At 32.1% G+C, this 121896-nt stretch overlaps 1 protein-coding gene and 1 long non-coding RNA gene across 4 annotated transcripts; both read right to left on the reverse strand.

The window, feature by feature from the left end:
* Positions 1-3476: 3476 nt before the first annotated feature.
* Positions 3477-100405, reverse strand: LOC118203168 (ATP-dependent RNA helicase DDX55). The gene is made up of 17 exons (XM_035375423.2): positions 100245-100405; positions 83782-83906; positions 83561-83698; positions 80878-81032; positions 70689-70779; positions 62184-62239; positions 60022-60211; positions 50057-50181; positions 39967-40056; positions 39425-39517; positions 33961-34075; positions 21111-21187; positions 20897-20985; positions 20658-20784; positions 4588-4675; positions 3756-3902; positions 3477-3595 (listed from the first exon to the last, which is right to left on the reverse strand). The coding sequence occupies exons 2-17, from the start codon at positions 83872-83874 to the stop codon at positions 3533-3535; spliced, it is 1737 nt and encodes a 578-aa protein (XP_035231314.1). The 5' UTR covers positions 83875-83906; positions 100245-100405; the 3' UTR covers positions 3477-3532.
* A 14765-nt stretch (positions 100406-115170) lies between these two features.
* LOC146995048 (uncharacterized) lies at positions 115171-121614 on the reverse strand. Of its 3 annotated transcripts, none has more exons than XR_015043490.1 (3): positions 121468-121614; positions 120857-121310; positions 115171-115667 (listed from the first exon to the last, which is right to left on the reverse strand). It is a non-coding gene; the product is annotated as an uncharacterized LOC146995048 (long non-coding RNA). The 3 variants fall into 3 exon arrangements; XR_015043491.1 differs by lacking the exon at positions 121468-121614 and having other exon boundaries at positions 120857-120992; positions 121073-121460; XR_015043489.1 differs by lacking the exon at positions 121468-121614 and having other exon boundaries at positions 120857-121460.
* Between the last annotated feature and the right edge of the window lie 282 nt (positions 121615-121896).

Consider the following 121896-nt stretch of genomic DNA (forward strand, 5'->3'; position numbering starts at 1 on the left):
TTAAAAATATGAAACCGTAATTTATAAAATAATGAGCAATTATGATCTAAAGGGTATCAAAATTTACAAAAAAAGAAGCTTAATATTTATTTGTTTACTTTATTAAACATTTCTTTCAACGCGCGCATGCGTAAAGCATACATTACGCATAGCCGAAATTAGAAAATTGCAACCTGAAAACTATTTGATTTGTATTCGTGATATTTATAATGACGAGGAATTTGATTTAAATCATATCAAAGACGGAGTACATCAAGATGAAATACTACATTTAGTAAGGAATTATAAGCCGAATAAAATAAAAACATCTGCCCTGAAGATAACGATAGTGCTGACAGATCAACTTCCAGTTCATTGCGCGCCGCGACGTTCCTTCCCCCCCCCGCGCAGAGCAGCGTGAAATTGATAAACAGATTTCGGAACGGTTAGATAAACAAAGGATATGCCTTTATCCATTTTTTGTAGCAATTCCACTTTTTGTTTGATGGACATCGAAACATACTTTCGTTTTGTAGATTCTTTGGGAGCTCCAGCATCGGAAATTCTATTTGACATAATCGAAAGTTCAAGCTTAATTTTTAAAAATTGCTCTTACAGTCTGCAAAAAATAACAAGCCGGATCCAATTCAAAGATTAAGGAACAACGCAATCATCAACATTAACTGAAATAGATAATTTTAGCTTAGCTTATACCGTCCGTTATACATTAAACGCGCATGCGAAAACGTATTCTGCACTTGCTTAGACGCATATGCGCAGTCGTAAATGTCTTGCGCGCACGCGTAAACGCCTGTGCGCATGCGTCAACGCGCCGCATGCGCAGAAAGATTTTAGTTTTGAGGTCCGGATTATAGATCATTCCGGATTATGGGTGTCCGAGTTAACGACTTTTGACTGTATTGTCTGTGCATTTAAAGACTGTGACAAAATTTAAATTTAAATTAGTATCTCTCGGCAAGACAGTCTTAAAAGCATCTTTGATAGCAGCCTCAGTTACATTAATAGGAACTCCAAATAAAATAACTCTATCCATATTTGGGTACACGTGCCATATTGGCATCTGGAGAAGATGATATCAAATGTTTAAGCTGTTCTTGATGCTCCTGTGTATCACAACCTATCTGAAGATCCTTCGAACGAGTTAAACGCATATTTGTAATGTGGATTGCTGTATTTGATACATCAATTTTAGCTAATTTAGATTGAAATTCAGCCAAAGTATTGACTGGTTTCGATGAGGAGACAATGATAACATTATCTAAATGACGTTTAGAAGAATTACCAATCACAGAAAAATTATTCTTAAACGCAACTTTTCTAGTGTCTTCTGTCAAAGAAACTTCCCTTACTAGGATAATTATTTGTGAAATTTTATCTTTTCTGCCAATTATATCCGTCTGAATATCTTTATTTTTATTATAGGAGTTCAAATATGCATAATTAGTTTGAATGCAAGTGTCTGAGACAGCTATTGAATTCGTTTGGGAAATTTTATCTGCATAATGTATTGAAATGGAATCGGTATTTGTCGCTTGACCACTTAGATCATCTGCTACAAAAGTTCTCTCTTCAACAAGTTGTTTAAGATCTAATATAGACTGTAGCATAGGTGCCGTTTGCTTTTGTTGGCTAATTAGATCAGCTAGTGAGGTAATAATCTCCAAATTGCTTTCAAGTGTTGCTTTTAGATTGTTTAAAAGATTACGAAGTCTTTTAGTATCTCTCCTGGATAATTTTAGAATTTCTTGATTTTGAAATAAATGTGAAATAAGTGAAAATAAGCAAAATCTGCCAAATCCTTTTGATTTTCTAGTTGAGCAGCACTTTCAGCCATGATAAAGGCAACAGAAAAGGACGATGAAATCAACGATTCGTTAATTGATCAAAGAATCAATTAACAAAATAATTAATTCAATAACTCAATGGGAACAAGTAGATCCAGCACTCAGTATTTAACATTAGAGTCTATTGAGTTATCCAAGGAAGAACCACAAAAGTTTAATTTCTATCACTATGTGCATATTAAAATAATATGAAGATAAAATTTAGTAAAACAGAAATGGCAAATTCATACTTTAAAAGGGAATCTGGTGTACCCCAGAATTGCATATAATTATTCTAATATTTAAGTTACCAAAAAGTTATAAATGGAGTGGCGACAAACCAAGGCAATAAGGGAGCCAACATGAGAAACACTTATTTTTAAAAACTGGTTAATACAGTTGAAAAATGCGAAAAACAGCTGAAAAAGGACATGGAATTTAACTGCGAGTTCTTAAATATAGAAATTAATAAATTAAAGGCTGCTATTAAGGGGGGAACCATAGTATTAATTTTGTGGATAGCGAGTCTGGCTGTCATATATATACAATAGAGAGTACATGGCGGCATGTTAAAGCTATGTTCTGCTGTCCGAAGAAGCATTCATTATGGTAAGTGTATTTATTTTATTGTTTTTAGTTTGTAGAATGTTATGTTCATTGTTTTTTTACTATGAACTTCTGTTCTTATTGTTGTTTTTTGAATTGTTTGTAATTTATTTTAGTTGATTTGTGTGCAATGCCTAGATTGTGCAAATTGTAGATGTTTTTTTTTAGTTAAAACATATCGCTGTGTACATGCATTCTTGTCAAATATTTTTGGTTAGAAACTTTATGTTTTTGCTATCTAAATTTTTTATTTTTGTTTCGGATTTTTAGCTTAAATTGTATGTTCAAAACGTGGTTTTTGGAAACATTTAAGGCTTTAAGTTCGAAATTTAGACAAAAATTTAGATAGTAATATGGCACCGTGGAGTTCCTCGCCAAAAATACTTGACGAGAAATTTGTCGCCAAGCGAGAGCATATATAAGAGTAGTTCCAAAATGTCATATTATTTATTTGTCTACACTTCTTCATACCTCTCTTTAGCATTATATTTTCCTAATATTTAACTTATTAGATTTGTAAATTAATTTGTTTTTAATTTTAAGATAGTAAATAGTATTAAGCAGTCTATTTGGTATTCAATGTATTTAGTATATTATTTCGCTTCGCTTGCAATGTTATTTTTTATAACATAAATATATGTATAAATGTACAATAAATATGTTTGAATGTGGATTTTAACAAAGGACAAACTATTTGTACATTTAGAAAAATAAAAGATAAAATGCAATTTTTTTGTTTTTTCATATTATTATGTTAATAATACTTCATTTAAGTGTTAACTATAAGCATTTTTACTCTAATATCATCACTGCATAAATGCGCTCACTAGACATTTGCACGATGGCGTCGATTAGGCTTGGTGTGGGCCTATGTGATTATAAGAGATCTTGTAAATTTCTTGCCCTTCGGTATAGTAATGGAAAAATTTCTAACATATTTGAAGTGGTCTGAAAGATAAAAGTGTAAAATCTCAATTGTACAACATTTAAAAAAAAAAAAAAAAAAAAGTTAATTATAATTGATTTTGACCATTCTCATCTTTAAAATAAGATGAAGAAACTGCAATAAGTTTTATTAAAAAATAAGTGCATTTATTTATATATTAACTACTTTCTATATCACTCAGGTCTGCTGCAAATTCAGCATCAAATTCTTCTTTAGACATCTAGAAAGAAAAGGAAAATTCAACACTGAGGAATTACTTTCTATAGATGCAGAACAAAGAAATATAAATTTATACATAGTACAATCGTTACAAACTAGTTACAGCCAACTAAGTTACAGCCAACAACAAGTAAAACTTGAGAAAAATGTAGAATACAAACCTTTCCCTTTTTAAATTTTTTCACTAATCTTGCATCTCTAGCAAGATCTTGCAGTTCTTCCTGAGAAAATTTTATAGCCTTCTTTCTCCTTCTTTTCTTGGCAAGTAATCTTTTTGCTTCTAATTTTTTTGCTTTTAATTTTGCAGCCTACAATTAAGAAATTTTAAAAGCTTTAGTTTTTTATTAGTATAGTTATCACTTCCAATAAGTTCCATCATAAGAAATTAAATACTGAACAAATAAAGTTTCTGCCTACTTGCTACAGAAGTATTTTAAAATCACATAAAAGAGCCCTTAAATAACAAGAATTTATTTCAGAAAATAAAGAAGAACAATGCAGTAATTTGTACCTTAAAACTACACTTGCATTTTTTAAAATATAAGAAAATGCTTTAAAAGAACGAAGTTTTCAAAAGAATGAGCTAAATAAGTCACATTTCAGATAAAATATAAAATAAAAAGAATACATTTGATTTAACAATTCATATTTCAATCATATTAAGTATATTTTCAGAAGTTTTAAATGATACAGATAAAAGGTAAGTAATAAAATTTTCTTTAGCTTAAAAAAATATGTCCTATTTCCTTTCTTACTGAATATTTCAGTATCTAAACATTTTTTGTCAGTGACAATATCAATATCTATTAAAATCTATTTCCTCATGGGAATTCCTCTGAATTTTTCGAAAATTCACTGGTTTGTGATGCAAGTGGTTCATATTATGGACAAAAAATATTAATGAATGAAAGAAAAATTCTCATATCTTAATCTTAAATATCTATCAAAAATAATTTCTCTGCATGTAAACACAGATTTAAATAGTAAACTTACTCGTTTCTCTGAAATTGCACTCCTCTTTTGGGGATTCTCCAAGAATTCTTTTAATCTTACTTGCCTTTGCTTTTCTCTTACTTTATCACTATATAAAACATTTAACATCAAAAGAGTTTTAAGATTTATAAACAAAGTTTCATAAAATTACATCAGAAAAAGCACAGGTACCATAAAAAGAACAGTTTTTTTCATTTGTAAAAAAGCTTTCTTCACTTTTTTCTTCCATAGACATAGTCATTTTGATTGAACTAAAAGTTAATGATAATTACAAAATTGTAATAAAATCAACCACTAAAAGAAAGTATGAAGAAGTATATATAATGAAAAAGAATACAGTTAAGTTTATTTGGAAAAAAAATAAATTGTATAAAATATTTATTTAAGAAGGGAAGAAGTAAAAGCTTCTTTAAAATATTTATAAATTTATGTAAGATAAAAATATTTACACAAACTTCTGGTTTTAATTGGCAACAGCCCCTTTCTGACCTAAAAATAATACATCAATCTAAATTGCATAATTAATCCGTATCATAGGATCTTACATAACACTGTAATGCAGGTACATTTTTAGCCAATCAACAAATAAGATCTCGATTGAAATAGCGTTTTGAGAACCAAAACCCAAGTTGTTAATTTGTTGTTCAAGTTTTTAATTTGTTGCTGTAATTAAAAACCTAAGTTGTTAATTTGTTACAAAATGCCTGATTAGGAGGTAATACAAATAATTTTACCTAGGTTGCTGCCTCAAATAAAAGATTTTTTTTGAATTAAGAAATCCAACAACACTTGAGAATCTATTAGAGCTCGACATAAAATTCAAAAGGAGGCATATGGCAGAAAAGACACGTATGGCAGGATATGATGAGAGGCCAATTGGGCAAAGCTTTAGGCCTACACCACAGCAAAGGCCACAGTTTGCCCAGAATAAGCATTTTGAAAGTAGACAAAAGGATGCAACCGCTAGTGGTGGCCGCCAGAATGAAGGGTAAAAGACAAAACAGGGGCAATAAGAAAAATTTAAACTAAGCAAGCAATTTAAGCAAAGGTACTGAAGATAAGAAAGAACAATTACACCGAAGGATAGAAAATTCCTCTAAAATACTATTAAATACTTTAATTGTTAAAATCAACATTGCCAGTAGTGCAGGTATTGCTAAATAATGTACCTGCAGATGCATTGCTAAACACTGAGGCTGAGTGTAATTTTCTATCAGAAAAAGTTTTCTGCAAATAATTTGGAAGGTATCACTTGTTAGATGTAGCAAGAACAAAAGTTATTGTCGCTCAAGGCAAGCAATGAAAGTACTTAGGTAAAGCAGAATTGCATGTTCAAGTTAAAATAATTAGCAAGAGGGCATATTCCTTGTCGTGAAAAATCTAAAACTTTGAAAATATCTGCAATATAAAAATAAATAATGGCAAAAGTTTACTTACGAAAGATTGCCAAATGGTAATGAAATAAATATTAAATGAAACAAAGAAAATAAAAGGTAATTATAGATTAAAGACAGTTTAAAGATACTTGAAATAAAAAAGCAGAATTTATTTTATCAGGGTAGCAAAAATGTATTCAAACTAGAAATGGACAATCTGCTTGGAATCTGATTCAAAGAACCGATTCACTTTACTGAGCGAGTGATCTCCGAGACAGCAAAAACAGAGCAGTAGTCTTTAAGAGTTCACAGAGAGTTCTTGTTGGAAAGCGTGGCGAAAATTTTATTCTTCTTGCGTAAACACTAACATTCTTTCCTTTACTACTTACCGAAAATGTCTCTCACCTTTTTTTAATATGCGTGTGTGTTATATGTATATATGTGTGCTTTTGTTTTACCTGTGTTCCATCTAGAATTTAAAACACAAATGATTAAATTAGATTGTAGATTCTAGCAGCTCAGTTTCCTTCTCGGATTCTTAACAGTCAGTATGCTTCTCTAGCAGATGTATGTTCTTTGGAGTCTTGACTATTCACTTTTTTCATTGCTCTGATCTGGCTTCTCAAAGTCTTGATTATTTGCTCTTTTTGCTTCCTCGGAACATCATTTTATTCTTTGAATACTATGCTATAGTATAGCTATGTATACCTTTTTTATACACTATTATTGTAACATTTATGTAAAATAATAAATTATATTTTTATTTATTTACTTATTTTACAAACGTTTTGTAGTCAAGATCTCTGAATTTCTCTTTAAACTTATTTAAAATTAGTATATATTTATAAGCATAAATTTTTCTATCTAATGTATTTTTTCAAGGCTGCAGAACAAAATATGGCTCCTACCCCGTAAAAACCTTGTAGTAGCAGCAAAACATCAATTATAGTAATAAAATAATGTAATATTTAACAAAAGTTTAGTTTTTTAACTTTTAGCAGTTTTTTATTCCAGAATTTTATTGTTCTTCTGTGTAAAAAGGTATTTTTAGAGAATCTCAAAAGTACGGTGGAAAGAAATCAGTCCAGGGAGTGAGTGGTTTGATTCAGTTGATTCCACCAATCCCACTCCTTGTTGGATTCTTTCTGCTTTTCCCCAATCTCCGCACACTGCTCTTGATCCACGCCTGTTCCGAGCACATTCATCAAGGTTATTGTTAGTGAGAGGTGAATCGTTAAAAAGAACTGATTTACTTGAGTGAGCGAATGGTTCCAATCCGATCCCTTAAAGGAACGGTTTTGACCATCTCTAATTTACACCCATAAATCTAATTTAATGTTGCCAGTAAAAATGCAATCATATATATAAAAGTGGTAAAAAACAAGGTAAACCTTTAAAACAAGGTAGATGTAAATTTCATATATCCCTAAAAAATTAGCCAAGAATAAAGACAGAAATTAAGTATTATAAAAGAACATTGCAGAATTTTTATTGAAATCCTAGGAAAGTAAATTTCAGTTCCCCATTAAAGTAGAGCTTCAAAAAATTTACAAATGATGTCACTGATTAATACATGGCATAAAACAACTCGAACTTGTAGCCTGCAAATTGCATGCAGACCCCGAAACTATTTTATGTGGTTTACAAATATGTATTTGTTGAAAATATAATGTTGTAAAGATTTTAAGATTTTAATTATTTGCATTCCGAGTTTAGATTATTTTCATTCCCATTAAATTTAATGAGGATAATGAATGAACTAAAAAAATCTATAAACAGTGGTAATTAATTTATAATGTGATATAAATCTGTAGAGGTGACTTTAAGATTTTAACAGGTATTTTAAGTTTAAACATGCTTTACTCTTTATTCTCATTTCCCATCTACTAATCCCTACCAGAATGAGTTTTTAATATCACGTTTTATGTAAATGAGTTACAAGGAGTATTTAAGGAAGGTTCAGCTTACTTTGAGAGAGAGCTTAGGAGTCCTTAGTGACACATATTTGCCATCTGGCTTCTTTAATCTTAAATCTAATACGCTTCACTGTATTGTACATGCCGGCTGATAATCGCCTGAGAGGTTAAATTAAGGGACAACTACATATTTGTGTCTAGCTTCGGCTAAGTCTGTTTAGTTTAGTATTTTCTTATCTTGAGTTAAAAGCATGAGTGGAGGCTTTCCTGTAAGCCCAAGGAGGGGCAATCTTTTATTATTTCTTTGAGTGAATAAAAGGGTATTTTAACCGTTCCCAGGACTTCGTTATAATTCACTTGAACATAGTGATAAGTCACTCTACAGCTCATTAGGTTCTTTCATATTTTATGTAGATAAAGTAACGAGGAACACTATAAATCTTACAAAAAGATTTGAAGAGACATATTTGATTAACTTTTATTTATACTTGTCTAAAAATAAGTAGGCTCAGTTACGAATTTTTGCACTACGAATAATTACTTTAAATGGGAATACATGCATTTAGTTTTTTTCACAGCTGAAAATTAATCAGAAAAGAGCCGGATTGACAAATGAGCATTTACAACATGTGATGAAGGTAATTTCTCCAATCCACAGACATTACACCCACAAATTTTTTAAGTATATATAAATTTATAATTGTTTACATACATGCATATGTATTTTAATTTATGTATAGAAGAAAAGTTTTAATAAGTAAGAGAAAGAGACTAGGTTGTCATGACTTATTCTCAAGTTTTGTCCCACTTGGAAAGTCTTCTCTAAAAACTTAGAAAGTTTTCAAAATATGTTTCATTTTTGATTTAAACTGGCATTAAGCTATTTAATCATTAAGCATATTAGAATTATTTTAAATAAAGGTTAGACTCAAATACTAACATTTAGTTGTCAGTATATTTGAATTACAAAGCTTAATCAACAAAAATGTCTTGCAGGTACCAAGCTTTAGATTTCCGATAGAAAATAAATTTAAATTTGAAATTTTTCCTATTATTATTTATTTATTTATGTTTTGATAAATAATTAGTAAGCAAAATTTAAAAAATTCAGTTCCAAAAGTTCTTATTTTGTTGAAAAAAATTTTGACTTGGTTAAAAAAAAAAAAAAAAAAAAAAAAAAAATTGGCTTATCTGCTGCTTTCAGATCATGCATTTAGCTTGCATGCAATTTGAGTTTGAGATTATTAGCATAGAAAATATGATTTCGTTCTTGTAAAACTTATCACACAGAATTTTAAAAAATATCATAAATAGCTATGCATTAAAGAGAAGAAAATATAATACATAATTGTTTCCTAAAACACTAGTTTCCAGACTTTTTCGGTTAATGGTGTCCTGTGTTTATCAGATTTATGTATCAGTTTCTTATCAGATCATACATCTATGCAAAACGCACAATACATACAGATGAAGGACAGAATAATACAAACATCTGTGAAATAATGGAAAATCTTCATTAATAGGGGGTTGGGCCACCCTTTGACTGAAGTACAGATTGAATGCGATGTGGGATAGATGCATAAAGCTCATGGACAATATTTAAAAGAATATTAAGCCATTCCTCTTGCACAGCGGCCTCTAATTTCGAACGTCCAGATGGAGATGGAAATCGGGAATGAAGTTTGGACTCCAAATATGCCCATAAATATCCAAGTCCGGAGACTGAGGGGCCAAAGGAGATGTTTAATTGCATCGTCATGCTCTTCAAACCATTCTTGAATACACCTAGCAGTGTGGATAGGGACATCTGCCCTGAAGATAGATACTGCTGACAGATCAACTTCCAGTTCATTGCACGCCGCAACGTTCCCCCCTTCCCCGCAGAGCAGCGTGAAATTGATAAACAAATTACGGAATGGTTAGAGAAACAAATCACCTCTCTGTAACTTTCTTCATGCCTTTATCCATTTTTTGCAGCAATTCCACTTTTTGTTTGATGGACATCGAAACATGTTTTTGCTTTGTAGATCCTTCGACAGCTCCAGAATCAGAAATTCTTTTTGACATAATCGAAAGTTCAAGCTTACTTTTATAAAATTCCTCTAACAGTCTGCGAAAAATAACAAGCCGGATCCAATTCGAAGATTAAGGAACAATGCAATCTGCAACATTAACTGAAATAGATAATTAGATAATTTTAGCTTACCTTATACTGTCCGTTATACATTAAATGAGCATGCATAAAAGTATTACGCGTATGCGTATGTGCGAGCGCATTATGCGTTGACACATGCACAGAAAGTTTGTAGTTTTGAGGTCCGGATTATAGATCATTCCGGATTAACGACTTTTGACTGTAGCTGAAATTAGAAAATTGCAACCAGAAAACTACTTGATGTGTATTCGTGATATTTATAATGATGAGGAATTTGATTTAAATCATATTAAAGACGGAGTACATCGAGATGAAATACTACATTTAGTAAGGAATTATAAGCTGAATAAAATAAAAACATCTGCCCTGAAGATAAGGATAGTGCTGACAGATCAACTTCCAGTTCATTGCGCGCAGCAATGTTTCCCCACCCACCCCCGCTGAGCAGCGTGAAATTGATAAACAGATTTCGGAATGGTTAGAAAAACAAAGGATATGCCTTTATCCATTTTTTGCAGCAATTCTACTTTTTGTTTGATGGACATCAAAACATGCTTTCGCTTTGTAGATCCTTTGGCAGCTCCAGAATCAGAAATTCTTTTTGACACAATCGAAAGTTCAAGCTTACTTTTATAAAATTGCTCTGACAGTCTGCAAAAAATAATAAGCCGGATCCAATTTAAAGATTAAGGAACAATGTAATCTGCAATATTAACTGAAATAGATAATTAGATAATTTTAGCTTAGCTCATACCGTCCGTTATACATTAAACGCGCATGCGTAAACGCATTATGCATGTGCAGAAAGCTTGTAGCTTTGAGGTCCAGATTATGGACGTCCATATTAACGACTTTTGACTGTATATAACTTTTATGTACTTTGCCAGTTATCAAACCATTCGCATAAATGCAAGAAATTTCTTCAAATGAACACTGGTGAAGGTTGGAACTTCATATGAAAAGCACCCCTTTGTTTTAATTGTCTGAGACCAAATAATAGTGTTCCCTCATGTCAGTTCACTACATCTTGCAGAACACATGGTAACAAAACCATGGACAGGACATGTTAGCAGAAACAATACTTCACACCTTTTGAACTGTTAAAAAACATTCAGCTATTCAAGTCATTTACAGTCAAACACAGTGGTTCCCAAACTTACTCTTCCCAGGGGTGCCGTGAAGTACTGTAAAAGCTTCATAATTAATTGAACAAAGACATTTGGCCTAACTAAACAAAAAATAAAGTGAGAAAATATATAAGTATCTAGATTTTTTATGGTGTATTTTTACTTGATCCTCTATAAAATTAAAGTCACCGGTGCAGAATATTCTTGTGAACACGAGGTAGCAATACCGCGTCTTCTTCATTGCACTAAATGATCAAAGTATACTTCACGATAATCTAACCTGAGGGCATGTACAAGGCTAAAACATCATTGTTATGGCTCATTCCAGAAAAAAAAGATCGTGAAATTTTCTTCATATTGTTGATAAAGTTAGCTAGTCATGCCATTTGATTTCGTTTGCATCTACTGACTTTCAGAGGTAGTATTTTCCCTCGGAGTCAAAAATGCACCATTTTCTTTCAGATCCGATTTCATATAATTTATGCTTGACACAGAAACGCCAGTCAACAATTTCTTGAACTGATTTATTAGGAAAATCTCAAGCAATTCGACAAAAAACATCCATAACAATAATCTTCACAAAGCTGCATAGTGGTTTTCCAGCCTTATGAGGTTAACGTATATTAAAGATGAAGCAGAAGCCATAAAAATTGCTTTTTTCTCCTCTCAGTCAGTGAATGAATGCTTTAATTGCTTTTCTCACTAAGAGTCACAAAGAGCTGAGGTCCGGGTTGCTGGAATTTGCAGTTTGGCCAACAATTCCAAAGAATATGTCTTCTTATTAGTCATCAAATTGACAACATGATTGACATAATGTTAGCAAATTTTTAACTAAAAAGCTGGGTGCAACATAACGATGAAGGTTATTTAGATTTCTTTCATTCCATTATCGTTCTTTAACAATATTTATATTTCATAGGACAGTTTTTACATTACGGCAATGAAATGGTAGAACTATATTTTACGGCAGATGCATACACTTAATAACCTTAATCATATCTATGATATTATTGTTTTACTATATCCAGTGTTTTCAATTTAGGTTGACCAGTAGTACAGACACATGTGGAAGTGCACAGACCCACAAATATTGGACTGTTCTTGAAAACCTTGTGAAAAGCATATAAGGAAGCATTACCGTTCCCTTCCATCACTCGGTTTATAACCTAAGTCTAATTAAATTAAACTTAGCACTTCATAAAAATAAACAGTGATATAAATTAGTTCATGTAGTATAATTCGTGTTATATTACTAATATTATTGTTGTTGTCTTCAATAAATAGTTTTGTGATTTTTTTTTTAATATCTTTGATAATGGACCAATTTTTAAAAAATAGTAAACGTAATAGTGCAGATAAAAAAAGTATATCTTCAAAAAGTGGGACGAATTTGAAGAAACGAAAATATCATAGATATGATTAAGGTTATTCAGAGTTTGGCTTTAAGTCAACAGAAATGAATGGTGAAGAGAGACAGCAATGTGTATTGTGTATAAAGTAAATTAAATCACCATAGCAAATCATGATTTTTTCGCAATGAAATTAAGAGAACTGAAACAACAAAAGTATACATTTTTTAAGATACCATCAATACTAAATAATGCTTTGCTAGCATCTCACAAGGCAGCTTATAGAATCATGAAAATAAGAAGCCTCATACCATTACAGAAGAGCTTAATTCTACTTGCAGCAATAGACATGGTGTACATCATGGTTGGCAAGTCTACTGGGAAACTATGTTTAAAAGAGCCTTTGTCCAATAATACAATTAGTTAGAGAATACAACATATGACAAAGGATATCAATGATACATTAATTGAAAAAATTAAAGGAGTGGGATTCAGATTAGAATTACATGAGGCTATGGATAATAATAAGGATATTGTGTTCTTGGTCATTTGATATGCTAGGTACAGTTTATAGATGGTAATAATATTAAAGACCTTCGGTTTTGTAAAAATATCATTGCGGGAGCGAAGGCTCAGGACCTTTTTGAGATTCTTGATACATTGATATTTGAAAATCGATTAAATTGCCCTAAGTGCGTTGGTGTCTAAACTGATGAAGCTCGCTCCATGTCTGGCTATCATGAAGGATTACAGGCACTTATTTGAAGCAAATCACCAAATGAACTGTGGACCCATTGCATTATTCATACAGATAGTTATGACATTCACACAGAAGTAGGAACAAAAGTGCTTGTGTCAAAGCATCTGAATCCTACACTGAATCAGGTGTTAGAATCTGCAGTGTATGTGGTAAATTTTATAAAAATCTTGTCCACTGAAAGTAAGGTTTTTTTAATATATATATATATATAAAACTGCGTGAAGATACGGGAGCCGAACACTCGTCTTTGCTGTACTATAGCATCCATGATGGCTGTCTCATGGTAATTAATAATTTATCATGTACCTATGAATTATGGCAAGAAATTTTTATTTTTCTTAAAGAGGAATGATACAAAGATGCAAAAGATTTTTTGATGCCAATTTTATTTATGCAATATTTTGAAAAGCTGAATTCCCTTAACCTCTCATTGCAGAAAAAAACACGCAGCCTTTGAAATCAACGAGAAAAAAAAAGGGGGGAAATAATTCAAACTATGAAGAAGAAAATTGAATGAAGATGTAGGCAAAGACTGTTTTTCATTATTGCAGCAGTTTTTGACACTAAATGAACTTCATCTTTCTCAAGATATCCATGTTTAAAAGCCACTTACCACAGCTAATTATCTGGTTTGAGAAGTACTATCCGAATGAAAATTTTAATAGGTTTGCATAGATTCAAGATCCATTTAACACTAGTGTTCTAGCTGAATTTACTTCTGCGAAAGAAGAGAATCTTATCAAGTTGTCGGACAACAGTTTAAAGCATAATTTGGCAGCATTAAATTCAGCATGAGGTTTAATCACGAAATCGTGCTGCAATCAACTAAAACTTTCATATAAAAAATATGAACACACTATTCTAGGCCTTTATGATACATTTGCCACACATGCTATGAAAGTAGTTAACTTAAATTTTACTCCTCATTATAATAACATGAACGTCTTTGTTAATACTGTAGTATAGTCAAGAAAGCTGTTGTAAAATTTATCAAACTTTGACATATCAAAATTCATTTGACCTTACCTGAAAGGATTAAAATTAGCAGATTCTTCTTTTCACATAAGTAGATGAACTTACATTATTTTGAATGCAGATGTATTCTTAGATTTAATTTAAACTGGAAAGATAGTGGAAAATCAAAACCAACCATCTGCTCTAAATTCAAAATTAGGTTGGCTCATCTCAGAAAGAGTGTCAGTTTCAAATTGAATTCAGAATTCCTTAATCAATTGTCATGCTTTAGTAGACATTTAATGAAAATTTAATAAAAAAAATCTGGCAAATCGAGCAATTTAAATCATACTGTGGGGGGTTAGTTTATTTTGCTAACGATTAATCTTATTTTTAAAAACAGCCTTTGCTTTTGCTCCCTCATTTTCCTACCCATGCTTTTCTGTCGGAATGGGCTTTCAATTTCACCCTTAATGCAAGGTAAGATAGAAATTACTGCTTAAGCTGAGGTCTGAGCTACTTTAAACTTTGTTGCTACTAGTTAATTTAAGGCCATGCATATTAATTGCCTGTTAGTCTATGCCAGTGTTATTATCCAGCAACTGCGCATTAAATCTCTCTTGTGAAGCATTGGCTGATTATTCAACTTACAATTAGGCCATTAGGCCATTTGAACAACATGTTTGAACATTAAAACAACTTGCCATAGAGGAACAAATGAGTTTTCCAGAAGCCTTGAGAGTCATAAAATGAAAGATACCTACATAGATGATGTTTTCCTGAAACAAAGAATATTGAGGAAGCAAAATAGTCAGCCTCACAAATTACAGAACTCATGAATAAAGGTGGTCTTCTAATAAGAAAACCATCAATTCATATAAACCATCAATTACTGAATATCTGCTCCAAGAACTTAGAAGCCAAACAGACTTTTGGTAGAAAGAAGAAAATCAAATTCATACAGTTCTAGGAATCATCTGGGATACCAAAGAAGATATATTCAAAACTAAAATAAACCCACTTACAGAAGGTCTCTCAACATAACATCAATTTCTGTCAACTATTATGAAAATTTATGATCCTCTTGGATTTTCACAACCCACAAACGATTCAATTAAAATTCTTGATGCAGCACTTATGGAAGACAAATAGTGATTGGGATGACTTATCACTTAATGATGTTTCCTAAGCATAGAATCTATTTAAATCTCAAAATGAATCAAGATTCCGTTGATTCTTCATGAAAAATAATTATATTAAAAATAGTCAGTTAATTGGCTTTTGTGACACTTCTGAGAATGCATATGCTGCAGAGTTTTATCTAATAACAGAATTTAAAAATGTAGAATTCCACATTTCAGTGATTACTTCAAAAACAATTGTTGCTGTTTTTTTTTTTTTTTTTTTTTTTTTTTTTTTTTTTTTTTTTTAATTATACCCTGCCTTTACTCTTTCGAACATACAGTGCCTTGTGGTCCAATAAATACATGAAACTGCCCCTGTAATTTGGAGAATTGTAAAGAAATCTGACAAAACAACATCTTGAAAAAGCAGTATAAGAAGAAAGATGCTGTCCAGTCATTGGAGTAGAGGCACACAGTCTGGAGAGTCAGCAAATCTAAAAATGACAGGCCTGTAAGTAATCATGTTGTATCATGAATCTGAAGCAAGCCACACCAATAGCTCTTGGCAGAGAAACACCAATTTGTTTGTCCAATTAGGAACATCAGTTCTTCGCAGTTGCAACATCCCTGTAATGACAGAGTCTGGCCTTATGGATGTGCTCTCTAATAGTTGGTTTGATGCTTCTAAGAAGAACACGTACATCAGGTTGGTTAAAACCATAACCCTCTTTAGCAAGTGCATCTGCCTGCTCATTGCCAGGAATGTCACTATGACCAGGAATCCACTACAAGACAACATCCCTTCCAGACTCAATTAGAGAGCAAATCAGTAATCTGCACTCAGACAGTGGATGTTAGGTCTGTAACAGTTTGAATGGCAATGCAAGAATCCAAAAATATAACAATATTTTTATCAGCTATATTTTTAATGGCATGGAGGGTCATCAAAATAGCATGCAATTCAGCATCAGAGGTGTCACAGAAGTGCCCAATTGCCTCACTCAGTCGAAATAATTCCAAAAAGACACTAGATTGTTGTTGCTGTGAAGACAATAACATTGCCAAGACTCAAACTATGTGCAGCTCTTCTTTCTTGACTCTATAAAGTTTTTCAACATCCTTAAAGAAGAATATTTGCATTAATCAGATTATTTTATACTCGGACTCAAAAATAGTTTTAAGGCCCGTCTACACGTAGCGATTTTCTCAGCCGACAATATCTGAGATAGCTCGCCTGTCCACACGGAACAATTTTCTCGTTAGTACAGGAATTCACTCAGCCAATCACTATAAAAGGAAGTGTTTCTGGCCTCTACAGCGTCACACTGTCTACGATTTGTAAACAAAGCTTACGGTGTTAACAAATAGTCAAAATAATGGATGACTATTTTAAATTGCTACTATAGATACAGCTAATACAGCTACAATTTTGAACTTAGCTACTGCTACAGAAGGGGGAAAAATGCGTTTGACCCAATTTCTGGTTATGAATTTAATTATGAAGAGAAATTCATAGTGCCTTCGTAATTCCCTGCTCCGGGAGTTGCGTATTGAAGACACAGTACAATTCGGAAAGTATTTACGGATGATGCCGCGTGATTTTGTTTTTTTTGCTAAATTTAGTTTGCAGAAAAATTTTTAAAAAAATGCTTTTCTTTTGTATACTGAGTACACAGATTACTCCTTTTTTAGTTTGTTTATTTATTTTTAAATTTCACTTTCTGGCACTCCTATTTGTGCATTTAAATCTTGAAATAATAAAATAACCATGTTTCAGAAAAAATAAGTAACTACTGTGCTTTAAATCAAAACCTTTACTAATGAATAAGTAGATAATAATATGAATATCAAACCAATATGAGTAAAAAGTATTAATAAAGAATAAAGATTACTACATTACAAAGCAACAGTATAATTTCAGTGCAAAAATTTTAAATAAGAAATATCATAAAGGTGCAAAGTCTTAAATAGTATATTTATTGAACATTAAAAAAACTAATATCAGCATAATTAAATAACTAATACAGTCTGAAAACTATGATTATATGACTCTATCAGTTAATCAGCGAATAAAATTTAGCAATATTGAATTAAATTGGGCTGTAATTCCCTTTCGCAAAATTCAATTAACACAAAACTGAGTTTGTGACTTTTGACTTTCTTTTGACCAGTAGATCTAAAACACGTGCCAACGGCCATTCAACAAATTCTATTTAAATGTTTGACTTGCTTTTGATTGAAGTAATAACCATGCAATACTATTATGCAAGACTAGCCTTGTAGACAGTAGATTTACTGTTTCCAGAGCATTCTTCCCGTTGGACTGGATTTTGGTGGACCATTCATAACAAAAACCTAATATAACTTGCAGTAGAGTAAGAATTTATCACACATTGCTTTTTTTTTATCTGTCTTGGCTCTAAAGCAACACACCTTGAAGTTTTTCAAATTTATCTACAGATGCCTTTTTAGCAACTTTAAGATGACTTACCTCCAGACATAGAAACCCAGTACATTTGTATTCAGATAACAAAATGGATTTGAGGAGCAGCATCCTAAATAAAAGAACAACCCATGCTTCTCAATTCTGCTAAAATTTAAAATTTGGCAGAACCTATTGTACGGCATTTTATGACACTTTTAGCTCCACATTTTGGGGAATTGTGGGAGGCTGGAGCAACATTTATTCAAAATTTGCAAGCCAGCTATCTTACCTTTTAAGAAACTTACCACTCTAGTAATACAGATTGAAGCATTTCTTAATTCCCAACCACTGAGTCCTCTTTCTTCATATCCTTAGGATTTAGAGCCTCTAATCCCATAACATTTTTAAATAGGGGCTCCTATAACATCATTTTCTGAGAATAACAAAATTGCTTTGCTTTAATTTAAGCTAACATTTGATTCAGTAAGACTTAATCCGTTTTGATCAAGATGACAAAGAGAATGTCTGAATCAACTGCAACTATGAGAAAAAAGACTTTGTGTGCAACGAATATTCAAGTGAATGGGTTATAAAGATTCTCTTCCTCCTAAAAAATGGAATCTTGAAAGAATCACAGAAGTTTTCATTGGAAAAGACAGAGTCATTTGTGCTGCTGAAGTAAAAATATCGACTAGATTTTATTGGCACCATATTTTTAAATTATGCCCACTTCCTAAGTATTCATCTTGAATATCAGAGTTAGCTGAGATATGTTAAGTATTTTTAAATTCTGTCCACTTCCTAAGTAGTCATCCTGAATGCGAGAGTTAGCTGAGATATGTTAAGATTCAATATATTTTTGTCTTATTTTATCATTCTTTATAGGTGGTGCTATCCTCGCACAAGATGTTTATTACTGTATGTGTAATTTTTATTTTTGTTTTATTTTTTGTGGCAACAGATTTGAAACCAAAAGAAAGAATTCAGCTTTCAATGAAAATGTACGCATGTAAAAATTCTACTAGTGCACATAAAAGTCTAAATCTTTTTATTTTGTGTCCTTATTTATTCTATCAAAAGTCAAATGTTTTTAGGTAACTATAAGTTTATAAAGACCTATTTAATAATTAATTATTGAACTTACCACCAAACACAAACAATGTGGGAAGCCATCAGTTTGAGCCTAATCAGAGCTCTAACACACAAGATGTACTGCTTTTCTGGCTGGTGAACAAAGAAGATAAGGTAATGCCTTTAAAATGTTACTATACTCAGTATTAGCAAACAGATAAATTTATGCGGTGCTTCAAGTTAAACTTCCTATAGTTGCCAACACTGAAATATGAAAAACCAGGTAGTTCTCCCAGGAAACCAGGAAGTTTACAGATGTTTTTCCTGATGCACAATAATGCACGTTCAACTGATTCGCTACATATGTCATCAAGCTGTATCAACATACAGTCCATAACTGGAGACATTTTACAAAGTGTACAGTAGGTTTTAATTGCTCAGATATCATCAATATGGACAATTTTCCAATGATTTGCTGAGGCAGGTTTGGCATCCAGCTATCCTTTCCTTGCAATAGAGTGTCATGGAGTCTAAAGGGACAGTGTAGTTTTCAGCAACAAATTTCACTTTTGCCTAATAAATTATAATCAGTGCATAAAGATATGGAGGCAACTAGCAGGCAATTAGCCGCCTGATTTCATTTTCAAGCAACACATGTAGACTAGTGTGGGAAAATGCTTTTTGTGCCATTAGTGCTGACAGCTGTTCATCATTAATGTACATTTTAAGTACATTATGTAATGATTTGTTGCAGCCTTGTCTTCTTTCAGATCTTCAGGATATCCCAACTATCATTTTCAACAAGATAATGACTGGCCACATACTACTTGGCTAACTCTAAATTGTATGGTCTATAAGTGCTTAATTCCCAAGACTGATCCCCTGATCTTTTGCCAATCTAGCATTTTGTGGAACAAAATTTGACATATGTTACATACCTCTCTCTCTTGCATGAAACAAAGATGATTGGTTTGGTGCAATAACATGTTCAAGAATATATCATTTACATCTTATTCTTATTCTTTTATCTAAATGTCTTATCAAGGTACATCTTTGAAAAATAAACTGATTACTTATGTATGTACAAAGTTTAGTCTGTTTCCAATCATTCTTTCAATGTGCAGCATTTTGCCTGTCAAGAAGTGTATATTCCAAATTCAAAAGCAACTGCTGCAGAAGGTATTAAAATACATGTCTTGAAATATTATATTATTGAATAAATAAATTGCAGTTGGTGTTATGAATAACCATGTTTTCTGGTACATCTTCTGAAATCTTGGAATCAAACTGGGCACAACCGTTCTAGATTCACTCAATTTTTACCCCTTGGATAAGGATACTCATCTTTCAATGAGTCACCTAATTCCAGACTGCTAAATTTTGTCCTCAGTGCATTGTCATGACAGAGCTACAATTTCATGCTATAGAAATCAATTGAGGTGGAGCTTTGACTGTGAATGCGCCCTGAATTCATGCAAATTTGTCAATGGTATCTTCTTGAAAGCATTTTTACAACATCTAATTGAATAAAGGTGCTTTTAAAAAAGTAATATGAGCAGTGTTTATTAGACATCCTTTCTTCATAAGATCAATAATTCAATTCTAAAATAGCACTATCTAAGGGACATTTCAGAAGAAGTATATAAATATTTTATGACACCTGTGTAAGCCAGCCATACCATAGTCCTTCAAGATGCCATAACATACAGTTTCAGAAACAATATTCTACGATATGTTCATTAAATACTAGGTAACAGGTTTAAATAACTGAAACATTTTTTTTTTTTTAAAAAGGCTGTAATTTTGAACTTACACATATGGGATTTCATCATAATTTACATCTGTAGGAGAAAAGTTTGATATCTTTTTACCCTTTAATTCAGGCATTTTTGGTAATTTAAGCAAAGCATAACCAGTGGCCAGCTTCCCAATATCCAAATCTTAAAATAAATAAATAAATAAATAAGTAAATAAATAATATTTTAAAAGCATGCATAATAATAAAGAGTATTTAATGTGGAAAATTCAATTAAATAATGTTTCTAATATCACCTTTAATTCGAAACAGCAAACTGCATTCATGTTTGGTATAAAATCGAATAAATGAGACAAATGCTCTTAATCCCTTTTCAAAAACTTCCCTAAAAAATTCAAAAAAAATTAACATAAAAAGGTAATACTTAAATGGTTAGATTTTTTAAATTTAGAAGAAAATGTATTTATCTATCTAATATTCTAAAAAAATTAATATAAAAGATATTTTCACCTGCTCTTCACTGCCATTTTTCTAATTTTAGGAGTTATATCAAAAACAGCTGGTGTTTTTATTTCCTCCACAGCTATCTGAAAAGAAGAATTTGCATTTAATGTATCTTTACATTTACAGTTAGAAAAAGAAAAAAAAAATTATCTGCAACATAATCTTATAAAGAACTGCATTTATATTAATGCAGTTATTCAAATGAATTTGTATAATATAGCCCAGAAAAGATGTGTGTCATTGGCAAAGCCTTGTGTTGCCATTCGACAAAGCATAAGATATTTATATTTCCAATTTATTCAGAAAACTCCGGGATACAAAAGAAGTGTGCTCCTACTTGCAATATATTTGTCTTTTGAATTTAATAAACAAACTCAGTGATTTAAAAGAAACGTGTTGCTACTGGTCAGACTTAAATATTTTTATCTTCCACATGGCAGCGTTTTGTTGTTTAGCAGAGTGTAAGATATTTAATTTCTCTTTCAAATTTATTCTGCTATTAATTAACAACCTAAGCAACTTGAAAACAATAAATGTAGATTTATTTCAATTATTATTAATCACTAACTGGACCTGTCAAATTACATTAGCTAAATAAAAATCATCTCCATACATAAAGAAGAATGTTTTCAAGTGTTATTCATAAACATCTAGAGTTTTGATACACTCTTGAAATTTTGCCCACCTTACCTTCAAAACAATGGCCACTGAAGGAATTTATTATATATACATATATATATATGTTTTACAAAAAATAAACATAATAAACATTAGTATTTTTAAACAATTTCAATTTTGAAATCCCATCACCCATCTAAGGTCACATCAATGTTGTTGTGTTCCCACTATCAGTTCTTATTAACACTGTTGGATGTTATTAACACTGTTGGATGTTGTTAACTGTCATGTTGGATGTTAATGTTCATTTGCTCTTTAGAATAGTTGGGAGCCTTTAAAAGCAGAATTGAAGTGTGTTCTCTATAAGTTTTTAGCAAATATTTCAAAAACAGTGAAGAAATTAATCAAAATGGATAGGGACTTTTCAAAAGCTCATTTCTGAACATATATTTTTTGATATAACTGATATTTGATATAACTGATAAGCAAGTACAGTTCTCACTAAAACTGGAAAAAAAAAAAAAAAAAAAAAAAAAAAAATCATCCCAATCTGTAAAAATGAAGTCTCTTCAGTCTGCATAAAGCCCAGATGTCCACGACTTCAGCTGGTATATACAGTACAACGTTCGAGATCAGGAAGTCGAACATCGACAATGATCTAAAATCCAGACCTGAAAGCCACTAACTTTTCTTTTTTTTTTTTTTTTTATGGGGGGGGGGCTATGCTTTATGCATGTGCATTTGATTTTTCTACTATAATAAAACATGTGGAAAGTCCTGATTCTTAATTTCACTTCAGCACTAAATAAAACACCTTGTTATTGAAGAAACGCTCATTTCAGCATAAATTTGTGTGACCAATTATTTGCCTCCATAGCTCCATAGCTACTATGCATCGCAAAAACTCGATGTACAATTTGAATTGCTGGGTGCAGCATGAGCTGACTCAAGCAGATAAGGACAGACATGTTCGGGCCTGCACTAATCTGCTCAAGTATCAATGAAAAGGCAAAATTCTAGACCAGATCATCACTTGTGATGAAAAGTGGATTTACCTCAACAACACAGTCCAAAAGAGGTTTGTCCAAAAGAGGTTTGATTTGGGTGGTTACTAATCCATTAAAGGTAATTCTCCCCCTTCCCTAAATTTAATAAGAATGTTTTTTTGGCAGAAAACTTTTATTACAACCAGATACAATAACATCCCACATTATTTAAAATGATAATATAACAAGGTCTAATTTAGAAGTCAAACAACAAACAAGATAATAAGGTATCCAAATAGTAGTATGCAAAATTCTGTGTTATAGAGACATTAGTGCTAGGATTAATTGTGTTTCAGACAGAAGTAGCAACCATGAAAGTTTGTAAAATCTGATAAAAAGTGCTACTATCTCAGAACATCCCAAAGCCAAAAAGAACAGCTATGGTATCACCAAAGAGAACACAACTTGCATACTATGCTTTGACAAGAGAAATTTCTTAGAAGAATGGCTAGTGGACAGATACTAGTGTGGGCAGTGGACAGATACTTTAGATGCACAGTGTCAGTAACTTAAATCAGATAATTAAAATCTATGATTTAAATAAAATTTTAATCAGTGGATTTTTCTTAATAATTTACTAAAATCAGACAGTCTCCTACTTTCTTAAATAATGGAAAAAATGCTAAAAAGTAAAAAAAAAAAAAAAAAAAATACAAATAATATAAATAATACAAATACAAATAATAGAAACTCTTTAAGAAAGTAAAATTATTTAAATATTTTTAACAAGCCATGTTAAGTGCAATATAAGAAAGCATGTCGCTTCCATGCCTGTCTGATTAATGAAACACTTATGACAAGCATTAATCTGATGAGAATATATTAATTCAAAGCACACGGTAGATGATCTAAGTAAATATGTTATAAAAATTAATGAAAAGGTGCCTCCACATAAATTGGCATTAAATGGTAAATTATTAAATGCTATACATAAAGAAAAAATAGAAAAATGCAGTAATGTTTTAATTAAACAAATACTAGTTTGCATAGTATTAAATGATTGCTCTAATATCCACAATCAATAAATAATCTATATGTTTTTGTATAAAGATGAAATTCGGTGGAAATTCAGAATTTAGTAGAAATTATTGATAAATCATTAACACCATATACACGTGAAAATTCACTATTCCTGCTTTTCATGCCATTAAAAAAGCTGAAAACAAATTTAAATGAAAATTCGTAGTTTCGTAACCAACAATGTGGCAAATATGACAAAAAAGACAAAAACAATTTTTAGCTTATATTTTATGCTTGGTCAGCAAATTATATTTAATTTATTGGCCAAAAATTTGAATATATCAAATGTTACTGAGCACATTATTATATTCAATGTATTTTCAAAATCAGCTGAACTTAATGAATACAATGGAACTGGTTGTAAATATCTGAATTGAAAATGGAATTGGAAATGATTCCAATGAAAGCTTTCTAAAAACCTGGCTTATTTTAATGCATATTTTGAAAGAGAATTAAAATGTAATAGACAAGATTATTCAGCTAAACATTCTTAACATAGCAGTCAAATAAAATGTAAAAGATCTCTTACTTTGCTGGAAGCCAGTTTTAGCCACTTTGCATAAAACCTAAAAGAATACATGCAGCATTTCTGAAGTTGTTAAAGTTTGAAAAGAGCTTGTCTTGAAAAGTCTTGACAAAATATGCAAAAAGGTTATTTAAACCATGATGCCAATAAGCACTGTCATCAGCATATTAGCATATATTTTATCACCAAAGTATAAAGCTGAATATTTACTAACAACTGAAAATGAACAAACAAAGAAAAATATGCAGAAACTGTTTTGTTTATCACCAAAATATGTAGCTAAAGCCCTATTAGGAATTAACAACAAATAAGCATGGGGATTAGTAAAAGAAAATACACAGATATTGCTTTGTTCAAGATTGTACTGAAATTTATAATTCAAGTTCCACTTTTCTATAGAATGCTTTTTCAGAATGAGACAGTTAAGTCATTATAATTAAGTGATAGAAATTAAGAGTGCTTGTGAAAGAATACATAGCAGAAAAGTATATTAATGAAACATTAAGCGTTATAAGAGTTTCATCAGCAAGAAATGAAAATATGTTTTCTACATTTGGAATTCTATATACACAACAAATTATTAAATCAGTGAAGTGCTGAAAATGCAGAAAAACTTGTTCTTTTGGTTTAAAGCACTGCATGCAAATTGCAATAATGCAAATATAATGTGGTAAAATATTATGATTAAATAGTTTTCCACATTATATCTGCATGTTTTGTTTTATATTATACTTCACAAACATCTTATACTTCATAATTTTTACATTATATTTGCATTGCATCTTTTCATAATTTATTTTTAAACTAAACTAAGTTATTTAATGATTAATTAGACCTATTTGAAATTTTTGAAATAAATGGCAGTTTGAAATATACTCTATCACAAAAAAATACATGCACCCAGACAGAAACGAACTACTACAGGACAAAGTCTTTAATCCGGACTTGTCGGGACTTCGACGATTCCGAATTACAGATCATCAATTTAAATCTGGTAAAATGGCATGCAGAAATTATAAAATTAAAAATATGAAACCGTAATTTCTGAAATAAAGAGCAATTATGATCTAAAGGGGATCAAAATTTACAAAAAAAAAAAAAAAAAAAAAAAAAAAAAAAAAAACCTTAATATTTGTTTAGTTTATTAAACATTTCTTTCAATGCAAGTTGTTTAAGTTGCTTCGTTTTATGTGCTAATATTTTCTCTTTAATTCTATAAACAGACATAATTTCTTCAGTTACAAAGTTCCGCTGTTCAAGTCCTGTAATTGCTGTGCCGAGAATACCGACTAACTTGTCAATCAAAATTTTTTCGTTTTCACTAACCTCTCTGTCATTTTCTTCAGTGCTACTTTGGGTAGACAGATGAACTGATTTTGGCAAGATTTTGTTTTGGCAAGCGATATGACTTATGGTAAACCCATTGCTGAACAAGTTATTTATGATAACTGATACTTTGCTGTCATTTTATTCAAAAAATAATGCCTTTCATTATGCATAAATTTCGCGTTTTAAATAAATATTATTTATGGCTTCTAAATATTAAAAATGAATTTCATTTTGTATTTTATTTGAAATAAAAATTTTATACAGTCAAAAGTCATTAATTCGGACACCCATAATCCGGACATCAAAGCTACAAACTTTCTGCGCATGTGTCAATGTTTCGATGTCCATCAAACAATAAAATTGCTGCAAAAAATGGATATCCTTTGTTTTTCTAACCATTCCGAAATCTGTTTATCAATTTCACGCTGCTCTGCGTGTGGGGGGGGGGGGAACATCGCGGCGCGCAATTAACTGGAAGTTGATCTGTCAGCACTATCCTTATCTTCAGAGCAGATGTTTTTATTTTATTTGGCTTATAATTCCTTACTAAATGTAGTATTTCATCTCGATGTACTCCGTCTTTGATATGATTTAAATCAAATTCCTCGTCATTATAATTCGCTTCCGATAGCGAAGAAAGTGACACAGAGGTTATTGAAAATGAAAACATTTCGACTGACAAATTAGTCAGTATTCTCCACACAGCAATTATAGGACTTGAACAGCGGAACTTTGTAAATGAACAAGAAATTATGACTGTTTATAGAATTAAAGAGAAAGTATTAGCACAAAAAACGAAGCAACTTACATTGAAAGAAATGTTTAATAAAGTAAACAAATAAATACTAAGCTTTTTTTGTAAATTTTGATACCCTTTAGATCATAATTGTTCTTTATTTTCATAAATTACGGTTTCATATTTTTAATTTTATAATTTCTGTATGCCCTCTTACCAGATTTAAACTGATGATCTATATTCCGGAAAAATCGATAATCCGGAATCGCCGAAGTCCCGACGAGTCTGGATTAACGACTTTTGACTGTATAATTTTATGTTGTGGATGATGTAATCAATGATGTCACCTTACTTTAAAAGTTATTGGTTTTAATATCTATAAATTTATTATTTATGGCTGTTAAATATTAAAATACAATTTAATTTTGCATTTTTTTAATGATCTTATTATGTCTGATTATTTAAATAATTTTAATTCTATGCATGATGTAATCAGCTCCCTGATTGGTTACTGAATATTACTGCGCCATTTTAAAATTTTATTACTCATCTCTTCGAATTCCTTAGAGTTCACAGCAAATGGATATATCCTTTTCAAAGATTAATGTTGTTATTGATAAGTACCAAGAATTATTGGTATCGGAATCAACATTTGTCCTTTGAGATTTATTTTGGCCAATCTGGCTTTCCTAATCAAAGATTGATTTATTAATTATTACAAGGGTCAGAGGAAATTTTCAAAAAATTTTTTGAAGGAAACCTCGTTAATTGCTTCTTTAATGAAATGGGAGAAATGTGGATCATAGATGAAGATCGTTAAAAGAGCCGATTCTGAGGATGGCCATATATGGTATTACAATGGAAAAAATAACCGCTGTAACGGGTAAAAAAAGAATTAGACATTCTTCCTTTTTTACCAGCAGTAAACTTCTAATTGCTGTCATTTTAGCTCTAGTGTACGAAGTGTTCTTATTTACTTATTTTAAAGTATTTGAATTTAAGAATATTTTAATTTTTTAAATGTTGGTATGATGGTTTTTAATTCATTATTCAATTTAAGTAATATTTTAATCCAATTAAACGTTGGCGCAAGATTTTTATAGACGTGTTTTTATTCTATTTCATTGCTACATGAAAGTAATAATTTAACCTTCAGTATTTTATACTCGTAGTAAATGTATTTATTTACATTTGCCTGCCATCTTAAAAAACAACGTTTTCAACAAAAAATTAATCTATTATTTTTTATGATATTTATGTTTTAAAAGTTTCGAATACTTTTTACTATGCGTAAAATACGTAAAAACAACATTTTTCAAGATGGCTGACGATTGTAAAAACCGCGCCAATAAAATTGCACCAAAGTAAATCACCAAAAATCCGTGCAACCGTCTAACAAAGTAGCACCCTTTCTTCATTCCTTTATCCATTTTTTGCAGCAATTCCACTTTTTGTTTGATGGACATCGAAACATGCTTTCACTTTGTGGATCCTTTGGCAGCTCCAGAATCGTACACATAATCGAAAGTTCAAGCTTACTTTTTATAAAATTGCTCCAACAGTCTGCAAAAAATAATAAGCCGGATCCAATTAGAAGATTAAGGAACAATGCAATCTGCAACATTAACTGAAATAGATAATTTTAGCCTAGCTTATACCTCCATTATACATTAAACGTGCATGCGTAAATGTATTATGCGCATGCATAAACGCATATGTGCATGCCTGCACAGAAAGTTTGTAGCTTTGAGGTCCGGATTATAGATCATTCCGAATTATGGACATCTGGATTAAAGACTTTGTACTGTATTATGAAACTTAAACATGCATGCAGCGTATGAGGAGATAAACAAATGATTACATATTCAGACCAAAAAATCACTTTATTAAGTATAGCCCTACGGCATAAGTCATCATGTTTTTAAACTCTCCCAGCTGTGCACCTCATATGCACAGAGAAGGTTTAGCCTCATGTCATTGGTGCCGAAATTTAAATCGTTTGTATATCTCTTACTAGACAACATTCCTGCCAAGTTTCAAAGTGTGGCTCAATTTCTTCTTGGTGCACATATTTTTTTGTCACAGAATACATTAACCTGGGAGAAATCGTGTGGGGCATAGAGTCACCCCATGCATCGAAAATCAGCAAGCCTGACGAGAAATATTTCATGTTAATGAATCATCCTTCTAGTATCTTCTTGTCTGACACTGCCCTTGGAATGTGTATTGTGATTTTTGCTTGTTTTTCTTTTCTGTGAGAGAAGCAATCATTTCTTGGAATCCATAAGGGAATGGGGGTACTTCAGGGAGGTTACAGTAGCTATTCTAACCTCCTTGGAGTACTCAGTCACCCCAAGACCGTTATTGCTTCGAAATTTTTCATTAGTAGCAGTTTAGCTTCGTGCTCTCGAGTGTTTCCGTTGTTGGTCTGTTGGATTATTTGATAAATAATGGCTTACAAACGTAAATTTACCGAATATGAAAAAGAGATGGAACGCTTGAGAAGTTGTATTAGATGAAGTTGAGTCTTCTGAAGAAGAAATTGATCAAGATAGTGAAAATGAATCTGATGAAGAAATATACAGTTCTCACTACAGTGAAAGTGAATTTGAGCAGAATGATGAAGACAGCGAAAATCCTGATTTAGTAAAAAGTATTTTCATTAACAAAATAAGACAGTTTGGCAGAAAGGAAAACCAAATCAAAAAGTGAAAATGTCTTCTCAAAATATAACACATTTACCAGGATTAAAAGGAACTGCACACAATATAACGGAGCCTCTAGAAAGTTGGGAATTGTTTTTCAATGCTAAAATGATACGATTCATTGTAGAGTGTACAAATATTTATATTGAAAAAATATCGGTAAATTACACCAGAGATCGGGATGCCCAAACGACAAATGATGTGGAAATTAGAGCACTTTTTGGACTTTTATATCTGTGCGGCTTGCATAAATTATCACATACAAATACGCAAGATTTGTGGACTACTGATGGCCCAAGGCGATGGCTTCTGGAGTACCTTTGCAAATAAATGCAATTACCTCCACAACTTTCTTAAGAAAAACTGAATAATTAAGAGATGAACATAGCTGAAGTAAAGGAAGGGTTTAAAGGTACCAGAGATGAATAAGAAGTCCACACAAGGGACGAAAACTTCTTTCAGCTTTCAACTTCACTTAGGTAGAGGTCAAAGACCTCCCGCTGCAGCAATTTTAAAAGAAAAAGAGGTATCAGTTAAGGCGATTTCCTGCACGTGCTGCGTGAATGGAATAGAAACAGGTCGAAAAAGCATGGGATGGGAGGCAAAGTCCTCCACGCCTCAGGAAAGGTTGTAATGGCAACTCGAAGAGGCGTGGAGTTCGCTAATGCCTTGGGGATGGGCAGGGGAAGGAGGCTACTGATGGATCAGGCATTGCAATTTTATAAAACACAGTGTCATATAAAAGATTTAATTTTCTTCTCAGGTGTTTACTGTTAGACAATGTGACCAATCGTGAAGCTCGAAAAAAATTGGACAAACTGGCGGCCGGGAGAGAATTTTTTTGCCGATTTCAATGAAATTTGCCAAAAGATATACATTATAGGTGAATATGTTACTATCAACGAAACATTAGAGAAATTTCGAGGGCAGTGTTCCTTTCGTCAATATATACCCAGCAAACCAGTGAAATATGGAATGAAAATATTTGCTTTATTAGATTCAAAAACTTTTCACAGCTATAACATGGAGCTATAACACAGGACAACAGCCGGAAGGTCCCTTTAGAGTTGAAAATTCACCATTTGAAATTAAAAATGCCTGTGCACACCTTTGTTTGGATCAGGCAGAAATGTAACAATGGATAATTGGTATACGAGTTATCCTCTAGCAAAAGAACTTTTGTCAAAGAAGCTAACTATTATAGGAACCCTGAAGTAAAACAGGGCTGAAATTCCCACTGAGTTCGTTCAAACAAAAACTAGGAAAGTTTATTCTTCTATATTTGGGTTCCAAAAGAATGCAACACTAGTGTGCCTAAAAAATCAAAATGTGTAGTTTTGTTATCTACAATCCATTGCGATGATGACATTGATGAAAGTGATGATACGAAGAAACCAGAAATAATTCCCTTTTATAATGCAACAAAAGGTGATGTAGACAAAAATGATGAAATATCATCATTATAAAGCTCGAAAAGCCAACAGATGGCTGATGGTTGTTTTTTATTGTGTGTTGAATGTCGCTACAATAAATGCCCGAGTTGCCTTTTTGTCAACATAGACCCCTCCCTTACAATATACAATATCAAAATAGGAGGAAATTTCTAAAACATTTACAGCCCCACATAGAGATAAAATGCTTCCTAAAGTGCTTCATGAAAGCATCAATAATGCAACTTCTAGTGGATCAGAAGAACGCCATTAAAGAAACCAAAACTCGACAAAGGCTGATGTGCTATGTGTCCAAGGTCCAAAGACAATAAAACTACAATTTCTTGCAAAATATGTGATAAATTTTCATGTAAAATTCATTCTTCCTATGTTTGCCAGAAGTGTATGTTAGCTTCTGATCCCTGATTAGGTATGTAATTATTTTGAACGAAATTTTTTCTTAAATATTGAAATAAGTTTTAAAATTGAAATAAGACAAGGGGATTCCCCGAGTTGAGCCAGATCAGGAAATGGTGCCATGCATACCAGTTGCTTGGCTCATTGCTTGTTACTCAAGTGAATGCTCATATTTAGAGACGAATTTTTTGCTCACACATTCTCACGTCTCATATCTCAAATTTCTCATAAATAGAGTTGCTCGTATCTCAAGGTTCCACTGTAAGTTGATGGTTGTGCTGGATATATTGATGAAATTTTTTAAAAAATATTTGGCATGAAATTATTACCTTAGTTCTTAGCTCACATCGTTAAAAAACATTCAATTGGTTTCTTGTTTTCCATACTAAATTATTGACTTGACTAAAGCCTGCTTCCACTAGGTAAGAAGAAAAGGCAGTTTTGTTTGGATTTACTTACATTACAGCGATTTAGTTGGAAACTCTAGTTGTGTTTTAGTAATCTCAAAATCAAGTGTTGCACCAGTGCATGAAATTACATTACCTAGGCTGGAATTTTTTGCAGTGCTTGTAGGAGCTATATTATTTCAGTACATTCGAAACAACTTCAAACTTCCGAAGGATACTAAATTTTATTTCTGGTCTGATTCAATGATTATTCTTCATTGGATCAAGGGAAATTCTCAAAAATTGAAAGTGTTTGTGAAAAACAGGTTGAAGAAACAAAAACTCTTTCTAATTCAGATTGGTGGAATCACTGTTTTGGGAAAGAAAAACCCATGGATTTGCTGCCTAGAGAAGGCAACTTAGTTGCTCTTAAGGACAAGGAACTACTCAGACATTGGTGGAATGACCTACCTTGGATAAGAAAAGACAAAGATCTGAATCTGAAATAGAAAATTCTATTACTTTTTCGGTAGGACATGAATCAGAAACACTTTTTGACATATGGAAATTCAATGGACTTAGCAACGTAATGCAAATCACAGCTTGGATTCAATTCACAAGAATATTTAGCTTTAACTAAAAGGAAGACCATTGCCAACAAATTCAATCATTAGGCAATTTAACCCTATTCTAGATGAAAGAGGAATAATTTAAATCAGAGGGCATCTTCAGTATGCTAATATTTCCCAGCAAAAGGCACATCTAGTTTTGTTGCCAAGTTCTTATCACTTGTCTGATCTTGTCATTAAGGACTGCCATGAAAGAGTAAAACATGAAGGTGTAGTAGAAAGTCTAACTGGTCTTAGGAAGAAAATGTAGATTTTAAGGGCCAGACAAAGAATTAAGAGCATTATACATAAATGCCTTTTATGCCAGAAATTTCAAACGAAGGCAGTGACCCAGTTTACTGCACCACTGCCAGCTAAGAGAATATCAGAAGCATATCCTTTTCAAATGACTGGATTGGATTACTTAGGACCATTACATCTTAAAGATCAAGATACCACGAAGAAGTATGTAACTATATACTGCTCTTCACTTGCACTGTAACTACAGCGATACATTTGGAACTGACTTGTAACTACTCAGACATTTCTACAAACTTTTCAAAAATATGTTGGAAGAAGAGGCATATGCAGTGTGATCCATAGTGATAACGCAAGGATATTACACAAGGCAAACCAAGAACTGGATCTGCTTTGGAACATCGAGAAGTTATCTATAACATGGAAATTTATTGTCAAAAGAGCCACCTGGTGGTGGTGGTGGGGGGGTTTCAGAATGCTTAGTGAGGTTAGTTAAGATGTCTCTGAAGAGAATCTTAGGAAGAACATCAGTTTCATTTCAAGAACTGGAAGCTGTATTGATAGAGGCAGAGGTAGTTATCAACTCTAGGCCTCTCACTTATGTTGTCAGTGATCCAAATGAACCAAAACCGCTAACATCTGGATATTTCTTGACTGGACAATGATTATTAACCCTCCCTCAAGTTACTAAAGGAATTCCTTCTTCTTCTTCCAACTTTTAAAGATGAGAAGATACCAAGAAAATTTACTTAATCAAATTTGGAAAAATGGAAGGCATATGGAAATTATTATGTCATATCTTCTTGAGCTTAGGTCAGCTGACCAATCACAATCAGTAAACCAGCCCACAGAAATTTGACAGAACACTATGGTTTTGATAAAAGATGACAACACAGCTAGACTTTTACGGAGGATGGGTATTGTGACAGAATTACATTCTGGACGTGTCCGTGCATTTATTGTGAGACTTTCAAATAGAACTTGCATTAGGAGACCTGTTATGTTCTCTGGAACTATCAGTCAACACTTAATGAACATTTGTGTCTCCTGACAAATTTTTGGCCCCCAGAGGATGTTATGAACTCAGCCGATAGATGGCGATAGTGATCCTTTGAACTCAGAACTGATTATTTGTTGAGTTTTTAGAATGTAGCTAGATGTGTAAGATGTGTCTTGTCAAGTGTGAATTGTCCCTCATTATAATGTCAATAAAGGATTTAAAATCTAAATTATTTTAAATTACACTTACCAGAGCTCAGAAGATTAAGAACTATATAAGAGCTTTTATTTATAACTGCTTTATTTTAATAACCAAATAGAGTAGCTGAATCAAGACAGAGATGTTTTTAATGAAAGAAACCCAAGTTTCTTTGATCAAATGTTCTTTGCTCAAAATGCAACATTGCACTGTATCATCGCACAGATGATACAGAACATTGCACAAATACTGTAACTCTCCATTTGCTTATAACATGAACTATATTCTCTTAGGTGATGTTACTTCATACATTTTCTCCCCAATTAAACAGTGCACAAACACTATCTATTGGAGAGAGCACAATACTGCAAGTTTCACTATGTGACACGAGATTCCCAGAATTTTATTAACAGATATTAGCATACTGTTTATTGCAAACAATCCTCTAAACAGTCAGATAAAATGTAAACTTTTTAAAATTGCTTATTAATACCTGTTTAAAAAATAAAAAAATAAAAGTTCATGTTATGAAAAATAGCTATTAATAGTCAGATAGTTATGAATGTTGCATTCTTTCACCTTTTGATTGACACTGAGGAAATTTACAAATGATTCTTCATTTGGCAATAGCATAAGCAATGCATTACCAGTCTTTCCTATGCGAGCAGTTCGACCACAACGATGTACAAATGAACTGGAGAAGGGAAAAAAAGTCTGTTTTAAACCTTGAAATAAAATATCAGGACATAATAAATTTAATAAAAAAATATATTTACAAATGAAGGCTACATATTAAACACTGTAATTTAAAATGTGTTACAATAAATAATACTGGAGGAGGGGACACATAACTTCAACTGATATTTCAAATCTTCAGATACTATTTTTTATTCATTTGAACCAAGCAAAATTAGAAAAACCAAAATAAAAGCTCTTTACAGCATTGAAACAAAATATATTTCTTTCAGAATAATTATAACATATTTTTGGAAATTACTGATTAAAACACAGAGATAAAAATAGCAAATAGTAAAGCAGTTACAACAAAAATCAAAGATTTGTGATAGTGATTAAAATTTATTTGGTAGCATCTAGAAAATATAATGACACAAAAGTAAATGAAAATGAATAATTAATATATGTATAACTTAAGCAAATTAAGCAAACAACATAGCTGTCATAAATCTACACACAGAAATATACCATTAGACAGAATATAATAGTATAAGACAAAATTTGGATAGTAAAAATTTTGATAAAATAAAAAATTAATTTTGAAAATAATTAGTGGGTACTTTTCTGTTTTGCCGGCGCAAGCGATAAAGTCGCCAATAATGGTACAGCCGATGCCAAACGGAATATTCTCGCTGGTAACCTTTTAAGCCTCATTTTTCAAAACAAGTCGCAGCTTTTTCTTATCAGATTGATTGTTTCTTTCAATACTGGCATAAAATTATATAGAATTTTTATCAGATAGTTCAGTTTTATGTCTAAGGCCATTTTCGGTAATTAAGTCAATCAGGATGCAATCACAGCGCTTAACCCGAAGCCGAAAATATAGAAAAGGTAAAGTCAAGGGTTAAATTCATCAATTCTAACGAGAATGCATTAGCGAAGTAAAGCACTGCAGTTTTACATAATTTCTGAGTAAGCTATTCGTACGAATTGAAATATTTCTTGCATTTAAACTTGTGTTCCAAATTAAGATTTAACGTGAAATTAATGTAGATAATTATTGAGAGCATTAGATTTTTTGTAGAGCAGTTTACGTGAGATGAGATGGCTTGGGGTCACGTGATATGAACCGGCAAATCACGATGTTGAACCATGAAAGCGTAGTAAATTCTTAAATTAATGTCTTTTTACAAATTTATTGTCTTTATTTATTGGCTTCTTACAAAATTTTAAGCGAGATTAAAATGTTTATGCCTTCAAAAAAAGAATTCTTAGAACTAACATTTTTTTAATATTTTTTATGTGTATACTTATGTTGTCGCCAATAAAGTCTGCTTGGCAAGATTTGCGCCGGTGAAACGGAAAAGTACCAATTAGTGTTTTATAAATTTGATGCAATCTTGACACCTTTAAAACTGCATTTCTTGACAAAACAATTATTTTCTTGCAGACAAACTTTGATACAGACAGATAAATTAACATTAAGCATGCCCACTTTTTAATACCTGACAAAAAAAAAAATGTAGTAGTGGACAATAAGCTTGAAGGTGATAAAAACAGAAGGAACATGTAGTTTAAAATGAATGTTTGTTAAAGTTACATTTTCATCTTTTTTTTTTTTTCCACTTTGGCTAATTTTTAGTTTGTTTGTAAACTGGTTATTATTAATGTCTGAAGCATTAAGTTCTTGTATCATTAGCATAATGCAAGAACATGAGAAAACTGAATTTTTAAATGATGTCATTTAGAGAAATTTATAATAAGTAGCTATTGTTTTTAAGAGAGAATGGGATTTAAAGGTGAGAATTTTGATTTACATACATTTTTATCTTACACATATAATAATGCAAAATAAAAAAAAAAATTAATACATTTAAAATCACTCTATATTCAATTTGGAATAAACCACATGGGGGGGAACTGAAGCACAGGGGCAAACTGCAAGAAATAGGACGGCAAATTATGCCAAAACCAAAAATTAAATATGAAATTTACACCTTTTGCTGTATCATCATCAGGGGGGCGGTGGAACAAAGAAGTAAATAGATAAAAACAGCCTGTTTTTGAACTAACAAAGATACAAATTCAAATTTAGAACTTAAAAATAATTTAATTTCATTTCTTCCATTTTGTTAATAAATTTAATTATTAATAATTCCATTTCATGCCATTTTGTTAATAAAAGAGATAGAAAACTATTAGACAGTCTAATCTAAATTAAAACCAATGTTAGAATTTTGATAAGAATGCCTAATTCAACTGTGTTAAGAACATCCAAATTATACCACTATAATGGTTTAGGTATAGTTTATCATGAAAAATAGCAGTCTGGGGTGAAAATAATTTTTAAATTAACAACTGTATTTTTAGCTAGCTGTTTTTTGATGAAAATGTGTGGAATTTTGTTTATCTTTTAGTATTTTAATTAATAAACTAAATTCTTTTGTAAAATTATTGCTGTTATTACAAATATGTTTTATTCTTTTTGTTTGATTAATACTAGTGTTTGCAATAATTTTTATGGAGATATTACAATTCCAATTAAATAGATTTAGATTAACTGTTTTAAAACTGAAAAGTCTTCTTTTATCAAACAAAGTAATATTATTGAGACTGTGAATTTGTGGGTCAAGATAACCTGCTTTGGTGGTTTCTTCTTTGTTAGTTTTATTAAACTTAATGCATTTAGGATAGATATATTTTTTTTTTCAGTTCACTGTAAATATTAATGAAAAATATATAAATAATTATAAACATAGGATAAAATTAGGGCAGTAAAAATTTCAAGAGAATTAAAAATTTTTTAGTGTTTTATAGTCTTAAAAGATATAATAATTTTCAAACAAAAAAACTTAAATTTATGTTCAAAAACTATTAACTATATATGCTAAAGAAGAAGTTATCAATGACAAAATAATCATCTGGGATACGTAAAAGGACTTTTCAAATTTACTGGATGGAAATTTGGTTCTTGTATTTCGAAAATAAACTACATCACACTACAGTTAAATCTTTCATCAATGAACACTCACACAACTGATGTTCTATCCATTATTAGAGGGTGTCTGCTAAATCTGTGTGCATTGGATTACTTCAAGAATACTGGGATGAAAAAACTATCGACTGATGGATAGTGTTTGTTAACAGAGGTTCAGCCGGATATAACAGAGCATTAAAAAAAAAAAAAGAAAAAAGAAAAGAAAAGAAGCATTACAATTGAAATAGTTTAATTTTCATAGTTTATAAAAAATTTTCTCTGCCTCTTCACTGTTCTTTCAAGCATTCATACTTTTATCTCTTTAATAATCTTTCGGTCTTTAAGAGGTACAAGAAATGAGAGATAAAATTTTAATTTCCTGAATTATTTCACATGTCCTTTTTAATGGTTTCAAATGTTTTTGTTTACTTTTCTAGCTACCAGATAATAGAACTATACAGTTTTATCAGCAGCAGAATTAAGAGCAAGTGTCAATTTCCAGAGAAATAGTATATTGTTGTTAATAATCACATTCTTATATAATTCTTTTTTTTTTTTTTTAAATGGCTTGCAGACGGTATATTGATTCTGATCCCAGTTAATTTCATTTGAAATCTAATTCAGATGATGATTTTGGGTACCATTTAGATGTTTCAGATCTAAACGGAAGTGATCTAACGTCTAAGTGTATTTATTATACACTATCAAATTTGGATTAATAATTTCATAATCATTTATGTAAATACTAGAATATAAATAAAATTTATAATTCAAGATAAAACTAGCTATTCTGTGTGTTATATTTTTAGTTAATGAGAATTGATTTCTAAAGTTTGACTTCTGCCATACAGAAAGCAAACTTTACAGGTAAGTTATTTATTTAAATAAAATTTTTTACATTAATTTTTAGGTAATTTTGTACGTGAATGGTGCTATTACGTTAAAAAAGATATGTATGTATGAAAATAAGCATAATTGGCACTTTTAAATCCATAATCCTGAAATAAAATGAGCCTGAAAGGGGTTAAAAATAAGCCCCTACCCACATGTCAAAGGCTTATTCTCCAGGAAAGGCAAAGAATTTACGAGAGTGGGTTAATTTTTTGCTCCTGAAAGTACTAAAAGTGACTACCCTGGTCATACGTGTATCAAGCTAATGACTCCAGAGCTCCTGTAGACTTTTTGAACGATGGAATTTAAATGCAGGGAACCACTACTGTCACTTGTATAAAGGAGCCTTATGTTTATTGTTACTTTGTCATCAGATTGTATTCTGGGAAAATTTCAGTTTTACGGTTAGAATTATACTGGCAGGGCATCACAATCAGAAAATCTTGGACTATTCCATTTTTATTTCCAAAACTACATTTTCCTGTTAAACTTTCCTTCCATATCCTCATACTGTTTCTAGAATTATCACTATTCTCCTTTGTGACGCTTTAATTGTTTTATCTTTTTCCATTAGAGCTAAAAAAGGAATGGTTTTAGTATCTATCATCCCTTGAAATAGCACATTATATTTATAATCAGAGCTTTTTAATATTATAATATTATTTCTTATTACAACATTCACTGTTATTTAAATGGCCCTAAGAAAACTCCTGTTAATAGTTTGCCTCAAAGTGGCAGCCCCTGGAACACTTCTCACTGTAAGCAACCTATATGTCCCCAGGGATAGGACTATCAGCTACTTGGTGATGGTTTGCTCTCTAAATCCAAAAATTCTAAAAACTCTAAAATTAGACCAACTTCAATCACAGTGCAGTTAGAGATATAAAGCATAATTTAAGAGAACCCAAACAGTTTCCAAAATAGAATATTTTACTAACTATATCAACTATTTTAAATTAGCCACGGTGTTGGCATGATGGTAAAGAAACCAGCTGCCATAGTCTTGAGCCGAGGTTTGAAACCTGGAAAACACATGAATGTTTGCATGTGTAATGTCTTTGTAGCATTGGGGATACTTAAAACATTATCAAGTCCTGTCTAGAGCTTAGTGGCAGGGAAGAGGAATAAGAGTCTTAGGGATCTGTTTTCCTGGGCATCTTTTCTTAATAATGGGACAGGGCTTCTCCCTTTCTTATGATGTATTTCAACTGCTCTCTATGGTACACTCTGAGCAATGTTTTTGGTGAAGAAAGAGCTACACAGCAGATGAGGTTTGGCCCTTCATAATAAATGCAGTAAGTGTCTGGGCATTTGAATATTCTAAACTATCTTCATGAAGAAATTAGTGAGTCCTCATAATAAAACATACAGCATTTCTCTATAACCATGCTGAGGTTGATTTTTAACTAATTTTTAAAATTTCTATTTTTATCTTTTGTTTAAAGGGGGGGGAAGTTAGATCCTTGGACGAAAAATTTATATGGTAATGGTAGCTCTTACCTTGCACAACTAGGTGGATCAAATTGAATTACCCAGTGGACATCAGGAATATCTACACCTCGAGCCATAACATCTGTGCAACATAAAATACCCCTGAAATAAGAAATTATACTATACTAAATAACAATGTAAAAAAGAAAAACAAGTTAGTGATCCTGCATTTAATAGCTGAAATTAAAATCATGCATAACAGTTTTTTCGCAGAAGGATGAAGACATTTAAAAAATCGCAACATACTTTTTAGCATAAAACAAATAAGATGAATACAAAATCAGATCTTTTAATCTGAATTCTTATGGTCCTTTCATTCACACAATAATAAAGAAAAATACAGTATGTCAAATTATTTTTATCACTCCTGTTGAAAGTTTAACTGTTAACTTCCTAAACTGAGACCAACAATACTTTCAAATGCATAAATAATAAAATAACAAATAATAATAAACTAACAAAAATTGTAATATAAACAAAAAAATTTGCTTATATATTACCATTTTTTACATGAAAAATTTCAAATAATGAGAGAATAAACTTCCCCTTACTTTTCATAATTTTTGAAATCATAAAATATTTGATTTCGTTTTTTCTTAATTTTGCCATGCATTCCAATTACTGGAACATTCTTAATCAACCTATATAAAAGAATTATATATCAGATAATATAGGATTACAAGATTTATGATCTTCACAAATATTAAAACAAAGTTAGCTTAACAATAAATGACAGCTAATTTACTTAATTGTTAAGCTATCATTAAAAAAGCTGTCATTACTTGTCAGATTTTAAACTTGCATTAAAAAAATTATGACACAAATTTTAATAAACACAGTTCTGCATTTAAACCTCCCTTTAACTTTTTTGAGCATCTCTAACAGAATTAAAATATGACTTTTATTTTTAATTATCACTCACAAATTTAGAAAACAAAGAATTCAGTTAACTTGTGCTAAGAAATTACTTTCAAAAGCACAAATTTTCTATTCATAACTTCATAAAAAAATTGATTAAATACACACTTTTTCCCCTAACCCACTAAGACTTCATTAGCCAAAATCTTCTCAATATTTTCAAAAAGAAGCAATTTTTTTTTAAATGTAATTGGTTTTTCTTTACTCAGTTATTTTATAAATGTAAAAAAAAGAAAGGGACAGTATTTAATACGGTCTACTTATAACAAACACTAACAAAGATACTCTTAGATCAAGCTAAAGATTTTTAAAAAATAATACTTTAAAGAAATGCTTGATTTCATCATTAGTATCTCTCATTTTACAGCATAAATCACAGAAGTTACAGGAAATTCATTTACATTAGGAATTAAAACTGTCTTAAGCTGCTTTAAATATATTTTGAATGAATTAATGAACACATTTTAAGTTCAGCCATCAAGCTTTGACTATGATGATAATAAATAACATCTGCTCTCACAGTTATTATTTTTTTAAACTTGATACAAGTATTGTAAAGTATTTCTTCTGCATAGAAATGCTATTTTTGTGTTTAAACAAAAAATACTTCTTGAAAATAATGGGTAATAAAGCAATTTAGAGAGTAGCGAAGTTAAAAAGATACAAAATATCCATCAGTTTCACATGGAGCATTTTGTTGCAGAATTAAATTCTATTTAAAAAAAAAAAAAAAAGAAAGAAAGAAACATACTGTTTGTTTTAATCACAATAATTTGAAAGAAAATATGATAACAAATGTCAAAGTATTTAAAAGGCATCAATTACAAAATTTGCATTTTATTGAAAAACTTTAGATTTCTAAATTTTCTAAAATTTAATTATTCTAAAAAATAATAATAATAAAAGAATAAAAGATATTTTTTAAAATATTAAATGAATTTGAGTTATTAAAAGAAATTCAGCACTATCTTAATTGCACATGTTTCACTAAGCTTTACTAATTACCACATTTTTTCAAAAATATATAAAAATATTCCTTTCTATTTTCAGACTTTTATTTTAGCAATGAACGAATTTTTAAACTAAATATTACTGAAATTATTCAATATTGCTCAAATAAATGTTTTATAAAATGTCAAATGGCAAAGCTTTTATAAATTATCAAGCAAATGCTTATAAATGTCAGTATTAACAAGATTTTTAAAAGTATTAACTCAGATTTTCTAAGCATTTACATTTTGAAGGAATACCTCAGTTAATTTTTAAATCTCTTGAACTGGCCACTGCAAATATTGTATTAGCATAATCAATAAATTACAGTTATAACAAAATTTTTCACATTTTCAAGACATTTTTTCATGCTTTGAAACAGTATCTACCACCAGATAGCTTAGGGTAAAAAAAAACTTGGTAACTGTTGAATTACTAGACATCTTTATCCAAACAAGTCAGTGATTTACTGAGGAACAATTTGTAACCCAATTTCTATTGAGTTCGATTTTTGAGCTACTTTAGAGTTAAATTAAAATGCTGATTTCAAAACTGTAGTTAGTTTTCTTTACCAAGTCAAGTTTTTTCTTTAACCCTCTGATTGGTGCCAGGTGAATGACACAGTAGAAGACCAGCAGCAGCTGCATACTTGTCTAGACTAGTTCAGTTATGCCTGAGATACTGTAGTGAAATGTCATATGTCACTATGATATAGTGAAGCACATTGCAATGTGGAGGCCAAGTTTTGGTTTGTATACAAGGTTAGCAGTATTTAGTTTTTATTTATGTATAAACTTAAATGTTTCCTTTTGTCTCCCTCTGCTAGATCACGTTGTAAGTGCTTAAACAGCTCCAATTCATTTTCTTATATATGTGGCAGTTTTACCATTCCCAGTCAAAGGACAAACATTTGTCAGGCAAACCTATTTTGTCTATTTTAAAGTACTAAATTTCCATTAGGTATACCTGTTATATGGCAAGAGCCCAATGATCATTCAAGTGATTGTTACTTTTGTATAGTAAAAAATGTCAAGATATAAAAAGAAAAAAAAATGTAAAATAGTGTGTCCTAGTTTACCATCAGCTGTAGGCCCACTGCTTCAGTCAACTGAGCTCCCAATGCCAGTTTTCAAAGAAATACGCTCTTTGGAAATACAGGAATATGATTCTGAAGAATATCAAATTGACGCTAATGATGAAGATTTTGAAATTGAGGATGATTCTGTTTCTAAGGGATTTGACCAGCATGAGTTCCATGATTTGGCATGAGATCTAGGACTATCGAAAAAACCTTCATAGCTGTTAGCATCAAGACAACACAAGAAAAACTTGCTTGAAAAAGAGCTAAATTATTCTAAATTATTATTTGTATATTGTCATAGCATACATAGTTTAATAGAAAAGCTGGTAATTTCAGCCCATAACACAACTCAATATTAACTGTTCATCAGTAGCTCAAAGTGGAGCTTGAAGTGTGTCCTCCTTCACAATGGAAATTTATCTGATGCCCAACAGACCACTCAGTTGGTTTGAATATGGACAGAGTCATTGATTTTTTTTCACTAATCTAATTGACAGAGGATCATATGTATTGATCTTAAATGGTCTTGCTTCCTCGTTGGCCAGCAACACAGATATACCACATATCTCTGTTTTTTAAGCATGTGGGACAGCAGAACTAATGAGAAGCAATAGGTGCGGATGAATTTGCGGCCAAGATCTGACCTGAAAGCTGGTGATCCAAATATTTTACACCAGCGACTTGTTGATAGTAAGAACATTATATTTCCTCCACTGCATATAAAATTGGGTCTCCCGAAGCAATTTGTTAAAGATCTGCCAATTGAATGAGACTGTTTCAAGTGTCTCATTTCAGCATTTCATAGGCTGTCATTTGAAAAGATAATATATGGTGTGTCTGATGATCCACAGATTCGACAGTTCCTTAAAAATTACCAATTCACTGGGAAATGACAGAACTTCAAAAGAATATTGGTTGGCATTCAAAAACTTTGTCAAAGACTTTCTTGGAAATACATAAGCACAGAATTACAGCAAAATTGTTCAGCAACTTTTGGAAAGTTTCAAAACACTCGGTTGGAACATGAACATCAAATTGCATTTTTTACACAGCCACCTTGATAACTTCCCAAAAAATCTTTTTGCTGTCAGTGATGAGGAGGGTGAGTGATTCCACCAAGATCTGAAGGTCATGGAGGCATGGTACCAAGGTAGATTGGATGCAGATATAATGGCTGACTATTGTTGGAACATCAAGTGAGAATATCTACAGGTTAAACACTTCAGAAAAAGCTATTAGGTGAAATTTTTTTACTTAATATGTATGTTTACAATTTGGAAAGAAATCTTTGCTATTTGTATGAACAAAATTTAACTTGCAGTAACTATACATACCCTTTGTACGAATAAAACTATTATTTGTGAACAGTATATTTGGTAATTTTTTTCCTTTATAAGCATATAATGAAAGCATTTAGCAATAATAAAGCACAGATTAAATCACAGATGAACATAACTTTCAGGCAAGGATTTCCCCAGTGATATCCTGTTGACTCACTGTAATGAATGAATTTAGCAATATTGATGGAACTGATAGCTGAGGAGAACTGACAGCTTTAATATTCATTTTTATTTCAGTAAGGATGTTGCAGCCACAAACAGCTTGGTACACTACTTATGCCTCTTTCAAAATGTTTACATTTTTGATAGCTTTGTGGTAAGGAGAAAGTACCAGGCAGCAGTCCAGCTAGGATGAAATGTAGAAAGCAAGTGCATTTGTGTTCATGATGAAATCTTAATTCAGAATGAGTTAGTTTTGATTCTCAATACACCTGATTGGATAATTAATAATACTGAAAAATTATTATTGGCTGTTTTAGTTCCATTTACATCATCAGTGTTACGTAAAAGTCATATGACATGGGTTAGTCTTGAAATGATACAGTGCAGAAGATTATATTTTTAGAACACAGAGGGGAAATACCAAATTAAGCATTAAGGGGCTAATTCTAATTCAAATTATAATTTATCTTTTACATATTTTTTGTTAATCTTACATCTTTTCCCTCTAATTCAAGAAGAGAAAGGCTTAACAACAGAGAAGCCTTTTTAAAGAAAAAAAGCATTAAAGCAGTAGTAAATGAACAGAAATATAAATCACAAAATTTTGACCAACATAAGTAAATAACTGTTAAGTATAATTTTTGAATATATGATTTACAAAAAAAAATAAATATATAAACGTAACTTTTAGAGTCCTATTAAATTTTCCAGTATTTCAGTCTAAAAATCTTTCTGTTTTAGAGTCCACATAATGATAATTCTTCAGGGAAGGTTTTTGTTCTCACAGAGTATCACAAATAAAAACTTTTACCATCCATACTTTTACCCCAATTCATTTTCTTATATATGTGGCAGTTTTCTTATATATGTGGCAGCATATAAACTTTTACCATAAATAAATCCATTACTTATTCTAATTAACTGTAATAACTATAAAAATTTATGAAGCTAATTTGTATATTGACAAATTATATTTTAACATCATAAATATAGTAGGAGCAATATTTCATAATTATGATTTCAGTGTTAGTATCTGCCATTTGAATTTCTTATTTTACCAAACTGGAAGGCCCCACAGTACTTCTAAACAAGCATTTCCATTAATAGGGCATATCCACTTCAGCTAACTAGTGTGTCTGTTCTGCACCAGTGGCTCAAGGATGCTATCGTAGTTACTTGAAAAGGCCTCTTTTTCTTGCATAAGGTAACTAGAATTTGTGAACTGCACTAATACATTCTATGATAAAAAATATATAATAATGTATACGGTATTTCTCCTGCCTTCCTAGCATGCCTTCATGGTGTAGTGGTTCTGCACTCTGGGCCAGTATTCCAGAGGTCTGTGGTTCGATTCCCGGCAAAGGCGATTGCTCATTTTTCCTCTTTACTGCTTCCAAAAAATACTTAATGTCTCTACAATGGCACCCGAACTAAAAGGGTTGTGGATGATGACTCCCCACACCCAATATTTGGTAATTGGGTCCCCTATAAACCCCAGTTGCCCTTTAAAAGGGGGAGTATATAAGGTATTTCTCCTGCCTTCCTAGCGTGCCTTCGTGGTATAGTGGTTCTGTACGCCGGGTATTCCAGAGGTCCATGGTTCAATTCCCACCGAAGGCGATTGCTCATTTTTTCATCTTTCCTGCTTCTAAAAAATACCTAATGTTACTACAAATAATAATATATAAAAAATTATACTCAGTCAAAAATGAAAGCCTTCAACATTATCTTATATGAAAAGGGCAAAACGAGCAATTGTATTCCCTCAACATATTCTATACTTAAAAGACAATCATTCATAGATTTTCAACATTCAATTAACATTTCATTTTTAATTTCATACTATGTATCAATATCAGTTTCACTAAATTTTTTATAGTCACTTCATTCACAGAATAATTATAAAATTCTTAACATTAATTCAAACATCTTTAACTCAAAAACATATTGATTTATGATATAACAAACTTCCCTAAAAATATTAATTCTTTACTTATTTAATTTAAAAATAGTTGTTAAAATTTATATTTCTAATACTATAAAAATTTTTATTTAATAAATTACTTAGTTATGAAAAAAATTAAACAACTCTATCAGCAAAATATATATAACAAAATGCACCAACAAAATTACTAAATTCAAAACCATTAAATGAAAATATCAGAATATCTTTTTTTCCTCCTTCAAAACAATAAAATCAAATTGTAAAAGTTTTAACTTAAACACTTTATACAAATTTAAAACCCACTGCACCAGCATCATTTTTGTTTCATACAAAAAAAAAAAAAAAAAAAAAAAAAAAAAAAAACAGTAATTTAATACACTTTGAATGAAAGAAAATAATTGGATAAGCATCTATTAGGCTGAATATTAAAACACAGAAGCAACTAAAAAGCATTTCCCACAGTTCAACACATGCAGAGTGAATGGCAAAAAATGAAAACAGAGTGATAACTGGAATGCTGAATCATTTTGCAGTTGATTTTAAACACTCCTATTGAGTTTGAAGCACTGATTAAACCACAAATGAACAGAACTTTCCGGCAAGGATTTTGGAGACAGGTATGTTCTTGTCGATTCATTGTAATGAAAGCAAGCCATTATTGTAATAAAAAAGAGTTAAAAGTAGTAATGGTATAGAAACATTAATAATGTAAATGTAGAAAGTAGAGCTTTGATTATGAACGTAGAAACTAAACATAGTTTCTATGTTCATGATCAAATTTCTATGTTCATAATCAAAGTTCTGTGCAATCAATGTTCCAATTATATCTTCATTTTTATTTCAAACATGTGGCCACAAACAACTAGGCACACTATTTGTGCATACATTCAAAATGTTCACACTTTTGATAGCTTCGCAGTAGGAAGAAAGCAATAGTCCATCTAGGCCAAAGTGTAGAAAGCATGTGCAGTTATGTTCAGGATGAATTCTTAAAGAGTTAATTTTGGTTCTCAATGCATTTAATTGGATAATTAACACCGCTGTAAAATTATTATTGGCTATTTAACTTCTAGTTCTATTTACATCATTGTTATGTAAGAGTCATAAGATATGGATTACTCTCAAATGATGCAATGCAGAAAAAGAATACCATTTTTAGAATAGGAAATACTAAATTAAGCTTTCATGGGCAATTGCTAATCACAAAATCTGGTTATCTAAATGGTCTAAAAGTTACAGATTTTCCTTTCACATTTTTATTACCTATGGCTCCACTTAATATTCAGAAGAAAGAATAATTAACTCTAAGAATAATAATTAACTGTAATTGTAGAGTAATTATTGAAATAAATACCCTAAAAATATAAAAATATTTACTTATAACAGCTGTTACTACTGTCAATCATTATGAAATCAATCATGATTCATTATTTGCCATAATTATCAATTATAAACAAAACTATCACTGATTATCTGCCAATGATTATTAACTATAAAGAATGATAAACTATTACATTTAACCCTAGTTTTTGTTAAACATTAAAATGTCACCCAAATTTTTGTGTTAGGTATACATGTAATATATACAATATAACTTTATATAATAACTTTAAAATTATTTTGATGACTAGGCGATAGCTGTAACAGATTTGAGCAGTTGTTTCTCTGCATAGTTTGAATGATGCGTAACGAAGGAGAGACTTGTAGACAGATGCGGCCAAACTGAACATGATTTTTTTGTGGGCTACAAACCAATTACTGAAACATATTCTTCTTCACACATCATAATGGGCGCAAGATGCAACCCACAATTTTATGTAGCATATCACATTTTAGATAATGGTGTAGTTAACAGCAAAATAAAGCAAACAGAGTCCTGAACCAAACAGCGGCCAGGAAGAAGAGTTGAAACAAAAAAGATATTAATCTGTTATGTGCTTTGGAATATAATCTGATATTTTATATCAGAAGACATTTTATATCAGATTATATTCCAAAGCACATAACAGATTAATATCTGGATGCCGAATTAAGATTTCATCAATATCTGCAGAAAAGAGATTAGATGACACATCTGTTTCAGAACTACAGAGAGTAAAGATTATGTTAGAAAAGTTACTTTGCTACTTTTAGAATGAAGTTAAAGGCCTATTGTTAATTTATTATTAGATAGATAGGTAGATAGCTTTACATACATATAGTAAAAGAACAAAATAAAGTTGTTGATTTATTATTAGACAGGTAAATAGTTTTACATACATACAGTAAAAAAACAGAATAAAGTATAAGATTAGATGGTACTATTCGATTTTGAGGGCCGTAAAAAATCGTCAAACTATTGTTGATGCCAGTGCTGCCAAAATTAATTGCGGCAACCCTAATGCATGAAAGGAAGTATAATAGTAAATAACTATCTAAGATTGATGTTTTAATTTAGATGAAAGGTTAATTTCATATAATACTTTTTTATTATTATAATTTATATAAAAAAGGCTAAACATTATCAGAATCAATGTTCCGTTTTACTTTCTTCGGGAACATGCAAGGACCTGACTTGGAACAGAGAGCTTACTAAAGCTATGTTCAATAATTGTGGGAAGTAGACAGGATACACAAGAAGGGTATACAAAACCTTTTATTTTTCTCTATTTACAATAACTTCCGTACTTCGGAATACAAAGACTCACTACTTGTGGTCTAAACGCAAGAATATAAAAATAAAACTAAACTCTAATTTAACTTTAGAATAATAAACGTGGAAGATTGGCCTTATATTAACAGGAAGCGTATGTAGTACAGATAACTGAGAACACTACAATACGTTTAAAAGTTATCAAGAGGATTAAAACCTCTGGCCTGGAAGGCAAACAGCAACTGCGTAACTTCTAAGGTAAGCGGCCTGCTTCGAACTGTTTCCTCTCTCTCGCTTGGCAAAAGACCACAACTTAAGTACTTGGCGTTCGCCAGGCAAACTTTGCATAAAAACCTTCACGCTTATAATTCTGGCCGGAAGTAGAAAATAAGAAGTGATAGTAAAGATTTAAAATAAAATAAACGTTAGTAAAACTTAAGATCCTTACACGCTGATGAGCTGCATTACGTATTATAGAAATGACTGTCAATCAAATGACTACATATTAAACAACTACGTATTACGTATTAAACAAATGACTGTCAATCTTATTATATCATCAGTGTTTGGTAACTTTCCCTGTGAAAATAAAATTGCTAGAAATATGAGTGAAAAGACATGCAACAATGAAAAGACTTTTTAACGGAAAAAATAGGTCCATGTGTACATAGATAAAGTCAAGGGTGTGTGCAGTGCCATTTTTGTGCAATTCTGGGAATTTTTTTTCAAGTGAAAATAGGTTGATGTGTACATGGATGCCAAGTATGTGCAATTCTTAAAAACATGTCAAGCAGTGTGTGATTCTGCACTTTACCCAAAATTCTATTGCACACTTTTCGTCATGGGCAATTCCCAAATTGTTAAATCCATAGGATATCAAAAAAGAATTTAAAATCAAAAAAGGATTTAAAAATTAAACTAGTATTTCATATTTCAATGGCGACTTAAGAAATATAGTGCTATATAAACTTACGCAATCTGAAATCAGTGCGTACGCTAGATTTGGTGCGCTGTTAAATGCGCACGTTTGCTAGATTTGGTGCTTTTACACATACATTTTCGCTGCAATTTTTTTACAGTCCTCAAAATGGAATAGTACCAATTAGACTAAGAGAATAAAAAAGGTATAATATTCAATTCATAATAAGCCTCAAGAATTAATAACTTCTTAAGGGAAGTGAAAATAAAAACAAACTTAGAATACCAAATTATGTATAATCCTAAAAAGAGCACAAAAGGTCTCGAGTTTTTTAATACATTAAGCTGCCTTTTATAGAGAGAGAAAACAATAGTGAAAGGACAGTAATTTATATCGAGGATCCTTTGCTTCAGTTCTTCCAGGTTTCCTCTCTTACGCATTTTTAATACATTGCATTTGGGGCTTATCTCTTTGTTTAGTATAAATACTTATCCTTTCATCATTCTGATTAATAAGGAATAGCTTTATACAAAGCAAAATTTGAGATTTCTTGAGATCTAACTAGTATTGCAAATCCCTGAAAAGTTGTTTGTAAATACTCATTCCTGAAAGGTTAAATTATTTCTTAAAAATATAGTATTATATGCTACTTACTCTTTTAAAATGCTCGCAAAGTAGTTCACAGATGCACAAGTACTGAAGAAAACCATGCATTTTTCTGATTCTTTAGACAATAAAAATGACAATAATACACTGAATTTTTTATCAGCTTCACAAACCTAAAGAAAATTAGATTGAAACACAATTAAAATTCAGGGCATATGATGAAAAATTTCTTTATAAAAGAAATTGACTTCTTTACAGAAAAAACATAGTATCCTTATCTAAAAACCGGACAGCATTTCCAGTTTTCATACCACTAATTTCTTTAGCATGTCTCTTAGTTTATACACATAAATATTTACATCAGTTTGTTAAATTAAGTTACAGCCATGAGTATATAGATGATATGAAATTTTAAGGCTAATCTAATATTCAGAGGGAAGCAGATTAAAAAAAAATGAACAGACTAATTTTTTCACAATTAATCCTTTTTCTTTGAAGGATAATAGGAGATACAAAATGATACTCAATATGATGCCAACTTACATTTACTTGTGATGTTGAAATATATATTAAGTTATTTAGTTAATATATATATGTAAAAATATATATTTTGATTTAAGTTATGACCATAGAAAATAATTCTCTCTTTTCTGATTACAATAGATTGCTTCTATTACTGCTGTTAAACCTTTTCAGATGGCTGATGCTTATCCATGTCTAGTATTGATACATTATTCAAGTCAGCTATCCACAAAAGGTTAAATGTCCAAAAATAGTTTAGACAACATGATGAAGAATTATTTATATTATATACTAAAAAAAAATGAGACCTGTTTCTCAGACACACCTTGAAAACAGTGCAGAAATTATGTAAACTACGACCCATAGCTTAAATGAGTATAATTTATTTAATATCACTATGAAACAAAAATATGTCCATAAAGAAAAGAGCATTTTAAAAATTTGATTTCTATCAAATGCTGAGCTGCACAACATCTAGATGCATTATACAAAAGAAATATTTTAAATATATTCATATATATGATTTATTCCAGGGATCGGCAACCTTTCACAATGGGCTAACTAAAAATTTTTAATTTTTTGTAAGGACCAGATATAATATGCTTTAAAATATCAACATTAGATGACCATCACAAATTATCTCTTTATTAGCAAAATAAAAAACCTTATAAAAATAACATATAATACAAATACTATAAAAAACAGCAAAAGATAATTATAAGAAAAAATTCTTTAAAAAAAAATTTAATGAGAAGTTCGGCATTGCAATCAGCTGGTCTATATTTCAGATATAGACAATAATTTGCATCCGTTTTTCAATCATATGTCATTTAGCTACGATTGATTGTTACTTTTAATTATTTTCATTGCAGAAAACAATTGCTCCCAAAAAATATCATGATTTTAATTGCATGCATAACTAATTGTGAATTTTGTTTTCTCCAAAATCATAATATTTTGGATGTTTGCATTCTGAGATTTATTTATCAAATCAATGTTGTTTTGCAAACCTATGAATTCCATTAGTAACTCATCCAGAATTGTTTCCACGTCTATATTACATGGCAAGGAAAACACATTAAGGATGGCTTTTTTCTAGTGTAAACATTTTAAATTGCAATTCAAATTTGGTTATTAATTTTCATATTTGTTGGGCATATTTTCATGTTTCTAAACCAGTTTCTTTTCTCAAAATATGGAAAATGTGACATGTTGTTTAACTACAGATGTTTGTTCTAAATTTTGAGTTTGCTTTCAAAAACTTTAATTTTATAAATATGTTATGTATAAACTAGTTTTTTTCTTGAAATTCCATATTTAGTCATTCAGATGCCAAGTTGTATCAATAAGAAAAGCAAAATCACACATTGTTTATCTCTGAAATGGGAAATCTGGGAGTCTTTCGTTTTTACAAACAATTGAATTACATTTTCTAAGCTATATACTCCTTTTAGCATAGCACCTCTACTCAAACAGCATACTTATGTGTTTTATAGAAATTGTGTCACACTTTTGAAAATTCTTTGAATTGGTGATAAATTAATGTTCAAGATTCGAGAAAATTTAATGTGTTTTATTACAGGCATTTGGCATATTTAAAGTTGTTTTACATTCTATTGATGAATTATGAAATGATTAGCAAATATTTCTCTGCCTGGCAAGATTAAAAAAAAATCCTGCAGTTCCTACATTTTGCTTGTCATTGCTCACATTCCATCAATTGATATGCCAACAATCTTTTTATTAAAAAAAATCACTGTTGAGGAATCTATAACTTTCCAGTGGAACTGATTAAGTTCTCCAATAGCAATTTTAAGTTCATTGCACAGGTCTTCATGTATTGTAGTTTCTGTTACAGGTCTTCATCTATTACAGTCCTTGCCATTTGCATAAATGAACCCAGTTCTTCAGTTATATTAAAATTGGAATCGATTCCTCTTCTAAATATCCCTAATTGTGATGTGTCACTGATGTCACAGCTTTCACTTAGTGCCAAGGAACACCATTTAAATCTTCCAATACATTCACTTAAGTTGCAGTAATGTTTTCAAACAAATGCAACTGTAAATCTTGACAAAGTAATTCTGGAAATTTTTTTATAGTTTTTGTCTTTTTTATACAGAAAATCTTATTTTGGCAACAGATTTTAAATATTCCTTAATCCTCTCTCCATCAACAGATGGCTTCACTTTTTCGGCTAAATTTTGACTAACAGCATAACTAGCTTTCACTGCCAAATTTGATGAAATACTTTGAGCTTTACATATATTTTGTTGCTGTCTTAAGCTCTTCTCAAGTTCCTTTAATTTATCTTTCTGCATTTGACATTGGATGCTTTTATAATTTTTGTCATGCCTGTTAATGCCGTTCAATATTATATTCTTTTTACATGGATACTGAATCTGAACATGAAAGGTAAAGAGCTTTATCATTTACAAGAATGAGAAAATAATCCAATTTCCAGTTTTCTTTTCCCCATGTGTAACGTATATACGAGTCAGTTTCCCTTAGAAAGTGATCCCACGAAGGCATCTCTCCCCTTAGGCAGATAGCCCTAGTGTGCTTTGCTTTAATTAAATAAACCAACCAGTTTTCATTAAGACTTCTAGCTTGATCCCAACTTTTCTTTCTTTTTTGTTTGTTTGGAGGAGAATTTTCCATCTGTAAAAACAGGGCAAGTGTTTATACAAAAAAATTGCATGAAAATTAATTTTCAGTTGTTGCAATTAGTTTTTAAATTAAAAAATACTGCCTAGCTTTTTATTACAATGTTGCACTAACAAGTCCATTAATGCTGATTTGTTTTTGTTTGCTTTTTTACTTGAACAGTCAGAAAGTTGCACACAAGGGTGCACGTGCAACACAAAATACACAGAAAAAAATAATACAATTTATGATTTTATTTAAACTTGAAGAACTTTTGTGAAACCAGCAGTTCGTATGATTGTGAATGACTTTCACTATAAAGCACATGCACCCTTCTGTGCAACTCGCTGATATTCCAATAAAATAAGAAAACAACTTGTCTGACATTGCTATAAAAGAGAGCAGTACTATATATTAATCTTATGCTAAAACAGTCTCTTCTCATTCGCTCTGGCAATAGGCCATGCATAATATGCAACTGCAACTGCTGTCGATTTTTCAAATTCTATTCTTGCACAGCATTTGCATAAAACATCAGTGATGATTCACATAAAATAAGATGGCTGACTCACCAAGAAAGAGGATCAGGGAATTTACCCCGAATGGGTGAGGATACTACAGCTCATGAAGTGTCATCACCAAAGATAGGTCATGGCCGGTACCCAGATGATGCAATCAAGCCCAGTGTTTCCTGCACTGTGAATAGAAGGTTAAGAGTCTGAAGGTTATTCTCTTTGATAAGTTACACTGTTATCAGCTACAATGCATGTGCTGAGGAATAAAATAATTTTTAAGCCTTGTCAATTGATAAAATTTAATTTTAAACACCTAAACAGTGTTTCTTCTCTAAACACATGGATTCTAACACTATGAAGCAGACTCTGCTGAACAAGAGATTTAATGGCAACATGAAAAAGTCAGATGGGCAACCTACTGCTCATCTCTAATTTATTCAATACTGCAAATGATTTTTTTACACCTATATTGTTAAAGGTGGGTTATATTACATGCATGTTTCTAGAATTTTCAATTCCAAATGAGTGCAGAACCTTAGACAAAAGGAAAAGTTTACCCAGAAAATAAAATGCCACAAATTCTAAAAATTCATTATCCTTTTTATTATTTATACTATTATTTTATGTATGTTTATACAAGTACTTTTGCAACATGCAATTTTACTCTCTTAGCTAGATCAGCACTATGTAAATGACTGATAAAAATATCATCATTTAAAATGTCATTCAAAACAAAAAGATAGCCATATCAATTCCAGCTTGGTATCAATGAACATGAATTTGCTAAATATAACAGTATTTTAAATAATCTAAAGCTTTAGTGAAATAAAAGGACTAGTAATAAAATGCTGTCAAGTACAAACTTATTGTGCATATAATTATTGATAGTTTCAATCCAGTCACAATCTGTATCAATTATTATTCTTACAAGTTACATTAATATCAATCATATATTTAAAACGTGATATGGTGGCAACCATGTCTTTGTCACTGACATTTATAATCTTTTGTGAAAGCAATAACATAAATGTTGTTAGGCTTAGAGAATTGGTGAATAATAAGCTAGGTTTGTAAATTGCCATTAACACTTTTATATTACTATATACCTTCTATTTGGCACTGATTATGAACAAGAATAAGTGCCAAATAGGAATTGGTACAAATTCCTGTGTCTTAAATGGAAATAATAAATCACATTATTGGCCTTTAACAATTATATTCAAAGTGCAAATATGATTGGAGCTGGGATTATTGATTCTTGGGCTAATAAAACCATTGGAACGGTAAAGTAAGTCATAAATATGAAAATAAATCTTAGCCCTAAAGAATTCTTCTTTCAAAATCACAATGTTTTACCTGTTGATTTTTATCTTACAGGTTTATAATTTTGCTTTTTCTTTTTAATAGCATGTCAGTAATTTTACTTATTACATGCATGTATGCAAATATGAACAGGTAAATTTTTGTTATCTTGGCTTTATATTTTCAGAGGTGGGAAATTGCCAATCAAAAATTTACATATAAGCTTGACCTTACCACCAAAAAATTATATATTAAATTACTGACATAAATACATTTATAAATATTGTGTATTTTTAAAACTTTTTATTAATAATATATTTTCCAACTGAATATTTCAAATTAACATTTAATTATTTGATTATTTTCTGCCATTTTTAACCCGCTTATGAATAATATGTCTAAAAATTTTATTTGGAGTCAGTCATAAGACAAAGCAAAAATATGAACATTTTGCATACAATGGAACAAACTGCTGCAGCTTGATGTCTGTCAGATCACTAACTAAAAAGCTTTTTTAAAAGGAAAACTACAAATGCTTCCTAAAGGTATCCATTCTCTAAAGATAATTTTTGATAGCCATGTAAAATTGTCGAACTTCCATGATGGAAAAATTTGGACCAGATATCTTTTTTTTACATTTATTTTAAAACTTAATATATGCTTTCTTTGTTATTTAAAAAGTAATATTACAGCATTTTTACAGCAGCTGAAACACAGCCACTTTCCCAACACATGATGCATCTTACTCGCTCAACATTTCTCAGACAAAAGCCCTTTCTTTTACACTTACCAGCTGCGCCAATGGAAACCGCCCAAGTGGGGGTGTCTTTCACGAGTTTTTTTCCTGATCACTTTCACTAGCCTTTCCTGGCGAACACTGCTGTTCATTCCAAAAAGAAACAGGAAGTTCTCTAATATAAACCTGGTGTTTCTCATAGCCAGCATAAACAAGAAAATTTTGAGGTACCCTAATACACACACACACATATACAACACATACACTGAAGTGACAAAAGCCATGGGATAGCAATATGCAAATATACAGATCGCGTAGAAAATGTATAAATGTGAACTGCTTTGGCAGGACTTTCATTTGTGTTCAAGTTATTCATGTGAAGAGGCTTTGACATGATTATGGCCGCACAACGAGAATTAACAGACTTTGAACGCGGAATGGTAGTTGGAGCTAGACGCATGGGTCATTCCATTTCGGATATCGTTAGGGAATTCAACATTCCAAGATCCACAGTGTCAAGAGTGTGCCGAGAGTATCTAATTTCAAGCATAACATCCCACCATGGACAGCGCAGTGGCCGACCACCTGCACTTAACGACCGAGACCAGCGACGTCTGCGTAGAGTTGTCAATGTTCACAGACAAACAACACTGCATCAAATAACCGCAGAAATCAATGTGGGACGAACGAGGGATGTGTCCGATAGGACAGTGTGGCGAAATTTGTCTTCCTTGGGCTATGCCAGCAGAAGACCGACTCGAATGCCTTTACTGACAGCATGACATCGCCTGCAGCGACTCTCGTGGGCTCGTGAGCATATCGGTTGGTCCCTAAACGAATGGAAAACTGAGGCTTGGTCAGATGAGTTGTTGGTAAGAGCTGATGGTAGGGTTCGAGTGTGGCGCAGACCCCACGAAGCCATGGACCCAAGTTGTCAACAAGGCACTGTTCAAGCTGGTGGTGGTTCCATAATGGTCTGGGCTGTTTTTACATGACATGGACTCGGTCCTCTGGTGCAACTGAACCGATCATTGACTGGAAATGGATACCTTCAGCTGCTTGGAGATCACTTACAGCCATTCATGGACTTCACGTACTCAAACAACGATGGGATTTTTATGGATGATAATGCGCCATGTCACCGAGCCACAATTGTTCGCGATTGGTTAGAAGAACATTCTGGACAATTCCAGCAAATGATCTGGCCACCTAGATCGCCCGACATGAATCCCATCGAACATTTATGGGACATCATCGAGAGGTCAGTTCGCGCCCAAAACCCTGCACCGTCAACACTTTCACAATTATGGACGTCTATAGAGGCAGCATGGATCAATATTCCTGCAGGGGACTTCCAACGACTTGTTGAATCCATGCCACGTCGAGTTGCTGCACTTCGCCAGGCAAAAGGAGGACTGACAAAATATCAGGAGGTATCCCATGACTTTTGTCACTTCAGTGTATATAAAAAGAGAAAGAGGAAGAATATTTTAAATTTTTAGCTTTTTAGTTATGTACTTAAAAAGAAATTATTTTTCATTTCAATTCTGATATCACTTACAGACTACAATCATAAATACACAGGATTAGCAGATTAAAAATTCTTGAAATGAGATAAGAGTTAAAAAAGATATACTGAGCTAATATTTCGTACAGAATTATTAATTCGTACAGAATTATTAAAATTGTTAGCTTCGAAATACTTTAAAATAAATTTCTATAAAAACATATTTCTGCCTATAAAAAATGTAATTTAGCAAGCAAAAAACATCTTTACTGCAAATGTGGTGTATCTTTGCTGCTAGAAATATTGGCATGTGTCATCTCATTCCCATGAAAAAAATTCCTTCCAATTAACAATTACAAAAGATATTATTAATAAAAAATACATTTGTAACAGGTATTTAAAAGCATTTTTGTAGTAGCAATATAAACGAGCAGCAAACTGTATCATTCAAACAGATATGCAAAAAAAAGAGCATTTTATTTATTATACATGATATATAATAAATTCATATTGTTGTGTATGTAGGATTCATAATATATTGAATGCATACAGGTCTGATGATATGTTTATGTTAGTAAAATTTATCTTTATCAAATGAAAATTTGAAGTTCTGGAATGTTCCACATAAATACTCATACAGGTATTCACAGTATCACACAATACAATCAGTAGTTATGCTTCAAACTACTAAGAACATTAAACACAATGCAATTAAAAGCAAAAGAGAGAAAAAGAGAAAGCTAACCCAGAGATATCTCGGTTCGTCAGTTCACGCTCAACTAACAACTCGTAACGACAATAACTAAACAACTGAGAGCAGATGCTCTCTCTTCGGCTATTATATAGTTATCACCCGGCCGGCAAAATATTTCTAGTACTTTCTGCCTCTTGAAATCACTGGAAAGCAATATGCGGGTTGAACTACAGATGCAGCTAATATAGTGATCAATTACATTTATCCAGTTACAATACCTATTACGGTGATAGAGGGACTGGACAAAAATGTCGCCAAATGTTCACTAAGCTTGGTGACTTTTGGCGATTTATCACCAAATTACCATTTATTCAACGCTAAACGGATTTGCCCCTGTATTCTTACTTTTCAGGCATAGCTTCTCTCTTTAGATTTTTCACATTATATTACACATAAAAATACAATTTCACATATAACTGCACTAAAATCACCTATCTATGTACAAAATTCATAACAATATCATGACCAGATCACATAAATGTGTGTAACAGAGAGATAGACAAAAACATCTATTATTTTTTAAACTGAAATATTTACATTTGGTGCAACATATAAACACATAAATACTGCATTTATATTTCTTATCATAATAAAAGCATGTTTTTTTTAGCAAAATAACTCTAAAAACATGCGAAAACTACCAAAAGGGCAAAGAAAAGAGCTACTTATGGTATCGATTAATTAAAAAATATATGCATGAGATAAAATACTAGATGTTTAAAAAGACTTTTGATAACTTATTTAAACAGGAGGAGGCTACTTTTGTCAGCCTTATCCCTTCAGCCAACCTGAAGTCTGGCTCTGGAAAGCTAACAGTTCTGAAAAAATGCCATTTAAAAAAGGTGTTTTCTTGATCACAGTTCCAAAAGGCAATTACCATATATACCCACGTATAAGTCAAGATATTTTGGACAAAAAAAAAAGACTTCAAAGTGGGGGGTCGACTTATACGCGGGGCCATAAAAAATTAAAAGAATCGGAAGTTCAAAAATTTCTTTATATAATGCAGTTATTTTCTTCCCGCACTCAAATTGGACGACTTAGCCCACGCAATAACAGAACTGTTTTGAATATTTCTTTTAACTTTTAAAAAGGGAAAATGCAGATAGATTTTACGTATGCGAATCTTTTCCCGAACAAATTCTAGAAGGTTACTATATACGATCATTTTTCCTCAATTATCCTGCGTTTTGGATTCCGTAATTCCAGGAGGATTGACATCCGTCATTCAACCCCTAGATGTCTGCCTCAATAAGCCCTTCAAAGTAAATGTTGGAAAATATTGGGCAGAGTGGATTAGTTCTGATCGACCAACATTTACAAAGGGAGGCAACATTAAAAAGCCCAATATTACATTAATTACTCAGTGGGTTAAAGATGCTTGGAACGAAATACCCTCTGAAATGACTATAAAATCATTTTAAAAATGTTGTATTAACAATGAACTAGACAACACGGAAGATGATGCTGTTTTTGAAAGTGAAAATGACGACGAAGGCTCTAGTAGTGATTGTAACAATACATAGTTCGAGACTGAAAATATGTATGATGACGAGCCAATGAGGACAGAAGAGTTCTATGAAATGTTTGGCGCGAATCTGACCATGAATCGGACGTTGAAGGATTTTGATTTTGTTTATTTACCAAGGTATTTTTTATCGTATATTTACTTTTTTTTTCTCAGGTGATTTTGAATAAATGTAGTACTTAAAAAAAAAAAAAAATGTTTCGAAGTTTCTCGATCGATTTCGGAAGTGGGGGGTCGACTTATACGCGGGTATATACGGTAATTGTCTTTTCATATCAGGACTCTTTCTCTTCAAATAAATATTCTTAATTGTTTGGACAACTTTTAAGATGCATGTACCCACAATTACTTAAGAAGTAAGTGTCAATAAAAATATTCTTGGATGTATATACATGGCCCAGTTAGTTGGACGGGTTAATGAAAGTGCAGGCTTCTCAAATAAATATATTTACATAGGAAAAAATAATAGTTTCAGATATACCTTCATAACATATTTAGCTTACCATATAAAAGTTTGATAGTGTTGATGGTGTTCTTTGAACAGCATTTGCATCAACACATTTTTCTTTCACTGATATGCAAACAGGGTTTCTCATACCAGCTCTGATAAGATCTTCCATTTCTTTAGTTTGAGTTGCTGAAAATAAGCCAGTCTGGCGCTGTTTTGGAAGGTAGCCTAATATAGTATTCAATCTAAAAGCCCATAAAATTAAACATTTTATTTAGAAAATGCATAAAATAGGAATAAAAATCCATTCAACAGTAAATAAATAAAATGAAATACATATACACATACAAATGAATATTAATTTTAAAATAAATAGCGACATATACAAAAGAGTAAGTTTACTCTTGCAGCACATGTTTATCAAAATATTGTAATTTAATGTGAATAAAAATGTTCAAAAAGCTAATTTAAGTTCGTGATATCATGGCTAAATAAATTTCTTTTTAAAAAGAAAAGAAAAACAAACAAATAAAAAAGAGAAAGAAATTATATAAATTATGTAATTAAAAAGAATGCCTTTAACAATCAGTTTTTTTTAAGGGAAAAAAAAATGAGCTGCATTATTGTGCATTCTAAAAAGTGGTAATTCTCATCATTTTTAAGTTACTTGGTCCTGTTATAATAACCACTCATTATCGCAAATATTCCATTACAATGACTGGTGTAAAAAGTTCCCAGCAAATGAAAGCATATTAAACCACTATTATTCAAGCAACTCTTTGTTGTAACATTCTTTGCCTTTGGGGTGTGAAAGTTCATTACAACAAATGTTGACTGTATGTTCAAAACTGAAACTAAGCAAAGAGTTAATCAATTCAATGACTGTAGTATAAAATGAGGAAAGGAAATTGTGGTTAAAACGGGAAAGAGGAAACTGAAATTTAAAAAAAAAAAAAAAAAAAAAATTCTGTAATTTGCTTTTTTAAATGATATGGAATTTCTTTTAAAGAAACATGCAAGAATCTTTTAGAAAGACTTTTATCACTACACAATGCATTAAAACTGCATCAGCAGTCTTAAAATTTATATAATCATCTTCTTGATAATATTTTTGAGATATTTAGCTAATCAGCATATTCTTGTAATTAAGGAATTAATCATAATTTTTATATTACTGGTGATAACAAAAAAATTCATTTTCGTATTTTTAGTTAGGTAGTTTATGAAGCTTAGATTAGATTAACCTTCAAAGCTCAGCTTGAATGTGAATGTTTATAATATCGCTCTTTGAATGGTGCAATTCAAAACACTTTTTCCTCTCTCCCTTACTGTTCTCTAACGAGAACTCATTTTCTCAGTGACCTTTTGTCCCCTTCATGAAGATAGAATTTACATGGTTGTCAGATGCTCTTCAATAGTCTTACTATGCAGTTGTTGTAATTGTGACTTTTCTCAATATTGATTTTCATTTAATATTAACTAGCCTCAATTACTTACTTTGGTATCATGAACTAAAGTTGAGCACTTCAGAAAATATAAAAGTTATGCACATAGACACACCAAATTTAGATATCCCAGAAAAAGAGTAGTTTTTGTAAAGTTTGCATTCTAATGATCTGACAAAGGCATGCATTTTCCTGTAGCTCTACACACATCTTGAAAAATGCCTACCATTAGTAGGCAACTGGCATCAACCACACCTCCCAAAATATATTCCCATTTATTCTACAATTTCTAAAGTTATTTTTGTTCTGAATAGTTATACATAATAAAGTCTGTAAGCTTCCCCATTATTTAATCCTTTAATGCACCAATTAAAAATTCAGTAAGTAGTCATTTTCCCACCAATATTTTATTCTTTATTTTAAGCTAATCTCTTGTAAACTCTTTATTTTAATTCAAAACTTTAGCAGATATATAGTGTTGTGTTCATATCTTAACAAAAAAAATCTTGAACTTATAAAATAATTTAGTTTGGTACCCAAGTTAACTCGGCTGAGTGTATCAAGAAGTTAAATGCCAAAAATGATCTGAAGTATTTTCATTGTAAATATAATTTTCATAAACTGTGATAAGCAAAAAGTTACCTGATACTTCTAAAAATACACCTGGAAATGTATTTTGAAATATTTAAATCTTCAGTTTCAAATGGTAATGCCTACAAGTTAAATGGGAAAAAACTATGTGCAATTATTTGATGATTCATCAAAGACTTACGTTTTTTCAAAGCCCAAATCAAGTAACCTGTCAGCTTCATCAAGAATAAGTACCTCCTATCAAAATAATATATTTTTTTTATTTACACAAAAATTTAATAGTAAAATACTTAATTAAAAACTGTATAACAACAACGTCTAGTAGAAATATTACATTCACCACAAATATACAATAATATCTGATAACAACCATATAAAAAGTATGAATTAAAAAAGAAACTATGAACCATTTTAATTATATAGTTTAGTATTATTTTTTTCTCACACAAACTTAGGCATCATTTTAATAACAATCTCATGCAGTATGAAAAGCATCATTATAAAGTTATATAAGAAAATTATATTGCAAAATTCTCACAATAAAAAATAAGATATTAATTAATATTCTGCTTCTAAAAACTTTGGTGTCAAATTTTAAACTTTTGATACATTGATGTATTGCATCCATATTTACATCAGTAATACTAAATCCACCTTTTGATTTCAATAACTTTGTTGCTGAATCAATTAATATGTACGCCAAAGTTGTTTCAGATACTGATTCCAGTATAATAAAATCATTCTTCTAGGCACTCTTCTGTTATCCAAGACCGGATTCAGAAATGTATATATATTAATAAATTTCTGAATCCAGTCCTGATAACAGAAGAGTACCTTCTTCCGGCTTATTATTTTTTGCAGACTGTTAGAGCAATTTTATAAAAGTAAGCTTGAACTTATGTCAAAAAGAATTTCCGATTCTGGAGCTGCCAAAGGATCTACAAAGCAAAAGCATGTTTTGATGTCCATCAAACAAAAAGTGGAATTGCTGCAAAAAATGCATAAAGGCATATCCTTTGTTTTTCTAACCATTCCGAAATCTGTTTATCAATTTCATGCTGCTCTGATGGGGGGGACGTCGCGGTATGTAAAGTTTGTCAGCACTATCCTTATCTTCAGGGCAGATGTTTTTATTTTATTCAGCTTATAATTCCTTACTAAATGTAGTATTTCATCTCGATGTACTCCTTTGATATAATTTAAATCAAATTCCTCGTCATTATAAATATCACGAATACACATCAAATAGTCTTCTGGTTGCAATTTTCTAATTTTGACTATGATTAATGTATGCTTTACGCATGCGCGCGTTGAAAGAAATGTTTAATAAAGTAAACAAATAAATATTAAGCTTTTTTTGTAAATTTTGATACCTTTTAGATCATAATTGCTCTTTATTTCATAAATTACGGTTTCATATTTTTAATTTTATAATTTCTGCACGCCCTCTTACCAGATTTAAACTGATGATCTATAATCCGGAAAAACCGATAATCCGGAATCGCTGAAGTCCCGACGAGTTTGAATTAAAGACTTTTGGCTGTATTCTACATATTTGTTTACAAGTGGAAAGAGTATAAAACTACTATTCAAAATCTGGTGTATTAACAGTGAATTTTAACACAAATTCTTGTATACACATAATAAAACCACAGATACGTTTATCTTTCTCTTGCAATCAGATTTAGTTAATTTAGATGTTGCATGATATTAACATGAAAGTCCTGGATGCCCATTCTAGGCTACGAGAGTCGGCAGCAGTTTGTGGGCCGCCAGATGTCCCTGCTAGTGAAAAACAGACCTACCTGACATCCCATATTCTCTGAGTACGGAAGTCGTCAGAAGAGGAGAAAGTGTTTTCCCGTCATCAATCAAGCTTGTCCAGTTGATGTTCTAAGTAGACAATGGCCTTTGTATGTGTTTTTGTATTTAATCCTAATCTTTTTGTATTTAAATGAAGGCCCCTAATCTTTTTGTATTTAAATGAAGAATATGGTCATAGATCTCTGAATTGGTAGCGAGTTTATAGAAAATTTGTTGATGCTTTTGCTCTGCCAGAAGATGTTTTCATTTCGTATTTCAGATTGCCAAAATTTATAGTTATTTTAATTTGCAATGAACTGAGAGAGTATTTGGAGCTGCATTCAGAAAACAAGAACACGATTTCTACTGAAAGAAAGGTTATTTATACTATTCCTGAAATTATAGATATAAATTGTAATTATATGCTTTAAAAATGTAGACGATAATAAATTTATCAAGCATATAAACCTTTTTCATTTAATATAAATATAGAGATCAGATAAGCTTCTATTTGATTTATGTACGGCAAGAATTACGTTTATTCTAAAATCTAACAATTGAATACTTTACGAACAATACTGTGAACACAAAAAGGAATGTTGTTCATTATTACACGAAACTCACACTACTGTAAAATAAAAATGAAAAAAAAATTACAAAACTATAAAATAGTTTTATAATATTTTTTCAGTAGCAGTACTACTACTGGTGTGAGACTTTTAAAAATAATTTTTAGCCCAGAAGAGCTATTAATTTCGTTTTGCCATTTTATGGCATTCGTTTCACTTTTCAAATTGTTACTACCAAATATTATCGCACTGTATTATTATATTTACAGAAATTAAATAATGAAGAATCTGCATAAATGTATGAATGTTTCTCGCACAGTGATAAAACAACGGTACCTGGGGCCATTAAATTTTGAATAACATAATCCTCCATCCTGATATAGGCATGTGGAGGCCCAAATTTGGAACTGGGAATTTGTTTTATTATCTACTTCATATTTTGTAAAGCATTTATGAGTGTTTGATTAATAAACTCAAGATTTCAAAGTGAGCAATGGCAACATTGTACAGGAAAAAAAAAATGGAAAAAAAAGGAGGAAAAAAACCATTTTCATCTCTACCGCATGAGACTATGTATCGAAAATTCTAAAGATATGCTCTTTTTAAATTACATGATATTGCTGTTGAATTGAATTTTATGGTGAAAGTGCAAAGAACATGATATTTAATAAATAAAGGTAGCACGCAAAACGTAAAAAAAAGGGCCCTTTGGGAGTAATATAAACTCTGAAGGCTTTCAGATTTTTTTTTTTTTTTTTTTTTTTTTTTTTTGGGTGTGTGTGTGTGTTTGTGTAATTTTATTACGATTTAAAACTGGTTTCTAAGGGAGGACTTTCTGAGAGAAACTGGCTCGTATACACATTACACATGGGGAAAGCCATGAAAACGCCCATGCAGCTAGCTCGTTCGCGGGATTCGAACCTCGGACCAAACTACCTGCGTTCAGCGACTCTACCGCTTGGCTGCTAGTGGGTTTATTAGCAGAATTATACTGCATTATTATTGTATTATGCTATAAAGTAACTATGCTATAAGACTGATGGTTTGTTCATGGAATAGTACTTTTGTAATCTATTAGTATTAAAAAATCATTGTATCTTTGCAAATTAAAAAAAAAATACTGTTCGTAGCAGGGTTCTTATTTTTATATTGTAAAAGAGATATTGATTATTATTAATTTTCTATTTAATGTGTCAAAACGCTGGTTGGACAATGACTTCAACTGCAGGAGATGTATACTGATTATTTTTACTTTTGTACTTGCATTGTGAAAATAATATAACTATCTTTTAATTATTTTCACAGAATAAAATCTTTTGAGAAGAAAGAATACTTAAAATAAGCAGTTCTTATATATCTGAGAAATTAAAATAAAAGCAATGTAATATTTAAAAAAAAGTATTAGTGATTGTCTGACAAAAATTGCAATACAAATTAATCACGCATACAGGATAGATTAGTATAATTTTGGTTATAAATTTTATATTGAAAAAATATTTTCTTTCATGTTAATCATAAAATAAATTACTTAAAACAAAATATTTTGATGCATGTGCAACATTTGAAGGAACATTAAGAAAGAAATATTTTCTCTCTAATTTCTTAGTTAAAGAAATATTTTTCAAATATTAACTGTAAAATAAATTGTGTGGAAACACAGTTTTAATGTAAGTATGAAAAAAAAAAAAACTTAGTTTGCTATTAGATTATAATGCAAATTAATCATTTTATAAATTTAAATGATTAAAATTGTTTATTTCTAAAAAGATTTGAAGTAAGCTTAACTCAATAAGCTAGTAATTTTGATTCTATGGCTCTTATCTATTTACCGTTGCTTTCATGATATCCCATATCACTCTTTATTTCTTAGCCCTAAATTCCTGCATTAACTTCCCCCTTAAAAAACGAGATTTTCCTTCACATCACACAGCAGATTATTCTGCTGCATGTTGGTCATAATACTATTTTTTTTTTTAAAAAAAACTACAAATGCAACGTGTGAGTTAGTGAAATAATGGGAGAATATTCCTAGAACTTAAGCCAGCGTGTACTATAAATTTCGTCACTCGTCTGTACTGTGATTGGTCTAAAGCTCCTTGAAGCCTTGTCCTCTTTCAGTAAAGTCAAATGGACTCACCCGCCGACCAACTGAGGACCACAGAATGGCTTTCTCTGATAAGTTGTGATGGCTATCCATACCGTTTTTTTTTTTTTTTAGTCATTATTGTTCGCTTAAGTTGTAGATGGATCCAATGATCCTAGAATAGGCGTCCAGGGTAGACCATGAAAAAGTAGTTCACCTCTGGTGAAACTATGACATGATGAATGAGCAAAAGGATTCTTTTTATTCTCTTATCTGCAAGTTGCAACAAATGAACATGATTTCTATCCCCTTCGCGCCGACTGTCACGTATACGTGCCAGCAATGAACACACTTACCTACCGGCCGACACGCAGGCGTGCCAGAGCATTTTTGCATTTACTACCGACTGTCACGTATTTGTGCCAGTACCCTGGAACGTTTTTCAAACTATAATTTCTGCCACAAGATGGCACTGTATGTCCATATGGTTTCAGATACATGTACATTAGACCTTCTACTCGAAATGAGAGAAGCATGACTCACATACACGTGTTTTTGATTATATAAACAAACGGGGAACTAAATGTTTCCAAATGGCGTGATTTATGACGTCTCTTTAAATCGCACTTTATTCGCACGTGGTAGTTGCTTATTGTAAGTAGAAGTTTTATATGCGCTAAAGCGTTGAGTATTTCGGTTTACAGAATAATTAAATCTTGTTAGACGTAAATTCTTTCTGTTTTTACCGTTTCAATGTCGAAGCATCGAAAATGTTTAACAGAGCATGAAATAGCAGAAATGATGCAAAATATTTCAGATATTGATTCTGAAATTCTGATATTCTGATATTGATTCTGAAAGATTAACTGAAAGACATTTTCCAAAACTTTGTTCAGAAGAGACTGATAAGAAAATGAGACGACGATGCTTCGTTTGTTCACATTTCCGGAAAAATCCTCCAAAACGGCAAATGAGTTATTACGAGTTCAAAGAATGTAACGTAGGACTGTGTGTAGATCCCTGTCTTCAAATTTTTCATACGAAAAGAGAATTTTAAGTAATATATTTAGTTTTCCGATGTATAATGTTAAAAGTCATAAAATGGTGAGTAATTAAAATAAAATGTGTAAAATATGCATTTAAACAAGAAATAAGGTAATTAAAGTATATATATATAAATATCTATAAAACATAAGCTGTTTAAATACTCTATAGAGCATTATTAAACAATGCGTTGATACTTCGGAAATTTCATGGATTTAGGCTTAGTAGCAAAAAAGCCCCCGGCCCTGGAGAGACGCTCGCGGAAGACACTGCCAGCCTCCGCAATAACCGCGCGTTTTCGCTACCTGGCTCGAAGGGGCTATATTTATAAACATCTTCCAAATTTATGTTCATTCCAAATAAAATTCTCCCATTTTTCATGATTTTTTTTAATTTGTATTTTTCAACAATTTTTTTAAATTATTTGAAAAAAATTTAAATTATAAACCATAAAATTTTTACCATCATCTTAAAGTAGGTGTATTCTAAGCACACCTACAAAAAATTAGACTTTTTACTCAAAATTTCTTAAGATATACATGAATTTATAGAATGGCACATTTTGAAATTAGGCACATTTTTTATAAGTGATAATAATGCCAAATGTGATTTATGCACTTTGATAAAATTATTTTAAATTATGAATGATGCTCTTTTTTTTTTTTTTTTTTTTTTTTTTTTTTTTTTTTTTTTTTTTGCTCAAGTTGAATGAAAAAAAGGAAAGGACAATAGGTTGCTATAAATTAAGACGTTTGCCAAATGAATTATTCTTGCTGCAAACTGAAAAAAATGTGCCTAGATAAATTTTTAAATTTCTCCATAAATTAGTCACCAAAAATTACAAAATTTAATACCTAGGCATAATTTGAGTTGTACAATCAAAATATGAAAAAAAATTGGTATGTTATTTCAGAAAACGTCTGATTTTGTGTCAAAATACCTGTGTTAAAACAATGCTAGATATAAATCTAAAACAATGCTAGATATAAATCTTAAGTCGCACTTTCAAGACACAGAAATGCAAGTTAAATTTCAACAATCGGTTCAGTAGAACAGGAGATACAGATATGTTCTTTTTTTTAATTATTTATTTATTTTGTGTGTGTGTGTATGTACAAGGTATACAAAGAAAAACTCAATAAGAAAGCTAGCAATGCAGGAATACTGCTTTATTTGATGATTCCAAATCTCCAGACTGAAGGATTGGCACAGACAGCAAAAGGATATAAATCTCCCCAAGGAGTATGACATCAGTATTAAAGGTGAGTTACATGTGTCCCAATGCATACAAATTTAAATATCATTTGTTTTAAATCTTTGATAAATGTATATTTTGAACAATCCCTTAGATTGAAGAAAACTTTGAGCAGCAGTGAATAATTTAATAAACATTTGTAATGCTCTTTCAGAGTTTAACCAGCTGAAGTGTCCGTTGTTCCTTCTCCCATCCCTCCTTTCACTTTCTTGGTTGGCAAATACACCCCCTCCCTTGAAAATATGTTCATTTGCAAATAAATGATTTTTATTGACAACATTGCAAACAGAAATTGAGCTATTATTTTTGTTTAGTAACAAGATAAGATCATCAAACCACAGAAAAAAAAAAAAAAAGAAATGAATTGTTGCAGAAAGGATAACCTTAAGTACCTCGAAACCATCTTGAAAGGATAATTTTCACAGATTTCACAATTTACATGAAAACTTGAGTCTTAAATTTTAAAAGGAATTCCAGTAGTGGTATTTTTAAATGAACACACATACTAATCTACACTTTGATAAAATTTGTTCTTTAAAAAATGAAACAGGCTCAATGTATGTACAGTAAAATACATTTAACGCCAAAACGCTTAAGGCAAAATATTGGCTAACATGAAATAATACAACGGTCCTGACAAAGTACTATGTATTTTTATGCACTTTTTTTTTTCTTGTAACACAAAACGAAAATCGCTTAACATGAAAAAATTTCCCTTCTAAGAATGAACAAAGTACGGAAAACACCAGCAGCGCAGTTGAGATGAGAGGTAGTTCCACATGTTTCGTAGAAAGGAGGCTAACTTGGCTTTGAAATACCCTCGGAATAACCTGTGACATGAGCCAATTTTATTCACCTAAGCTACTCTCACCCTCCATCCCTACAAATACCACACAAAAACACCTCATCTCTCATCAATTGGCTTTTGAATTCAGTGACGAGTACATCGCAGTGTGTGTAAAAATCAGTGAATTTGGTTTGTGTGAAAAGAAATGGAGAAGGAGGATACTGAAACTGAGCTGACACTTAATGTTTGAGAAAGTTTCTGTATTATTGAACTGTCCTATTGTATTATTCGAGTAATTCATTGCAGTAGATGATGATAACGTGTGTACAGCTCCAATTACGACAGACAAAGCCAGTTTGGAGTTTGTTCAAAACTGAAAAAATATCATTGATGCAGATTCCGACGACGAAAATGAAATGAATAATACAGTTCCTGTTCACATGTCATCCAAAATGAGGAACACCATGAAAAGTATGTGCAGTTATTTAGACGCACATTCCAATGAAATGAATAACAAAATGGCAATATGTTGACAATTTGATGCTAAAAAAGACAATGCAAAGAAAAATATCAGATTATTTCCCCAAAACTAAATAAATAGTTTGTTTTTCAAAAACTTGAAAATTTTGTATTAAATCAAGTTGAGGATGTTTTTGTTTCATTGATTTTATTAAATACATGCATATATATATGCAAATAAAATGTACTCTAATAAACTTAATTTTTTTGGTTCCCCTCCTCCCCCCCTCCAATATCCTTTAACATAAAATTCTTTTAACACGAAAAAACACTTCAGTCCCTTCAATTTCGTGTTAAACAATTTTCACTGTACTTTAAAACTCTGGGCGGCCATTGGTTTCACTAAGAAAGCACAAATTTCCCAAAACTATTATGAGAAAAAATTATTTTTTTGATTTTAATGCAAAAACTCTCCTGGTATTTCATACTTGGATTTGTTTTCTTTTGATATATTGCCTTAGTTTCGTTGACATATTTTAATATGCACGTATATATATGCTCTTACAGATATCGCAATAAATATTCTAGGCCGTATATATGCGGCTTTGCTGCTTAGAGGGTTAATACTCAATATTCATATTTCAATGTAAAATTTCAAAAGCACAATAAAAAATTACAACTCTTACCAAAGCTTTAATGCAAGCAGAAAGTTTTATTTCTGTATTCTGACTTAAAATATCAGCCAGACGTCCCGGTGTAGCTATGATGATGTTACACCTAAAATATACATTGAATTTTTAAATATATACATCAAATTTAATGCATTAAATCTAAATCAGAAACAACTGAATGCAATAAAAAAAAATTAATATGTTCAGTCTTTGAGAAGTTTTTATCGAAGGGAGAATTAAAAGAGAGAATAAATGAAAAAGCAAATCATAAGGCAGTAAAAAAATTCAATATTATAATGAGGAGAAAAATGAAGGAAATTAACTGAATATTTTTTTCTGTGGAGTTATTGTACAGGGTGTCAAATAACCCATGCCAAAAATTTGAAAAATAATAGGGCATATGATCATAATACAAAAGTTATTTACAGTTCTTCAAAACACAGATTTGCTACAACTATATAAAAGTTTTATGACACTGGCAGAAATTTTCATTGTTGTCAGTGGCAATGTTTCTTCTTTGCTGCACAATATGCATGTGTGCTCACCATAATGCATTTTTTTTTTTTCCCCTTTTGCAGAGACTTACTACAGACTACTTACTTCCCATTTTTATTGCCTGCTCACTGCTGATGTCTGGCATCAGCTCATGAGTTAATTTTAAATGTTTAGCCTCTTGTAAGATGTGCTTTCCACTTTTTTAAATGTTAAATAATTGTTTTAACCTTTAGCTAAAGTTTATGCCTTTCTATTGACATTCTGTTGGAGTCTAATGGTAATAAACCATTGCCATATTTTGGTGACCTAAAGTATGAAATGTACTGGTACACTAGGCATTGCAGCTACACCTGCCTTGAAGACTGATTGTGATTTTGACCATGATTTTATATAGAAGACACCTCTCCAGTTATAAAATCTTGTGCTCCAGAACTTCTCTTGGAGTATACTGCTGGAGAAAGTTTTTGAGCAATCTAGTTAGATTTTGTGATTTCATTGCAGCAATGCATTAATATGAATGATCCTCAAGAACATTTTGGTGAAGGTTTTCATCAGTTTGTGAGTCAGTGTTGAAACTGGATTACTCTTCTAAATTATTGGCTTTTTCAATGCAGGTAGAATTAATTATTTTTTATGATCGTTTTTAAGAATTTAGGAGTAAGCATTTTTCAAATTTTTGAATAATTTTTAGAATAATTTTTAGAATATCTTTAAAATGTTTTTTTTTTTTTTTTTTTTTTTTTTTTTTTTTTTCCAGAAAATATTTTTTATTGTGCATTCATGGAATTCACTAGAATATTTTTTCTTACTGATAATTTGTACAATATATTTGTACAAGTTAACCATTTTACATTTCATTAATATACATGTATTTTTTATTCTCATGTGTATCCCTAATGGTTATAGATGTGTGAGAGGTCTTCTGTCCTTTTACACCATGCTTTAGTATTGATATTTTTCTTGTGTTTGCAATTAGAATCATATATCTTTTCTAACCTTAATAGTCATGTTGTTTAACGAAACATCTATTGATGATTTTCCAACTGAGAATACAGCAGCTAAGTAGGTATCACATGTTTCAGTAAAATTACCAACTTTTTGGAAAATAAGCCCTGTATTACAGTTGTTAGATTGGAATCTCAGTTTTCCCTTTCCAATATCACTTTGAATTTAACAAAATTTAACCATATTGCTGGTACTGTGGATTCTGGTATACTTATTTATGTTAAAGATTCATTCTAAAACCTCTTAGAACTAGAAAATATGATATCTTAAAGCAAAGCTTGATTGAAATATATTCTGAAAGTGAAGCATCAAAAATTCATAAAGGTCTTGAGATTGGCGACCAGCATCCTTCTCAGTTGTTGACTCAAATGCACGCTTTAGCAGGGGATACCATAGGTGAACCTTTGTTAAGTTTTTTGTGACTTGCAAGACTCCCCAATAATACATAATCAATTCTGGCTGCTCTCGGTGAAGATAATTTGAGTAAATTGGCTGTGGTCACTGATACGATAACCGAGTTTGCATCTCACTCTTATGTAAATAGGGTTGTCATGATCCTTCAGCAAGTGAATCTGTTACAACTCATATGGAACTTCAAGTAGCACAACTGACAAAGCAAGTTGGTGAGTTAACCCCTGACTTGGGATGTAAATCTCACAATCCTCAGCACAATTTTCAGCATTTGAGTTGGCACTGTAGGTCAAGCGAAGACATTAATCACTATAAAGAGTGAATAGACAACCTTTGTTTCTATCATGTAAATTTTGGTGAGTGTGTAAGGAAATGCCCGTCTCCATGTTCCTTTCGTAAAACAAAAATGTCAAATCGCTTGCTGTCCAAGGTGGTGGCGGGTGAAACATATACTTTTGGTCAACCTTTTTGTCTGAATTAAAATATTTAATTGATATTGGAGCAGATGTGTTGATAATACCAAAAAAAAAATATGCTCAGCATTCTAGGCCTTCTCAAGATTTGGTTTTTTTTGCCATGAATGGAACTAAGATTTCCACGTTTGGCACTAATATTTGCCCTTTAGATTTAAATATTTGTCGTACCTTTACTTGGTTATTTGTTGCTGCAGATGTAAATCAGCCAATTTTGAATGCTGATTTCCTTAAAAAATATGGATTACTTGTTGATGTTGCTTATAATTACATTATCAATTCCGGGACTGGTTTGTTATCGCGCGGCAAATTGTTTAAGAGTTCGTTTGATTTTGGCATATCTGTATTTCTTGGTGACTTTAAATTTGATAAATTGCTAGCTGAGTATCTTGAGCTCACTACTTCTTCTTATATAACCAACAATAATCAAACTTCAACAATTTTCCCTTCTACGTTCAAGTTTCCCCTGTGTTTTCAAAACCTCATCCTTTGTTTCCGGATATACTCAAGGTGACACGGGCTTGAGTACCTCATGTCACAGGGAATCATTTGGGCATCCAAAAGTGCTTGGGTACCCTCTTCACATGGTCCGCAAGGCTAATGGTGACTGGCGCCCTTGCAGTGACTATCGCCACTTGAATGCTTTGTTTATTCCTAACCGATATCCCATACATATCCAAGACTATACACACTTTTTTTTTTTTTTTTGGAAAAAATATTTTTTTAATACTTGATTTAGCTAAGGCATACCATCAAATCCTGTTAATCCAGAGGATGTGCTCAAAACAGCTGTGAGCACACCATTTGGATCATTTGAATTCCTTAAAACCCCATTTGTTTTGCAAAAAACAGGCCTAACATTCCAAAGATTTATTAAAGTATTTCCTGGCTTACACTTTTGTGTCCCTTACTTTGATGGTTTGCTTGTGGCTTCAGCAAATGAAGACAAGCACGAGAGCCACCTCTGTTTGATTCTTGATAGAATACAAATATATATATAGAGAGAGAGATTAAAACCAAATCCTTCTAAATATATTCCGAGAAAGTCATCATTGTCTATTTAATTACCCCTTCAGGTGTTAGGTCTCTTCTTGAAGGGGGGGTGGGGAACTACAATTAATTTCTGACTTCCCTAAACCTGCAATATGTCTGAATTAAAGAGGTTTTTGGCAATGTTGAATTTTTATCGACAATTTTTGCCTAAGGCAGCTACTACCTCAACTAAGCTTCATTCTCTTTTAAAAGATTCTAAGAAGAATGATTAACATCCTGTTCCTTGGAAGTGGAAACAACTGCAGCCTTCAAAAAATTTAAAACTGATCTAACAAATTCAGTAACACTTGGTTACCATGTCCCTGGTCAACAGTAGTCATTAATTGTCGATGCCTCAGATGTGGCTATTGGAGCTGTTTTGCACTCATAGTGCAATAGTGGCCTTCAACCACTGGCTTTTTTCTCCCAAAAATTGACTCCAGTTGAAACTAAGTATACAATAGGAGAATTACTCCCTATCTACTACACTGTAAGGCTTTTTCAACACAATCTTGAAGGTTAAATTTTTACTATATATACAGATCATTGCTCTCTAATACTTTTGTTTAGAAAAAAAAATCAGATACAGCATCACCCAGGCAGACTGGGCATATGAATTATATTGCCCAATTCAGTATATAATATGTATAATATGTTCATATATAATATGTTTCTGGACTGAAAATATTGTAGCAGAAGGCTATTAATAAGGTGAATATAAAAGTTTTGTACAGATTGCTGAATTTCAACATAATGATATCAACCTGAATCATCTGTTGTTTACTGGAAGTAGCTCATTAAAACTACAAAAAGTGAAACTGTCTCTCATTGGCTAAATATATATATCATGATGTATGTGGTGACAAGATATGTCCCTTTGTTCCCAGCCAATTCTGGACTAGTAATCCATCGCAGCCCTTCGCTGTTACCTAGTCAACATTTTGAGATGTGCATTTGATACAATAGGGTTCCTGTCACATTCGGAAGAATACTCCTACCTTTTATCCCTCATCAACTGATTTTTAGATATGTTGGCTATCAGTTGATGATTTTTCATCAACTGATAGCCGGAAGCAATACCTGTGAAGGATATTTCAGCTGAAACTGTTCCTTGAACATTTTTCAATCACTGGATTACTAGGTTTGGAGTTCTCATCATCAAAAGTACCAATCAGGGCTGACAAATTTGAATCCCACATGTTCACTACTCTTAATAACTCGGACTACCCCATACTATCCTGAAGCAAATACATTACTTGAGAGATTCTATTGCTCACTGAAACAGGCGTTGATGTCCAGTGGATGGTGAATCTTACAATTATACTTCTTGGTCTTTGATCAACTTGCAAAAAATTATCTGTGTGGAACATGTTCGGAGATAGCGTACAGAACTACTATTTGCCTTCCCGCAGAGTTTCTATAATCTATCCAGGTTTCTAATTATGTTGATCCTGCTTCAATTTTACATAATTGTGTACGGCAATGAGAGAAATGTCTCCCAATTCTCCACATCAGCTCATGTTAACAATAAGAATTTCGTGCACTCAATTTTAGAGTCATGCACTCATGTGTTTGTGAGGTACGATGCACCGAAACCACCATTGACACCCGTACAATGGCCCATTTAAAGTAATAAAAAGGCTTAATAAAAATTTTATACTTCTCATTGAAGGAAAGGAACCAATGTAGGCATCAACTGCTTGAAACCAGCATTTTTTGTTTCAGATACCCCAGCATCAGTTTCTGTTAAAGAGCAGACTCTTACAGTAAATCCACTGGGCACCATGCTTGTGTGCCAGCACACCAGAAACCACCAACTTAGACTACTTGTTCTGGCAAAAGAGGTCACGTTTATCCTGAGATATTTCTGACCCTTTGTGCCTCCAGCATTTAAAGGGGGTGAGTACTATGAAGGAAATCTTCACTGCAATGGGTGGCAACGTTCATCCTTGCTGTGCAATATGCATATGGGTTCACCATAATGTGAATATAAAAACTTGGACTTTATCACCCAGACTTATTACTGACTACCTACTTTTCCCTTTTATTGCCTGTTTGTTGTCAATATATGCTGTCGGTTCATGTGTTAATGTTAAATGTTTAATCCCTTTCAAAATGTGCTTTCCTCTTTTTTAAATGTTAAAATGAAGTTGGTTTTAACTATTAGCTGAAGTTTGTGCCTTTCTGCTGACCTTCTGATAAAATCTAATGATGATAAACTATCACCATAACATGATAACAAAGCAAAATATTTGCCCAACTTTTAGAAAATATGACACTACATTCTCTTAGAGATTCTATAGATATAAATTTTTGGTACAACTCTGATATACGCCCTAATTTCACCAAATGTGGCGATATGTGTTCTGCGCTGGTTTTTGGCGCGACTACGTGTTGTATGGCAACCCTGTTGACGTTGAAAAGTCTTTCACTGGAGTTTGTTGGTTCCCGTCATGCTTTGTGTCTGAGAAGCTAGGGGGGAAAGATTTAATGGTGAAAGTTGTTGAGTTGAAGTTCGGCATAAGGAAATATTGTCGTGGTCATCCTGTTGAGGGGCAATGGGTATTTGGAGGTGTGGAAAGAAGGTATGGGAGATTATTTTTAGTGTTTGTGCGTGATAGAAGTAGGGATTTGTGATTATTTGTTATTTTATTTATTTGTGAACCATAGTATGAATTTTCTGGATAGTGTGTCTGGCTGTCATATAAATACGATACTAGTGATTACGTGGCGGCATGTTAAAGGCGGTATGAAATTGGTATATCTGCTCTTCGAAAAAGCATCAATGGTAAGTGCATTTTATTTTATTCTTGTTCTTATTTTGTAGAATGTAATGTTCATTGTTTTTTTTTAGTATGAATTTCTGACGTTATTGTTGTTTTTTTGAATTGTTTGAAATTTATTTTAGTTATTTTGTTGATTAGTGCGTACCCATCTGAATTGTGCAATTCGTAGATGTTTTTTAAAGTTGAAACAGAACGCTGTGTACATGGTATTCTTTGAAATTTATTGTTGTTATGTTAATTTATTAAAGTGAGGTGCGCGTAGTTCGTAAATTCGTTTGTTGCCTAAATTGTGCAATTCGTAGATGATTTTTAAATTAAAACATATCGCTGTGTACATGGATTCTTGGAAAATAATTTTGGTTAGAAACTTCACGGTTTTGCTATCTAAATTTTTTGTTTTTGTTTCGGATTTGTGGTTTTTGCATTCGCGAAAACCGTGTTTTTGGAGACATTTTAGGCTTAAAGTTCGAAATGTAGACAAAAAATTTAGATAGCAATATGGCAGGGTGGAGTTTCTCACCAAAAATATTTGGCGAGAAATTTGGCGCCTTGAGGGCGCATATCAGAGTAGTTCCAAATTTTTATGTAAAACAGCTTACAGAGAAACAAAGGAAAGGTCAATAAGAAAATAAATGTTTTTCAGTTTATTTACATTCAATCGTAAAGTGACTTATCTAGAAATTTGTCTCAGAATGTGTTATTTTGCTAATGCAAAGTCTTTAAAGTTATCAAGATAACTTTACAATTCAATTACAAAGTTGCAATAAACGAAACTACACCACTGCTGAATTTTTGGATATGCACATCATTTTTGGGAAAGTTCTAGAATGTACCGATTAAAACAGTCAATGACAAACACTTCAATCACTTCATATGAAATAGTAATGGCACGAGCACAAGTGATATTTGACATTTATCTGAAGTATTCCAAGAACTCTTTTAATGGAGACAGATAAATGTTTACATTAGGATGGCTGATATTTCAGGTAGACTATATTTTAGGGTGCTCCTTGAGTTATCGGCAAGTTGTTGTTTCATTTATGGTAACCTGAGTAGTTGAATGTTATGGAAACCTTATTATGAGGTGGTTGCGGTGAATTTGACTGACGGGAAAATATTTGTAAGGGCTTATTTCTGCACTAGATGTCAGTTAGGTAGTGCGTTGCTTATTTTGTGCTGTACGCTGTAAAATGGCAGTATGTGAGGAGATTAATGTGAAGTTTCTGTATGATATGGAACAAAAGGGGGAGAAAGTATTAATTGACTGGTGTGTAAATGAAGATTTACTTAGTAGTCCTTATAAGTGTACTATTTGTAAAAAGGAAAAGCACATGTGTACATGAACAAAGTTACGGGAATACGCAATACCAAGTTTGTGCAATTATCTGATGTTTTGTTAAATGGAAATAGATCACTGTGAACATGGACACTGAGTTTGTGCAATTCTTTGACTTGTTATTTTTATTTTGTGCAGCGGCCGTCTTGAAATTGTGCCTTGTTGGCTAATCACCAATTTTCGCCAAGGGGCACCCTAAAATATATTTTTATCGATATTTTAACACATTTGCTTATGAAGCTGCCATACAAATTCATATCATTCTCAATATCAATAAATCTTTTACTATGACAACTCAATTATAATATTTTTTGCCTTTCAAATGTTAATTAGAAGAAGAAAAAAGAATAAGTCAGCTAATATTCAGCAATTAATTTCTGAAATAAAATCTGATACTTTTGTATTTTTATATGAAGGAAAAAGACAAATTTGGTGTCATAAAACTTCAGGCTTTCACATCTTGATCATGAAGCACATTTAAGGGAAAAAAGTAAACAATTTTGCTATTGCAATAATGCTGCTCATCACTTCACAATAGTTGTTATGCTGATTACAAAACACTTGTATACAGCAGTTATAGTTACTATACTTGCATGACTACATATAACAGTTACAAGAGCAGATATTTGAAAAATGATTCATTTTGAATTAGTTGTGTCTTGCATTAAATATTTTTTATTAGTATATAAAAATTCAAATGCATTTCTTTTCCTATCAAAAAAGGGTGAAAGGCTTTTAACCATATGTGTTATTCTTGCATATTTTTAATTTATCAAAAAATTGTTGCTTTAACAGAAAGAAATGTCAGACACTTTTCATGCCTGTTTAATCTGTTCAAAATAACAAAAAATTGAACATTAAAATTTTTTAATTTGAAAAAATAAAAGTTACTAATTTGACAAAATAAAAGGACAAAATTTCTTAGCATAGACATTTTTTTTGGAAGATTTTGAAATTATATTAATTTTACCCAAACATGTCTAGAGAATTTTAAGAAAAATATCATCAAAAAATTTTCTGTTGATAATGCAAAAAAAAAAAAAAAAAAAAAAAGACTATTGGGGGAGGAAATTCCACTAAAATAAAATTTGGTACTACATGTATAATTTATGCAGTAATCTAAATTTAATTATACGAGGATTGGAACTTTAATAGTGGCAACTATTTATTTACAAGGAATACAAAAGTGATTCATGTCACAATGTTTTACAGTCCTTCAATATAGTCGCCAGCATTGTGTACAACCCGTTTCTAACGATGTGGAAGTCGCAGAATACCTGTAGCAGCGCCTGTTTTGTTGATAGTTTGAATGGACCAGTCTACTGCCACAAGAATCTCAGGAACAGTTTGGAAGCGAGTGCCACGAAGTGGTTCCTTCATCTTAGGAATTAAGTCATAGTCACAAGGGCTTAGATCTGGGGAGTATGGTGGATGGTAAAGCACTTCCCAGCCCCATCGCTTGAACAAATCAGTCACAGCTTGCACTGCATGCGGCCGAGCATTGTCATGCAAAATGAGAGGAGCATTCTGCAGAATGTGTCGCTGTTTTTTTTCTCAAAGCTGGTCGGAGATTGTGCTCCAAAAATGAGCAGTAATACTGCGCAGTGACAGTCTGCTGTGGGGGAACGGTATGCGTTAGGATAACACCATCACAGTCGTACACGAGAATCACCATAACTTTCACATTGCTGGGGTTCTGACGAAATTTTGAACGTCGTGGTGACCCGTGATGATGCCATTCGTTTGATTGGCCTTTCAGTTCTGGCTGGTACGATCGGGCCCAAGTCTCATCCAGCGTAATGATACGGCGTAAAAAAGCATCTCCTTTGCGCTCATAGCGCTCCAGGTGGGTTCGGGCAGCATCGTATCGTAGCCATTTCTGCATTTCCGTCAACTGATGTGGAACCCATCGTGAAGCAATTTTTCTCATGGATAGGCATTCCTTCAGAATGTGCAGCAGTCGTATGCGCTAATCCTGTTTGTCCGGCCAGCTGACGAATCGTTTGGAGGCGATCACTGTCCATTAGTGCAGCAACAGCTTGCACGTCTGCATCGCTGACACTCGGATGACCTGGCTGCAGCATGTCTGCCACGTTTTGGTGCCCTTCATTGAATGCTTTCACCTATCTTGCTACGGTTCTGTAAGGCAATGCAGATTCCCCGCAAGCCTCTTGAAGCCCTTGATGACACTGTTGTGCTGTATGACCTCTGGCACATTCAATTTTTATCCAACATCGTTGTTCTTGTTTTGAAAACATCCTGACAACACTTACTTTAGACCGCGAGCTAATACAAGGATCCGTTCTTCGCGTCACTCCTAATGCATGTGACGTAGGCAGGACGAGTCTTTTTGCTGAGAGGTAAGGTAGGTATGTAGTTAACGTGTGGTATACGCGATATTCTTTGGTTTTGTTCCGTAGCTTTTTTTCAGCTGTGCTGCCACTATTAAAGTTCCAACCCTCGTATAATAAATATTACACTTAACTAATAATGGTAATTTTAATATATAAGTAAACTATAATTAAAACATAGACCTGTCAGCAGCTTAATACAAAAAAGTGATAGTTGTGACATAGATAATTTGTTTAAAATTTCCATAAAAAATTAATTAATAAGTACCTCCAAATATCTATAAGTAAACACAAAAGCTTGAAAAAGTTACTTACCCATTCTCTGAAATTTTAGTTAAATCATATGATACACGATCACCACCAATTAGCAAAATACTAGAAAATTCTGGAATATGCTTTAAAAATAAATTTGTCACCTCTGCTGTTTGTAAAGCAAGTTCTCGAGTAGGAGAAATGATTAAGGCTGCGACCTACAATGAAAAATATCTGACAGTGAGTATAAATACATATTTAATAATATACATTAAAATAAAAATTCCAGGACAAGCTTCACAAACACATTTAATCCAACAAGCAGAGAGATTTTAATATATTAATCATATCATATGTGATGGGAAATTAATAGTAACCCTTTCTGCATCAATGATGCCCATGTGCATGTTTTGATAAGTTGTAACAATAATACCATGGTATGTTCAAAAATCATACGCCTTGCCTAGTTTTAAGGACCACAAGAACTGATCTGTGGTATAATGCAGCATAAGGTTTTTTTAGTTTACTCATTTGATGACAGCATTAATAAAAATCTTCATATTATGATTCCACTGATATTCCAAAGAAAAAATACAAGAAATATTAAATACTGTCTTAATCTAATTCCCCTAACAGAAAAAAAAAAATAAGAGGCACACCCCCTAAAAAAAAAAGTTGCCACCTTATTAACAACTTTGTAAATTGTGGGGGGGAGGGATTTTTTTTTACATGTTTGCCTGTCTTTATATCTCACTGGTACCTGTTCTGTTCTTAAATAATAATAAAAAGAAATATCTTATACAGTCAAAAGTCGTTAATTTGGACACCCATAATCCGGAATGATCTATAATCCGGACCTCAAAGCTACAAACTTTCTGAGCATGCGTAGCATTGACGCATGCGCATAGGCGTTTACGCGTGCACGTAAGACCTTTACGGCTGTGAATATGCATGTGCGCAAGTGCATAATACATTTACGCATGCGCGTTTAATGTATTATGCATGTGCGCAAGTGCATAATACATTTACGCATGCGCGTTTAATGTATAACGGATGGTATAAGCTAAGCTAAAATTATCTAATTCAGTTAATGTTGCAGATTGCGTTGTTTCTTAATCTTCTAATTGGATCTGGCTTATTATTTTTTGCAGACTGTTAGAGCAATTTTATAAAAGTAAGCTTGAACTTTCGATTATGTCAAATAGAATTTCCGATATATATTTACTAATATGTAAAGGATCTACAAAGCGAAAGTATGCTTTGAAATCCGAAATCTGTTTATCAATTTCACGCTGCTCTGCGGCAAGGGGGGAGAGAAAGGCTGCAGCGCGCAATGAATTCGAAGTTGATCTGTCAGCACTATCCTTATCTTCAGGGCAGATGTTTTTATTTTATTTGGCTTATAATTCCTTACTAAATGTAGTATTTCATCTCGATGTACTCCGTCTTTGATATGATTTAAATCAAGTTCCTTGTCATTATAATTCGCTAGTGAAGAAAGTGACAGAGAGGTTATTGAAAACGAAAACATTTCGATTGACAAATTAGTCGGTATTCTAGACACAGCAATTTATAGGACTTGAACAGCGGAACTTTGTAACTAAACAAGAAATTATGTCTGTTTAATAGAATTAAAGAGAAAGTATTATCACATGAAACGAAGCAACTTAAACAACTTACATTGAAAGAAATGTTTAATAAAGTAAACAAATATATATTAAGCTTTATCTTTTTGTAAATTTTGATACCCTTTAGATCATAATTGTTCTTTATTTCATAAATTACGGTTTCATATTTTTAATTTTGTAATTTCTGCATGCCATCTTACCAGATTTAAACTGCTGATCTATAATTCGGAAAAATTGATAATCCATAATCGCCGAAGTCCCGACGAGTCCGGATTAACGACTTTTGACTGTACGAAGAAAGAAATTTTATGAGAAAGAACAAAATGCACTTTGGAAAAACACACATCAGAAATTTTTTTAAATATAAAGCCTGTAAGTGTACATGTATTTAGACATATATATGGTAATTATATACATGGCTTGACTTTTGTCATACGTCTAATTAATAATAAAACAAGAATGCATCAGTTTTATTGAATGTTAAAACCAGGGTGCGAAGAGTCGGAAAAATCACCACCTTTCCCCCAAAAGAAAACCACATTAACAGATATGAAGCACGGAATGAAAATAAAATATGGAAGGATGTGAGAAAAATATGCATTGGTTGCCAAAAACTCCTGCATTTTACAGTATTATCAAACATGTCTTTGAAAAATACATACAAACAATTAACAAAAAGATAGTTATAAATTAAAATGTTACATAATATCCAGCACTCTATAAGTATTTAAATATAAAAAGTACTCAAATAAATTCACTGAATGAAATCTTATTTCCTGCTATTAATGCATACCAAATATAAATCAAGTATTCCCCGCTCCCCATTCGTGGCACTTAGCCAACTTAGGCTTGGCCACTACTAAGGTCAGAAGCGGTGGCCACTTTATTGTAAAAGCACCTAATTGGTGGGCTACCATTACTATCTATCAAGGGATGGTCAATTAAAACCATGCTTTCTCTAGGATTTGAACCCAGGCTCTTCGGTATCGTAGTAAGCTTTCCCGCCCACTATAACGTTTGGGTGGCCAATAGACCTAGTACAGAAGGGGTTAATGAACATAATAACAAACTGAGCACAAATACAATAATGTAGCATTAAATAAAAATATAGCAATTACATCATGTTTCTTGAAAGGTGCACATCTCTGTAAAATTTCAAATATTGGAATAAGAAATGCCAGTGTTTTCCCACTTCCTGTAACTGCCTCAACCACAACATCCTTTTTCTTAGATAGAAAAATAGGAATACAAGCAGCCTAAGAGGAGGGAAAAAATAGTAGTAAATTGTTAAAATACAACACATATATTATAAAAAAACAAAGCAAAAAGAGAAATTTACCTGCACAGGTGTCAAAGATGTAAAACCTAATTCCTCAATAGCAGCCTGAATACCAGTACTCAAATTTAAATCATCAAATGATTGTACTTCCATCACAGGTTTTAGAAGATATATTTACTGTCAACCTAAAAAGACAGCAAAAAATGCTAATATCCTAACACATAGAAATGTGCTTGAAAATTCAAATTAAACTCCTTTAATGACAACTTTCAAACATTACATGCTCAACAGATCATAAGAATAAGGTAGGTAGATCAAAGTTAAAGTAGAACCAGTAAGCTGTACCTAAAGTTGATTGACAAGAAATCAATCACAGAATAGCTTCCTGCAGCTTAGATACATGTTCATTTTAAAGTAGCTGTTCATTCAGAATGGTTACGGCATGGAATTATCTAATTTTGAGCATGCCAAATAACCTTAAGCAGAAATTATGTTTTTTAAAAAGAGTTTATTGCAAGTGTTTTATTGTTGGCATTTTCATACAGAACACCTGTGAACATAAAATTAATGAACAGAATTCTTATGAGCAATAAAAAATAATAAGAATAAACAGATAAATTATACTATACTGAAAATTTCCATGAAGAACAAAAACAATACTTTTTTGAAAAACACTTGTCTTCACCACCTTTTATCACTCGATTTGGTAGCCTAAAATCTCTCTCTGCTTTCATCTCATCATAGAGTTTACTAATAGCAAGGTAGAACAAGACAGTGAAATAGCATGGTTCAATTAATCATTTAAACTGTTAGTTTGGTCTTATTGGAATATACGAAGGTGGTAAAAGTCTTATACAGCCACTGACTCTTTTTATCCACAAGGAGCTTTTCTGTCAGGTTTTAATGAAAGTTTCCCTCCACTGCAAATATCATCTGCACAAACGGTTCACATTGATGTTTTTAAACTGTTAGTTTGGTCTTATTGGAATATACGAGGGTGGTAAAAGCCTCATACAACCACTGACTCTTTTTATCCACAAGGAGCTTTTCTGTCAGGTTTTAATGAAATTTTCCCACCACTGCAAATATCATCTGCACAAACAGTTCACATTGATGTTTTTAATCATATTTTGTCAAACAATTTTTGACATGTGAAAGAAAAAGACTTGCTTTAGAATACTGTGTAAAATCTGTAAAACGATATTATTATCATTAAGTACAAGGTGTCTGAACTATCATGCTACCAGATTAGAACCATCATTACTACCAGTTCTGTTGCAAAACGTCAGCTATAGAATGTCACCAAATACATGTGCACAGATTCAGGTACTAATGTTGTATCATGTAACACTGAAAATTTGGTAATAAAGGTTCAAAAACAAGAATTATGACATTTAAGAAGCACAGCACTCTGGCTGGCCTACTGATGTTGATGAGGGATGCCTGCAAGAGCTTGTGGAAGATCAGTATGCAACCACTCGAGAGCTTGCTAAGGAGTTAGACATTAGGGCCGTGTCCATTAGTCACACTACACGTCACATAAACTTGACATACAAGTTCAATGGCTGAGTGTAGCATGAGCTAACCAAGCAGATAAGGATAGACATGTTGGGGCCTGCACTAATCCTGCTCAAATATAAACGTTAGAACAAAATTCTGGATTGGATCATCACTTGTGATGAAAAGTAGATTTATTTCAACAACACAGGCCCAAAGGGGGTTTGGGATGCACACGGTGAGCTGATCGGCAGGGTCACAAAGCACAATTTGACTATGAAAAAGATCACACTTTTTATATGGTGGGATTGCCATTGTATTATCCACAAAGATTACCTGGAAAAAGGTAAAACCCTCAACAGTAACATGTTCAGCAAGATACTAGTCCGTGTTGATGCTGCTATGAAGTAAAAATGTTGAACTCAGCTCTGGCACATTAAGATAATTTTCGATCAAGATAATGCAAGACCACATGTGTTTGCATTCACCAGCTGGACTCTGTAGCTTCGAATGGGATTTTCGGCCATACCCACCATATAGTCCCAACATTGCTCCTTCGGAATTCTACCTTTTATCACATGTGCAGCTACATTTTGCCGGTGCTATCTTCTGTTCTGCACAAGACATCCAAAATAAGGTTGATCTGTTTTTGGACTTGCAGCCACCAAATGTCTGGGCCAAAGGCTTTGAAAAACTAACTAAACACTGGCAGAAAATCATAGATTTGGGTGGTGATTACTACCTGCAATACTGTTTTTTTTTGGGGGGGGGAATTTTCTTTACAAGATATTTGGAAGCACTACACAAAAGATCATGGTACATTTCATGCGGTCTCTAATAAGTCTTCTTCACTGTTTGAAATAATTACTGACAGAACATACATTATGATGATATTTTCAAAGATTATCTGCATCTTATTTATGACTTTTGAGCTTGATGATAAAGAAACAAGAAGATAATACAAATCATCAGTATGTAGTTACTAAGAATGAGATCAAGAAATATTTTAGGAATTTCAGCATCATGATTTAACCCAGATGAACTGCTGATATCAGCAACTTAAAGCATTTATGAAGCATAATGGGGTTTAATAAGATCCATTAATCAGCACCATCTCCTGTAGTAGAGTCTATGCCGTCTCCAAAGAATACTACCAGCAATTTCATGCCTCACTGCTCAGGAATCAAAAAGATTCACAGTTATTATTTAGGGCTGATCCATGACTTTTATTCTTTTGATGTATCTAATCTTATTATAATATCGATTAATATAGTAAGAGGAAAAACTAAATCCTCTAACAGAAACTGTGTATAGCACAGTGTAGCATGAATTCAAGGATGCAGTAAAAAGAATCCATAAATACTCATTTGTGAAAAAAGCAGCAAACAGTTGCGTTAAATTTATTAAGCTGACATGAAAATACAAACAACCCAAACAATACAAATACTTAATGAGATTAAGACTGGGCGGTACTTTTCCGTTTTGCCGGCACAAGCGATAAAGTTGCCAATAATGGTACAACTGATGCCAAACTGAATATTCTCACTGGTAACCTTTTACGCCTCATTTTCAAAACAAGTCGCAGCTTTTTCTTATCAGATTGATTGTTTCTTTCAATGCTGGCATATCATTACATAGAATTTTTATCAGATAGTTCAGTTTTATGTCTAAGGCCATTTTTGGTAATTAAGTCAATTGGGATGCAATCACAACGCTTACCCGAAGCCGAAAATATAGAAAAGGAAAGTCAAGGGTTCATCAATTTTAATGAGAATGCATTAGTGAAGTTAAGCACTGCAGTTTTACATAATTTATGAGTAAGCTATTCGTACGCATTGAAATATTTCTTGCATTTAAACTTGTGTTCCAAATTAAGATTTAACTTGAAATTAATGTAGATAATTACTGAGAGCATTAGATTTTTGTAGAGTAGTTTAAGTGTGATGAGATCGCTTGGTGTCACGTGATATGAACCGGCGAATTAGTATGTTGAACCATGAAAGCATAGTAAATTCTTAAATTAATGTCTTTTTACAAATTTATTGTCTTCATTTATTGGCTTTTTATAAAGTTTTAAACGATATTAAAATGTTTATGCCTTCAAAAAGAGAATTCTTAGAACTAAAATTTTTTAAATATTTTTTATGTGTATACTGTTTGTTGTCGCCAATAAAGTCTGCTTGGCGAGATTTGCGCCGGCGAAACGGAAAAGTACCGACTGGGCATTAGCCATGGCAGAATAACATTTATTATTGTACATATGTCATTCAATAAAAAAATTGCAAAAAAATTGTTTTAATAAATCTATAATGAGAATGAAATACAATACTTATTTTTCAATGTAATCCCCCCTCAAGTTCTATGTACTTATGCTAGCACTGAAAAAGCTTTTCAATTCCACGTGCAAGAAATTCTCAAGGGTGTGCATGTAACCAGTTATATACTGCTGCCTGGACTTCCTCATCATCATCACACTTTGAGCAACAAAGAGCTTCTTTCAGTGGGTTGAAAATGCAATAATCAGAAGGCGCCAGATCTGGGAAATATAGGAGTTGGGGCAAGCAGATGAACTTCAGGTCTTTGATGGCATATAATGTGACTTTAGCAGCGTGTGACCTCGCACTGTCATGCAGTAACAGGATGCCATTGGACATTAGACCCTGACATTTTCACAAAATTGCTGGTCTCAGATTTTCATGCATTAAGTTTGAATATGTCGCACTGTTTACATTTTGACCTCTTGGCATGTCATGTTCAAGAACTGCTCCCGGAAAAAATATATTTATGGATACACCTTGGCAAAAATTGGCGATTTTTGGTGGTACATGGCTACGGAGTTTGTGCAATTCTTTGACTTGTTATTTTGGCTTGTGTAACAGCGATTTTTGGATAAAAAATCACCACTATAAGAAGACAAAATAACAAGTCAAAGAAATGCACAAACTCGGTATCCAAATACACATCGATCTATTTTCACTTCAAGAAACATCAGATAATTGCACAAACTTGGCATTGCACACTCCCCTTGACTTTATCCATATACACATCCACTTATTTTCACTTAAAAAAGTATCAGAAAATTGTACAAACTAGGCACTGTGCACTCCCTTGACTTTGTCCATGTACACATCGTACTATATTCACTTAAAAAGTCAAATGAGCAGCCAGCAAAAAAATATATAATCTCAATAAACTACATTTTAAATCAAACAAAGAAGTAACATAAAACAGGAAATTCATCTTTGCACTACACAAAGGAAATATCCACTTACCTTATTTACGAATTAACATGTGTTCAGTCAAACAAAATTCCTTAACAGCACCCAAAAACTTCCTAAAATTATCTGAACTAGAATCTGTATACTGGCATCACCACATAAATTCATAAAATAAGAGTCAAAAATATCCTCCGTACGCCATTATCGTCCGACCATATGCATTTCCTTCCTACAAACAGGACACTTAATAATGGCTACTAAGTAAACCTTCATTTACATACCAGTACTCTTTTCCCCTTTCTTTCCAAATTGTACAGAAACTTCAAATTAATCTTACCACATTCAGCCATTTTACCGCCTAAACCACAAAACAAGCAATATACTTCCTAACCAACACACATCAAAGCCCTTACAAATTTACTGCAATCATGCAACAGATTACATCGTAATAGGATTTCCATATCATTCAACTACTCAGGCTACCCTAAATGAAACAATAATATGGCGATAAATGAAATAAAAACTTCTCGATAATACAAGGGGTACCCTTCTCTCTATTCTAACCCTGCTCCCTAATTGCCCCCAAACAAAGTCGGTACTCTTCTGTTATTGGAACCAGATTCTGAAATGCCTGTATGTACGGATGTATGTATTTAGTGTGTATAGTTATAAACGGTTTGGATTCTTTTCTGCGAGGACCCTTTCCTAGAGGCAACGTACTTTGTCTGGCAAGAACACATACCTCACAAAATGTTTCTTTTGCAGCAAGATTCATTAGTTTTAATTTTTTATCACAACAACGTCCTAGTCTTCTGTGCCATAAATTATAATTCTTTACTTCTAAAGCTGTATATAAATTTGGTGAAAAATCACTAAAATATTGTCCACATTTGTCCAAATATCCAAATTTAAAATGTTTGATTTTGTTTTCAATGTAAACTATTTCATTTTTAAAAGTTACGCTCAAACCTGCTGCTTCAATATTTTTGACAGAAATTAATTGTCCGTTTAATTTTGGAATGAAAAGAACATCTTTTAACATTATTTCAACACCATTCTTAGTTTTGCCGCAAATGTCACCAATGCCTTCCAATTCTAAAACCACCGATTTAGACGCGCATTTAACAGTTCCAGTCTTAGATTTATTGAGGTACACCATTCCTTGTGAGAAGTTAAGCCAGAATCAATAATAAATTGATCATGCACAAGATTTCTAGCCATAAAAGATATTGCAGGTGATGCATACTTAATACTATTTGAATTAGCCTGCTTTTTTTAAGATAATCAAAATATTCACTTTTGAAATGACCAGCTTTCCCACAGCTATGACAGACACAATTATTTTTTCTACAGAATTTAACAGAATGTGCTTTTCTTTTACAATAAATACTGTTATTTTTTTTCGGGGGGGGGGGAATTTTCTTTACAACAAGATATTTGGAAGCACTACACAAAAGATCATGGTACATTTCATGTGGTCTCTAATAAGTCTTCTTCACTGTTTGAAATAATTACTGACAGAACATACATTATGATGATATTTTCAAAGATTATCTGCATCTTCTTCATGACTCTTGAGCTTGATGATAAAGAAACAAGAAGATAATACAAATCATCAGTATGCAGTTACTAAGAATGAGATCAAGAAATATTTTAGGAATTTCAGCATCATGATTTAACCCAGATGAACTGCTGATATCAGCAACTTAAAGCATTTATGAAACATAATGGGGTTTAATAAGATCCATTAATCAGCACCATCTCCTGTAGTAGAGTCTATGCCGTCTCCAAAGAATACTACCAGCAATTTCATGCCTCACTGCTCAGGAATCAAAAAGATTCACAGTTATTATTTAGGGCTGATCCATGACTTTTATTCTTTTGATGTATCTAATCTTATTATAATATAGATTAATATAGTAAGAGGAAAAACTAAATCCTCTAACAGAAACTGTGTATAGCACAGTATAGCATGAATTCAAGGATGCAGTAAAAAGAATCCATAAATACTCATTTGTGAAAAAAGCAGCAAACAAACAGAATTGTCCATATTTGGTTTAGAATACTTATTTTCACTTTTGTAATCGAACATAAGGGAATGAGAATCAATAAGCCTGTATGTAACAAAATCCAAACTCAAATTATCACTTGGTTGAATTTCTAGTGATGCCTTAACATCTTCATATTCCTTTGGCAATGACATTAAAATGTAAATAATAACAACAAAGTCACTTACTTCAGATCCAGAGACACGTAGACTACTAACCAAGTTCATAATGTTGTCAATATGTAGTCTCATTGACACATCTTTAGATTTTCTTATGGAAGCTAAACGTTTACACGTTAAAATTTGACTCACTGCTCCTTTAGCACTATACATAGCTTGCCCTTTCTTCCATATTTTACATGCCGTGTCTTCACTTGAGAAACAAGACTATTAGTATATCACTTAAAAGTGCAAGAATTAAGCGTTAGCCTTTTTTGATTTTAAAACATCTGCAGTTCTGTCTGCACTTGCTTCTATTTCTAAAAATGTATCCAATTTTTTTGCAGTAAATACTGCTTGAACCCTTTGACACCAAACAGTAAAGTTATTAACGCCATCAAATGGTGTAATACCAAAAACTTCTTTTTTCACTTCCGCTTGAAAAAGCCATCATTCACAAAATCAAAATCATGTGAACAATAAAACATGACATTGGCATAGAAGGTTTGATAAAATATGACACTGGCATAGAAGGTTTGATGAAAAAAAGCTCAGCACATTCTAACTTTTGACGAACCACGCTCTGCTGTTGACCATTTAAAACGCCGTGGTTCCAAAAAGAAACATTTATTACACAGCAAAACTAAAAAACACACCATACAAAAAGGTTTTCAAGGGTTATATATATAACTTTACAGCAGATCATGGTTTAACGAATCACAAACAAGGCACAGAAAACAACCAATCAAAAATAACATGAAGAAAATATACACAAATAAAATAGGATTAAGTTTTAGAATGCATCGGACATGACAGAAAGCTAAATTCCTTTTAACCAACAAGAATGTGATTACAAATATCTCAACTAAGGATAAATCATAATCATATTCGAGCCAGAGCACACCGAAGCCATAGATGAGAAGGCTCCAGCAAATCTCTGAACAACAATTTCAGCAGCAATCTGATCTTGAAAATTTTATTTTTAATATTAAAAATTGAATTAATTAATATTAAAAATTGAATTAATTTTTTTAATATTAAAAATTACTTTTGAATGCAAGCTTTAATTTCCTTGGGAAACAAACCCTTGGAAGGAGGTGAAGACTTTTACGGAAAATTGAAACCCCCACCTACATGTCAAAAGTTTATTCTCTAGAAAGTACCATAAATTTATGACAGCAAGTAAATTTTACATTGCAATACTAGTGTCTTTTCCAAGGAAAGGAGCATCTGTAGACTTTTTAGAAAGGTGTAACCAAAGATACAGGGATGAAAATTGTCACTTGTTATTTTTTTTTTCAGCTAATCCTCGGATTCACTGAAAATTTGGTCCCCTGTCAAATTCTGCTTGACAGCTAGAATTATATTGAGAGGAGACTGCAGTCACACAATGTTGGACTATTCTCTTTTTTTTTTTTTTCATACCTACAGGTCATCCATTAAAATTGCTTATAGCATTCTCTACATTTTCATTTAATGATACTTTAACCATTTTAACATTTTTTTACTGGTGTTCTGGAAAAAGAATGGTCTGCATTTCTATCATCCCTTGAAATAGTACACTATTTTCAGAGCTTAAATTAAACTGGAGACCAGTTGAGCTATTTTTTATTTTTGGTGTTAAATTTTAATTGCAAAAAAACAAGGTCCAGTACCAGAGATCTCGAATAGTCAAGGTCCAGTACCAGAGATCTCGAATATTTAATTATTTATCATTTATTTAATAAGTTATATTTGTATTTATGTGTAAATGCGAAAAATGAGCAATGCCCTTGCCGGGACTTGAACTTTAGACCTTTTGAATAAGCGTCGAGCTTGCTGATCATTACACCATGAAGGCTGGGGAAATACCTTATATACTCCTCCTTTTAAATGACGACTGGGAATTAGGGGACCCAATCACCGAACCCTGTGGTGGAGAACCACTATCCACCACCTTTCTTAGTTCGGGTGCCACTGTAGAGTAGCTTAGAATTTTTCAATGTCAGGAAACTGAAGACATGAGCAATCCCCTCGCAAGGACTCGAACCATGGCCTCTCGAATATGCGCCGAGTGTGCTGTCCATTACACCCTGAAGGTAGGTCATATATCTTATATATGTCTTTACGTTTTATTAAATTTTAATATTAATTGTTTAATAATTCTAATTATTACTATTTAATTTTAATAATTAATTATTTAACTGTTTAATTATTTTACTAGCCATTTTGTTTATTTATTTATGTTCTTCTTTCCTGATAGTTTTCCATATGGATCCAGTACTTCTAATTTTAGAAATTAAACCTGCCAAAAGCATGTGTTAATGTTGATACTTTCTGTCTTGTGTATCTACAACTGCATATCCATTTTATGCAGCAAATACCTCATTGAAGAAAGTAACACTTTCCACCCATAAAACATATAAGTTCCACTTTACAAGATGATTTGCCACCATATATACAAACTTCTGGTAGGAGTACATTACTCAAAAGAATCAGGATCAGACGGTTATAATGCAGGATCACAAATGGAACTGTAATGTGATACAGGGTGTAGTAAAATGCTCATGCTTTGAAAACTATCTTTTGACAACTACCCGCAGAGATAATAGGATGGAAGGTTTCACAAATGCTAACTTAGCAGAAAATGCATCTAACATATGGTGCTGCTGATTACAATTGGTGAGCTACTGCATGCTTGTACTAGGAGTGTTTTCTGATAAGACATACATTAAATGAACAGATGTTTGTATGGCTGTATCAAAGATCATATGAAATTAGTTCTTTCGATAGGAGTGCCATGCATCAAGATAAACATGAATCCCTGAAACCAAAGAAATGGTGTTTCATTATGTAGAAGACACTCCATATGCCATACATGAATTACTGCCAGTCAGTTCAGTCCTTTCCAGAACTACCATCTGGTGGATCTTGAATACGAACCAACTGCATCCACAATAAGAACAGTATCTACAGCTACTGCAGACTCTGATTACCCATTGAAGGTTGTTTCTGCAGTATGATTTCAGCAGAACAGTGTGGTGGAACATCCTTTGCCGGCTTCAGTGTTATTCACAGACAAGGCATATTTCATCAGGTAAAACTGCTTCAATGCACATAATTCGCATATATGGATGATAAAGAATCTCTATGCTGGACGAACATGTGCAGCCTAGCACTGATTTGCTATCAATTTTTGGTTTGCTGCTGAGACTACTTAATAGGCTAATGCTAATGCTCTTGCTTTTCTGTTTGAGCAGATAATATTAAAAGATCTTTTTGAGTTTTGCACAATGTTGAAAGATCAGATCCAGCAGTTGTGCCATAATATGTGATTCCAGCAAGATAGGGACCCAATCGATTTCAGCCATGAATCCAGAACACTTTTTTCGATATTTGGACAATAATGAATCGGCATGCAGGTCCCATTCACTGACATGAACAACAAGGGGTAATAAAAAGTATGATACATCATGAACACTGAGCAGGTTCTTTTTACATGAATCTGAAGTAACTACCTTGGTCATTTGAGATAAGCCCAAAATATTTTGTAATATCAATGATTCCATGGGATGCTAATGTAAGACTTGTGTTGCAATTGGTGGTGAAAATTTCAAACTGTTAATAGCCCTAATTACTACATTCTGATGAATAAAATAATGTTCTTCCCTTATGTGCTGCTCTTTCATTTCTTGGCACATTGATGATAGAACAACTTGGGGTAATAAGAAATCTTTTGTATAATACACCATGAATGCTAAGAAGGATCTTATTGCATGAATCTGAAGTAACTACCATGACCATTTGAGAGAAACCCAAAATATTTTGTAATAATGATTTCATGGGGTGCTAAAGTAAGGCTTGTGTTGTAACCAGTGGCCAAAACTTCAAACTGTTAATAGCCCTAACTACTTGGCATAATGATGATAGCATTTTTTGCCACTTGACAATAACATTTTCTGTCCTACATTGATACCTGATTCCTACTGGTCTTTGAGAGTAACTTAGTTTATCTTGGAAAAAAGATCATACATGAATGATTCCTACTGAAATCATTTATATTTCATGTAGCAAGAAATAAAAAAACTCCTTTTTAATAACAATAAAACATAACTTATTAACACACAAAATGTGGGTTCATAAGAGATACAGTTTGTAAAATTTTTATAGCACATATTTTAACACCACTTAATCTTTTAACAATAACACAGTATTTCAATTTAGCTGTACAATCAAATATAAATCACATATATCATTTTCAAAGCATCTGTTGCTTTCTTTACCCAGTTGCCTTTACATAGTTTGGTGGCAGATTATTTGAATACATAATTCTTCCTCTTTTCCCCTTTACTTTCTTTCTCAACCTCCTCCTCTTTTTTCTATTACTTCAAGGAAGCCACTATTGCAGAAGATATTAGTGTATCAGTATTTCTGATATTTATGAGTGTGGGAATCGTGCCTCAAGGAAGCACCAGACGTCAATACCTATCTTTACTCTCCAGGTTCCATGATGTTCAGTTGGTTCGAGAAGTCCAACAGAGGCGGTCTAACAGAACGCTCTCGAAGGAGCTACAACTAGACGCTTACTGGTCGCGCATAGGCGATTGGACTTGGAACTGATCTAAAGTGACCACATGTAGGTGGTCAGCTGTGACTTTTACATCTCCATAGTGGAACCAGTGTGATTACTCTCCTAAACATATTTAATCCATTTGTACACACTCATTCCGTTTATCTTTTCTTCTATAAATCAGGAATAAAACATGATAGTTTGAATCGTGGGTGTGATCTCTGTTTGATGATAAGACCTCACCCTCACATGAGTGAATTACTCTGATTAGAAACTGAAGTTTGAAATATAATAGATAAAGTTGAAATTATGCCAGAATTCACAATGTTTATTGAAAAGCATAATTGAGCAATTCTTGCTTTTTAAAACACAGTCTCATACCCAGCACAGTTCAAGCTAACAACACGTCTACTGTAGTAATTAAAAGAGGCAGAAGCAATATGCAGTTTGTTTTACATGTACTTGATCTCAAAAATCTGTTTGTAAGGCTTTGTCAAGTAAATCACAAGGAACATTTCACCTGCACTAAAACTTTTGGTTAGAGAGAAGGGTACCCCTTGCATTATCACAAAGTTGTTGCTTCATTTATCGCCAAGCTGTTGTTTCATTTATGGTAGCCTGAGTAGTTAAATGTTATGGAAACCCTAATATGATGTAATTGGTTGCACGATTGTGGGTAAATTCGTAAGGGCTTGCATGTGTATGTTGGTTAGGAAGTATACTGCTTGTTTTGTGATTGAGACAGTAAAATGGCTGAATGTGGCAAGATTAATCTTGCCACATTAGTTTCTGTATGATTTAGAAAGAAAGGGAAAAGAGCATTATTTGACTGGCGTGTAAATGAAGGTTTACTTAGTAGCCATTATTAAGTGTCCTGTATGTAAGAAGGAAATACGTATGGTCGGAAGATAATGGCGTACGGAGGATATTTCTGACTCTTATTTTGCGAATTTATGTGGCGAAGTCAGTATACAGATTCGAGTTCAGATAATTTTAGGAAGTTTTTGGATGCTGTTAAGGAATTTTTTTTTAACTGAAGACAAGTTAATTCGTAAATAAGGTAAGTGGATATTTCCTTTGTGTAGAGCAAAGATGAATTTCCTTTTTTATGCTATTTCTTTGTTTGATTTAAAATGTAGTTTATTGAGATTATATATTTTTTTGTTGGCTTTCCTTTTACTTTTTAAGTGAATATAGTTTGACGTGTACATGGACAAAGTCAAGAGAGTGTGCAATGCATAGTTTGTGCAATTCTCTGATGTTTTTTTAAGTGAAAATAGGTCGACGTGAACATGGATACCGAGTTTGTGCAATTGTTTGTCTTGTTATTTTGGCTCTCTGTAATGGTGATTTTTGCCCCGCTACACAAGCCAAAATAACAAGTCAAAGAATTTCACAAACCTGGTATCCATGTACCGCCAAAAATCGAGAATTTTCGCCAAGGGGTACCCGCAAATGTATTTTACCAAAATTTTAATGTGCTCCCATGGCCATAAGACAATCTACATGCAAACTTTATGGTCAAATATAATTTGCACAATGCTTTATTACATATTAATAATGTCTATAGTAAGCAACATCTGTTTTAATTAACTAAGACTTTTTCCTTGAATCATTAAATAATAAAACAACAAATATACTAAATTTTAAAAAATATCACTATTATCAGTGCTACTTTCAGAGACGGTTGCATGGATTTTGGCGATTTTTCTTTTGGGGAGTAATATGACTTATGGTAAACCTATAGCTGGATAAGTTATTTATGGTAACCGACACTTTGTTGTCATTTTATTTTTAAAATAATGCATTTTATTATGCATAAATTCCATGTTTTAAATATTATTTATGGCATCTAATATTAAAAATCAATTTAATTTTACATTTTTATTTGAAATAAAAATTTTATTGTTTATGATATTTTATGAAATTTTATGTTGTGGATGATGTAATCAATAACGTCACTTTACTTTAAAAGTAACTGGTTTTAATATCTATAAATTTAATCTAATGTTTTAAACATTATTTATGGCTGTTAAATATTAAAATACAATTTAATTTTGCATTTTTTAAATGATTTTATTATGTATGATTATTTAAATAATTTTAATTCTAGGCGTGATGTAATCAACTCTCTGACTGGTTATAGAATATTTGTGTATTAATGAGCTGTAATCAGCTCCCTGACTGGTTACTGAAAATTTATGCATTACTGCGCCATTTTAAAATTTAATTCCTATCTTCGAATTCCTTCAAAAATGTCTCTTTTAAAGATGAATGTTGTTATTGGTGTTATTGTTGTTATTGTTACCAAGAATTATTGGTATTGGAATCAAAAAATTGTCCTTTGAGACCTTATTTTGGCCAGCCTGGCTTTCCTAATCAAACATTTATTTATAAATTGTTACAAGGGTCAGAGGAAATTTATTTTAAATTTTTGGAGGAAACCTCGCTAATTGCTTCTTAAGTGCGAAAATGTAAATCACAGATGAAGATCGTTAAAAGAGCCGATTCTGAGGACGGCCGTATATGCTATTGTGGCTACGGTAGAAGAAATAACTGCTATAATGGTAAAAAAAAGGGTAAAAGTATAGTTTAGGGTACCCCTTGGCGATTTTTGGCAGCACATAGATACCGATTTTGTGCAATTCTTTGACTCGTTATTTTGGCTTGCAAAGCGGCGATTTTTGGGCTACACAAAGCCAAAATAACAAGACAAACAAATGCACAAACTTGGTATCCATGTACACATCGACTTATTTTCACTTAAAAAAAAATCCCCCGAATTGCACAAAAATGGCATTGCGCACTCCTTTGACTTTATCCATGTACACGTTGACCTATTTTCACTTTAAAAAAATCCCCGAATTGCACAAAAATGGCATTGCGCACTCTTTTAACTTTATCCATGTACACGTCAACCTATTTTCACTTTAAAAAAAAATCCCAGAATTGCACAAACATGCATTGTGCACTTCCTTTACTTTGTCCATGTACACATCAATATATTTTCACTTACAAAGATGCAACAAATTCTACAATATAGGCAAACAAAAAATACATAATCTCAATAAAATACATTTTAAACCAAACAATAAAATAACATAAAAAAGGAAAAACATGTTATACATTTAAGCACTACCAAAAGCAAATACAGTCAAAAGTCATTAATTCGGACACCCATAATCCAGAATGATCTATAATCCGGACCTCAAAGCTAAAATCTTTTTGCGCATGCGCCGCATTGACGCATGCTCATAGGCGTTTTACGCGTGCGCGCAAGACATTTACGACTGCGCATATGCGTCTGCGCAAGCGCAGAATACGTTTTCGCGTGCGCGTTTAATGTATAACGAATGGTATAAGCTAAAAACATCTAATTATCTATTTCAGTTAATGTTAATGATTGCATTGTTCCTTAATCTTCGAATTGGATCCGGCTTATTATTTTTTGCAGACTATAAGAGCAATTTTATAAAAGTAAGCTTGAACTTTCGATTATGTCAAATAGAATTTCCGATGCTGGAGCTCCCAAAGGATCTAGAAAATAAAAGTATGTTTCGATGTCCATCAAACAAAAAACGAATTGCTACAAAAAATGGATAAAGGTATATCCTTTGTTTATCTAACCGTTCCGAAATCTGTTTATTAATTTCACGCTGCTCTGCGCGGGGGGACGTCGTGGCACACAATGAATTGGAAGTTGATCTGTCAGCACTATCATTATCTTCAGGGCAGGTGTTTTTATTTTATTCGGCTTATAATTCCTTACTAAATGTAGTAAGTATTTAATCTCGATGTACTCCGTCTTTGATATGATTTAAATCAAATTGCTCGTCATTATAAATATCACGAATACAAATCAAATAGTTTTCTGGTTGCAATTTTCTAATTTCGGCTATGCGTAAGGTACGCATGCGCGCGTTGAAAGAAATGTTTAATAAAGTAAACAAATAAATATTAAGCTTCTTTTTTTGTAAATTTTGATACCCTTTAGATCATAATTGCTCATTATTTTATAAATTACGGTTTAATATTTTTAATTTTATAATTTCTGCATGCCATTTTACCAGATTTAAACTGATGATCTATAATCCGGAAAAATTGATAATCCGGAATCGCCGAAGTCCCGACGAGTCCGGATTAAAGACTTTTGACTGTATTCACTTACCATGATTTTCGAATTTGCTTCGTACACCCAGAACCACGTAAAAATTAAAATATCAATCATACTCAAATGGCTTTTTTCAAACCAGGTACTCTTTCTGATTGAACGCTTCACATAGTGACCATCTGAACCTTTCTTCCTACAAACCCATTCAAATCCATCTAAACAGTTTTTACGTTCGACTAGACACATATCCTTCCTACATACAGGACACTTATAATGGCTACTAAGTAAACCTTCATTTACACACCAGTCAATTAAAGCTCCTTTCGCTCCAAATCGTACAGAAACTTCAAATTAATCTTACTACACTCGGCCATTCTACCGTCTAAAGAATCAAACCAACACACACCACAAAAACGCTTACAACACATCCCATGATTCAAAATTTCCCCGAATCAGGCACCCGATTACGTCACAATAGGGTTTCCATAACATTGAACTACTCAGGCTACCATAAATGAAACAACTACTTGGCGATAAATCAAACAACAACTTCACCATAATACAAGGGGTACCTTAAAGTCTACTCTACCCAAAAAAAGTATTAGACATTTTTCCTTTTTTACCGGCAGTAAACTTCGCAATGCAGTGGGCTAAAGCACATTTGAGCATTGAATTCAAAATTAATAAATACTTTAATATCTGTCTAAGAGAAAACTCTGATTATTTCCTTATTATTGCAGCCTCCAAAATGTAATGGCTAATCTACCGAAATGTAACAGGTAGCAACGTGAAATTTCGACAAGGTATTTCGGTTGATTAGTCATTTAATTTTGGGGGCCGCTATAATAAGAGAGTACAAAAATCTGACATATTTATAAGTAAGAGAAAATGAATTTACGGTCCCTAACCCCCAACAAATAATAAAATAAGTTAGAAGGTTACTTTTCTTTTAGTAAAATGTGCTGAAGTTAAAAGCTAGAGCAACGATTCTTCAAAAAATGACACACGTGACAAAATCCGTATCCATCATAAACAATATTTAGACAATTACAGACTGCACTATTTCGAACGAGCTACAATTCCGCAAATCGGAACCCGGAAGTGTGTTGTACGTCATCGTTACATTATCTTTGCTGACCAATGGCATACGAGCAGGGTTAATATAGTTCTAACGGTGGTTGCCCTACTCTTTGATTTATCACTGCTTGGCAATTAGAATAGGTAAATTATATCGTAAACAAGCACAGCAGTTATCGGTAACAATTTGCTATCGCTGTTATGTGGTGTGCACTTGAACTTTAAGGATATAGGAAAACTATTAAACTCTTGAGTTAACTATTAAACTCTTGAGTGTTTTTTAGGCAGAACATTTTTAAATTCACAGATATTGTTCTTAGTTTGTAAACATTCCCTATTACATATAATTCACAATGTTTGACAGAAAATTTACATATGATATTACTCTGTGTCTTATATTGAATTAAATTATTATAATTTGAATACTGTTGTTATTGTATTGCTACGCATCTACTTGCACTCTAAGTGAAATAAATAACAGTAAGAAAAAGTAATTAAACGGCATAGAACAACATTTTGGGTCACAGTATATTTCATATTTCGGTTATTAGCAAAACAGTTATTTGTAATGAATGAAAAGGAATAGAAAATCGAACTAATTCTTAACAATATTTATATACCACATGTACGAACTGCTAGGACAATAATATTTGACTTTTATTTTTATGGATAAAAACTCTCTACAAGAAATTAAGAAATATTATTTATTTTTTCATAAAAAACGTACTGTTTTGCTACCACATGTACGAACTGCTAGGACAATAATATTTGACTTTTATTTTTATGGATAAAAACTCTACAAGAAATTAAGAAATATTATTTATTTTTTCATAAAAAACGTACTGTTTTGCAAAAACTTATAAACATCTTCAAGTTGATTCTGTTGATATTTTCATTAGATCTCATCAAAGAGTTTCATATTTTTCTATCAGAATGTTTTAAAAATCATTTTTTCATCATAAAATGTCTGTATACATCTAGGTTCAGCAAAGAATTTTGTGTAGCTGGTACTCTTTTCATTCACATTTTTCACACTTGGGATCTTTTGTATTCCAAACTTTTGTATACTGTAGTTCTAAATTTGATGTACTTTGAAGTAATTATCTCACAATTTTGTGCATTTATTGAATTATAATAAAATTACTGTATTATTATTTCAGTTACATTTTAATTAATATTTTCATTCTGGGATATACAGTCTCAAACCTTACCTAGTGGTGCAGTGTTCCAGATTTAGAAAACATTTTGAACAAATAAGATCTTACTTCAAAATAGCTTTCTGTCCATCTTATCAAAAGAATGTAATCTGTCACTGAATAACAGATTTTCTAAAATTCCAGTCTTGTCATTTCATCCTTTCCTCTATATTCTAATTTATATTAATAACTTCTTACAATCCAAGGTACCCTTCTAATGTTTTAATCTGATGCTATACTGTAGGCTGTTTTCATATTTCAAATAAACTAATTTTCCTGTAATTCTATATATTCTTTTATTATAATTTGTCTTATCTTGATTCAGATTTATTAATTTGATTATATAATTTTATATTACTTGTCACAATACTAACAGTTTTGGCTCAGATAATTAGACTTTTTTAATTCTTTCCAGACATTGTTTAAATATTCATTGTATAACTGAAAAGCTGTAATACTAAAGGTAAATAAAGGAAGAAACTAAAGCATATTTCATGCATCTTCTTCTTGTCCCTCTTTTTTAATTCATGCAGTGTATATATTTCTCGTTGACTGTTCATTATTTGGCTCTAGTGTAGAATTGGGTGCCCCTTCGATTAGCGCAGGGGCGTAGCTAGAGGGGGCATCTATCCCCGGGCGCAGAATCCAAGGGGCTCCAAACTGATGTTACGACATGTTAGAATTAAATGTTTTCCATCCTTGGCAAGCAGTAGGGGGCACGAAATCTTCAGTTGTCCCTGGGCGCTGAAAACCCTAGCTATGGATTAGCGACAATTTTTTAAAAAATTTTGCCGATGAAACCTCACTTCTGGTTACCATGATAGTTTTAACTGTGTTTTAGCTTCCTGAATTTATTTAAATGAAAATAGATTGATGTATACATGGACAAATTTAAGGCAGTGTGCAATGCCTAGTTTGTGCAATTCTAAGATGTTTTTTTTAAGTGAAAACAGATTGATGTGTACATGGACACAGAGTTTGTGCAATTTTTTGACTTCTTATTTTGGTTTTGTGTAGCGGCCATCTTGAAATTGTGCCTTCCTGGCACCGATCTTGGCGTCAAAAAAGAATCCCCAAAAAACAAAGTTCACCCAATTGTAAACTTTTACCCATTATTTTTATAATTTGCATGTATTGATATGCATATTTTCGTAAATTTTGCATTGTTACTCATTTCATTCTGATATTCTGTTTATTTATTACATCAATTAATGGAAATTTATTTGTTTTGTCAAAGTTTAGTTATTGTTTATTAACTCCCAGTAAATTTAATGTGAAACAGAGTTTCTTTGAGTACTTTTCTCTAGTGCTGTAAATATTTATACATAGCTGTCTGTTTCTATACTTATTTAAGGATTTTGACTTTCCATTAAAAACAAGAATCAAAATTCAATTTTATAAAGCTAATTACTACAATTAAAATATTTGTTGCAAATAAATGCATTTAAAATTTTAAAATACTTAAAAACAGTTTAAGTAACTACAGTTTTAAGTTTGCTTGTTGGAATTTCAAATAAAAATGCAATTAATTTGAATATTTTTATGCTAACTTAATTAAAGAGTTTAAAGCATTCAATATAGTAGTATTACATTAAAAATTCTGCATTATTTAATTTCATCGAGAACACAATGAACCTTCATTACAATATTCAGTTCATTCAATATTTTCAGAAATGTACTTGTCCTAAAATTGAAAATATAATTATTTTTTAAGAAAAACTTCATTAAAAAATTTACTGATGGCTATTTTATTCATATTTCCCTAATTACTTATTTTATGAAGCTGTATTTTTTAGTCAATTTATGGCAAAGCACACAAAGGCTATCTGCTTAAGAGGAATCTTTTCCTTCCTGAAAGATTATGTAACATTCATATTCACTGTGCACATAGGAAAAATTATGAAGACAAATTGTGCACCAATAGTCTAACCTGGATTGAATTACCAATTCTTAGAGATTAATTTCGGGGTTCTTACTTTAAAGATAATTTCTGTACTAAAATTGTTGAGAACATAGGGGTTATTTAAATGTGCAGCTGTTATAAAGTAACACTTTTGTAATAAAATAGTAAAATTTATCTTTGAGATTCTTGTAAGAGATAAAGTTCATCATTATTATTCTTAATGGAGGCTTTTCTTAAGTTTTAGTTAGAATCATTAATATGCATGAATCACATATATGCAGAAACCACACAAAATTTAATTTTCTTTCTGAATTTTGAATTAAAATTCTGAACAGATTTTATTTGTTTAACAACTAGTGAAGAACCTTTGGTATGTTTACAAAAATTATGCATTTTCTATATTAAGGTCTGATTAATAGATTTTTATTTTTTTTTATATACTATGAGAAGTATAGACATAATTATTTCTTAAACCTGTTCATGACTTTAGCCATTAAACAAATCTATAATAATATTAGATTAGATATAACCACAGATTCTCGTAAAGTTCACTATGCGTTTCTTGTAATTATAAAAGTTGAGTTTTTTTTTTTTTTTTTTTTTTTTTAATTTACTAGAATTTTATGTGTCAGATACCTAAAGATAAAAAATTATAGTTTAGTTAATTAACTTCGAAAAATGGCAGCTCAGTATCCAAGCATGCAAAACTGAAGCATAAAAATATTTATTCATGAATACATGAAAAAATCCAAAAAGCAGTATCCATTTAGGAATAAAATATTTAAAAGAAAAAGATAGAGACTGTTAGTTTAGTAAAATCTTTTTATATTAAAAGTACCTAACCTTATATTAAAGGCAAACAGGCTGGCTGCATGGGTGTTTTTGTGGTTTTCCCCATGTGTAATGTGTATACGGCGAGTTTCCCTTAGAAATGCATGTCATCTCTTTCACCCAAGAACTTTCCATGTCACTGACTCAATTTTGAATTTTTAACAGGTCAGCTTCATAAACTTCCGTAATTTGATATTTAATTTCACATGAAAGAGTATTTCTAACGAGTAAAAATCAAGCAGGTGTCACTTCATATAAATAAGAACTTAAATTAGCACACATCATTGACTGATAATGGATGATTTTGATTGTCACTTGCGTATTGTTCAATCAATAGACTGGTGACAGAAGTATGTTACAAAGTAGATATGAACTCTTGTCTCCCACTTCAATTAGTTGCTCAATACTATGAATGTTTATATGGAAAATAGCCTGGCTTATGCATTTTTAAAATTAAAATGTTTATTCAAATAAATTTTTCCATTCCTTTTTATTGTGAAATAGCTATAACATTTTGTGTATGGTATACAGTAAATTACATTAATATTTTGCTCTTCATTTTGTATTCAACCAACTGTACACATACGTATATTAATTTTCATAAATTTTCTGAAAGGTCATCATTTATCATTACCCATTAATAAAAAATTACCCATGTTTTACTGTATTAGAAAAAAAGGCTCATCATGGGTAGAATGTTGTCTGAAGCCATGGAATGCTATTAGTTTGTTCCAGATTCAATAACCAGTAGATAAATAGATTGGAAACACATGGTTTTCAAGGCTTTCCCATAAAAATACAAATTACTTAACTTCAAAAAAGCTGCATTTATTCCTAGAGAAATTTAAGCTAACTGTCTTTAAAAAATTTCTCATAAAGGCATATCTTTTATATAATTTGTCACAATAAATTATCTATCCACCTGCTTCATTCAGACTAATGCAAAAATGTGCTAAAAATCTCAGAATTCATCATTAATATGAAAAAAAAAAAAACGGTTTTCTGCGAATTGCTGAAAGGTACTATGCGCAATGTCTATTTTTGAAATGACCTTTGTAAGGAAACTAGAGACACTGTTGAATGCATCATGAAAAAAATATTCAGCAAATTCTAACTATTGAGAGGGACTAGATGCTGTAGAAACAGAAGTCATTAAATTGTTTGTTTTATTTGTTCGAATATAGAAAATTACATTACAGCTATCTGCTTAAATGAAGGGATGCCTTTGTGGAGGAATTTCTAAAAGAAACTGTCTCATATTCATGTTGTATGTAGGAAACACTATGATCCCAGCTTTTACTTCTGGGTCCGAAAGGAAAAAACTGATTAGGCTATTTTTTTTTTTTTTTTTTTTTTTTTTTTTTAGTATGACAAAATATATTGTTATTTGTTTATCAAGCAGAATGGCTTTGTGAAGATTTTTCTAAGAAAAACTAGCTGATACATCATTACACAAGATAAAATCTACAGAAATGCATGCAAGCAGTTTCTTCCAGCTACCAGAATAAACCTCAGGAAAAATTACAAGTGTTTGTGGCTTTAACTACTTGTCAGGCCAGTCTTCTGGTCTATAAACAACTGTAAGAAACTGATTTTTGTCATATACATATGGCAATACTCATCTGTCTCATATGCCATAATATGTACGAGAATCTCATTTGTCATATACATATGAATACATATGGTTGTCTCTTTAAACAGTAACTTCAGATGAGCAGCAAGAAATTAAATAGCTGAAAGAGAATGTGGACATTAAGCTATCCCCCTTAGTGCATAAGAAATATTGCATATTCCCAAATCACTCATGAATCAACTATAAAACGCTAACATTATTTTAAACCTCAAAGTCTTACAGCTGATTAACAACTAATTCGTCTCGTCTTTCAGAGCCGTATTTACACTGTCATCAAAATTTTAGGATAATGACAGAAATAAAAGTAGCTGATACTTAAAAATTATTAATAGAAATTTGTACAAAAGCATTAGTTAACATAAATTACAATATTTGGCAGTTGATTATATATTAAAATATTTAAATTAAAAGCAAATTGATGGGAAATTGATTGCAAAATATTTAAATTAAAAGCAAATTGATGGGAAAATTAAGCCCCTCTTGCAGAAAAATTTTTTCATTAATATGGTGTATGGTCACCTAGGGCAAGTTTGCACATCTGACATCTTGATTTCATAGACTTTACCAAAGTGTTGATGAAGTCTTGTAGAATTGTACGCCAATGATCTAAAAGTGGATTTGTCAGCTCTTGGAAGGTCCGTGGACGAATTCGGCGTGCTAAGGCATCCCACACATGCTCAAGTCGGGTGAGTAAAGTGGTCAATACATTTGAGTGATATCTTCTGTTTACAAGTATTCTTACACCACATATACTCGACCAGGCCACAAATTTTCATCCATTAGCAAAACTTCTGGGCCAATAGCACTCCTAAACAGTCTAACTTGGGGTTCCAGTAGCTCGTCAACATATCTACGAACGGTTACAGAATCTCCTTGAAAGATTTGCTTGAAAGATTCCGATGCGGCCATTGGTCGTACGCATTAAGCCGCGGAAACGGTATATTTCACGGACAAGAGAAGGGAAGTTGTGTGTTCCTTTCTCTTTCCAGATCAACACACGTCTAGAATCACTGTTTATACTATGTGTGGATTTCTCAGTAAACAATACTCGGGATCAGTCGTTTTGGCTCCACTGAACATGACGACGGTACCAGTTTAAACGGGCCCCTCTGGAAGATGGAGTGAATGGGACACAAACCATTGGTTTTCTTGCATACAGTCCAACCTCGTTAAGCCTTCGTGCAGCAGCAGAACGGCTAATTCGAGTTCCTATCGCAGCATGAAGCTCTAAAATCAAATCCCTTGCAGTTTCTTCGCGTGAACAAGGATATAAAACATTCTTCTGATGCACTTGTTGCTCTTGGTCGCCGTTGACCAAGGCTGTCTGTCAACCGATTCATTGCTTAAAAAAGCAGCTCCAGATTCAAATCTTTTGCGACTTCCATTTGTATTTGACTTCTCTCGATTATACCAATTTTTCGCCACTTTTGACCTTCACTTAAATGATGCTTTGAGCCATAACTATAGAATACTGATCACTCTCAGAAACCATATTCCATTTAAACAGTACAACAGACCGGAATTCCAACATGCATCCATTGCGCACCACATTGTCAGTCACCGAATTTGCATATTTCTGGCGTTAACGTATGCGCGGAAATGCAATTTTGTGTTCAATTGTATATAATTAATAGAGGCGTAGCTAAGGTTTTCAGCGCCCGGGGACACCTAAAGATTTTGCGCCCTTTTCTGTATTCCAAGAATGGAAAACATTTCATTCTGAAATGTATATCATCAATTTGCCGCCCCCTGGATGCTGCGCCCGGGGACGGATGTCCCCCTTGCCCCACCCTAGCTACGCCACTGTTAATTAACGTAAATAATTATAGCATCGGGCATTGGTTGCAGCATTAACTTAGTAAGCATATTTTTTCCTCATTATCCTTTAATTTTGATAACCAGTGTATATGGTGCAGCACGAGTTCTGTAACAAAATTGGTCTTAGGGCTTCAAAAGCAAGTCAGCAGCAAGACGCGTTAGAAGCGTACTTGTTCATACTTAACGTATTATTTAAGCTATTTTTACAGTTTAAATATTTTTGAACTCAGAATTGAAATATCTACAAGTGCATGTAAGAAATATATCTATATAAGAATAAAATGAATTTAAATATTTATAGAAATTTGCAACAATTAATATTTATTTACCTACCACAGAAATGAAATCTTATAAACATGTCTGTCCGGTCATGTACTTACAGAAAAATACTTGTGTGTATTCAGAAATATTCATGAGCATTCACTGATCCATCTATATAATGTAAAAGAAATGACAGACCTCCTGAGGAACAGGATAGCTTATTTGAATACGGGAAAGCATACTAGTCTTATCTGCTGAGGGGAAATGAGGACTTTCTAAAGAAAACTGGATCAAATTCATGTTTCAGATATAAATACTGTGAAAACCTATCATGCAACCAGCGTTCGCATGGGTTAACTTGGGTGATACTACTAGTATTCAGTAGTCTTAATCATTCAGCCTGTGAAAGTCTCATAAAACCTCCAAAGTATAGGTGGAAAGAACTGAGCACCTTTGTCGCCTCATCCGAATTTCAGCCCTCTGTTTTAGTGAAATTCTTAGTAACATGTTTCGTCTGATATTATTTCTTTATGCCTCTTGTTTTAAAAGAGACAAATTAGTCCTTAACAATTTAGAATCAGCCATAATTTAAGTTTTAGAAGCTAGAAGTCATTTCTGGCCAATCATCCAAGATATAGGTTTTAATGTGGTTTTGCATGCGATTCTCATGGACTATCTTATAAGACCTACAAAAAGCTTCCGAAATCTGTATTTATCTATCTTAAACTGCTCAGGTAGTTGAACTGCATAAACATCACATGTGATTGTGTGACACAGCAAGTCGCTTTTCAAAAGGTAGAACGGATCAGTCTAGGAATTTTGTACCGTTTTACACTTATCCTAATTACCTCTTTGCCTGCTCCCTTTTTCTCATTGACCTATGTTCATCGCCTTTGCTTTCCTTTTCATAGTGGTGCAGTTTCCGAGATGAGATGTCTACTCCAAATCCTTTTGACATCCTCACCGTCCCTCTCTGTCTTCTGACATCTCGCGAAGACGGTACTACTCATGTATAAGAATTATTTGAAAAATAAATGAATTTTATTCATTGTAAATTCCCGAATTATTTAATTTACTATATTCTGTATGGTTGCTAAGGCAGGCTCCACAGATACACTACCTATCAATTCTTGCAGAACTGGACAGGCTGACTGCCAGTACATTGTGCATTTCGATGTCCGACGAAAAATGCTTTCCTTCTGGAACATCTATGTGTTTGGCTCACTACTGTCTTCAAATTGTACAGACTGATATTATATATCTGGTATCGATTTTACCTGCCTTCTAATGGACTCATAGATAATATCAACCGAAAACGCTTAAGATAGCACTTATCTGCATCATTCGTTCTAACCGATGATTTTAATGACTCTTTGAGGAAGTAAGGATAAGAACTTAAATATATAAACAGAGCTACTAAGTATGTCACTGCGTATGCCTCCATAATGATAGATAGCAAACCCATATCTACAAACTTAAAAGGCTACTTCACAGCACTGATCTGGTTATATGTACGCCATTACATCTATCATTTTATACATTTAGAATCTAGAGTGATCCATTCCCAATATTTGCGTCTTTTAAAGGAATATGAATGTTGGACATATTTAGAGTTCCAAGGTTTCTTTAAGAGTGAGAGACTTAAACTTGTTTCCCTCTCTAGCTTTTCTTACGAATGAAAAAGTAAGGTGTGTAAAAATAGATGATACTGTGAAGGCCGTTACTGATCTGTTGTCCAGGCGTTCAGACACCACAAATCTGTATTCCTACGTCATCAGACAGACTTCCTAGATACATATCTAAAATCATAACAGAACCCTATGAAGAGAACTTTAGTTAAGACATATAAGGGAAACCCTAGTCTCAGAATATTAGCAATTCCATGCTGAAGCATTCGTTGACTAAGTCTTTTATTAGTTTCCCCTCTTACTCTTTGTAATAGAGGTTGTAGCAGGGCATTTAATGTTTGGCATTGAGAAATCCAAAAAACAAAACTTGGAAAAGTCAGAATTTCAATAATGTTCCGTTATATATTAAAAAATGCTTTTTACTATATTTGCCCATCAGCAGCCGAGCGGTAAAATCACTGAACACTGATAGTTCGGCCCGTGGTTCGAATCTCGGAGAATGGGCTGGCTGCATGGGTGTTTTCTTGATTTTCCCCATGTGTAACGTATATACGTGGCAGTTCCCTTTAAAGAGTCCTCCAAGAAGGCATCCCTCCCTTTAGTCAGATAGCCCTTGAATGTTTAGCTGCAATCAAACAAAACGAACGAAATCGCCAGAATTTTGCACTAACGAATCACCTACGCAAACTTCTGGGGGAGGATGGCATACTGCAGCCTTGATCATTATTTAGAAGAAAATGATAATACCTTTCCTAATCACAATGGTTTTCTAGAAAAGGAGATCAATACTGAAAATGTACTTCTGTTCAGAGCTATATTTTCTGCTTTTTTTTAAGAGGAATCACTTGATGTCAATATTTTTGTGACAAAGAAAAAAGTGTATGAATTAGAGTTTTCTAAAATCTCTTCATTGTTGTTTGCAGAGACCTTCCAATTTTTAAACAAAAATTTCTCAAAGAACTAGTTGTTTCTCATAAAAACTGGTACTTTGTTGTTTTAAGTCATTAACTCTTTCCAAAATTTTTGGAGTGTTATGTTATGTAGGTTATTAAATTATCTGCAGTATCTGAAACCTTTTGGCTGACTGCCAATAACCATCAATATTTTTAATGGGCACTGCTGTTCTTTAGTTTTAAAATCTGTTCAGTCCTTTTTTCACTGTCTTACACCGGTAAACTAGGTAGTGTGTGTGTGATTATGGCAAAGCCTCGAGGGCTATCTGCCTAAGGGGAGAGATGCCTTCGTGGAGGACTTTCTAAGGGAAACTGGCTCGTATACACGTTACACATGGGGAAAACCACGAAAACGCCCATGCAGCCAGCCCGTTCGCGGGGTAAACTAAGTAGGCGTTCATCTCCACTGGCTGCCAATTCATAGGCCAGTAGTGATCTTCATGGGTACAAGTATTCTTGGATTTAATTTTAAAAAGTATCTAAATTTACTGCAATATCACATATCAGGGATCTTTAACTTCTAGGTCTCTGGCGATGAACAACTTTGGCAGGCATCCATGTTCTTCAATATAATTTTAATTAAAAATGCTATTTAAATTTAGTGCACTACTCTGTACTAGTGAATCTGTTTGTTAACAAGTGACAACCAAGCTTTAACTTTTTTTTGGATCGAATGTTATAAATTATGTAGGGGCTACCTTTCTCATGGAAACAGCCTCACATTAACTGAAGATTTGGAACATCTATTCACAGACTACGTGGTTTGCTTCTAGCAGTCACTGCACCTAAGGTACAAAAAGTTCTCTTTGATTTCAAAATTTTTTAGAAATCTGATCGTCCAGCGCTTAGTAACTACCATTCTTGGTACAAAATGCATCCATTCTGCACTCCTGCCTTCGGATCTCACGTCCAAAAGGTAACACAAATATTATTATGCCTGAATAGAGGATCTAGAAATATCCCTCTGCACATATGAAACTTTTAAATTATTTCAGAATTTTATTAAAGATAACAGTCATGTTCTTAACTGTAGCATTTTTATGAATACAGACAAGAATATAATAATTATATCTATACAAATGTTTCTAGGTTCCCTAATCACATCTGTTTGGCTGTTATGTATAATACAACACTACTTTAAATACCTTATATGGCATTGAACCTATGGTAACGTTTTTAAAAAGTACAAAATCTTTTTTATAGATATATTAAGTTTGTGATGAAGCCACGGTTAATTTTTATACTCCATAAACACAATGTGGTTTAACATAGTAAAATCTAAATTTTTTTTTTGTAGTTTTTTCAACAGTTCACAACAATTTTATTTATATGTAGTAGTATTTTAAAACTGTACTTGGACGTATTCTTGTCTTTACTTACCAGTTTAGAAAATCTGGAAAATGTTTGGTATATACTTGATACTGTATAATGCATTTAATTTGCACCAACAAAACCAATTCTTATTTTTGTTTCGCTAATACCTTGCAAAGTTCATAGGATATGTTTCATGTTTTGCAGGTGTAATCTTTGGCAAGAAAATACAATTATATCTTGAACAGATCACTTCCACATACACAAATGATATACCATAACACAAAATATTCTGGTGAAATCCTATCTGAAATGATCTAAATTTTTGTGTCATGTTTCTCAGTATAAATCATACACACCAATACAGAACAGTATCTCGTATCTAAAAAATATTTTTTGGTTCCTTACGTATATCATTACAGTATTCATTTATGAAACCTCTCATTTTCTAAAAATGCAGGTTTTATTCCATATACTTTTGACACTTTGACGTTTTCAATCTGTAATAGTGCTCAACTAGACCCAATATTTAAAATTGCTTGTTGTAGGCTTTTTACACCCCTATTCTGCATATCACAATATTAGTTGCTGTTATAATCAGTCACATTTATTCATGCTGTGAGAGAAAAACAGCACAGTTCAACATTGATGAAATAATTAACACTTAATTCCAAGAACCATTCCTACTATATTATGATACAAATTTAAGAGATTTATGAATGTGTTAGAATTGTAAAGTTTTCCGTTTAATGAAACATTAGGAAATGTGACTTCAAATGGTTGCTACAGAATATTACAAGTTTGAATTTAACTGCACACTTTTGCCCAATTCATGCACTATAGAACCTCATTATTTTGGTTTAGTAGATTAATAATTAGATATCAGATTAGCATTAAGTTTTATTTTCTGAGTCATAGAGCATCCAAGAATAGAAATGATAATTAATTTAACACTTCAAAATATACTCATGTGCATGAAAATAACTAACTGATGCAAAATGGGAGAAAACATGGTCTTAGTAAAAGCAGTGTTTGTTCTTTAGTTATGAATGTTTAAATCAAATCTGGATTTTATATATATGCTATTATTATTAAATTTAAATGAAATACATGTATATGCTTAGAGCAAATATTCACTTATTTTTAATGTGTCAAACAATTTATGGATATTAAGAGTTCTGCAGAAAATTCAATTCTTTGAAACCATCCATGCAAATGGGAAACAAAGAAATTTCAGCAAGTACTTCTGTAATGACAGGAAATAATAATAGGCATTATCTAACTATTAAGTAACGATAAGACTTATTCTAGAATTAAAATTATTTAATTTCCTGAATGCTTTAATATAAGTCTGGCTACACTCTTCTGTGTGAAAGACCACAAGCCCTTTGCCTGACACACAAACTTTTAAGCCTCCTTATTTTGCAATATTTATAAGTTAAAATATATAGTTATATAGTTAAAAATTAAAAAATGGGCTGTAACTTTAGCACTCATTTTTCATAATTATTATAAGACCAGTATATTCATCTTTTTGATTAGCAGCAAGTTCACTCCTATTTCTTTGTTTTTGAATGTTGAAAAATTAAAATATCTAATAATTGGTAGCTCTTTTGATATTGGAATGTGTGAAAGTTTAATTTGTATACAGCTTTACGTACTGAAACTTAACAAATATGCAAGTACTCTTATTAACCAGCGAAAAAAAAAAGTGTCCACATTTTTAAGTGACTATAGTGTTTTTTAATCTTAATCAATGAAAATCAATTGATATCATGGATGATGAAATAAAGAATGAAAATATATTTTATTTAAGAAGAAATTGGGATAATGTATTAGTCAATGTCTTGTAAGAAACACTACTTATACAGTCAAAAGTCTTTAATCCGGACTCGTCGGGACTTCGGCTATTCCGGATTATCGATCATCAGTTTAAATCTGGTAAGATGGCATGCAGAAATTATAAAATTAAAAATATGAAATCGTAATTTATAAAATAATGAGCAATTATGATCTAAAGGGTATCAAAATTTACAAAAAAAAGAAGCTTAATATTTATTTGTTTACTTTATTAAACATTTCTTTCAACGCGCGCATGCGTACCTTACGCATAGCCGAAATTAGAAAATTGCAACCAGAATACTATTTGATTTGTATTCGTGATATTTATAATGACGAGCAATTTGATTTAAATCATATCAAAGACAGAGTACATCGAGATTAAATACTTACTACATTTAGTAAGGAATTATAAGCCGAATAAAATAAAAACACCTGCCCTGAAGATAACGATAGTGGTGACAGATAAACTTCCAGTTCATTGCGCGCCGCGACGCCCCCCCCCCCCCCGCGCAGAGCAGCGTGAAATTGATAAACAGATTTCGGAACGGTTAGATAAACAAAGGATATACCTTTATCCATTTTTTGTAGCAATTCGTTTTTTGTTTGATGGACATCGAATCATACTTTCGTTTTCTAGATCCTTTGGGAGCTCCAGCATCGGAAATTCTATTTGACATAATCGAAAGTTCCAGCTTACTTTTATAAAATTGCTCTTACAGTCTGCAAAAAACAATAAGCCGGATCCAATTCGAAGATTAAGGAACAACGCAACCATCAACATTAACCGAAATAGATAATTTAGCTTACACCGTCCGTTATACATTAAACGCGCACGCGAAAACGTATTCTGCGCTTGCGCAGACGCACATGCACCGTCGTAACTGTCTTGCGCGCACGCGTAAAACGCCTATGAGCATGCGTCAACGCGGCGCATGCGCAGAAAGATTTTAGCTTTGAGTTCCGGATTATGGGTGTCCGAATTAACGACTTTTGACTGTATTATGCTTCATAGATATGACTAATTCCTAATATGTAGAGTAATTTTCAGTAAAAAATAATTCAACAATGGATAATTTTTTCCCCAGACTTTATTCAGAATACATAATAATTATTTTACAAAGTTTTTATTCATCTTTTATTTCTGAAATTTACACCGTCCGTTATACATTAAACGCGCACGCGAAAACGTATTCTGCGCTTGCGCAGACGCACATGCACCGTCGTAACTGTCTTGCGCGCACGCGTAAAACGCCTATGAGCATGCGTCAACGCGGCGCATGCGCAGAAAGATTTTAGCTTTGAGTTCCGGATTATGGGTGTCCGAATTAACGACTTTTGACTGTATTATGCTTCATAGATATGACTAATTCCTAATATGTAGAGTAATTTTCAGTAAAAAATAATTCAACAATGGATAATTTTTTCCCCAGACTTTATTCAGAATACATAATAATTATTTTACAAAGTTTTTATTCATCTTTTATTTCTGAAAATAAAGACATATCAGATAAAATTCCTTGACTAGAGTATAAATATTATTATTCAACCATATTACTCAAAAATTTATGAGTTTCAGTTTCAGAAAATTCTCCTGGCAGAGCTTGCTCTTGACTTTTAAATACATACCAGATTCCTGCCAATCGTTTACTGAAAAATAAAGAAGACTAAATTCAATTGTGAAACAGCCAAGATCACTGAAAACAATGCACTATTCATTTTGCAAACATAAGCCTGAAATATTAAAAATGATCAGATTGAGATCAGATATGAGATTATTTATGAACAGAAAAATTTGCAGTACTTGCATACTATCCCATTGGCCATGAAAATTGGTGCAGAACCACTAATCATTCCTGAGGAAATCCTTCACAGTCAATGGGATGAAGTGTTAAGTACAAATTCTCTGATTCCTCTTTAAAAATAAGAGAAAATTTTGGCATGTAGGTCCCCGAGAATGCATTGTTAACATAAAATGAACTATTCTCTATTATCCACAATTGGGGGTATCACCCTGGCCAAAAAGGTTCATTGTTGCCTACTTTAACAATTTTCTCTTATACTACCAAGTTACATACAAACAAAAGCATTTTTATTTGTTTAGTGGCCATATAACATCATTACAAAATAAAGCAAACTAAAAAAAAAAAAAGTGTTTTTATAGAAACTGTATGGCAACAGATGAATTGCAAATTATTTGTCTATTATACTTTATATTTTTCAAGCATCACCAAAGGAATGGAATGCTGTCCTGAAAAACATTTCTTAATTTAAATTTCTTTAAATATATCAATCACTTAAAATTATATGCTTGTATATCAATTTCCAGAATTCAGTTATATTAACTGGCGTATTTAAACTTTGATTTTTAATCCTCTGATAAGCATAGTAGCATACTAAAACACCACAGCTCATATTATCAGTTTGCAAAATATGTGAAGGACAAATTATTTTCCATTTAGTGCTAGTAGCAAATATTTCAGCTAAAACCTCACACCATGTATGAATTAAAATTTGATACTCTTGCCCACATGATTTATTTTGTGGATCATAAAATTCAAAAACCATATCTGGAATATTTACTATTATTAATATCCAATGACAATTTAAATTTGCAGGGATAAAAAATAATTTCGCTGATTTCAATCTTGTTAGTAATGGATCTTTAATACAAAAATTTGGTTTAGGAATTTGTAAATTAGACTTAACAAAGGCAAAATCTTCATAACTGTTTAATATTTTAAATAAAAAAGCATCAATTATAGTATTATAGAGCCATCCTTTTCGAAAACATGAAGATACAGATTTAAACAAGTGTTCTTCATTACTTATAAAAGGATCTATAGATTTTAACATATATGGTGTAATTTCAATATCATGTATTTTTAAACATGATTTGATCAAATCTTTATTCATTCTAACATTTACTGAAAAGTTTGAAAAAATGGAAGGGAAAATGATTTATTTTGATCAACACTGGTTAAATCACATAGATATTTATCACTGTCATTTAAATCAAATGCTACGGCTTTAAATTTAATTTTCTTTTCCACACATTCATTTATTTCTGGGTCATCTACATTAAAATCTTGATTCTTATTCTGCTGACATTTCTGTAATTTTCTCTTTTTAGAAGTTTTAAACAATTGTGGGTTAAGTTTATGATTTGGTGAAACTGGACATGATGCACTTGAAACTACTCTTGAATTTTCATTCGAGTTTAAAATTCCTTTACATTCTGAAACTAATGAATTTAATGTTGTATGAACACACTTTAACATGACATTTTGGACTTTTGGTTGTCTTATTAATTGCAGTAATTCTTCTACAAGGTTTTCACATGCATTTACTCTCTGTTCAATACTTTGTGGATTGTAATGATTAACAGAATACACATTTATTGATTTCATACTTTCATTGCATTTCTGATTCGATTCAAGATTAATCCCCGAGGGATTAAACACCCAATCATTTTGTCTATTAAGGAATGAATGCACTTTATGTATATGTTTGCACAGCAATTTATCTAAGCAATTGCAGTGATACAAGTGACTACACAAGGAGACACATGATACTTTAGGGCATCTATAAAAGCAAAAATCCTGACACGGACAAATTTCAAAAAGACGCTGCACAGTATATATTTTATTTTTTGTCTGAGAACAAACAGTCCAAGAAGTATCAGAGCATTTATTTACATAACTGTCCCTAATTTTTAGTCCTCTCTGATGCCTACTTAAACAAGAAATGGAATTTCTGGGAGATACATTAGTGTATAATTTATAGGTATGATTTAAATATTTATCTTTCTCAATTGTCAGAAGTGTAGAAATTAAAATATCTAATCGTCTATTATGTCTCCGCTTAAAATAAACAGTTTTCAACTGATTGTGAAAAGATTCACAGTACATGTTAGTATCAGTAAATGCATGTGGAAAGTTCCGATTACACAAAGCCCATTCCTCTAATCTATTTTTATAATTTTCAGAAAAATATTCAATAAAATCTCTACTTTTCCTAGAATAGTCATTCAAAAACTTACTTATTTGATCATGAAAAGTGATCTGGTTTCTTTCATGTAATATATTTGTTAATTCTCCTAGCATTTTTTGTTGCACTTCCTTATCTACCACTTTAGAATTTAGTTTCCGGAACCAACTTTGGCGTACGTGCCACGAACATAAAAGATGCTTAACATCTTGACCAAAAACCTTTGAAAATGCAGGATATGTAACTTTGTCATCATCTGTCATTACACAGTTTACATATAAATTTGGTACACGACACTTTAAACTATTAAATAAACAATAAAGAGTGTCAGCATCTAGAAAATTAGTAATAAAATGAGCAACTGGATAGCCACAACCAAATTCATCAGGTACTATAAGATTAAGAAGGTAAAAATCATACTGGTTAGTCTTATGTGTAGATTCGATACATAAAATCTCTGTACAACCTTTTATCATCATTTCTTTCTGTTCACGCGTCTGAAGACCAAGAGCAAACGATACTTTATGATTTGGAAGATTATCTAGATCAGTTGGACCGTACAAAGTTGAATTATTCTGAGGCTTATATAATAACACAGGATTGTATACTTCACATTTTAAAGTTTCAATGATTGAATTAACAGAAACTGCATCACTACTTGGACGCAATGAATTGTTTAAATATCTAGAATAAGCAGAAATAGTTTTACGGGAGACAAAGCTTTCCTTTACAGGGAAATTATTTCTATTCTCGCGATTTCATGATCCATCTTGTAAGATATCCCTTATTTTTTGTGGAGGCACAGACAAACGTAAATTTGCTTTTATCAAACACCGCGTACTTTGTTTCAATGGCTGATATTTACAATTTTCAAACTTTTGCTCATGATTATGTTTAGGAAAGTAAAAAACAGAGATTTTATTCATTTCTTCACAAGTCCATATTCTGACCGGACAACATACACTTTTTGAAACTGTACCTTTTTCATTTTTCCGACTAGTTTTTTTTTCAAAATCAGAATAACCTTGTGTAGTAAACTGACAACAATAATAATGATAAGTTTTAGAATTTTTCGTTACTTTAGAAAACTTTCTGAATGAAGTAAATGTCGAGGTTCCTTCCAGTTCTAGCCAATCTTGAAAATAACTCATTGTTTCAAATGAATATTCTTTTAAGTTATTTAAATTATGTTCATCTGCTAAATGCTTATTAAAATTTAAAACATATGTAAAAGACTTATGGCAATCAGGTATGAAGCATACATACAATTTATTAACTTCTGTGCAAAATTTCTTATGTTTAAAAAATAATTTGCAAGGATAACATTTATTACAATTTAGACATTTCCGAGGGTAAACAGATGAAAAATTTTGTTTTAAATCAGGTACTTGTTTATTTAAATTTTTTTTTTTTTTTTTGTGGTTATAAAATGAATTCTTCGATTTATAAGTTTTTAAGCATATTTCACATTTACGAAGATAAGCCATTTCTATTTTATCACTAATACATTCTTTGGTTTCTAATTTTTTAGCACTCAATACATTATCAATGTTTATAAGAATATTACTCTGAGGAGAAGTTATTGAAAGTTTAAAATTTTCAGTTTCAAGTTTTTCTTTGCAATTTTTTTTATGATTATTAAAAGAATTTTTAGTTTTATAGTTTTTTTTACAAATATCACATTTTCTAGGATAAAGCGATGGTGCATTACAGTCAATTTCGGACCCCCCTCCAGTCAGAATAGGACACATAGACTTATTTTTCCTCACTTGACAATTAATTTCACTGCTTTCTACATGATCTTTTAGTAAACAAAATTTATTAAAGTGAAAGAAACTTAGGCCTGAACTACAAGAAGTGCTTTTTCTGGTCATAGAAATGTTCTTTTGCTGCAAAACATAACTAGAGGCAAAGTCAGAGTAAAAATCATCTTTTTTGTTGTACACAATTTAGGTTGTGAAATATCAAAATTTGTTAAATCATTTTTTAAACTCCCTTTGCCACTAACAGAAGCACAATACAATGGATAACAATCACTGAAAGAAACAGCACTTGCCTGCTGTACACTACAACCAGCAGCAGTGACTGCATTCTTTAGTGATGATCCCATGTAGGCCATTACACTTCTTAGGCGCAAAACAGCTGAAGCAGCATTCTTCAGATGCAAACTGCCACTAACAGTCAAATCCCTCCTTGACACAAACCATCACCAAAAGCACGAATTGGTTTCTTCTGAAAACTAGCAATTGGGACAGTAGTGTTCGTAGAAGAATTAACAGTGGAACTAGCACTGCTCCTCAGAAAACGGCCAGAACCATGGACTGCAACACGCCTGGAGGAGTCAACATCAGCAAGGATATCATTTCTATGACAGGGGCTGGGAGTGACGTTATTCCTTGAATGCAAACCAGAAGCAGCATTCTTCGGATGACAGCCAGTACCACGGACACCAACAAGTCTAGAATGACAGCCAACACCGGGAATGACAACATTCTCAGGACTTAGGCCAGGGGTAGCAACGTTCCTTGGACACAAATCAGAATCAGAACGAGGGACGGCAGCATTCCTTGGACGTGAACTAAAACCATTGACATACTTAAAATGAGAGCCAACACTACATATGGCAACATTTCTAGGATGACATCTAGGTTTAGTCCCATTCCTTACATGCAAACCAGAACCAGTTCTATGGACAGAAGCGTTCCTTGGGCGAGATCCACCACCATGGCCAGCAATGCAAAGAGACCGAGAGCTAGCATCTGGGTTGGCAACGTTTTTCGGATGTGAGCCAGGGATGGTATCATTTTGCAGATGCAAACTAAAACCATCTGTGTGGTTAACAGCATTCTTCGAATGAGAGTCACCACCATGGACAACACATTTAAAACGAGATCCAGCACCAGAAATAGCAACCCTCTTCAGCCGAGAGCTAGAAGCAACTTTAGCAGCATTTCTCAAATCAGAATTAGCCTTCTTAGTAGCATCTACAGCACAACCATGCTTTAAAACAGTTGAATAGAGAGGATAAGAAGGGCTTGCAGAAACAAAAGAATCACTCAGAGGTGGAAAATCCAATGTAGTAAATGAAACACAAGGCAATACAAAAGGACTTACCTTTGTAGAAACTGGCTTTGAAGTCAAAACAATCTTGATATTATCCAGGAAAACTGGCGCAAGTTTCTTGTTCCCCAGACAGTTTAGATGTAATCCATCCCTAGCCAATAACTTAGCTCCAAAATGATGAGACGACCTGCAAATAAAAAACGCTTCTCGATTCTGGCAGTACTTTTCAAGTTGAGAATTAATTTCTACAATCTTTCTATTAATTACCTGTAAACGGTTCAAAGCTGCTACTCGCTGATTTAAAGTTGTGAAAAAATCTTCACCACGTGGTAGGATATCTGAAATGATAACATTGATATTCGGGTTCAAACGTTTAATATCCTTAAAGAGGCAATCGTACTTTTTAGAATATCTTCAACACTGTCATTCGAATTGTTGGTACCAACATGTACCAAAATCAAATGGTATCGATTGTCCAAAAAGGATATCTTACGTCTTAACCTTTCTATCGTTGCACCAGGAAAAGAATGTAAATCTACTTCATAATTCATAATTATGAATCTACTTCATAAATATAACAAAATACAAATAATTATTAATAGAAAAAAAAAGAAGATAAATAGCTGAAGGAAAGCGAGAAAAATGGCGCAATAAATACACACCTCACACTCGCTAATTAACACGTGAACTAAATTAGCGCCAATTCTTGACCTCGCGGAAAAATTTACGGGAAAAAAATAACGCCAAATGCTCGCCAAGCTTTGTTGCCAACGGAGATATCAAAGGTACATTTCCGGTGATGACGTAGAACACACTTCCGGGTTCCGATTTGCGGAATTCTGTAAAACTCCACTATTTCTTGTTTTGCGTCTACTAAGTCCTTCTGCCCGCAGGGAGAGATATGTTGAACTGCGGTGCTTAACCACCAGGGTGCCTGGGCGCCATAGCCCTACCCCTCATCGAATAACATGATAAAAGTTTCGAATTATGAGAAATATAACTGAATGTGCTAAATAATTAAATGAGCAAGAGTTTAAATTCATAATTGCTAATAGTTAAATACAAATTTTTTTCCTTAAGTACCTAATTAC

Source organism: Stegodyphus dumicola, chromosome 10 (genome assembly GCF_044657685.1).
Source record: "Stegodyphus dumicola isolate Sdum_Otavi_A_Nest chromosome 10, ASM4465768v1".
Taxonomy (NCBI): Eukaryota; Metazoa; Arthropoda; class Arachnida; order Araneae; family Eresidae; genus Stegodyphus; species Stegodyphus dumicola.

Excerpts from the sequence above, each read along its gene's own strand:
- LOC118203168 (XM_035375423.2), bottom strand. The coding sequence starts at position 83,874 with ATGGAAGTACAATCATTTGATGATTTAAATTTGAGTACTGGTATTCAG. Across the intron at positions 83,699-83,781 it reads CATCTTTGACACCTGTGCAG|GCTGCTTGTATTCCTATTTT; the intron begins GTAAATTTCTCT and ends CCCTCCTCTTAG. Across the intron at positions 39,518-39,966 it reads GATTTCAAAAATTATGAAAA|GGGTATTTTATGTTGCACAG; the intron begins GTAAGGGGAAGT and ends TTCTTATTTCAG.